This window comes from Corvus hawaiiensis, chromosome 1 (genome assembly GCF_020740725.1).
Source record: "Corvus hawaiiensis isolate bCorHaw1 chromosome 1, bCorHaw1.pri.cur, whole genome shotgun sequence".
Lineage (NCBI taxonomy): Eukaryota > Metazoa > Chordata > Aves > Passeriformes > Corvidae > Corvus > Corvus hawaiiensis.
Window position 1 is genome coordinate 54440304 of NC_063213.1, and position 112737 is coordinate 54553040.

General features: G+C 38.2%; 3 protein-coding genes across 5 annotated transcripts; 1 reads left to right on the forward strand and 2 right to left on the reverse strand.

Moving 5' to 3' along the window:
- Positions 1–10667: 10667 nt before the first annotated feature.
- UMAD1 (UBAP1-MVB12-associated (UMA) domain containing 1) lies at positions 10668–89601 on the reverse strand. Of its 2 annotated transcripts, none has more exons than XM_048304893.1 (4): positions 89508–89601; positions 82361–82479; positions 29141–29226; positions 10668–12423 (listed from the first exon to the last, which is right to left on the reverse strand). In XM_048304893.1, exons 2-4 carry the CDS (start codon positions 82440–82442, stop codon positions 12166–12168), a joined length of 426 nt encoding a protein of 141 aa, XP_048160850.1. In that variant the 5' UTR covers positions 82443–82479; positions 89508–89601; the 3' UTR covers positions 10668–12165. The 2 variants fall into 2 exon arrangements, with proteins under 2 accessions (XP_048160850.1, XP_048160857.1); XM_048304900.1 differs by having other exon boundaries at positions 89460–89531.
- RPA3 (replication protein A3) lies at positions 89539–93144 on the forward strand. The gene is made up of 4 exons (XM_048304913.1): positions 89539–89720; positions 89967–90041; positions 91960–92068; positions 92565–93144. Exons 1-4 carry the CDS (start codon positions 89622–89624, stop codon positions 92645–92647), a joined length of 366 nt encoding a protein of 121 aa, XP_048160870.1. The 5' UTR covers positions 89539–89621; the 3' UTR covers positions 92648–93144.
- A 2422-nt stretch (positions 93145–95566) lies between these two features.
- Positions 95567–108361, reverse strand: MIOS (meiosis regulator for oocyte development). 2 transcript variants are annotated; one of them, XR_007203868.1, is made up of 12 exons: positions 108270–108361; positions 105990–107356; positions 105694–105792; positions 104521–104778; positions 103517–103686; positions 101802–101867; positions 101047–101205; positions 100133–100285; positions 98773–98977; positions 97574–97703; positions 97197–97362; positions 95567–96744 (listed from the first exon to the last, which is right to left on the reverse strand). XR_007203868.1 is itself a non-coding variant. In XM_048304833.1 (11 exons), the coding sequence occupies exons 2-11, from the start codon at positions 107284–107286 to the stop codon at positions 97266–97268; spliced, it is 2634 nt and encodes an 877-aa protein (XP_048160790.1). In that variant the 5' UTR covers positions 107287–107356; positions 108270–108361; the 3' UTR covers positions 95567–97265. The 2 variants fall into 2 exon arrangements, 1 of the variants encoding a protein (XP_048160790.1); XM_048304833.1 differs by having other exon boundaries at positions 95567–97362.
- Positions 108362–112737: the final 4376 nt, after the last annotated feature.

Genomic DNA, 112737 nt, shown 5'->3' on the forward strand with positions numbered 1-112737 from the left:
ATTAGGGGAGATGACTGTTCACAGGAGAAATATAAAGCTTCTCAACATAGAAGCCATATAAATATGGGGGTCATATAAAGCTGCATATATCAATAAAGGAGTCCATGGAGTTACATCTGAAGGCTGTATAGTGAAAAGTGCTTCTTCTTTGGACCAAAACCCTTAGCAGGCACTACCAGGCTGTGTTACATCTCATGGTATGATTAGGAAAAAGTTATGAAAGCATGTATATCATACACAAAACACAATTCACATTCCTAATTCTTTTTTTCAGTTAAAAAATCGCCATCACAAAGCTCACAAATGGTGCCAGGCGTAATTAGAAAGTTATCTCAGACAGTGATGGTGAAGAACCTGGAGGAGGTTTTAAAACTTTATAGTTGCTTTTCCTTTTGGATAGCTAAGACATTTTCCAACTAAATATTGTTTCTCTTCCTCCTGCTTTTAAAGAAGCAACTAATCAGCTTTACTGAGAATATTTTCCACTGGAAAGTCAATAACATCAAAATTTAAACTCTTTACGTGCTTTACTATTCTGGTGACTTTCAACTTGTAAGGAAAAGAGTAGTTTGTAATTAAAAATAGCTTTAAATTTTAAAATAGCTTTTTTTTTTAAAGTTTGTTTTCAAAATTAATATTAAATGTGGAAAAGACATTTTACATTATTTTATAGTTTTAAGTAATATAAACCCAGAAGTGACCTGTTCTATGTTTCACTCCATGTTGAGTTCATTTCCTTTCAACTCGGAATAGTAATTTTTAAAAAATCATCCAAAAAATACAACATCTATCACCACAACATTTACATGTATAAAAGGCAAAGTATGGAGAAATAAGAGCAATTTCAGAATAATTTATTATAGTGTTTCATTATATCCAGAGAACAAATTAATGTAGGAAACTAGATAGTATTCTTGAATAAAAGTATTGTTACCTGATCTGAATTGAGAAGCTAAGAGGATAACTGATTTTATGACAAATCCCACCTTTGTAGTAATTACATAATTATTCTGTAATTGCCATAATAAATCCCTGGTTTATGATTTCACAAGAACAACTTCAGCATCTCCTGAGCTCGAGTCTGAGCTTGCTGAGCTCCTGCAGTGAAGTCCTATTTAGACATAAGCGATGCGTACATGTCAGCATTTCAGCTCAGGACCTTGTCTCCAGAAAACTCCAACTTACCATGTTTCCATTTCAATCACAACGTCCTCTCAGAGCCTGCAAGCTAGTTTCCCTTTGGGTGAAACTAAATCAGAATATGTGATGTGGAATCCAGAGGACATTCAGCCCGTAGGGCAAGAGCAACAGCAGTCTAAACTAGAAATGTGTGTAAGAGTGGGTGTTAAGCCTTCAGCCTTGGGTTTTTTTACTCTACAGATCCACTCTCTTTGGGCAGCATTACGTGCTGTAATATGGACACGGGTAGTGAGAAGCATCACTACTCCAAATAATAACAAGGTGGTGTACCCTGAGTGCCATCTTAAACTGATCTCTATTTAAGAGGATGGATAGGGCTCAGAATTTTCTGAAAACCTCCCATCCTCCATGGATGCAACCCTCCTGTATGAATTTCAAAGCCAGCTATTCCATTACTCGCTGCTCCCACTGCATCCTTGCTCAGCAGGTTAAGAAACTGCCATTACACCATGCCCACCCTTACAAGCTCCCCTAGTGAGCAGCAGATTGATCTGAAGTTTGCTCTGCTGCCTGTCCAAGTGCCCACAGGCACTGGTCCCAGTGGGATGTGAACATTTGCCGAGCACGTCCGGCCCAGGAGCGACACTTCCACCACGTGCAGAGATTGCTCTGCTCTGCCTGAGGCACTGAGGGAGCTGCAGGGTTGCTGTGGTGAGCCCAAGCGTGTAGAACTCGTTTGCCCATGCCATCAGGCTTACTTCATCCTTCACTCCGAGCAACACCTGGAAACATTTGTTTTCTAATGGTATTTGGCTATGAACGGACTGTACTCAAATGATATTTCTTGGGTTGTTTTCCTTAAAACCTTCAGTTTGTTATAACCAGTTATAACCAGTTATATAAAGGCTGAATACATATCCTTCTGTTTAAACAGAGGAGGAAGGTGAGGATTTAACCCTGAGGTTCAAGAGCCCCTCATTAAAAGCCATCAGACTGCCACTGAGTGTGAACTTTGGGAATGGCTGCTCTGGGATGCAGAAAGCTGTGTCCTAAGGGCCTGGACCTCTGATGGTTCAGGTGGGGATTCGACAAAATGCAGAACAACTCCTCCTGTACCTGCACACACTTCTTCCAAATGAAGGCAAAGTAGGAGAAAAAACAGCAGATGCCATGGCCTCGTCTTGATGTGCACCCAGGAGACAATTTGGGTGTGTGTCTCAGGAAAGAAGTAAGTCTTTCTGATCCCTGAATGAGATGCATAATTACTAGCAATTGTGAGGTAGGAGTCTGTGTCCATGAGAAGCACAGTTCAGATCCAGCAGGAGCTTGGAAATGGGACACAGCCACAGGAGCAAAACTTTGTCTTAGTAATCAAAAAAACTTCCTGGTTCTCAATTGATCTCCTTGCTTCCACTGAGATCAATGATCATTCTGTCTCCAGGATCAGCAGGTGAGCCCAGTGAGGGACTGCAGCCTCCAGTCTGTGGCAGGGAAGGCAGCAATTAGCAGAATGTGCTGGCCTACAAAGCACAGCTCCTGCATCGGCTGCCTTTTAGGAACCCCAGGTAACAGCCACTTTGCTGAGCTTCTGGAAATACTCCACATGGAGAATATCCCCTGCAAAGCAGCAGAACTCCCATGCTATGCTTAGCATTGCAATATTCATGCTCTTTTGGATTAGAATGAAATGGCTTTAGTGGTCTAGATTTAAAAAAGAAAGTCAACCTCAGGACAACGTGAATCCAGCTCTTGCCCCAAAATCCATCCCATTGGCTCCAAGTACCACCCCACCTGGGCTATCAACAGCACTGGGGTTCAGCTGCCCCAGCAGCCTGAGAGTTGAAACCACTACAAAAAAGACACAGATGACTACACCAATTAAATTCTCAGATGTTTGCTAAGAGCAGAGAAAAGGTGAGATGGAGTTGCCCGAAAACGGAGATGAGATGTAATTGGAGGGCATGCACTGTTGACTGGAACACACAAGATGCAGACAGACTCCTTGGCAGGCATTGCACACACAAACAGCACATTTTTAAAAAGCATGGAAGGCAGCCACGTTTTAACAGACTTTCTCCCTGTCCTTTTTTTAATCTTACTTCAAAGAAGAGGTCAGCATAATTCCTTTTCCCCAAGCCTTGTACTTGGAAATATCTAAGTCATTTAGACTAAAAAAAAAAAGGAAACTCTAGACTACAAAAAAAGAGTTGGATGTGATCCTCTACCAAGAGAGATCACCGTTCTTAACCAGATTCTGCCAGCAATTTAATTATGAGGATTTTCTCCACGTATGACACTTAAAGTAAACCGTGGGGAAAGGGATAGAGAAGGGAAATGAAGAGAAGGCAGCAGTCAAAATAATAAATAATTTGGTGCCTGCTAGAGAATGAGTCTGCCTTTAAATGATAAGAAAAAGATAGTAATGTGTTTTCACATTAAGTCAGTATTGACATTTTTAAAAAGCTTTAAAACATACAAGCAGGTTTTGTAGTTAATATGGGAAAACATTTTAAATTGGAAATGTGAATTTAATCCCCTCAATTAAATATAAAATATTTAAATACTTAACCTGATTGCTGCCAACTGCAATTTCCTATAATAAGGAATTATGAGGATAGAGAGCAGTTCTTAAAGGCACATGGTTCACACAGAACCATGTGCAAAGATTCAGGTCTGGAAACTGCAGCTTTGTCTGTGTAAATAGTCCCTTTGCCCCTTCACACAAATTAAAACTGGGAAAATTTCAAGTACTATGTTTTAATGTGGCATAAAAAAAAAGTTGTATTGTTTTCATGGGGACTGCGTTGTTAACAGCAGATATGGCAAAACAACACAGGTTTTCAGGCAGCAGAGCCATATGAAGCCTCTGAATCTGAATTAAAGTACATAAGAAAATTTTTCTGGAGAAACTTAGGACCAATCTCACTCAATGTGGAATTTACTCCTTGTGAACAAACACCCTCTATATCTACCCATACCTACATATATAGACACACACATAATATATAACCACATTCACTGTATGTATATGTACCCTTTACATTAATTTTGCTATGATCTTTAGGACAAATCCTGTTCTTAGTTATGATGGTGTAAAATATAACTTTGCTGAAATACAAGTCCATATAAAAATCTCTTTTCCCTTCTAACTGCTTTTTTTGTCTGTGCATAAAATATCACTGTGCTGAGGGCAAGATGTAGGCACCAACTGGCAACTGAGCAGTTATGTGAACCCACAAGGCTGTTTTTTCACGCATTTGGAGGAAGCAGCAGATTGAAAAACTCTGATTGCTGGCCTACAACTAAGCAGTATGTTCTGAATTCTACCTCAGTCCATTTTAGGATGTGGTCATTATAAATTAACTTCCTCTACATCTCCCTTCTCTGAACTGCAGTTCAATTCATGAGTAAAACTGCATCTACAGAATTAAGTTTTATTTTTATCTGACTTTTTCCTTAAATGCTGCATATTCTAATTTCCTCCTCCTCCCTCCTCCATGGCTGGCAACAGACCAGCTCTTTCATTATATTTGGAGTAAAGAAACAGGCCACTGAATCTTCCCCAGACCACATCATCAGGTCTTAAACACTTTGAACAAATCAAAATACTTATTTAAAAGTAAATGAATTCCCATTTATAATACAGCCTTCCACTGCTAGTGACAGTTCTGATCTCTGCAGACATAATTCATAGGGAGAGAAGAAGGGCAAAAAAGCTGAGATAGATAACTTTGTCCTGTTCCAGGCATGCTGCTGGAGCTGTCTCTGGCAGCAGCTGGCTCCCTGCATAGACAGCCAAAGGAAGAGAGGACAAGCCAGAGGGTTATTCTCATCTTAATTGTGGACAAAGAGCTCCTCTTTCCCATCTCTCCTCCCAGCAGATGGAAAGTAGGATGACTGGGATTGTAATTAAGCACATCAGCATGGAGAAAGCAGAGAAAGAGAAGATTTGTGTCTGAGAAATTCCCTGCCCAGACTTTCTGGCCTGGCCTGAGCCAGCACACCATCAGGCACTTCGGAAAGGCACCTATAAGGCCAGGTTGTATGTATCTGGGACAAAAGGCTCAAGGGAGGAAATCCTCAGATAAGAATCATTCCTCTTCTCTGTTTACCTCAAATTTCATCATCTTAATAATGTAATAAACACTGTGGAAGAGGCTTTGTCTAGGCCAGAGGAGTTGTATGATCAATAGATACATACAAGGGGAAAAGGTAAATAGAGCACATCAAGCATTGCTTTGTTACTGTGTTCTCAAAAGCATTTCTGTCAGCTATTGCAAAGCAGACCCTCGATATTTTTAAATGTAACAGCAGAGTGCCAAATTGCCACCTCTTTTTTTTTTTTTTTTTTTTTTTCCCCTCTCAGATCAGAAGCTTAGTATATCCTAATTTCCAATGTTGCCAGTGCTCTACTGTGGGGATGCCTTCTCGCCTCTTGTATTGCTCTGGTAATGCCTACACTGATCCAGTTTGCTGAGATTGTTTTGCACAGTTTACCTGTTTTGATACCAGTTTCAGAGTAAATCCTAAAAGAGAGTGGACTCTTCTCTTGGAGACTGAAAAATTACTGGGTCACAATCTCCAGGCTACAGTGATATATCAGAAGTGGATGATGTTTCAAAGGAGAACTTTTTCAACACTATCTTCATCATTTCTTTGGGGGAGCAGAATATTAGTTTGTGCACAAGCCAGAATAACTCTCTGAAGCAAGATGAGGCAGAAGGTGCCAGAAAGGCCTTGTTCAGTTAATTGCAATTTATCTAAAAACAGAATAACCTATTTGCAAATTTCCAAGTAAGATTTTATCCTTCATTTGAATTACCTCATCTGTTTAAGAAGGGTGTACTAGGTGACTTTTATTCTTCCTAATTAAATAGAAGAAAATAATCTCCTATATTGGAGAAAACAATCTTTGTACAGCTAAATTGCTGTTGCCAAGGACACACTTGGGAACACTTTTCTTGCTGTGTACCATGAAGACTATAAAACTCAATCTAATACCAAAAAGTGATTTTTTTGAGACACTGTGCATGTAGTCTTATAAACAGCCAGAGACTTCCATTGCTACAGGAGATCCTTGCAGAGCAAGTCCTATCTAACGTCTTTTTGATGTCTGTGGTGAACAGATCAGTCTTGGGATGACCTCCTATTCTAGCAGATAGCCTTTAGCACAATGTCTGAAATCTCCCCTTCTGGTCTAGGCAGGGTGAAATGGCATAGGCAAACTGCTAAGACTGGCAGATCACCAGAAGATGAATTTGCTCAGGTTAAAAAAAGGCAAATTGTTTTCCAAGAAGACAGAGTTTGACTTCAGCAGCACCTCTCATGCTTACAGGAGCTGTGTCAGGTATCTGTGATCACGTGGGTGGTCATGTAGGAGACAGGAGTGGAAGTGGGTCAGGTCTGCATTGCTTTTACCCACAGGGTATCTATGTACAACATCCTTTTCTTTAAGGACTGCAGCCCTGGAGATGTCTGTCTACCAGGATATGCCCCATGCCAGAAATCATCTGTCAGTCCCAGCTGGATGGAGCAGAGTATCTCCCACATACTGGTGTTTCTAAAATAGGGCGCAGCTTTCTTCGGGAGAAGAGACAGCCATCGGAGGTGGTGGTGAAGAGGGCTAGTTTGAGAAGGCTCAGAAGTCTTAAATATGAAGGTGAACAGTTTTGGACAAAACCTGGAAAATGGCTTTATTCCTATAGTTTCTCTCAGACTTGTACAAATCAATAGCTATAACAACAGTGCTATACAAAATTTCTTACAGGAATAACTGCAACATGAAATAATTTAGCTAGCTGGCCTCTAAGTAAACAAAAATATGTCAGCCATCTTTTTTCATTCACTCACTCTATTTTTTACAGCTGTCCTAGGATTAAAATTTGTCTTCAATGTATGATATTAAGATTCAAGATGTATCTTAATACTGACTTGTACTGTAAAGCATCTGAGAGATCTACAGCAAAACACTACACTTCCATTTCTCAATCAATAGCCTCTTAATTGATGCCATTTTATAACCTGATGGCAACTTCTAGTTTTGAAGCAGCTATTTTAACTTGATCATTGGATAGGTGCAACTACCTGCACCTACATACTGCAAACTACATCTGTTAAAAACGAAGTTTTAAATTCCTCTATTGATCCAGTATCAATTGCCATTACGACACCTTCCTACTTTGCCCCCAAAACTGATGTTAAATTACAACTTGAATTGAACTACATTAAAAGATAGAGAACATTAACCCCATGTGTCCAATTTTAGCCATAATTATACTATGATTCTTATGTAATACCTGCAAGTACTGTAATATTACTTGAAATAAAATCTGTCAGTCCTTTCTGGGATAAATTTAATGCATATGTTCTATTCCACCCTAACAAATGGAGGGAGAAGTGTAAATGTTTTGTATTTGAGAGACAACTGAAGGAGAACTAGCCAAACTGCAGAAGACATAAAAGTCAAATAATAACAACAAAAAGATCCTTTGAATCAATTGATAAAACAAATATTAAGTCTTCTACATAAGCCCTATCTAAACATACCATAGACAAAATTAGAGGAATCTAAAGGAACAAAATGCAGGAATCTAGAAGTGTCTTTAAGAGCAGAATAAGCCAAGCAAATGCACCAGCAGTTTTTGAAAACAGCTGAAAAGGGAAATTACAGTACAGCTCACAATACATCACATGTTGCTTCATTTTCTTAAGGAAAACAGACAAATAGCAGAACTCTTCATAAAAAGGCTGACACAGTGGTCAGACTAAAGTTCTACTAGCATCAGTTGCTTTAAATAAGTAATTCCTGTCTCTCTGTGATGGACTATTTCACTTGGGGCTTTATTTCTGAGCCCATCTGCTTCTTTTCCAGTGAGATTTAGATGGATGCTCAAAGCTGACCTCCCAGAACACTTACATGAACGTTTGGATGTGAGAGGCTACTCTAACCATAATACTGATAGCCACAAACAGTTGGATGAAGGATGTTTATAATCAAGGCTCATCTTTTTTTTTTTTGTTTGCTTGTGAGCAGTTTCTTTCATGTTCTGTTATTGAAGTATATGTGTCAACTGACTTGAGAGGACAGCCTTGTAAATTAGATCTTTGATCTCAAGAGTTTATTTCATCTTTGCAGCAAGGAAAAGTGAATTGAATTGGCTGGCAGAACTAAGCCCTCTCTTGTCTCTGGTCTACAGCTGCTGCATCCTTCTGGGGTCACCATAACTTCCACTTCCATCACTCGATACTCTCCTTTGCTACAGACTTAAAAAAAGGCTTCTTCAACATCTCATCATAACCTGCTGAAAGCTTTACAACTTCTGGTTTATTTTATGAACCATACAGACAGACTTTTGCTTCTGCAGAAGGGAGAAAACACTGATACAACAAAGCTCTTTGTGCTACTCTGAAACTGTATCAGAAAGTAAACTTTAATTGAATATTCACTGACTGTTTTTTGGAGTAAAACACAATTTAGAAAGAATACTGCATGGAAGGCTGCAGACTAAAGAGAAGTATCTGTTCCAAAATGTTCAAAGGAGTATGTGATCCACTGTTACTCTCCCATTACTTATGTTAAAGTACAGAGGCATTAGACACTATTGTGCTGTCTGCTACATGTACACAAAAAAAGACTATGGGACATGATACTGACTTATGTCCTGATTCAGATCACCAGTGTGATAGTGTCATCATATTCTTACCATCTGCACTTCATTCAGTTTCCATGGCTGTGATTTGGGCAGGTCAGAAAGGGTCTGTGGGAATTCATTTCTCAGAAGGACATTGAAAAGAAAGAGGTAGCAGTTCTCTAGGAGATTGAAAATACATAAATATCTACTGGTAAAGAAAAAACATGGTTTCGATGGAAGATACAAGGAGTTAAAATTTTTTTCTTAATTTAAAGAATTTGAAATATTGATGGGAAGAAGTCAGGCCTAACACACATGCTTTCTAACTTCATGAGCTCATTACAGAAAGCCAAGCTTAATGTTGATGAAAAGTTGCAGCACAGCAGGGTAGGCTGAATGAACTCAGCTTGGTTTACTAAACCTTTGTCTTCCTACAGCACCAAACAGGAGTCTACCTTTGGAATTCAAGGAGGATATTCTGCCTCTTTGTTGTTGTACAGTCTCTGGCTTCAGAAAGAAATCTGGTTCATCTGGAATTGCCCTGTCATCAGCAGAAGAGTCGCAGTTACTCAGGAAGGGAAGGAATTACCCCTAGGAGCTGCACTTCTGGTTCCTCTCCTTACCAGGCTGAGCAGAGAAAACCTAAAGCAAGATGAATTATCGTGTCATAACAAAAGGGTGGTTGTGGGGAGGAGGGCAGTTTCTCAAGCTCCAGTTTTATGCTGTTGTTCAGAACAACCCGCTCATCTTGCCCAGGAGGCTTCTTTAGTGCTTTTGTGAACGTAACAGGTTCTCCAGCTAAAAATGCAATAAGCTGTGTGTTATTTTGAGATACTGTAATTGCTGTGGTGAATATGCTCTTTGCATTTTCCCCTTAGGTGTTTTAGGGTGAGACCCTCTCCTCTGTGACCACACAAGTGTATATATTTGCTGACTGTCGTATCATGGTTTGGATCACACTTTACAGAAAACAGCAGAAACTGGATCTGTAACCACTGCCTTGACTGACCTGCTGGACATGGCATTGTCTGGTTCCATTTCTGAGTTTGTCACCAGGGAGTTGTCTGTAGGAACTATCTCCCAGTCAGCCTTCTGTCAGGCTGCTTTGGATGCAGTGGTTCTTTGATTTACCTTTGAACACGTGCCATAAGGCATTAATCCAATTTTAGGGACGATCTCAAGCAAGGGAGAGGTTTGAGCCCCAGCTTGTACTAAAGAGAGGACAGTCAGGAGACACATTCCCAGTACTCTTGCTCATTAGTGGTATTTTGCTGGGTGTAAATTTCACACTTTACAGGGGGCGATTAGGGATGAAGGCCAAATGTTTAAACCTACTGTCCACATTTCTCATCATAGTGAATACAACCTCCTCCCTACTCTCCTTTGCTGCTCCTTTCCTTTTGAAAGGACAGCTGTGAGTGCAACAGATTTCAAATCTGACAAGATGTAATTATTTTAGATAAATCGTCTAACTTTAGGCAAAAAATGAATGCAAAAAATTACATGCCAAGTCAGCTAGCAAAGAAATAACCAGTATTGTGAGTTTATTTGGTCTTCAACAGTGCTTTACAGCTCTGCTTCTAGACCAGCTGAGTTGCAGAAACATTTCAGAGTCAAAATGGACAACTTGAATGGAAACACCCTATTTGTGGACTGATCAAATTTTTAACTGTTGCATATAAAATAATCACTAAAATTATTTCAGTGCTTTTGGGTATGTGTTAACTAAAAAACTCAGAAAACAAAACAGTTCTGAACAACTTCATAAAACTAATTCTTCCTTCTAGGAGGCCTGAGTACTTCCCAGCTCCCAGCCATACTATTCTCCAAGCAGTGTCATGGATGCTGCCTAAACCACTGCAAGTCACCAACACAGCACACAGAATCCATCAGATGAGAGTGTGATATATTTTATTAGAAGGACACCAATTTTTAAATGACACTGAAAAGATTTTCAAACTGAATTTCCAAGTTCAAGTTCCCATGAAAGCTGAATGGTCAGAGCTGTAGTAAACAATACAGGTGAAACCATGTAATAACTCTCACACATAAAAATAACTCATTATTACTTAGCTTCTTTTTATTGGAGTGCAGCACAAATACTCCCCTTGAAACAATAACTTCAAAACATTTAAGAACACAGCTGTCAAAAATATTAAATACGCACATTTAAAAAAATCTAAACCATGAAAATTTAACAACCTAAGACATATTCACAATGTAATTTCTTCATCATTTTACAGTATTTGTATCAAATACTGTAAGACAATCCAAATCTGAAAATATATGTACCTTAAGCTGCCACAGAGCGTAAAAAATATAGGAAAATATCCACTAACATTTAGCACAATATATATATTGTACCCCAAGAGAGAAAGCAAGTGTGTGCCACAGATCATTATTCATCAAAAATCATGATGTGACATCAGAGAGCTGTTGCTGGTGGAACAGCAGCCCTGGTCTTAGTCGGTAAAAACATGCTCAAAGCTTGTGAGTGGGGACACAGTGGTCTGTGAGAACGCATGTTTAGGTATTTAGCAGTTTAATTTAGTTGGATAAGAAACAATGTTATGTTTTCCTGTTGTTAAACATTGCCATCTGTACCTCTGGCACACAAATTAAAAAAAGAAGGGTGTGACCATTAAAAGTACGTGTCCTGAGATTTCCTTCTTCAGGGGGCAAAGAGGTTAAAATGGAAAAGCTGATCTGTATATAAATCAGGAACACATGTGGTAATGAGAACAAACAGCAGCCAACAGGCAGGCGGGGACAACATCTCCAGGCAGGCACAAAACGAGATGGACAAAATACCATCTACTGGAAAAGGGAAGGAAGCAACTGATTTTCACTTTGAAATTGGAAAGTTTAACCAATTCTGTTCAGTCTTAATGATTACTTAAGGGCTTGTAATTAACTCTGAGTTTTAAAACTTGGTTTCACTGAAAAGCTGCCTGTCCAGTAGTGCAGAGCAGAGCAGCATTGCTTTAGTGTTAATATTGGTTTCTATCTGTACAAAATCAAGAGGTGATCTTAATATGAGTAACAGGATCTATGTGTTTTGTAACAAATTGAAATAACAAAACAGTTGAGACATAGACTTCCTCTTAAAGTCATGAAATGTTTGTGTCTGCAGCCTACCTACGGGAAGTAGATACCAGCAGCCAGTCTCCTACTGAGGCTGAAACACTTTTGCTTGATTTCTTTGGAAATAAATGGAATATTTAACATACTAAGTTATAGTTCACTTAAAGCTAAGAAATATATCACAGTTGTGAATAATAATCCATTTGATATACCAGTGGCAGGCCCCCAAAATATTAAGTCAATTAAAGTAAGTCTTTATCTTCCCTTTAAGACTTGTTCCTTGACAGAGGCACAAGAAATAAAGAAAATATTATGGATCACAAAGCACTGAATTTTCAAGTGTAAAGTCATACCAAAATCTTGATAAATTATCATTGATGTCGTAGGTGAGCAGTCGGTCAGGAACGTCACTGTGGGTGCCCTGCACTGCTAACACATGTGGTGCGAGGGCAAAGGGGACGTCGCTCAGGAGGTCTGACATGAAAGGGCTGCTTTCCAAAGTCTGACTCCTTTGATTTCCCACCTCTGTTCTTGATACAGTCAACTGTGACCGGTGCCCTGTATTTATCTAAAGAGAACAGAAGAACAGAAATTTGCACACTACAAATCAGGCAGCTATGGCTTTGCACTTAGAACCACAAGGACCTACTAGTAAAGGGAAACAAAACAAACAAACAAATAAATAAAAGCAGTTTCAGAGTTCAGTTTAGGTAGATCTAAAATAGCAGTTCTTAATACATGTTGATATAATTCTTTGGCTCCGGTTGACCAGAATTAAGGCTAAAACAAAAATAAGACTTTTTCTAATGATTACTGAGATCACAGAATCACAGAATAAATAAGCTGAATTGGAAGGGAAATTAGAATCATTGAGTCCAACTCCTGGCCCTGCACAGAACACCCCAAGAGTCACGCCATGTGCCTGAGAGTGTTGTCTAAACGCTTCTTGAACTCTGGCAGGCTACCCAACATTACTCTGCATTTATGAAACCCATAAGGCTTGTGGGACTTTTTGTCATTATGTTCAGTCTTGTTTAGGGGAAATTACTTCATACAATTCCTTTCATAAACTGATGAAGCTCCATCTTTTGTTCCCCCTATGACTTTCCAGAAGTTGTCCAAGAAAGGCATGACTTTCACCATTAAGAACGCTGCTATCCCAGTTATTTCAAAGGATTAATGATGTTGCTTTCCAGTGTGAAATAGAATTGCATGACTGGCTGGTAAGTTCTATTATATAGGGAAATATATGCAGTGCCAAACATGTCCTTTATAGAAAAACACAGTTAAAACTTAAAAAAACCACCAACAACCCAAGAACCAAAACCAACAAGGAAATAAAAAAACTTGCCATACAGAAGTAGTCAACACAATTTAGAGAATAATGTTGGACCCAATAGGCTTGCAAGCTTTGATCCTGACCTACCAATATGACCTTACTAAGTGTTTATCCTGAAACCTTTACCATTTTAAGAACAAAGAAAAGACTATTTACTCTGCCTCTAGAAATCAAATATAATTTGTTTTACTATTTATAGCAATAAGATCCTATGCAAACTGATACCTCTCACATTAAGCACCCATAATGATGCTCCCGATAACAGGCTCTGAGCAACCTGGTCTAGTGGAAGGTGTCCCTGCCCATGGCAGGGGAGTTGTAACTAGATGATCTTTAAGGTCCCTTCCAACCCAAACCACTCAATGATTCTGTGATCTCTAGGAGCAAGATGTTTGTTATGAGGATTTCTACTTTGACACATACAGAAATATTCAATAATGTGTTCGAAAGTGCCTAACAAGTCATGTCAGAGCCGTGAACACAGACAGGAATGTCTGACTTTGATGAAGTCCTGACTTCTTCTTTTCAACCCCCCCCCCACTCAACATGCAGCCAGAAAAATCCAAAGCTTACACAGCTATTAGGGAAGGCAGTGCACTGAAAGCTTTAAACACTAATTTGGTATTCACCTGATCATAAGAGTGAAATGGATCCAGTCATATGGAGGTTGCTTGCATCCATGATTTTTAGGGGTGTTGTGCTGCTCAAGATCTGACCTGTGCTGAAGTTGAATGTCACAGATCATGGCTGTTCCAGAGAACCTGAGGGCGTTGCTGTCTGACAGAAGAGCAGTATGGGTGGTGGAGTGGTGCTTTGTCTTCTTGCCTGGAGTATTTAGCCAGGCAAAAAGAAACTCCATTTTCTTCCCAAAGAAAGGACTGGCTTTGACTTGAACGTGACCTGAGTACTAGTCATTCCTTACACAACCCAACATTTCATCTGGTAGGGCAGATAAACCAGTGTTAAACCTTCTATTAACCTGCCAACAATGAGTCAACAATGACACAAATAATCTTGCCAGCCTGTGTCACTGCCAGCACTTGCCTTGAGTGGCAGTGGACGCGTGCTCCTCCACAGCCTGCTGGGACACGAGGGTTAGTGGTGCTGCATGCTCTCAAATGGACCTCACTTGGAAGCTTTTGTTCATGCTCACAATGATTTGAAACTTAAGGCTTAAGATAAACTTCCCAAGATCTGTTACTATCATGTCACAGGATAATAATGTAAAATTTCTGAAGGTTAAGAAGTTCATTAAAAGAAATGACTGCTACATACAGCTACTAACCTTCCTGGTTATGATCCAATGTAAAAGAGGAGCAATACTCTCCATGCTACTGTAATACTGGAATGTCTGTTACTACACAGTTCCTACAGCGACAGTTTACAGGTATTTATTTATTTTCCCTGGCTTTCCTTTTCTCAGTTCTCCATTTTCAGATGTGGTTAACAGCTCTTCAGAAAGCTACATGCAGCAGCAGAGGCAAGAGCTAATAGAGAAGATTTCTTTTCTTCAGTAAGGGTTTCCTTACTGATTCTGGTATCTATAGAGGACAGAGAAAATAGGAAAGCTGGCAGAGAAGTCAGGAAGATAGCCTGCATAGTTCTCCTACTCTAACTTTATAAGCTGTGAGCAAAAAAACATGGCCAATAGTACTGTAAGTTCAGAAAAAACCCTAAAACCTCTTGTACTTTTATTTTCTAATCAATATAGTTATCTCCAAGATAAGATATAGTTATCTCCAAGAGGTATTAGCTTCTATGGCTGCTCATTGATAACACTTTGAGAGAAGTCTTCCTTCTTGCCAGGGCCCAAGGTATGCATCAGAACAAAAATCATAGACATCTTCTGGTATAGACATATTATCTTGCTAAGAACACTGCCAAACAATCAGAACATTTATTTAGGTTAATATTTATCTGAAAGAACGCGCCACAGCACTTCAGGTGAGTCCCTAAATTCATTGCTGCTGTAAACTTAAAAATTTCTCTTAATTTCTACTCTGCACAAATTTATTACATTCCCTCTTGAAAGAAATAACTTGTGGATCATTTACTGAGGTGCTGGTACTTGCTTGTATTACATCGTTCCCATATTCTGAAGGGGGCCAGAAAACCCCAGATGAAAACCAGGGTTACATCTAGGAATCAATTAAACTAGATCTTCTAAGACCTTTCTGCCTCCCTCCCCTTCCAGATTTCAGGGAAAAATGATCCCTCACTCACTGTCCTATTCCAGTCATTCAGATGATAATCAGAAATCCCTAGAATCTAATGTTTATTTTGATTGGCAAATTATACTTTTATGAATACCTGTTTATATCTTAATTGTCCCCCAAGCTGGGTGAACACAATTTACAATGCAAATTAGACCATCACGTGGCAAAACTAACTTCAAAGAGAGAAAAACAAGTCAGAGCAAGAACAAAGCATCTTGAATCTTTTTTCCTCCATAAACCTTACATTTGTTAGAATGGTGCTAAATGGGCAGACCCAGAAATTAAAACCCCTTCTGTACACAGCAGATACCATGTACTGACAGTGACACAGCAAGGACCAGCTTTGCTTACTCCCAAGTCCCACTCCATATCTGAAAGCAAGACTGCAGTAAGGAAGGATGAATTACATCAGAATTATTTTACTGTGAAAGCATCATTTTACTAAACTCAGTCCCTGCATACTGCTAGTGAGGCTCTTAATAGTCTTAACAGGTTATGATACTATTTGAATAGTCAAAAGAGTATCACAAAGAAAGCCCAAAATGGTTGAGATAAACATAGTACAGGTAAGTCAGAAACAAAGCAAAATGTCAGGTCAGTTTAACAAATGCCATAATTTGATCTTAAATCCAATAATCTTTGGGTCTCAGTTTACTCAACCCCTCATGAGGAGGTCGTGGGCCTAATATGACAAGATCAGTTTACAACAGAAAGGGAAAAGGAGTCTAGATTTTCTATTTCAGTTTCACATTTAATCCACTACTGTCTCTCCCATGAAAACAGTTATTTTTAATTATCTTAAAAAGCTTGCATTCTCTTTTTAATTTATAACAAGTCCCATTTTATTTATCTATATGAAGAAAAACGTTCCTGTCCTGAAGAATTCAGGTAGCAAGAAGTAATTTTCCAGTTCTGCCTAGTGCAGTCATCACAAGCAGTCACTGCCCTTTGCTATGCAGGGCTGTTTCTGAGCATTCCTGCAGTGATATTTAGATGTTGGCCTCCTGTGCAAGACCCTATCAAACCAGACAAGTTTTTGTGCTTCCAAAACAAGAAGATACCCTTTACATGGGCTAAGATGCATTTCGTTCCTGTGCTGGAGAACCCACATGAGTTAAAAGGCCTTGCTGAAGCCAGCCTCCCCAGCAGGCTTCCAGGGAATGTGGTGAAGAACTGGACACTCTGGTAGGGAACACCAGTCACCCATCGGTGCCGAGGTCACCCACACTGCTTCCAATGCAAACACCAGCACAAAATGATGTGATGCAACCGAGGTCAAGGTTAGGAAATGGCTTATGCTTTATGCATGCATTCTTCAAGCATATATAGAACTGCAAGTCCTAGAGAATTTGATATTGCACATTAGTCACACTGGTTTCTACTTAAATGCCTAACTTATTTATCCAGAATACAATCCATTCAGAGCATATTATCTGGACATTAGCTAAACTAAGCACTGCCAAATGCTATGACACACAATCCTGTTATGAGAAATATTAATTGAATAGACCGAGAAGATCACTGATTTACATTTCACCATACACCAAGGAGTCAAAAAATCAGTAAAAATTACATAAGGTATGGCAATAAAATTTAATTCAAATAAGCAAGGTGTCTTCTACATTCTTGGTTTGCAATCCAAAAGAACAGGGATAAAAGAAACACTATGTAAATATATATAGTAGCTGGCCACCAGATACTAATTGTGCTCTGATAACAATATATTATTTTGAAACTAACCAAGTATAAAATTATCCTCTAAAGTAAATGATTCCTTTTTTCTCTTCTTAAAAAAGATGTTTCTCAGCTGTTTTTAAAAAACGTCTAATTGGATGCATGTCTTTGTATTTCCCATAAAGTTTGCCAAGAGTCTCATAAGGAAGAAAAAATGCACATTTTCCAATGTACTGAGAAGCTGGATTTACAGTGCTCTGAAGGAGAATCAAAGATTAGTGCAAACATTATTATAATCCAAACCCTTGAACAAGGTTTTCTATCAAAAGTTATTCATTTAAAAAAATTTACGCTTTCTGTAAAAAAAGGGTTTTTTTCCAGAAACAGATCTATTTTTCTTTAAAAAACAGCCTTGAGAAACAAACAGTATCTTCATTCTGCACTTTCAGCATATTTAGTAAATATCCAGCAATATAATACTTACAACAGACACCTGCTATGCTACTGGTGGCAAAGAATTATCTGTGTTTCAGGCAAGTTTGTGGTATCACAGGAAACAGTGTATCATAAGGTATCTATGTAGTAATTACTGATGTACCTGGAAATGGAAATTGTCATATGGGATTGTTCCTCCAATGTGTTGGTTGATACTTTAGGATATTCACTGGACCTCCTCAGAAAATTTGTAGGAATTCTGGAATGAGTACCTCCATTGATGACAACAACTCACTTTTCAAATAAAAATGGTAATGGCAAAGATGAACAGAGGGGGAAAGAAAAATTACTCACAAGGTTTGTATTCAAACATTTAAGCTAGGGGAAGAGAATCACAGAATCAATTAGGTTGGGAAAGACCTCTGAGATCATCAAGTCCAACCTATGGCCAAACACCACCTTCTCAACCAGAGCATGGCACTGAGTGCCATGGCCAGGCTTTCCTTAAACACCTCCAGGGATGGTGACTCCATGAAGTCCCTGGGCAGTCCATTCCAATTTTAACAACCCTTTCTGTGAGAAAGTTCCTTCTGATGGCCAAAATTCCTTCTGATGTCCAAACAAAGGTCAGTAAAACCTTGCTGGCGGTGGGCAAAGTGCACAACATGATAATTTCCAAGTACCAAAAAACCCCCAACCCAAAACAGTAACAAAAAACCACCCCAACACACCAGTAAGTATGTGACCTACGTCCTTACAGAACTGTAATAAGGAAACAAACGCACCTGGACAAGCACAATACAGATGCCTGAGATGGTTCAGAAAACCACGTGTGAATAATGAGAGCTGCTATTCTTTCAAGGTTCACTTGAAATTTTAGTCAGCCCTCCCCTCCAGACACTCAAGAAAAAAGTTATTCCTAGCTGGGAGAGCAAAATTAGATGTAAGAAGAATTACTGAAGACCTTGCAGTAGCTTTTTGCTATATCCAAATTTCTTCTGGTTGCTTGCTTGCTTTATTAGCAGAAACGCAGTGTCTGGGATTTTAACAGTGGCCAAAGATTGGTGCTGTCAGGGGTTGCAGCAGGGCAGACCTACAGGCTGAAAGCTTCGGGTTGAGTCCTTGGAGAGGCTTTTAAAAGCAAGAATGGTTCTCAGTGGAAATCAGCTTTCCCATTTGCTTTAGGCTCTTGTTTCCAAGCTTCTTATGACTCTCATTTTGTAATACAGAAGTAATTTGTCTTTCTTAAAGAGCTCCTGCTACAAGTTTATCAATATTGGTCTTCAGAGTAAAACAGAACCAATTTTATAAATAAGAGTTTAAGAATATTTTTACTAATTTGTGACATACATTTTAGGTATTTTTCTTTCTCCTCTATAGCATGCTTTTCAGCTGTTTCTTAACTAGAAGGAAATCAAGGTCAGGTTAATGCCACTGAAATCTTAAAGAAAAGAAATTCTAAAGAAACAATGAAAAGAGGTTCTGACATTCTATAGATTTTCTTTATTACAGCAAAGCTCCTCACAGAGTATCTTGGCCTGCAAAGAACAGCTGGGGAATATTCACTAAACCACACTTTCAGTATCAACAGTGATGTACACTTCTGGATCCTTATTGGCATTAAAGCAATTAGGAAAGTGTAATTACCAGAACAATTCTTTAGTGTAAACTTGCTGTAATTACTATGTGATTCTTGCCCTCTCAAACAGCCATAAAACTGTTAATCTCTGCAGAGGGGAAGAACTGCAAGGTTGCCATTTGAACTCTGGATACTCCGAATGTTCCATGGTTAACATGTGTTACCTTAACTGTCCTAGTAAGTACTAGAGATGCCCATGAGTTTTATTTATGAGACACTTACAGAATGTAATTCTACCCTGAAAAGTATTCTTAAATACCACAAAAGACTTCATATCTAGTGTCTAAACCCACTACCTCATTTTGTCATCCTAGAAGAAAAAAGATGATTTTCTTCGTTACCAACTGTGCAAATTCAGAGCAGTACAAGATGAAGGTTCTGTTTTCACTCAATCCCCTATAATAACAATATGTCACAGGAAATATTTTGAGGGGCATTAGTGATAAATTTAGCAAATATATTGAATTCAATATAACCAAAATTGTACAGTGATTTTTTATTTCTTATTCCTAACTCCTATTATTTATTTCATTCAGTAATAGTTTGAAGAAAGAGAACCAAAACATCTCAAATGTGGGCTTCTATAATGAGAAACTATAACATTGTGAACAAACTGGCATAAGATGCAACATGAAAAGAAGACTGCAAACCTAAAAGAAAACAGAAACAAAAAGGAAGCAGAAAATGTTCTAAAGCTTTATTAAAAATTTTAAGTCTTAATTTCCCACCATTAACGAAAGTAATTATGCTCTTATCTTTCCTTTTATCCCAACCAATTTCATCACTTTGGGGTCTGATAATTGAAGACCTGTATCAACACTTATGCCTTCTCAATAGCAGGGTTCCTTTCCTTGCTGCCTCCCTGTTCCTCTCTGGAGGCCCCTGAGTTTTAGGGCACCATCGTTACAGGTGAATTTTGGACAACAGTCCCCTCTGTAACATGAATATTGTAATAAAAATTATCTTAGAAGAAAGAAAGGGGTGTGGGTTCAACAAGGAACAGTTTATCTAGCTCCTCTGTTCCTTCAAAGTACTATGCAAGCTATTCATAGCAAAGATCTCAACATAATAAGCAACATGAACAATATTTAGCACGCTGTGCTTCTGCCACTGCCAGGAAACGGTACTAACTAGGCCAGATTTTTTTTTCCTTTCTTTCTGTAGCAGGTATGCTGGAAGATTAAAAAGTTAATGAAAATTACTATAGTAAGTGAACTGCAAGCCAGAAGAACTGTAATTGAAAATGCACACAGCTCTAGACATCCAGCACCGCATTCCACAGCCACAAATCAGAAGAGAAGGACAAGACAATATATTACAAAATGAACAGGCAAGTCTGATAAATGCTGATAATGGATTTGTTTTGTAACTTCAGTACCATCCAGAAGCACAAAGTATTTTCATTTATTTTGCTGCTATTTTCATTCATGATGTAATGCAAAACTCAGATAACTGACATTCAATATAGACAGAGAATATACTAAGAAATTAATTTAATACAAAACTTTAATTGCATAATTTAAAAAAATTTAAAACTAAAACCCAGTATTTAAATATTCTGTTTTAATTTAGCAGCTACATTAGGTCGATGTAATTAGTGACAAGAAGATGTGGTATTTTCTCTACTGCTTCAAGCAAAAAATTATCCTAAAGACTTTTGGGAGGTTGATCTCCTGAACAGCAGAAGCTTAGACAAACTGGGTCTCTGCATTTATGTCTCTCTACCTCTTGTTCCCAACCCCAGCTATTGTAGAAGCTCCAACAGGGTAACCTGCTATGGTAGGAAAAAGATGACAGCTTCTCTGAGATGGTAAATGCCCATGGAGCAGAATGTCTAAAAAGAGGGCTAAGACTGCATTCTCTCATTATTGTACTAAGTGTATGAAAATCCAAGGATTTGAATGCAAAAGAAAGCTGTCTACCAAAAAAAAAAAAAAAAAAAAACCAACAAAAAAACTTTGACAAATTAACATAAAAAACCAGTAAGAAAATATTTAGCAAACATAGTTTCACACAAAAATAAAGCCAATACATTCTTCAGCAAATTAGAGCAACTAAAATTGTGTAGATCAGAAGGTTGTTTTGTTGTCGGTTTTGGGTTTTTTTAAGAAGAAAAGGAAATCTCTCCTTGAGTAACTGAGGGAGTCAGCAACATCAATGAAATATCTCCCTAGAATGTCAATATCAATGAGAGGAAAAAGAGGGGTAACAATTTCTGTAAGAGGAAAGGAAAAGGAAATTATCTTGGATTTGGTTTTCAGAAAAGAAGATAAATAGCGTGAAGAGAAAAGAATTACTAGTCTGAACTCAGGTGAATCTTCTTTCAGCAATACCTGGGAACAACATCCTCAGCCATGCTTTCAAGAGTTTTGTTAAATAACTAAACCCCTGGATCTTAAATGGATTCTCACACAGATGCATGAATAAAAATTGCTGTACTAAGTGATATGTTCTGAGGTTTTTATCATGCTGCTTAAATTCCAAGCATGTGGCAAGACTAGCAATATGTCATGTTTACAAACTTAAAAGTATTTTAATGCCAAAAAAAGTGAATTAAGCAAGTGTCATCTCACACAACTTTCCACCTGCTCTCTCCGCAGAGATTTGGGTCAGTAAGAGAAAGGAAGGATGGATATTTGATTTTAATTTCCTCCATAAACAGTCTGTAGCTGGAGCACTTGTCAACACCACCTTCAGTAAACAGGTTACCAGGAGCCAGAGTTTGTAAAAGCTTCAGTCTACAAACAGCAACAAAACTGAGTTGCTCTCAGCACCTACTGATCAGGATTTTCCGATTCAGGAATAAAAGTGTCATGACTCTTTAAGCAGCAAAAGGCAAAATAATTAATTAATTAAATAAAAATAAATTAATACTGGTCCACCTCTTTTAAATAAGGTGGCCTCTTTAACCCTCCTTGTTCTCTATGGATGGAAAATAATTGGATCACAATGAAAAAGAAGAAGGGTACATTTTTCTTTTTTTAAGATAGATCTGTTTTTATCTAGCAGGACTGCTAATCACATTACAACTCTAGAAACGCATTCTTAAAAATTTTAGTACTGTGGAAGAAAAGAAAATTGTAAACAAATAACTTACATTTTATTTTGTATTTTTAAAAAGTGCTTTAGAACAAAATTTGAATATGTGCTTCCCAGTGCACAGTCTTTCACAAAAAGAACAGGAGCTGTGTGACACTGAACTGTGCCATAAATCAAATCCCTGGACTGCCCCCAGTCATTTGTGGTGAGTTTTGTGTTTGGTTCTTCTTTTCCCTCTGAAAGTGGCAGTGCAACTAAGCTAAAGACATTGCTGTTTTCCTTACTTGGTGTTTTGAGTAATTGTTAACGAGCTGCCCTACACTACAGTCTTTCACCCACCATTTTATGCTAATACATCATGTTGTAAATATCACTGTACCATATTTGCACACAGTCTCATTGAGTGATGTATGATCTACATTGCATTTTAGATCAATTTTAATATTTGGAAAGCCCAGAAGGGTTTCTCCTAGAGGCAGGATGACTGACTGATCAATTTGTTGACAGCAGCAAACTGAACCAGCATTACTGGCTTTTATTATGTATTTGGGCAAGAGATACAGGATAATCAGGAGTTTTATCTGGGATTAAGCTAGTCAGAAGATCCCAAAATTAGAGAAAGGCTAAAAAATGTGATGAGAACATCTGAGCATCTAGTTTGAGCATCTCTTGCTACAAATAACCAATCAATGTAACTGAATAAGCGAAGTAATTAAATCAAACATATAGCGAGTTTCTGCCCAAACTAAATAGGAAGGTATGCAAAGTGTGCTTCTGCATACACGTGCCTTGATCACCATTTGGTGTATACATCCCTTTACTAAAGCCTGGTTCTTCAAGTGAAGAGGCTGCAAACCAGGCCAACTATACTATTTTATTAACTTTTTACATGTGGGTACATACTTTTCTGTTTATAGGCACTGAATTATGAAAATATACCATGCCTGTGTGTCATTCTTTTCCTACAGGATGTCATTTTGTCTTCTGTTGCTCAAACCTCACAAATTGTGCAATCTGACTGCGGCACTGACTCTGGACTCCACAGGCAGGCTGTGGGAGAGGGGGATGCTCCAATCCACTCGTTGTTTTTACATGTATTTGCTGGCCAGACAGAACATTCATGTCCCACCTTAGAGGTCTGTAAGAACTTCCGCAGTTCTTGTACTGAAATCTCAGCTGAAGTTAAACAAAGAGTTTAACAGTACTTCACACTTGCAAAGTGCTACAGAAAAGTGTAAGACAGCACTGCATTACATTTTTTAAAATGAACTGTTTCCTAAGTTCAGAGAGGAAGTTGGTGACAACCACGTCAATTCACATCTCTCAATTTCCATTCAAGTTCCCTATATCTAAAAATATAATGCTTTCCTTTTAAAAAAATTACAATGGATGTAGTATTAATGATGCTACTGTGATTGCTAAGTATCTGAACTAACCCCAGCTGTGTGTCATGTTACACAGACAACAAGTCCAATTATTCACTTTAGAATTGAGAAAAACCCTACAAGGTGATAGTCTTGAGAAGCACCCTCGGGTCTTACTGGTTGAGCCTTGCTCAACAGCTTGCACAAATTGCAGTTTATAAAATGTTGTTTGTGAGGCCACTGCAACTAATCCTTTACGACATGAGGAGCAGACTTTCTCGTGGATAATCATGTTGCTTAAATTTTGCATGTGTATGTACGTATACCTAGTATATTTATGCATAATGTGCATACAAACCCTCCCCTTCCCCCTGAGTTGTCCAATTGTTAAGGGCAAACAGAAGCCCACTGGTCTACATGTTCTGGAGATCTTCCTAGAATGAAAAGACCTCTTAAATATTTTGGTAAATTATCAAAGAGATAGCAATATGAACATTAAGATATAATGAAGCTTTACAAAGTAAATATATTATTGCACAATAATAGTTGTAACATGTAATAGGTATACTATGCAATATTTGATTTGGTTTTTAGCTGAATGGGCTATTTGCCTTAGTTCTCAGTAAGATCACAACCATATCATGTGCCTTTCTTATCACATGGCAGCTCTACTTCATATGCACTTTCCATCTGTGGCTGCACATGGACTCCCCAAAGAAGTCCCAGCTATTTACTATACACGCAAAGGATGAAGGAAGCTAAGAAAGCTGATGTCCATTGCAGCTGCCAAGGCTGAACATGAGTCATCCTTCTTTAAAGGTAATGTTAAAACTGCACTTCTTACAGCTTATGATCATGCATGACAGTTGAGTAAAATATAAGATCTTTCTTCTAATGGTACCAGCATTCAGAGAAGAGCTTGATGACTTGCTGCAGACAATCTTATTCCAGTCCCTCTAAGAGTGGATAATTTCATTAAGTGATTATTGCTTACATACGTAATTAAGAAGAGAGAAAATATGGACCAACATGCTTTAAGGGTTTTATATACAAAAAAGAAGATCTTAGAGTTAATATGACATATGACAAGCAATTAGGCTAACCAGGCCATGACTAGAATTCTACCTTAAGAAAGCTTTAAAAAAAACCAAAGAAGCCAAGTTAAGCAACAACATTTTTGATAGATATGGGATTTTGTCAAAAGAGAGCAAATTAATCACAAATAATGTGATCACAATAATTTTGAAATATAAACCACTTTTTCTAAAGTAAATGTAGGGAAATTAAACTGATGCAACAAATCTACCTCAGAACACCCTTCCTGCAATTTTAAATATGGGACCCCCTGAACCATAAACCAAGGGTTAATAAGTGAACAGAGACATGATCAGTAGCAACTCCTTTTCCAGTAACTTGTAAAAATAATCCAGACAAACTTGAGGAAAAAACAGTCAATAATAGGTCTGACAGAAGCAATTAATTTTAATTTAAAAAAAAAAAGGAAAACAAGATAACAGTAATATTATTCATGCCCTGGAATTGTATCAGCTGATCTGCTCTAAAGGGTATCTTAAAAGTCTACCAACTTCAGCAATACTTGTTAATTTCACTAGAAGGGTAAAAAAAAATTAAGTTATTTTTCCCCTACTCTATGGATTCTCACCTCTCATTATCTCTTCCTTGATATTTTATATCTCATAGTATTTCTGCCTTTTCAATTAACTCATATGTCCCCTAACGAGATATCTAGGAAACTGTTATTTATATCCGTTCAGAATCCTTATACAGCAGCTGTATAAAGGATGACTTTTATGAGTCAATGCCAATTCAGACATAAAAATATTTTTCCTAATTTATTTAGATACTTGCCCAAAATGGTGCACACCTGTTTCTATACGCATAAAATCATAGAAAATTTTAAATTTACTTCAGGAACCATGGACTTTCTATCTGCTGTGTTCTAAGCTTTTAACAGAAAATTATGAAAAGAAAGGGCACAAGAATCATAACAGAACTATTACAATTCATAAAGGAAACTAAGTCCTAAGATGATAAGAATCACAGCAAGGTATATAATTAAGAGTGGCTATAACAACAACATATAAATTAGATAATTATGGATTAAGCAATCCCTTGGGGGATTCTCTCTTGCCCTAGAAAACGTGTAACAAGCTCCTTATATAGAAGGCAATAGCTATTAAGTATTTGAGGGAGAAGTAGGACTATAAGGAAAAACAAAAGGAAAAAAAAAAGACACAGCAAGACAAAAATCCTAATTTACAATCTAAAGATGGTTCTCATTTTTGGTAGTTTATTTTAATACACTTACTGGTCCAGTTTTCCCCCATTAAATCTGCTGACATCTGTTGGCTAAAGAGCGCATGTCAGATTATCCAGAAGTGCAAGATCAAATACACATGAGCCGCTTCTTAAGGTAACAGTAGGGAGATACAAAACACTGCAGCGATTACCAGAAATGTAATTTTTGTTGTTGTTGTTTCTTACATCAATGTAATAATCCCAGGTGTCCTGGACACCAGACATACAATAATCTTCATAAATCCTAATTCAAAGCCATACCATCTGTCAAAAATATTTTTTATGTTTCCTAATAGATATGCTACATAATCGCTCTCACAGCAGGGCAAAAATACATGGTTGCACTAATTTGCTTTACCAATAGAATAGCTCATTATCAAAAATAACCCCACCACATTATTGGGCTTTCTAGCACTCTTCATATATCAAAACTAACCTTTCCATTCCACTGTTTTCTATTACCTCAAATTCCCAATGAAAGCAAAAGATTGAATTATCTGGAAATTGTACGGTAGTAATGGAAAAATCACAAGCATAAGTAAACCCCAAACCATAGTGTATCTTTCTATTATGATTGTGTTGCAGTTAAAATTAGAAGCTTTGTATTTCATGATCACTAATCTACTAATTTAGTCACTAATAAGACTAATTTAAGTTCTCGGCCCTGCAGAGCACTAACCGTTTTGGACCCAATCCAGAAAAGCACTTAAATGTCTCTGTGACTTTTAGTTCATGAGCCTGAAGCAACTTCAGAGGGATCAGACATTCTTGATTAGGCCCAGAGTACTCACTACCCTGCTGGACAACATGTCCCCCTAGGACTGACCAGCATCAGGAGATGACCCTCCCAACCCGCCGTCCATACTCATGGAGATGGAGAACACACTCCATATGGGATTGTTCAAAGCAGGAGCTTCTGTCTGAAGCAGAAGACAAAATGTTTGGGCTAAAGCTGGCCTTTGAGAACACCCTTCCTTCAAGAAGTTTTTAAATACCTGCAATTCCCCTAACATGCATGCAATATCCAAACACCTGAAAACAATGCCGACTGAGGTACGGCAAGGTTACAAGAGGTTCTGTTATATGTTCCTAGATGTGGCAGGATGATCTTGATGTAAACTTTTATTTCTGCATTAGTTTAAATAATTTATACAAGATTATACAAAAATACACACTTGACAATTCAGTGATTGTACAGCAAACAAATCCAATAGTACCTAAGAAAATGGGAAATTCCAAAGATGGTGGCCATTATCAAAAAATACCCCAGAAGATAATTTCTTCAAAAAATCAAACTCAACTTCATTTCCCCTTTGAAAATCCATGAACAAAGTGTTACTTCATTCTTCTTTAAATCACATTTCCAAAAGCACTTTTCATATTCCACAAAGTTTATATCTAATAAGTAGTGAAAAAGTTTATATTTAAAAATAAAAGCAGGTTTCCAGCAATCGAAAGATGCAGTTGATGAACTAAACGCTCTTTTGTTAAGTTCTGCATGACAAATATCTGATGCCACTTTGCAGTCTAACAACTATATTTTAACATACTCTTCTATGTTTATCAATAGTTTGTGGTTTAATACTAACAGGGTTATTATTACAATTGATGTTCTATGTCTTTATGACATATTGAATATGTAATACAATGCTTTTCCAGTTTCCATAAATTGGTAAAGTTCTCCCATAAATTTACAAAAATATACTCACCACTGCAAGGAGGAATATTGCTTTCCTAATGGCCAGAATTATCCATTTAATTTCCATGATTCACAATTATTCTACTTAATTTGAGAACTTGAGAATTCCTTTGAGTAAATGTGAAGTCCAAACTGAAATCTAGACTGGAATGAATTGCCTAAATAATACCAAGTGCTGGATCTTAATTTAACTTACTCTGTCACAAGCCAGTTCATAGGAGTATTTTTATGACATATAAGTATCGTAATAGAAAGTTGAAAATAAATCTTTGTTTCATTTTCCCTGTAATATCTGCAATTTTATTTTGAAAACTTTGCTTCTTCTCTCTAACTCACAAAACTTAAAATCTATACAAGTTCCTCTTTTCCTGAAATTCCAAAGAACTGAACAATAACTGGCAGTTCACCATCCCCAGCAAGAACATCACGTTAAGGGAAACTACGTTTGTCCAGTAGGTAACTACAACATCAGTTAATTATACTGCCCAGATCTGCAGGACTTCAGATGCAAAGGACCTCGGCTCAGACATGCATGGATCTAAAGTCAGACTAAAACTTTGCAATTAGTTGGAACTAATCGCTTAGTTCACACTTCCACACTATCAGAAGGCAAACCACTCATTACTTACGACAAATTAAAGATTTCTGTATAGGACACAGTTTTAAATTTTAAATTAAAAAAGAAGACTACAGGCCACACATACATACTGACCACTCTTAGATATGGAAAAATTGTCACACACACCTCTACTATACCAAGGGACTTATCAATAATAAATATTGAAACAGCATTGAAAAGAGACAGATAGACACATATCTCACCAGTACCAAGGTGAAATATGAAAAAAAGAGAAAAGATAGGTTAACCAAAAAAAAGAAGCACCACAAAAGCACAAAAAGTCCAAGCCAAACATCTCTCAGTCACCTTGCAAATATCTAAAATTATATGGCAATGGAAAACAGGCTCATACTTGGTACAAAAACATTTTCAGAGTACATGGAAAACAAAATATGTGTACAGCATATGCAGAAATATTCTGAAAAGCCCTCGCCTGTAAACATGTATCAACTAAACAAAAGAAAAAGAAGCTCAGATTTACAGCCACACAGTAGAGAAACAGAAAGGAAACACACAATAAAGACAGAACTCACATGTTTACAACATGTTACTCATAATGGTAGTTGAGGAAATAGCTGACTTATGTAAATGTGTGACATTTTCCATCACTACTCACCACACTAATGCTTCTACGCAATTCATTAATATTCTAGCTACAGTTTCATGCTTGCACAATTCAAGTATAAAAATAAGATATTCAACAATACCATACAGCCCAGCCTTCTGCTATTTCCTTTTCAAATCCACAGCAGTGGGCTTGTTATTATTGCCATCTAATTAGTAGTGGTGCTGCTTTTATGATAGATGACAAGGAAGGCTGAGAGCCACTCAGCCAATGGAAGATGTGAATGTGGTGAAACCATCTTCTGCAGGACATTCATGTTTCTTAAATGAACTGCTATGGAAGTTTCATCATGTGTGCATAAGGAAATAGTCTCCTACCTGTGGAGGTTGATTGTACATCGGTCTGGTCTCTGGAAATGAAGTTTTATCCTTTGAGTCTCGACTTTGATCATCAACTGTGTCACCTACCAAAGTAAAAAAAAACCCTTTTAAATCACTGAGATCCTTCATATTTTACATAGAGTAAGAAAATCTCTTCAGTCTTCCTAAAATCAAATTATACCCTGAGAAAGGGGGACTTGGTTGCCACATTTATATTTACAATTTTGAACACGAGTAAAGAGAAAAACATTGAGAAGTGATCTGCAAAACCCAGGAACAAATCTATGTCAATTATTTAAAGGAAAAAATTCATGGGGACAAAAGGGAGAAAAGAAAAAAGCAGGGCCCCTATTTTTGCACACTTTAGGACCATTAAGTTCTAATAATTAGCAAAGGGTACATAGCAAAGTGACTATGTAGTGCAAAGGAGATAACCAGGTGCATATCCATCACATTCCAATCCAATGTCAGGCTAAAAGCACTGTTACTCTATCCTCATTCATAGCCTCATTTCCACACAGTTGATATCTGTGCATGAGTGCAGAAAGAGAGACAAAGCATTCTGAGAAATGGCCTGGTTTTGACTGTATGGGGACAAAGACTGCTGGGCAGGCTGGGCACAGATCTCCTCCAATTGCATACATGTGGCTACCTCTGCCCAGGATTTTACCGAGAAGACACAATTCAGTTTATCCCAAAAGCTGCAGCTGGCATTCATCACAGCAATAAACTAGAGACAAGATTATTTTCACCTTTATTTTTAAGACAAAAGGTACATTATCAATTTTATTTAAAAGGTAGAGGTAGTAAAAAAAAAGAACAAAACCAGAATTTGTTTCTCAGATGTTGCAAAACAAACATCCACCTATCCTATCTTCTCCAATTTTCTTTGTCAATGGGAGAGTGTACCAGAAGTTGTAAATATTTTGCAGATTATCTCCTTCTGCTGTTAGTACTAGTCAGTAAATAGTTAGCAAAAGCACACAACTGAGAAAGACTAAAGATTTAGATACGTAATTCTGGTTTTATTTTTATTTGAATGCATACTGCTTTCTGTAATGGAGCACTTTCAAAATCTGTATCCTTAAAGAGTCCTATAGCAACAATTCAAAATGAAAAGGTTCTAGTTACTGTAACTGTTAACTTCTTTGTTAAACCAGTGGTTCTGGCTCTCCTGTTCCATTTTCTCCAGAGGTTTACTTAGAGGCTGTGCACCAGGCAGAAGCCTTTGGAAACAGCAGCCAGCTTCTGCCTATGCCCAATTAGGCTGGAAAGCCAATGACCCAGGTCTATGCATGTTTGTTCCATACTATCATGGACCCCCTGGTCTAACCGGTCAGGTCCTCAAGTACAATGCAATATTTGGTAAAGTTTTCTATGAAAACAAGCACTAGTATCTAGTCATTGTGTCTGCTTTTAATACCCAAGTATTATTCCTAGCTGTGTATGCAGAGAATCATCATCATCATCATCATCTTTGTCACAGGTCTTTAATGCTTCTTAATTTCATTAATTTCATTCACTTTCCAAGACCTTTTCTGGAGTTGAAAAATGCTGCTTAGTAAGCTAGTAATTCTCTACATAAAATACTCCAAAGGACTTGTATTCACAAGAGCTCTTAAAAAAAAGGGGGTGTGGGAGAACAAAGGAGATGGGGATTCAGCTAATCTTCCATTCCACTCCCAGTACCTCGAAAAACACAATGTGTAACACCTATAAGATAATGAGGTAAATAACAGTCATGAAAATCACTAATATTAAACAATTAGTTTACATTTGTAATGAAGTAGAGGCGTGCAAACAAAAATTATTACAAGTCTTGTAAATGTACCCTGCCTCAGGGAGGTGTAAAAATGGTTAACAGATACACAAAGAGGGCAGTAAGGCATACTTTTAGTACACTTGATGTGGCTGAGACTGCAAACCAGTTTAAATTGTAATAAATTTAGGCTAGATCAGTTTCTCCAGGAGTAAAACTACTTAAAACACTTTGAACAACCTAAGGAAACGGTTTCTCTAAACAGTGGTTAAAATCCAAAGGACTTCAGAGATAGGTTGAAGAAACATCTGTTGTGAATGGTTTCAATCATGCCAAGACAAGGAAGATGAATATTTGTGTTCCATTCTAGTCCTACATTCCATGAACATATAGGAGGAAAGACTCCACAGGATACCCTTCCCCAAGATCAGGGAACTTAGCTGTCTGATGAAGACTTGTGAAGGTGCGAGTGCACTGCAGCGAGTTGGACAACGACTGACCGAGCGTGTAAGGGCAGCGCTCTGTGGGCAGTCGGTACCAAAGGGACATACTGGGTGAAGTTGGGTGTTTGCATAAACATACTGAAAGAGTTACACCAGAGATTCAACAAACACAGGAACCAAGGTTTTACTCCTTGTCTTTACAAACCATTCCTGAGAAAGCACTCAGAAGTTTTAATATGAAAAAACCACTAAAAAACCACAAAATTCATGTGTGTTAATGCTACCCAGAATATACCTTTTCCCTGTGATTAGTTTTCCTTAAGATGAAAAGAGTCTTGGTTTGTAATCAGGACCAAAAGGTCAAAAATGATCACAAGAAAGGAAGAATAACTCATTTAGAGAGAAATGAAATTTTTTACTTAGAACTTTGTCATCCAGCTCCCAAAGTTCACAAGCTCTTAAGGAAGCCAAAGGTAGGAATACCTATAGTGTTTCACAATTCGAATTGCCTCTGTAAAACTGCACTTTAATGCAAAGTTTTTCTTTGTTAAAAAAAAAAAAAAAATAGGGAAACCCCCAATACCTTGCCAAATTATCAGGCATATGGTCCTGCAAGGATAAGCCATGACTCTTCATATAGACTTTTGTTATTTGAGTTAATGGAATTATAACAGTGTAGGCAGCTGCCAAAGACACCAAGCTGTCTAAGACATCCAGTAGGATGGAATATTTTTCCAGATAAATTGGTATTTTCAGTGTACTTCTTTCACTGGTTTCTATCTCAAATATTCAAACAGATTAGTCATCCTTATTTCTACTAGCCCAAATAATTAATTAACTGTGACATACCTCCTCAGCTCTATCAATTCCCAACCCTATCTAGCTTGCCATAGCTGTTTCATATTGTTTAGCCACCCACAATTTTTCTTTTTGTTCAGCATGCCTTGGTTTCCCATTGACCTACAGTCTAATCTCTTTCCTTAATTGGAGGTCATAGTTTGTCTTCCCTCTTCAGGCTCAGCCTTCAAAATTCTTCCTTCTGAATGTGGGTTTTCCTCTTCTCCTCTGCAACCCTGCAATCTCTTCCTACCCACCTACCAGTATGTGAGGAAGGGGGATGATGCCAAACACCCAACAGACAGACATCCATGAGAGCACAGACCTTTGGGTGCAGGAACTACGTGGGTTTTTTTGAGCACTTCAAACATTCTGGTTGATAGCTTTTGACTGGGGAAAAAACCCAAACAACCAAATCACCACTCCTCTCCAAACACTAGGAGAAAAGCCCCCACAAACAAACCCAAACAAGTCCTCTTAAACAATCTTGATGTAAATAGGTATACAATTATATTTTTGCCAATTCAGTTTGCTAAGCAACTGAGATCAGGCTCTGAGAAAAGATCACAAATACATGACCTTAGTAGAAAGGGCCCCCATAAAGTCTTTCATCAGAACTGCAAATATGTTCATAGATAAGGGCAGGGACCACGGTAATCACCTAGCCTAGCTTCCTGTAAAAATATAGGCCGTAAGATTTCTTGAATTAATTTGTTTGAACTAGATCAACTTTAAAGCTATATTTTAATCAGGAGATAAAAGACAAAATTATTTGTCTTACAAAACAATTAGATTCTGGCTCATACACTCCTTCATTTAAGCATTGTGCAAATTTTAGTCCTAAAACTCTAGAAAATAAATCTAAGTCATATATCAAAAAATGACATAGACTGTTTAAAGTCTCTAAGAATTAGAAATGAAGGGCACCTCATGCAGTGTAATATGGTCTAAGTATCAGTAGCATTATCTGTAATATGCAGAACATTACTGGAAAAATTTAGCAGGAAAAAAATAATCATGCTCAGTGCTGTAAAATATTCCCTTCCTTACCAATAGGAAAATATTTAAAGTTTGAAAAGAAAGTAGTAGGCATATTTATCCTACTGTCCAGATAAGTTTGTATTTCAAATCCTCAGTCTTGGGAGGCTGTTTTTAAGTTATATTAAGCCTCTTCCAGGCCCAAATAATCACTGTTGCACTGAAAGGTCAGACATACGTTTCTGCTTTCACTAAGCTGGTGCTGGATTTACACCAACATTCTCCAAGTTCCACTGGTATATTTTTCCAAGAACTGCAGCCAGGTGTTCCACAGGAAAGAAATACCTAGTCCAGTCCTTAGTATGTACTATGTATATCCTCCCTCAGAACTCAAGAGTTTTTGGTGTCTTCAGAAATCTGCATTCAGCTGCCTATCTGGACCTCAGCGAACTCTCATATAGAAAGGTTCAACCGCAAGTTTGGCTTCTACTCAACAAGGAAGTGGTGTTTCTATTTATACTCTTTCCTTTTCCAGCATTTTGTTAACCTCAAGCTGTGTAGTCTCTTGATCAACAGACAGCATTTAAAAGCATAGCCCACCCTCAGTTTAATAAATTAAAACCAATTGTAAATGTATTTTAGAATCTTTTATAATGTAGACTGCCATTTGTCCTGGCCTGTGCAAAACTCCTGTGAGACACTGAAGCACGTACAACACAGCAAGCAATAACTAGCTACCAAATACATGGATTTTCAAATGTCACCTTCAGCTTCAAAAGGAAGACAGCTATTTTCCATTATACTTGAGTTAGTTGCTTAACTCTTTGTTGCCTGTCATTATCTTCTATATCCTGCATAGAGATGGTAAGAACAAAGAATATTCTGGCTTCTACTTGGCAGCAAAAAGACAAAAAGTTTTAGGAGAGAATTAGTAAGATCTGAAAACAGGAGAGATTGACTCTGTGGAAGCATCAAAGTTTTACTACAGTTTCTTTTCCCTCTTTCTTACTCATAAATCTTCCCCTCTCTCCATGAGATAAGGAAGAAAGGCCGGACACAGCAATTTTAAATTACCCTGCTCCAGGATAAACAAGCAGAACTTCAGGCTTCAGTCCATCAATACTGACAGTGCTTTCAGTCTCAGTAGGTATTTAAGAAGTACTGTAATTCCCTCTCAACATCTGAGTCTCGGCACTCTCTGTGATCCCATTTCCATGCAAAGGGGTTTGATAGCACCACTTTTTCAAGTCCTGCTCTCCTCTCAGCCTCCAGGTCTTTCAGCAGGGATGAAACGTGTTTCTGCTCAGTCTCTTCCAGCCCTGCTTGGTTCTCCAGCACTCACCTCCAGGGTCTCACAGCTTCCACTTACCAGCCAGTTTCCACCCAGTGAGTGAGCTGGGGACTGCACTGCAGTGGTGCCAAGGAACCTGGATGGCAGTACCCCAAACATAGAATCGTGCTGATTTTATGGGATCTAGACAACTACCAGAAGACAGGGAAGACAGAGGGAAGACCCTTAGAAGCACCGAACGGTTTGGGTTGGAAAGGAGCTTTAAAGATCATCTATTCCACCCGCCCCGAATGGATTGTACACAACAAGCTGTAAGTAATTTAACAGTTTCCATTGGTGATCAACACATCACCCAATGATCCACCAGAATCAAACAAGGCACTGGCCAGTTTGCTGTCCTCTTCAATGGCTCATTGATCAATTGTTGGTTCCTCCATTTTTTTTAAAAGAGGGCTATCACTCAGTCTAGTATTAGTGCTATAAAACTACATATTAATCTTCATTATCTTCCATGTGTACATGGCCAAGACATAATAGCCTTAATATATATAGCTGGCAAAACAATGAAGTCATCCTAGTTTCAGGTCACCTCATCCTGGTTTCATATTAAAGCTTTTCATATCAACAGCAGTTTCATTTCAACAAGCTAATAATATCCCCTAAAAAAAACCCAATATATCAGCAGAAAGATTCTCCACAGCTGCAACTTCCAGCAAAACAAGAGTTTAAGAGTTTATGCTGCATAAGGGTGACTGAGAAGGAAGTCTGTGTAAGCCCATGCTAAGGCAGAGGTCTGGTAAGTGTTTGGCAGCCTTACACTGAGTTTCAACAGTGCATTAAGAGGTTCTACAAATAAATCTTTGATTTGGAGTAGAACTTAACCAGTATCTTCTCTAATTCTCCCGATGAACCACAAGAAAAGTCTATATAAACCCTGCAGTGAGAATCCTGAAACTGATTTCTTCAAACTTGTAAAAGGCAGGGGGGAATATGTAACAAGGTAAACATTACCCTGAATGGTTTTGCATTTGCAGACATGAAGCAACAAAGTTCAGCCCTTTCCCAATTAAGAAGAATAGCAAATCCAGCTACAGCACATGCCACTGAAGATTGTGGGAGTGGCACTCCACACTGCCACCCAGTCTGATTTTGGTATCCTGTCCTTCTGCAGGCAATCTTAATGTAGAGTCTCCATGTTCCTAAACAATTCTGTCAGGGTCTTTTCAACCTGCATCCCACTATCAAGATCACAGTGAAACCATAGATTTAAAACTTCCCTAAGAAAAATTTTGTTTCCCCAAACAAAAACTGTTCAGAAGATAGCAATAGAAAAACAATATGAGAGGTTCCTGTAGAGTTTCCATATCTCAGATCTACATACTTTTAAGTTTGCAAAAAGTGTTTTATTTCTGTGCTTTTCTGTATTTCCAACTTCTTAGAAGTTTGACTTCTTTCAAAGCTTTCCTGAATCCTATAACAAAGGACCCTTAGAGTTTAGATTTAACTCCATCTCCAGCCACTTCACCGAGGCTAAATCATTCCAGCTCCTCTGACCCCCACTGAAAATACTCTTTTAAGAGGTGCCCAACTCTTTCAGAAAGCTGGTGAATCCAAAGCCAAAGCTGTGTAACAAAATTTTGGTTGGAAGGAATCCTGGAGATCACACTAGTTCAGCCTCCAGTTAAGCGCAGGGCTAGCTTCAAAGTGAAAGGAACTACGTACCTCAGGTTGTCTGGCTGAATTTTGAGGCTCCAAAGACAGAGATTCCTCAGCATCTCTCAGTTTTATCTATCCCTCTACTGTATGTTACCTTCAGGTTCACAGTCACATTCAAAACAAGCTGTAGAAATTTGTCCATGAGCCACATGTTATTTTACTTCGGTTTTAAGTTATGAGACTTTCATGTCAAGCATAACGAAATGCCAGGAATTAATCTCATTCTGATTTTCTGGTGTGATGTATCCGTGCAAGTACTTTTCATCCCTTATATGTGCATGCCAGCCTTTCTCAGTAGTCCACCAGAACACGGAACCCCCTCACCACAGCATCTTTCCAGAGATCTCGTTTTTCCATTTTGCTATTTGGAAATTCTGTTCTAGAGTTCATTACCTTAGATGCTGCCGCACCTTTCTTATCTAGTTGTGCTATCAGAGTGAGCAAGTGATGTGACTTACCAGCTACTCAATACAACCTTAGGACTGAAGCAATCAACAATATAGATCCAAGTAAGGGCTTATGAAATGTTCAGTCATTTTATGACGAAAAAGTTGAAAGAAAAAGCTAAATAAGAGAAATGTACATCCTCTAAGTCATCTGACCCAAGATTTGTGCTTATCTCTGTGTGTGTGCCAGTGCCTCAGGGAAACCTCAAAACTATTCACTACTGTTCCATGTTCAACTGATACTGTGTGGATAAGCCCCCCATGTATCTATTGTATGCTGGTATTTATCATGAACATTGGCCCTAAAAATAAGTATCAGCAAATCTGCATGGAAGGCATAGATGAGATGCCATAGGCCAGTCTCTTCATGCATTAAGTCACAGTTCTTGACATTCCTAGAGAACCTCTAAATCTTCCTGTCATTCACTTCATCTGTCAGTTAAGCCCCTCCTCTTCATATCAAAACAAATGTAATCTTCCAAGGCCAAGTGAATCACACCTTTCTGGGGAAGCAAACCATTTAATTTACTTTTTTGAAAAGAAAAGTTTTATAAACTGATTACCTCTCTTTTTATTTTAGACATAATCATTCAGTGATACCTGATTGTCATGGTCATCTAGACCAGCTTAATCATCCCACAGAACAAGTACATTATTCTAAGACTAGGAATAAATCAAAAAATAACTTAAATTTTTAGATATTTAGAACAGTTTAATGTTAATTCATATAATCTCTTTCCACTTCACTCTCAAATCTGCTTGCTGGTAGTGGAAGAGGTCTACACTTCACATAATCCAACTCTGCTGTATCAATAGGCTGGTGTGCAACAAGTGCAAAAGAAGCATCAGTTTGCAAGCAAAATTTTCTTCCAGGATTACAATCTTCCACTAGACCATTTTTCCAAGGGACGGAAATAAAGACAACATTGTTTCCCTTTATTTGTTCTGTTTCTGTTGCCTAACTTTCTCCTGTTTACCTTTGAGATAATAGAACAGTCACGATCTTCAAAATCCTTCCTGCGTTTTCTTATTTTGCTTGTGAGGATGATAAAACGTTTAATCTCAAAACAATAAAATTCTTTACCTTCTCAGTTCCTGATGAACAGCAAAAGGCTTTGGGGAACGTCAGTAATAACAACAAACTCAGAGGAAGACAATAGCACAGCTCACACAGAGTAGCGCTGGCAAGCAACCTCCTCTTTAACATGTTTTAGCAGCATCATTTCCTTGTCACTACTTAATCTCATCTATAAAACCTGTCTCAGATTACAGGCTCAGTTGTTTTCCAAAAGTAAATAGATATATTATAACATTCCACTTTTCACTATGAAATTAAGATTATTTTGGTATCCTCACTTAACTATGACATTAAAACTCCCCTCCTCCTGTTTTATTAATAATGTGGTTCTAAAGGCAATCCTGTGCAGAAAGCAAACAGCACACACTGGAGCCCACTTTGATGAGGACAAAGATTTTCCTAGCACTTAAAAACCTGCTGTGGTCTGCCTGTTCAGTCTCTTGGTTACACTGTGTAACGTGCATTTCAGTAGGTCCAACATGCATTAAAATTATTTGCCTGTCAAAAACTGAGGTGCTGATAGCCTGATATTTACATACGAAGCTTGCTACATAATTGTAAATTATGTTAGAAAACAAACAATGCAAATTTAAGCTGGTTGCCTATGGAATGAGATTTACATGACCAATCTTCTGTCCTTGATAACATAGGAAAACGTTGTCAAATGTAGTTGAATCTGGCACAGAGATAGAAGGCTTGGAGATATTTAGATATTTACAGAATATAACCATCTGCAGCTGGGTAGTAAAAAGAGACTAGGAGTAATGCCCCAGCTGCAGGAAAAACCCATTGCTCTGTTATTCTTGGCCTGCTTGGTCAATTGGCAAATACTGCTGCGTTTGGTCATTGGGAATGAAGGGAAGGCAAGAGAGGCCACTGTAATAAAGCAGGGAAATGCTCAGGGCTGTTCTAGAAGGGCAGAAGGACTAGGAGATCCTCAAGGAGGTCCTTGATAAACTATTCTGGGGAATGCTGTGTTTTATTCTCTCTTGATAGCATTTTGGCTACTTGAAACAAGAAATACATTTTTTAGAAAAAGGAAGAGGGGGAAAATCCCACCTAAAAGTTTGTAAATCAATCATTCAGTTGACTCATATTAGGGCCACTTATATCTTTGTCCCATGATGCACTGAAATGAACTGATCATCACATACAGCCTTATCCCAATAACCAGCCCTCACGTGAGAAGCTGCCTACAACATTCATGTTAGCTGTTATGAACCTTTTGTCTTCTAGAAGCTCTGAAAGTACCAGAAAGCTGAATTAATACTTTGTGGGAGAGGAATTGATAATAGGACAGAACACTAATTTAAGGTAACTTTTATGTAGCATAGTTATGAGAAATCTCCACAGTAATAATCATTTCATACCCAAATGCTACTATCCTCTCAGAGACATGGAAACCCCTGAAACAAAGTTAAGCAGAATTAATCTAAAACATAAGGACCACACACAACGTTTTATAGATACCCTGAAACACACTTATGTCTGCATGACATACACACACAATACAACTGATGCAGAAAGTTAAATCACAATACCTAAGATTCTCTTAGAAGGCTACTGTGGTTCCAAAAAGATTCCCTCCCCACTTTTTTTTTGGAAGTTATTTTCTAGACAGCAGCCTGGAAATCTTATGTCACTGTGACTACATAATGTCAATTCTGAGCAGAAAACCTTATGGTACATCCACTGCTGCTTTTGCATTTCTGACACATGCTTGCAGACTATTCCTGAACAGCATGGGGGTTTTTTTCTCTAAAAAGTATAAATTCTCTGGATTTTTTTGTAGTAATAAGCACAACTTTATAAACATACCTAAAATTGGTACAGAGAGGTTTTAAATATTTTAAAAAAGGAAAACCTACAGCCAAAAGAAATCTCAACAAATTATTCAATAGGACAAAATATCTCTGCTTCCATAACTCCTTGAAAAACTGCTTTTGACTTACACTGTTAATTCCTTTATATTAGTACCATCTTCTGATTTCAGACTTATGAAGGGATCTGAAACTAACCAACCAAGTCTCCTCACAAACTAAAACATAAATCCATTTACCCTGTCCTGAGAAAGGACAGAAGCCTGCACAGTAGCTGATCTTTGGATCAGACCTCTCTCATGAATAACCAGCTCCACAATGATGATTAAAGGACTACTTAATTTTATTTATTTATTTAGAGCACATAGGTCAATAATGTGGATTAACTAGGATTAAAGTGTTATTTTCTGCTAATTTTTGTGCTTTAAGCTGGTTTAGTATTTCTAGGGACTTTATTCTAAAGCCAGCTTTGTAGAAGAAACTGCACCACAGAGCTTCTGGATTACTCTTGACTTGTGTGCAAACAAAATGGAAATGTTACATATTACAACAACATATTACTGCTAGATTCCTTGGCTTTAAAGGCAACAACATGATTAGTATTAAATATTCACAGATTTTTAGTATGTCTGGCTTCATTACTTTAAAACCTTTCTACCTATTCAACTGCATTTTTGCATTACACAAACATAATAGTACAGATCTATTAGGAAAAAAAATTGAATTATCACCACAAAAAAGAACTAGAATAATTCTTTAAAAGTATCCAAAGAGCAGGGCAGAAGTTATTTTGGGGAGGAGAAAAAGAGATGAATAAAAATTCCTGAAAAGAGGAATTTGCTTTACAAAGTCTAAAAAAGCCCCACCACATTAAAACACCCATTTACAAAGATTAAAGATGTAGAAGTCCAGCTGATACGTTTTTGGCTGTATCAATCAGTGAAATGCCCAAATGTTTGCATGTACACCAAAAAGTGACATTAACACTGCCGACAAAGCAAAGAGAAAAACCCATAATAATTGTGCAGTACTTGAATAATTCATTTTAAAGAAAAAATCTGCCAGGACTCTGTACTATATTCCTTTTATATGTGGAGAAAATGAAGAAGGCAGAGCAGCTGTACGTTTTATCATCAGCTGCTCATGGTGTGAAACTGAGGGCTACAAATGCTTATGTTAAGTTATACCTACACTGTAAATCAGTGCCTTCCCTAAACTCTACATTGAAATGGAATTTTCCAGCTGAATATCAAAGATTTCAATTTGCAAAAAAAGTAGAGCCAAAGCACGCATGTAGGATCATGCCAGCTTCAAGAGCACAAAGGCAGATGGGCAGTTTTTAAAAAAGAGCATTTCTTTTTTCCTGACACGGCAACCACCCACCCACTTCTGCAGAGGCCTTGGGGAGCTGAAGGGGTGAGCCATGGTAGATTTCGAACTCTGCAGCCAAGGTTTCAGTGAAACTCCAGGCTTATGGGCACTTCAGATCCATGGTGATGTGTAAACTACATTAACAAGGGCTACCAGATCTTCTGGTAAAAACTTCACAATGTACAGAGATGAAGGACCACGCTCTTGGCTCAGGCTTACAAGCTTGCAATGCTTGGTAGACTACAAGTACAAGGGTTTCTGAGTTCCTCCAAATGCGACAGGCAAATTTTCCCAGAAACTAAAGTACAAAGTTTTCCATGTTCTGAGGCTCCTTATCCAGTTGCTCAACATCAAGCTCCCAGACAGGTCTGCCCTGCACATGTAATTTTTCTGCAGAACTTTTTCATGCAATAACACGATTAGAATAGAATAAGTATCTGTTTCAAAACACTACACACCGAAAACAGACAAGGCTACCCTACAAAAACAAACTGCGTACAGCTGGTAACTCCCTTCTGGCTACTATTTGAAGAACTGTCAGTCAACCTGTAGTGTGAACATTATTACCTAAGGGTGAGCTTTCACAACATGGCTGAGTCAGGCTAACAGCGCAGTGCTGCCAAAGGGAGCAGTCCTGCCTCTCCTCTCAGTACGGGTGCTCCTGCTCTTTCTTTTGTGGTGGCCCCCAAATTCTCCCAAATGCTTGTGAGCCACCTGAGCTCACTGAACTGGCTAAAAAAAAGATAAACACATACTCCCTATTTTGCTGGGTTAGTTTTCTGCCAGCTTAGTGAGCTAAATCAGAGATGTCAAATGAGCTAGCTGGCAGAGCTGGCACACAAGTGATGGAAAGTAATCCTGCTTCCAGGAGCAAGAAGCAGGGTGACCCTTTCTTTAGACAGTTAAGTGGCTCAGCTGCCCTGTGGAAGCCTACCCTATCATAGAATCAGTCCTGCTTTCCACCATGAAAAAGCAGGAGACAGTATTTCAGATCTAAATGTAGTCTTCACTCCAGACATGAGACAAATCAACACGGAAAGTTTCAGAAGTGTGCTAGACCTCACATATCAAAAACATGAAGAAGTTCTTAAAACCAAGGAAAAAACCAAAACAAGTTATTATATTAGGAAATGCTCATTTTTGTGATTACCAGTAGGCTGTAGGAAACTAAAGATTAATACATATTCCTAGTTTTCCTCCATTTTTTTCCTAAGGGTTCAACACTGCAACTAGTTTTCTGTCTTTTGCTTTCTCCTCACGAGAAAGTTGCATTCATTTTCACTCCATCAGCCCCAGGGAATCAGACACTTAGTACACAATGCTGAGTTGCTGTGTTTAAGAAGCCCTCTGTGGATGCAAACTGTATTAGTCTGGATGACAGCTCTTTAGGGACTTCCATAAACTAGCGTGAAAAACTACCATGGAGAAAGTAATTTTATGAAAAACCTAAAATCTGGCTTGGTCAATGCAAAGAATCCATCCAAGTATTTGAATTTCTTGCAGGTATTAAAAGTAGGTGAGGTCATACAATTTTTGTAAATTCTGTTTTAAGATGCACTGACCTGAACCCTGAACATGAGGAATTTTGTGAAGATGAGACCTGAAACAGTCATATTGATACTCTTTCCCATTCCTAGCCATACTCCTTATCACCTCCTCTTTGAACTCAGTACTCAGAGAAAAGCACAAACTAATGTCACCCTGATGTCTCCCTACAAAACAAGCCAATGAACCAACCCATCCCATGCACACAGGGCTGTGTTACCACATACTGATTCAACTGGCTGCAAATTGGCAGATGAAATTCTAGGTCACAAAGACCTGTACTCCTGTATCTGATAGGCAGCTGCTACAGTACATTAATGGTTTTTCACAAAACAAGAGAGAATTAAGTTTCCATTATGCAGTTACTGCCTTATGTGTGCTCTAGTCAGGATCAGATCACACTGAAATTTGCCCACAATCATCACACAGTCTGATAGGTAGAAAAAAACAGAAGGAAAAAAAAATCCAGGGCTATAAACAACAGGACACCATTTTCTTCCCCAAAGATACAGCTCCTCTCTGTAAGACAACTAATTTCATATGTCCTTTAAGAAGAGGTGAGGACAACAGATTTAGTGACTGGAGTTTTACACACACAAATACTGCAATAGGGTAGAAAATGTACATGGTTGACAAATGCTGTCAAAATTTGTGACCTGTTTTTCCTCTCCACTCTGAGCTGTTTGCTCCTGCCATTCTCCTCCTCCATTCTGAGGGTAGTCGGGCTCCTTAGGGTGTCCACTCCTCTCTCTAAACCACAAGAACTCTTGCCACTGGCTGAAGTTGCTCTCACCTTAGTCCTGGTTCCAGAACTGGCTCCCTATCAGATATCTGAGCAATGAGACACTCAGAGCCGATTGAGCAGCAATTGAGGATGCATTTCCATTCATACCTCCCATTTCCGTCTTCCCTCTTACCATACCTGCTCCATCACTCAACCCCTTTGAACTAATTCAGCTTACTAGAACAGCACAACACTAACCCAGAAGAAAGTTCACAAAATTGCAGAAGAATTAAATAGCTAAAGAGTAGAGTCTGAAGCAGAACAAAGGGACTGGCCCTCCTTCAGGGTGACAAAAGACCAGTCCAGCTACATACAGAGCTAGCCTAAGACAGGGTGATTTTCTCAACAGAGCAACTATTTCTGCATGCAATATGATCAGCCATGTTTAATTGTTGCCTGAATAAAGGTGATGTTGTGTGAGACCACGAGAGCTCATCTAATCACTCACCACCACTAAGAAAGGGAATTTCTGTTCCCCTCACTCAAAGGCCCTTCCCTTGCACTGACTCTGACAAAAAAACGAACTTTCTGCTTATTAACCCATCTTTTTCTGGGAATTGAGCCAATTGACAAAGTCCAGAAAACACCAGAGCTGAAGCAAAGTAAGATTCACTGAAGTGGAGGAAAGTAGGACCTTTGCTTTTGGGTGGTGGTGAGCTGGTAAAATCTAGATTATCCTCACTTGCAAAACCACTACTGGCCAAAAAACTCTTAAATGAGGAAGATCAGAAATGGGAGAAGACAACATACAGGATTTCGCCTTTGAGATACCCCAAACTACTTAACTTTAAAACTTTGTGGTTAGAAAAAACTCCTTTGCATTACTGTTCTGCCCCAAAGGGATTAAATAGGAACAAAGGCCTGAAAAACAAGCAGTCTCAAACTTTCTAAGCAACATGGAGGTTAAAAGATTGTGCCTGTTGTTTGTCAAAATGCAGGCGTAGTGTACAAATGCAGAGAATGTTTTGGGCTAACTTACTGGGAAAGGGGAATAGCTGCAACATAGATCTCTAAGGTAGGAGATCAGGCTTCCCACACAGGTATTGCTACCAGGCTTCCCCAAAAGGTGCCCAGGAGGCACCTATGTTAAACACCTGCTCCGCATGCAGGGAAGCATCTTTCCACACAGTGAGTAAATTGGAAAAATTGCTCTCAGATGAAGACATCTTAAGTCAAACACTCCTATAAACAACCTAATCCATTATTTCTTCACCATCCTCCAACACAAAGGGTACACTAAACCTAGGCAGCTGTTCTGAAAGTTTGCCATCAGAAGAAGAGCTCTGCTACAAGAAGTTTCAGACATGGGACGTGAGCATGCCTCTCAGATCACCCCAGGAATTGCAGAGATTTGGGAAGGAAGAAAAGGCTCTGGCACCTGTTAAAAGAAGGTCTAAGAGAAGTATTCTGAGTTTGTCTTGCTGGAATTTGTTTCTAAAGTAATAAAAAACATTGTGAAAATTAACTGGACTACAAGTGTGTCCTGAAGGACAATTTCCTTTTCCCTACCTGCTTCTATAATCAATTTACAATTGCAGTTGCAATCAAAAGTAATGAAAATACAATACATCTTTGAAATAGTGTATCTTTATTTTACTGTCCCAGAATCCCAAATAAACACTCAGGATAGACCACAGAATCATTACCACTGTACAAATAGTCAATCAAACCTTTTCAAAACTTTGTCACAAGAGTTCTCACATTTAAGAAAGGGGCTCTCAGTTGCACAGACATGCTTATAATTGCTTTCTTTCACCATCTCACTTCTAATGCTTGGGTGTCAGGTGAGTATATCCAAAGCTCAAATCCCCAGAAGCACACCAGAGAATGGAGTTCAGAAAACAACCTGACCACCTCTTGATCTATCACATGTGAGCTTAAAACATCCCTACCACCGCTCTCAGTGTTCTCAGAGGTCCAGCAGGAACAGAATTATTTCTGATCTTAGCCCACATGGCATGGATTTACCTACCTGTATTGACCTGAAACCAGGCTGTTCTTGTCTGAGGTCTGCATTACCTACAATCCTCATAGCTTGCTTCCCACAAAACTAAGTGTCATTTGTTCTAATCGGTGCTAAGTGAACCAGAAATGAGAGAATGGCAGGGATCCAGCTGACTCATTAATACCAGTGTAACGGATTAACCCGTTTACATTGTCTTCCCACCCCCCCCCAATTAGTCAGCATCAAAGAGGTTTGAGACTGCACACACTGGAAACATAAAATGGGACAAAGTGTTTGAAAACAAAGGAAGACATCTAGGAGCAACATCATATTCTGCCACAAGGCCTCTTATCTTCCTACTACTTAGGAATAGGGTTTTTTTTAAAGTTAAGCTAAACTTTATTTTAAGAGCAGCAAGGAAATGAAATAGCCCGTCTGAAGAAAGTGAAACATTCTGATATTAATAATAAATCCATAACAACTTGTCATGTGAATGAAAAGTGTATAGTTCAGCATGAAACATACAACTACCCACTCCAAGTTCAAAATAGTTATTAACTGTGACTATAAAATTACTACAAAACCTTAAAACTTTTATTTTTTTTAACATATGGGCAGCACTTTGATTTGTGATGCGAAACAAGATACTTTTGACTTAGTCAAACTGCTATTTGGAAAAATCCCTTCTAAAACAAACTGTCAGTCTGAGGTTTTACTTTATACAAGATGGAGCACTTATTTTCACAATACTTACCTGCTTGAACAAGTTTTTCTAAATGTGTAACTGCCACCAAAGATTAATGACTCCCCTCAGTGCCTCCAGTGGCCTCCTATTCAATTTGATAAAACACAAGTATGTTTATTTCTTAAAATAAGCATCTGTATGAATGTGTGACATGCATACCTGCATTCCAACAAACAATACAGCCCAGACAAATTTAAGAAAGAGACCTCAACTACATTTGCAATGGTGTTTTCAGAGAAGTGCAGCATTTCTCATGATGCAGTTATATACACACTTCGCCAAAACTTGGATTACTGTACTGTATAACTTGAATGCTAATGCTGAAGATTTAAACCCTGGTTTATGCAATATATGCTAGAACATCACTATACAGAAAATGTTTCATCATGGTAGTAAATTCTTGCCTGTATAAAAGCTTCTCATCCTTTTAAAAATTCAGTTACAGTTTAGTGAATATGCTGCTTTTAAGACATCCATCCAGCATTTATATTTGCTTCACATAGTGTGTCTCAATTATACTACAGCTGTCTCTCAGGGCAGAGCTGGCCATCTCCATCATGAACAACCACCACAGAATCTGAAGTTCTTGATTAAAAAGCAAATGGTTTTGTGAGCCAAGCTAAAACTACCGCAGCTGCTCCATTTCACAAACCAAGCGCCATTCAGCTGGGAAGAATGGCACCGACTCTGAATTGTTCTTCCTGAGAGTTTTCACAATAAAAACAAACCACACTACTTCCAAATTTTAAAAGACTGGGGGGGGAAAAAAAAAAAAAGTCTTCACTATTCTGGAAACAAGTGTTTTCTTTTTACTCAGAGCTTTTGATTTCTACATCAATGTTCCTCTATGAATAAAAAAACAAAACTAAAGCCAACCCCTCCCCCAGGCATGCACACACCACACGGCTTCCTGGAGATGCTTTTCATGACCATCTACAGCAAGTTTGCAGATGTATTAAACAGAAATTGCAATGCTTAACTTTAAAGAAAACCCCAACAACCCAAGATACTGGTAATTGATTGATCACTACTGATGCTGTTAAATATTATGTTCAGTGACAGGACAAGGAATGGAAATAACAACAACAAAAACAACTATTATTATTATTATTTACATACACTAATACAATTATAAAAAATTGTAATTTCTTTAATCAAGACAAAATATCAACCAACTCCTGATTCCTTCCTCTCCAAAAATACATATTTCATATTCTACAAAATATGAAATAAAACAATCTTATTCCAGCAAAGGTGCAGCAAATGAAGTTGCAATATGGATTTTGAATAAAAGCCATGTTTAGTACAACTTATGATGCACAATGTCTGTATGTGCCACCTCATTTTTTAGGTAACCACAACAAAATGTAAGTGTTGATAACAAAAAAAACCAATAAGACACCCAAAACATACTTACAGAAATGCTGAAATAGAATTTTCTTCTTCTGAATTGAAACCACTTTAATGAAAATATCAGAACCAAAACAATTACACAAGTTTCCTACAATATCCTAGTATCACTTTCTTGGTGGTCAGGCCAGGAAACACTTTGCACGTCAGTTAAATTTTATACTTCAGGGATACTGAATGGTTAGTCAGATTTTTGGTGTTTAGTTATTTGGCTATATTAAAGTTATTTGACATCCTGGCTGAAATAAATTGGATGTAGCTAAAAAGAGTTCCCATTTTATTTGAATGAAAATATTTGGGAGTTTTCCTCAAGCTTATGTTGACTGACTGATGTAAAAATAAGAATCAAGTCCTTAAAGTTGTTTAAATTCACACATTTCCCAGTAACGGAAAAAAAATCTGAGTTGCTTTAAGGATTTTTCTTTAAAATATTGTCTGTAGCTTTCCTATGACTATTTCATTTATTTTGCCTTTATCCATACTGTACTTGAGCCAGGTACAGAAACACCAGGCTAAGGATAGACCAGACATTACACAAGGCTTCACTATATTACAAATTTTAGCATACAAAAAGAGTAAAACCCAAAAACTTTGTCTACCGATTCATTCTACTTTTAGAAGCTGGAAAAGGTTTGATTTTGTGTTGCAAATTAATAAAGGCTTGAAGGTTAATGAGTGGTTTAGGCTACAAATACCACTGCAACATTTTTAGAATGATTACAAGCAAATTTTACACATTTGTTGGATTTTTTTAAATGAAGTCTGAAAGTAATAACTCAGAGTAATGATCTAACAACACTGAATAACCTTTGAGTATATCTTTAAAAATATCTCAGTATTTTAAGAACTTGGTAGATTTGTCTTTATAAGCCAATGCACTCGATATGAAAGGGTTAACAGATTTGTAAATTGTTTTTACAGGATCTTTTTTAGTCGGTTCTGTAAACAAAAAAGAGGCACTCTTAAATATGAGACCAAGTAAATGTTTATCTGCAAATTATAGTTACTGATTTCAATGGGAACACTACTTTCACTTTCAAAACCTTGTATTTCACAGTACAAGACTGATTTGTTTGGGGCTTTTTTGATTGTTTGTGGTTTTGTTAGTTTTGTTTATTTGTTTTTGTTTTGTTTTGTTTTTCTTTCGACAAGTCCTGGTTCCTGTCACAAAGTTATTGTGCTACTTCCAAGCTGTTTGGATTTTGGGTTTGTTTTCTTTTTTTCAAGTCTTCAAGGCAGTTAAATTCAGCATAAATCTCCAACTTCTTGAAGCAAAACTATTTGTTTCATTTTGTAGGTTACTCCTTAGTACCTGACCAACTTATGTTCACTTTGGTAGGATTGCATATAAGACAGCATAAGTTGAAAATGCATACTTCTAGGAGCAAAAGTTAACAGCTTGAATCCACATTTGATTTTTGCTGTGCTTCCAGCTTTCAATTTCACTATTTGAGAACAGGGAAGATGCAGGTTGTCTGGCAGACAAAATGGCAAGGAAAAGTCTGCCATTTGTTGCTGCACCCACCAAATCCAGGATCAATGGACCTGATGCACTGGTGTTCCTCAGCCCTTCCTCCAACATGCAAATGTTTCTGGAATTCAGGTGTTTGTAGAGTTACATGCACTTCCTTAAACACCACCCCAGTTAAGAGATAGTATTTAAAACTTCCCCCAGTTTCCTGCAATTTTCAGTCCAGATTAAGAATGAGAAAAGTGAACCAAACCAGGTTCAATACGCAACAGTCCCTCCCTTCAGGCTGGTCTTCTAAGAAGAGCAACCAACATATTTCAACCAAATGACACAAGGATAGGAGTCTCGAATATTATTACATCTTCACAGACTTCATGAACGAGGCAACGGTGCCGACAAAAATTAATGTTCTGACTAAAGAAAAACTTTCCCTAGAAGTCAGGGCTGCAGTAATTCTGGCACTCTCAGAAACAACAGTGTAGTTTCTACTCAGTAACTTCTTTTTGTGTTCTACTTTCAGAATGACTAACATACAAGGAGCAGGGGGGGAGTAAGGAGGGAATATACTGAGGAATATATTCAAAGTTTCTTAATAATTTCTCATTACACTAGATATGTTAATAATGCCTACTTGAAAAAGTTCTAGGATCCTTGCCTCCTCCAAACCCTCCAGTAATTTCACAGGGACAAAGTTACTTATTTGCTGGCTGTTCTCCTGTTTTGAATCCTTTTTTTCGATCATGGAAGGGCCAAGACCTTGTGAGCACAAAAAAGGCTCACATGAATTCATCAGGGAAGAGGGTGAGGGGGAGAAAACCATTACAAATTTTTAAAGAAAAAGTCTTCATACGGAAGACTTGCTACTCCAGCAACGTTAGTAAGATAAATCAGGTGACATTCTTTAAGAGCTCAAAAGAAAGCTAGTAAGGAGCTCATAAACTAAAGTAAAAAATCTAAGTGAAACCTCAAAACCCTTTTGAAGTAATATTTTCAAATATATATTCTTCATAATAGTTGCTTAATTTTTTTTTTTTTGCACATTTAGATGTGCAAAATAAAAACTAATCCCAGTCAATATACTTTCAGAAACATCAAAATGCATTCTGCATATACAGCAGCCATTGTTAGACATTTAGCAGGTCTGAAAGGTTGTATTGGGCATCACAAGGACATAAAATACCTGCTCTGAAATCTCAACTATTTAAGATTGACAGGGATTTTGTGACAAAGTGCAAGGCACAACCTGCAAAGTCTAAATCAAAAATAAGATCAGAATCAGAAATAAGCAGTTCTAGCCATATTTCAAGAGGGAAAAAAACAAGTGTTTGGATTCAATTCCCACTTTGATAAAATACCCTGGTATTAATGGAATCAACTGGATATTATCATAACTCTTGTTAAGGAAGTAAATCTAGATAAACGTTTTTAAAAAGTTAGATACATTATCATTGTATACTATGAAAATGTATATGAAAAGCAATAAAATTCCAAGCATTTTACTCCCACTTGGTATTACTATATTTTAAGGTTGAGCTCTGACTGAATAATCCAGGATTAAAACCACTGAAATCACATGAGCCCTTTGTTCTCAGTCATCTGCACTGCCATTAATTTGGAAGTGGCAGTGCTGATACTGATATTTGAAAGAGTATAGTAGCACCAGTTTGAAAGGCTACAACATGGTTTTCCATTACAAACCTCTTACAAAAAAAGTCCTTTTCAGTGTGGATAACTGAAAGAAAGAGGTAATTTCAAGAGGCAATAGATATGTTTCAGTAGTTAAACACTAATATTAATAATAAGTAGATATACATGGCAAAGGATCACCAGTTTCTTCTTAGTACAATGGAATATTTTCCACATTGCTTAACGGTAAGGTGATAGAGTTGGGTGGCTGTTTTTCCACGCAGTATTTACACACATTTGTTCTGAATAGGTAAGTCTAGAAATATGCCCTGCAAGTGGGAAGCTAAACAGCTGGAAGACAAGACCAAGAGGCTGAACTCAGTGGCATACCAGGGAAGCAGAGAAAAGCAAAAGCACAGTGCCTTTGGAAGACAAGCTTTCATGTGAAGACTTTTGTCTATTTTATGTGAGTCACCACACTGGACAGGTTTCCACTTCAAATTTCACAGGCACTCATCACCCAGTTTGCACAGTGACCTCTGTTCTCCACCATTAGATTCGTGGCCAAGTGGCTTCTGCACATTTTCATATATATTTCTCACTAAATCTGCAGCATTTCAGAGAACTGGCAAGGGCTGGTCTTACTACACGCACATTTTAGAGGTCAGAGAAGTAACTAATACATAGAATCAGCAAGGTACTGCCTGTAAGCCCCCATTTAACTAATAAAACATTTGTTCAGTGATCAATTTATGTTTTAAGTCTCCTCAGTTTAATGAGGCAATGCAAATATGAGGCTGCTAGATTTGGAAGGGCTAAATGCTTCTTTAAAAATGCTTCTATATTTATGGTACAGCAGAAAAATGTACAATATTTCTGCTTGGTCCCATGCAAAATTTAAGGCCAATGGGAACCAACATTTGGGAAGACCATGTTCCTTTGGACTATGAGACACATCTTAAACAGGCTTTTCTTGATGGTAATATTTGTCTTTGACAGCTACTGTGACAAAAAAACCCACCCTTTCATTCAATACCTTCTGTCTTCTTTTGCTCTTAATTGATCTCTTCTATGCATTTTTATCTTCCAGTTATGCCACTTCCTTTTTATGCTCTTGTTAGTACTTTCCATCTTTGCTCAAGTATTTATTCAACAGCAGTAGAAAGTCTTTGTGTTTTTACTGCAACTCAACACGTGACCTCTGAATGGTGTCTCCAGCTGGTTTTACAGAGTATTTACCTGAAGTAACATTATTCAGTTTCTTATAAATTATGCACTAAGCAGTCATTCACAGCCTGTAGTTTTAAGACAGCTAGGCCACCGTAAGACTTCACTAAGGGAGCTGGTCCTTCAAACTGCCTGTGCTCATCTGACACTTCAGTGAGACACTGCAGATTATTAAGCAGGCAGGAAACACCAAAGCACGTGTGTGAGTGTGGGTGGGTGACTTGTTTTTCACCAGCTTACTGAAACGAATCAAATCACCAAGAAATCAGACAAATGGCTAGACTGAGTCAGGTGCAAGAGAGAAGCAGCCAGCCCCTTGCAGTGGCAGTGGTATGTTAAATGAACTCCCCAGTCCTATCTGCACCTTAAGTGGAAGCCTCTTGGGCAAAGCGCCATGAGATTATTCTCCCATTAAACATAAATTACCGCTCCTGGTTTTTTAGACAGAAGGATGTTTTAAGAATGGCCCTTGAAGTCAGTCCTAGACTGTGCCTCAGAGCGAGGGTGTGTGAACACCGATGGACACTTACTGGAGATCAACTAAAAATCAGCAATTCACTGAGCTCTAAAATTTCATCACTTATCACACAGAATTCAATACTGCTTATTGCATAAAGTTTTAATATGCAAACATACCAATCAAGAAGCACCAGGTCTTTGGCAGTTGAAGTCAGCTATTTTATATTAAATATTAGTGATGGGTATCTCCAGGGACATATATGAAGGTTTGTTTTAAAATTATCCACAGGTAGAATGTTTCTTTAAAATTCTCTGCAGTAGAAGCTGCTGGCATTTTAAAACTGCCATGGCAGAGTAGTATCCCCATGGAAAAAAAGCCCAAACTATCAGAGCTCTGCTGAAAATGGAGTAGGGGAATTAAAAAAAAAAAAATCCAAACACTTTATTCATATCCAATAGAATCCAAATTACTTTTTCAAATTGCAGTCTGGGATTTAGTACAAAATGTCACATTGTGTATACCCTAAATTTCATTTGCCTTTGACTCCATAGTGTCTCAAGATACCAGTACTTTTTCAGCCTTTTATTACCAAGTGTTTTGGGGCATTCACAATTTCCAAGATGTTGCCACTGCTTCTCATCATTACATTTAAAGTACTTCTACAGTGGACAAATGTCTTAAAACACTGCAGAACAAAAAAACACAGTTGGAAACATGCAAACCAAAGGCAAACCAGTGAAGTTAAACATTAACTGTTGGACAACATCTGCCTGCACGTACTGGGCTGCAGCACCACCACATTAAGCACGTTGCGCTCCGTGTATGACTGTTGGACTGCATTGCTGTGTCTGATGAACACTGTGTTGCCGCATCAGCCCAGAAGCAAACATAAAAAACATCGAGAAAACCACCTACTCAGACCGATTTATTTTACTTTTTTGGTGCTCTGAGTAGGATCACTTTATTTATTTTCCAACAAGTCCATATTCCTGTTGGCAACATTCCTCTGTGGGTAAAAGAGGCAAAGCAGAGTCAAGTTGTGTTCCCCATATCCCTGTTCCCTCCTCATCCACTGTTTCTGGAACTGATTTACATTAGCCTTCTTCTCTCTGTTTTAAATGAGGCTAAATATTTCCTTCCCCCCTCCCACCCCCGTTTTTGGGTGGAGAAAGAGAAGAGGGAAGGAATTGAGGGTTTTTTTCCAAATAACCAGGGGAGTAACACCAGGTTACACATGCTTTGCAATAAGGCATTCAAAATACTAAGTAAACAAGAGTAAAAGCAGCACAATCAAAGCCCATGGTATCACTAGCCAACTTAGCACAGCTATTAAAAATCTACTGGATATGTATTTGGCATCAGACTTTCTCAAAATAACCCCAATTCAAAAAATTGCTAAGCAGATCCCTGCATGCTCTGGGGAACTAAATGGAAAATTGTACCTTTCTCAACTGCCCTGACATGTGATGTTTGGAAAAGCTTCAGAGAAGTAAGCCAGAAATTCCAGATAACAGGACATTTCCAGATAATGTTATTTCTTCCCTTAATTGTGTTACTCTTGAAATATCCTTGTATCCTCTCAAGGGGCTTGATTCTGGCCCTAAGAAAAGTCATTGCCTTTCGTATGCAAGATCATACTATAGGAGGAGAAAGCTTCTACTGTTTATATACTGAAAATCTGCTTATTACAGACATCCACATGATGCGATACAAGAAATTCAATGGAAGAACCTGAGTTGGAGCCTAGTGCATTTACATGGTTGCCAAAGCTTTCTGGGAGCAATTCAAGATATTTAAGTAGAAATGCTAAATGTTTCACTATAAGACTTAACTTTATTACAAGAGCTTGAGCTCTTGATTTGCTTATAACTACTTTGTCTTTGCATCTAACACAATGCTGCTGTGCTGCTCTGTTTATCCATCTTAGATCACTTCCATTATTCTGGTACTGAGGAAAAGGAAGGGAAGAAACATTAATCATATCCTTACTAGCGAACTCTGAACTGATAATCTGAGTTTTTTACAGTTAGTTTGAGTAATGATGGCTATGACTCGGTTATCAAGCCTACGATTACATCCTACACATTATTTACCACAACATACATATCCAGCCAAGCTTTGTATATGTGCTTCTTTTATATAAAATACTATAATTCATATACTACATAAAAAAAATTAAGTCTATTAATTATTACAATATACAGAGATAGATTTCTTTGCAAAGAAATATGAAGTCAGTCCCCTCTGGTTTTTTAACTCATAACTTCTGATCTATTAATTGCCTCGGTTTTGTGATTCTTTGTATAGACTTTATGCTGTAGAAAGAGATGATGTTTCTTTGTTAAATGCTTTGCTGTTTCCTGTTGTGAGAATTTAATTGACTGTTACTATTCAAGTCCTAACAAAACAGCATTTCTACTGTCCTTTGCTAATTATGCCTTGCCTGCATTTTCCATAGGATTTCACACTACATTTGTTTTTCTACTTTATATTTTAGAGCAGCTTATTTGTAAGAATGTGCATTTATGTTCATATTATCTTGACCTAACAGACCAGATCTGATTGCTTTTTAAACGTATGCAAATAATTGGCTTGGAAACAACACAGAAATACAAGTGCTGCGTTTAGTGTGTGTGCAAGAAAAGTTAAATTGGGCTGGCACTTTAAATAAGCTCAACTTGCCAGTGTAAGGGCATGTTTTGCTTTGGGGCCAGTAATACAGTGGACCCATCTTTGGGATAATAACAATTATGTCTATTTATCTCACAAAAATAAGGAGCCTAACCTGCTAGAGAACCCAAATAGTAGATTGTATTAAATGTAAAATGGTGGTCAAGAAAGAGTGAAGGGGGAAATATCCAAGGTGCCCTCAATATTTCCCCATATGGTCTCAGACAACTACCAGAATAGTCCAGTTTGTCTACTGATACTCATGGTTAGTAGGAGATATTACCTCGGCCTATAAAAGTTGTTCTGCCTAAAGGCAATTTACCAAACAAGCACACAAAGTATGTAAAATAAAACATACATGAATAAAAAAAAAAATCTGGAAGACAAACTTTATACCAGTTACTGAGATCAAGTTACCTCAGACTAACAACTGTTCAACATTTCTTTTGAGAAGCAGAGAAGGAATACAGAAGCTGTCAATATAACATGTAAGTAGTTCTCATATACTGTTGTTTAGCGAGAGAAATCTGAACTAAAAATTCAAAGACTAATCTGCTTTTGAAACACGAGGCAAATTCAATTAAATTGCTGCAATTTTAAGTTCAAAGACATTAGAGCAAAGGATCCATAGTGTAAGGCAAAGATAATTTTTAAGCACAGAAAACAAAATACAGTCACATCTTAGACATTTCTATTTTTAAAAAGGCTGTTGTCATTAATTACAGCTGTTAGTACGATGTGTATGGATAAACAGTTAACACAGTGTAATCAAGCTTTAACTTCTGTATTTCTTGAGGTTGCTTCTCGGTTCCATAACTGACACCATCTGGCCAAAACCTCAAATAAGAATCTTGCATGTTATTGCAGTAAGGGTATGTGACACCAGCAGTCCCCTTCCCCACTGCTGCTGGTCACCAACCCTGAGGAACAGCCAGCAGAAGAGACCCTACTGATGTTCTTCATCTCTTTTCAAAGCAAAATGTTAGGCCTATTTGCACTAGAAAATATTGTGACTATGACTTGGACGAAAATTAGTAATAATTAGTCATGTGTGGGAAAAATTACAAAAAAAGTCTTGAGAGTTTTCAAGACAATTCCCATAATTCTGCTCTCTGGAACATGTACACCAGGTTGCCATTTAGCAACAACCCCCAAATTTTATTTTTAGATAAGAAAAAAGCTCCAAAATCCTTCATATTTTTCTTGATTTGTGCAACTCTTTACCTATCTGTCAGATGACAAATTCTTGGCACAGGGAGACTTTCCCTAATAACTGCATCGTAAAACTGGCTAACAGACAAAACAGAGTTATTACCAAACAGGAATTACTACTATGCAATGATATTGTTTAAATCAGAGGTGAAATTTTATTACAGAGACTAAAGGGATGGGATGAAAAAGAAGAATAAGTAACTGCAGCTGCAATTTTCTGAAGGCCATGTGCAACTTTTTTAATTTCATTCCTAAAGTGAAAAATGTCTTGCTTTGGCCTTCAACATGTTCATGTTTAAAGGAGGAATTAAGCCAGTTTATTACCTTGTATTTCCCTGTAATGGAATGTTTCTTTTCAAGCTTTAGTCCCTGTACTAACAAACAATAAAATCCTTATCCCCCTCCCACCCCCCAAAAAAAAGCATTTTGCTTCAGCAGGGACTTCAGAACTAGACGCACAGAAAATAATCCAGTGTCCCTTCCTCTAATAACTAGCCAGGAGTGTTCAGGCACAGCATAATCACTCCTCCACTATACTCAGCACTATTGCATTAAACTGTATTTGCATTAAACTGCATTAAATTGCATTAAACTGTTGATCTACTTCTGGGAGTCATTTATTACATTCCAAGTCCTGTGGATAGTGATAGGGTCATAAATGGAGCTATAAAAAACAAACTCTTATCAGCTGGACATCTATTTCTACTACACAAAAGTTTGGTAAATACAAAGATTTATTACTTGAGCAATGCTCTATGAGAACATTGTTTATTCAGTAAAGTGGAGGTGATTTTTCTTTCATTCTGCAGTTTCCTTCATTTGCTACTTGCACACTGCTTGAAAGCGGAACTGTTTACAGACTTCTAACGTACATGTATTTCTCAAAGTGAGATTTAATTCTTGACAAACTGATACAGTTTCTTAAGGCATGTCTGCACAAGATTAAAACTCTAGTGTCCTTATCAGCATAGTTTCTTTAGGTTGGTGAGCAGTGACAAGCGAGAAATGCTACCTGCCATGCACCTAGTCCCCTGCTTTGGGATCAGTGCTTTGTGAATGCTGACATTTCACATGCAAGACTAGATCAAAGCCCAAATCTTTATATTGTTCAACTAAAACTGTACATTCTATTATGTGTCAAATAGAAAAGAAAAACTCTGCTTTTTCAGTTTCAAGGAATAAATTATTTTTGTTGTGTTTAAAAGAACTTTTTGGTAAAAACAGATTTGGAAACAATCTGTCATTTAGCAGGAAGTTGGAATCAGCTGACTAGACAAGTGAGACAGTATTTTTCTTTTTTAAAAAATCCCAAAATATTTATTTTATATTCTTCAAAACATCCCTACTGTCACTGTAAACAAAAGTATAATACCATGCATATAAAAAGTGTATTAATACATACAGCTTCATTGACATTTAAGAATCTGCTCCATTTTTGTGATACTAAACAAAGCTGCAAAGTACAAATATATGATTAAGATCTGATTTGAAGAAATGTGCACAAAACTAATTTCATGCAGTAAATTTCATAAGTAGAAAATTTTAAAAGCAATTCAATCACTCCACTAGTACAATAGAGCTCTTATATTTGAGATGGGGAGGACTCTCCCACATGCAGACATGGAAATGTACATAAATTCTATACCTGCACTGCCTTTGGTTACCTTGAAATATGTTGTACAGCTCTGAAACATGGTATAAGGAAGCAGGTAGTTTTAACTAGGGTTTTCCTACATATAGCTCTGTAATTTTGCAAAACTTACTATGAAGCAGAATGTCCCAGCTTTAAACTGTTCTCTGTAACTCCTTGAAATCTTTACAGTTAACCAACACAGGAAGAAAAACAGTTCTAAAGGATGAGCATGTACTAATCTTTACCCAGTTTAGTGACACCCTAGTGCAACACTAAAAGAAGAATTAAAATGAAAACAAACAAAAAACCCCAAACAAACAAAAAACAAAACCAAAACCCATCAATAACAAAATCCCCCCCCAAAACCAAAACAAAACTAAAAAAAAAAAAAAAAACAAAAACCAACCAAAAAAACCCACTAAACCAACAAGAAAAGATGCTGCAGGAAAAACACCATTACTTAAGCATCCATAAACTGACAAAGTGAACCATAAATTAGTGGACAATTCAGTTGGTATGATTTTTTTTATGGAAGCAAAACTTCTGGTTTCCTACCAAGAATTTTGCAGCTGCTGAAAATATGTTCCTTACTAAGAAACCAGGGTTCATATTTGCCTAAACCCATGCTGGGACAGAATTTTGCACTTACTGAATATTCTGAGATCTCTACCTCCTCATTGATTTAGCCTGACACATATAGCTGGGTAACACCAAAACAAAGAAATTCAGTAAGAGCAGCAAGCCACATAAGAGAGCTAACTACTGAATAATTATGTTAGTGGAATCAATACTAGTCATGATACACTAACTTGAACTGATTTTTCATTTATTTTAAGTATATTGTCCACTTAATTCTAAGATATATTGCTAATTACTTTTTTAAATGATTTTTAAAAGTGATCAGTTTACAGATGAAGGACTACTACTGAAAACAACTCTCCCTCGCATTGTTGCCTACACACATTTTCTGATTCACACTTGTGAAAAAGAGAAACTTGTACTATGAAAATTCACACAACTGTAATAATTATTTTGTAAGAAGCACTAGATTTTCTTCATTGCATGTTTGTTTACAAAAATGCAGTAAGGACACACATGGTCTATGGGTTTACCTTGAGGGCTGGTTTCACAATCAATTTAACCAACATTAAGTGCAAGCTGCAGCTGAAATCCCCTCTCTCTCCACCCGCATCCCATCCCAGCCAGGCTGCATCATCAGCCTCAGGCCAGACACTCAGTGTGTACCTGATTAGTTGATCAGTTCCCTGATCCAACTTGTGTGCAGCCACACCAGCGATGTTGGCACATGAAATGCATGTGGCTGCCACTTTTCATGGGATACACATATAGACGTCCATGGAACTATGGACTAAAAGAAAACCATCTGCCAGCTTATCCCAAAATAGCACGCAAGATAGCAAATGTCACAGAAAATATCAAATGCTATATATAAATTGTCATATATGCTATTTGGAAAATAATATACTGATTTTCTTTATATAACCTCTCTATCAGCCCTACAAGCCTTTTACAGAAAGTTTGACATTGCGTGCACAAAAATCTTACTAAAAAAACACACATATCTTATGAGGAGGTCTCTCATTTGCTTCATTTGAATTTAATTAGCTGAAATCTAGATTCTAGATGTCCTATGCTCATAAAGTATCAAAAGTGTCCCTTATTGTCACACAACAATGAAAATTCCTGTTTAGTCTATTACAGAGTCTGTATTGGGTCACTTAAGTTATCTGTGTTGTTGTTGATACAAGCGTTGAGCTTCTACTGCAATAAAAATGCCCTGTAGCTGAGTCCTGACCTGTTGAGACAACAGACAGATACTGAGTTTAGTATTTTACAGAGATTTGGACTTCATATAAATTGCTGTGACAGAAATAAGAATTTTCAACATTCAGTCACTTGTTTTCAAGAGTATACCACATGGATGTATGATTAAAAGCCAAAACAGATCTTAATCATATAGCAACACACTACAATGAGTCATTGAATACAAATGTCAACAAACGAACTCAGTAAAGTTAGTTTATTTTTAGTAAGTTGTTCAGGAGCAGCTGAACACAGAAGTGAAAGAGAAAGATCAAGGAGGAGGATCTGTGCTAGCTAAACGTACTTATCACAGGATATACTGAAAAACTGATGTGGTTTACCATATAAATTTATAATTAAAAAAAAAACCAACCCAAACATAAAACTCACTAATTGGGATATAAGTCTAAGAGAGAAACAACTGGTGATGAGAGCCTGGATTCCCCCACACCTCCCGAACTAATAAACTTGGTCCTTGATATCAAATAAATAGTAAAGAATCAAGATATTTACCAAACACAGGTTTAACAATTACAGATAAACTGGAGCAGATCTCTGCTATTTGTCAAAGAACACATCTCTTGGACAAACTAAGAAAAAAAATTCAAACACCAAAGAAGTCTTTCAAAATATTCTACATCTGCAATTTTAGTTGTTCTCCTAAAAGTCAGCAGCTGACCAGAAATACCATGGCAAAAATCAAATGTAAATACACCTGGCAACTATTTACAATATGTTGTACACAACTTTAATATTTTACCTTTAAAGTTGATATCTACAGGACTTTCCAGTTAATGGAAAACTTCTCATAAGACTTCTTCATCAAGCCCTGCCAACCTGGCTAATTTTGCTGTGCTATGTTAAACAGAATCATGTTAAATATGATTTTTTTTTTCTGTTAGTTATTAATATGAAACACCTTTAGACCAAGACAAAATGGAAATTACTTAGTCTTAATGTTAACAGTGTTAAAAATAAATTTTAAAGAACATTATATCATCTCCAGCAAAATATTCCTACTTTGAACACCATGATCACATCTGTCTAAACTGAGTATAGTTGTACCCTGGTATCAGAATCATATAGCAGGAGAAGCCCAGTCTTTTCCAGTTCTCTCAGTCAAGGAAGTTTCCATATCCAGTATATTCAGCTATAAAACCTGTGACTTTTTTTTTTTTTAAGAAAGTGCTAAACGTATCCTCAAGGAAAAGTCAACAATTTATTTTATTGGCAAGTCTGTACATCATCAGATGTTAATTTCTTTTCTATTCTGGACAATCTACAGACCTGAAGTTTGGACCAGAACTGTTGACATTGTTAATACAAAATCAGAAGATTCCAGGTAAACAAGTAAGAACGGGAAAAGACACACAGATACTCTACTGTTCACAGATACTCTACTGTGGTGTACCTGGACAATGTGAAGGATCTACCATTAAAAATAGAGATCTATAATGAGTTGGAGTCTACATCTAAGTAATTTTTTCCCACTTCTTCTGTTTACTAATGCATAGGAAAAAATGGTAAATACTAAAAATCAGATTATGTGTTCTAGTCACTTGATTAATGATATGATGCAATAAAATAATTTTTAAAACACTCAAAAAGCACAACTCTGCTTTCAGATTCTAAAGATGGAACACAAAACTGAAGAAAGTTTGTCATGACATGTGCCATTCAGGAATGATAAACTCTTAAAATTGTTTGAATTAGATCCTTAACTTTAAGGAAAACTCCCAATTTCAATTATAAGGATTGACTAAAAATCATCATTTCTGAGAAAATTATACCAGATGACAAGAGATTTAAGAAAACTTACTAAGCTAACAGGTTTGGAACAAGACTGATGCCCAAAAAAGGCATATAATAGGACTTCCTTTTCATGAACATGCTGAAAACGACTGTAAAACTTAGTTCAAATACAGCCTCTCTGTGTTACATTTTACTGGACTGACACTATAAAGGAAGTTACAGTATAATATCTGTAGCAGACACTAGTCAAAAATAAATTTTTTTTCACTTCTATTTGGCTCTTGAAGCTAAAGAACCACCTCATCTCAGGAGTCTTTTAAATCAATCACTTTCCAGACAGGAATGAGACATTTGCCCTTGAGACTGAGGATGTGCCGATACAGCTCCACGCTGACAAACAAGCTCCTCTGCCAACCCTTCTCTGCTGGCAGGAGTCACAGCAGCTCCAGGCCGGACAATGCAGCTCCATTACTGCGTCACTCACGTCAAGGCAACCAAACCTTTCCTCCCAGCCGGGTCAGCAGCTCAGGCACAGCTCAACGCTGTTGCACTTTAAAAAGTACAAAAGTCCCATGTCCAGACAACCTACCTAATTCAGGCAAAATGAACCAGGAATCTGTCTGGACTCATCAGACCAGACACACTGAGGATATACCTAAAATTAAATTAATCGCAAAGTCCAAAGGCCAGCCAGGTGGAAAGGTTTAAGAAAACCCATAGGAATATCACTACCATCCTCTTTCCTACAAGGTTTTACTAAGGCAAGCCTACAGAACCGAAAAGTTAAAAATACAGTGATGGCCTTGCTCTCCATTCAGGAGTACAAGAAACCACCCACCACTCCAGTATTGATTCTGACACACAAAGGTGTCAACATGGTATTTGTACTCTCAGGTGCAAAAGGCTGGCCTGGGCACAACTCTGCTGCCACAAACCGCTCCTCTTCCTGCAAACTTTGGTGTTCATCTCCCTCTGGTGGACTGTGTACACAGAGGGGAAACAACTGCTCCACCTAGAATAGCTCCACCTAGAGCTTCACCCTCTAGGATACGAACACAACTCCATTTGCCTTCCAGTTATTAGGAAATACTCACCTGAGATGCACCAGCAGGCAAAACCAGCATGACCACTCCGAGTGGGTTCTGAGACACCAGTGTAGCCAGCGTGTGGCCAAATAGGCAAGTGTAGCTCTCTTGCTCTGCAACTCCCTGAACACTTAAAAACTCCAACTATTTTAATTCATATACATAGATGTCTCTCTGCTTACCTGCTGTGCAATAGAAAACAGAATGAGCGTTCATTTTGTACTCAGACAGAATGAAATGGAACAAGGTATGAAAGACTATCTGTAATTATTAGAGACCTATCATATGCAATCTGGATCAGTAACATGAGAATGTAGAGACCCAGCACGCCTAAGAGACTTTCTCACGTTATTGAAAGACGCCAAACATCATACTATCACCATTGCCCAAATGTTAGTATCAACTGAAGCGCAAAACCAAAGGGAAAGACAAGTCAATCAACCTTTCTTGGCTGACACTAAAATGAAGCTTTGGTCAGCAGAGCCAACAGAAGCTCTCAATGCCAGACCTACACTCAACCTTCTAGACCTACTCAACACAGTCCATCTCATGAATTATTGCAGCTCCCTCATTTTTATACTGAGCATTTCCTTGAATTGCTTTGCCAAATTCTGCACAAAGATTTCAGGAAATGGGCAATCGTTTGGCATCTGCTCTGCCCTTACTCAACTATTCTATTCTATTATTTTCTAGGCCCCCCAAATTTAGCACTGTTTCCACAGTAAAAGGAATACAGCAATATAGACAAAGTACATGGAGGAACTATTTTGGTATCAAACCAGTTCTACCAACGGCACTGTTTCATTCTCACAAGTCACCATGGTGAACAGAAACTGAAAGGAATTAATGTCTTCTCCCCAGTCAGTTCGTACAAGCTAAACTTGCCACTGTAAACATTCAGGGTGGCAACTGCTTTCTTCGCCACTTGGGAATTCTTAAATACTTACATTTTACTAAAAATAAATTTGAAGGCACTGTCTATAGGAAATATTAACCACCTTATCTCCCTGTGTCAAGTATACAAAATTGTTTCACATTCTAAAAACCACTTAATCATACTGAGACTTTGCAATTCTTAGTGAAAGCTACCTTGTTCAACAGGGAGGAAGGAGAAAAAAGACGAGCCTGCACATGGAGTAGAAACACAGATGACTACTTTTTTTGGAGACTAACAGTGTTTTTTGCAACTTACAAAGTGTTCTAACTTCACGTGAGTTTGCTGATAATTAGACATTTTTCATGCTAGCATTGGAGTAAGTCTTCCAGCTTCCTCCAACCTGAATTCACTGAGGGACACAGTACTAAATTAATTGTGGAAAAATGCATCTGTATATTTAAAGGCATTATGTCAGTGTTTTCTCCAACAATGCCCATGGACTAAAGGATCTACTTTCTTTAGATGACACTTGGCTTTAAAGTTAGATGGCTCTGAAGCTATCAAGCAATACCACTGCAGACTTGACTTCTTTCTTCTACTGTGTTCCCACTTCATCCATCTATTCTCAATCACCTTCACTACAATTCCAAGTGGGAACTTTTGTTCTTGGGAACAATGCAGTGGCATCCTGCTCACAGTTAATGGAATTTTTAAAGAACATGCTTCTTGGTTTGTTTTTGGTTTTTCTTTTTTATGTTTCTCTTGTATACTTGCCTTTCCTCCTGTTTAAAGGACTCCATTTGAGCTATCAAACCATTCTGGCATCTAGCTAGCATAAATATTTACAAAAGCAAGCAACTTTTTTTTTTTTTTTTTTTTTTTTTTTTTTTTTTTTTTTTTTTTAATGGAAAGCTATGTCCATGAAACATCATTGGTTTATCATACTCTTACGTCAGCTTCTGGCATATGGTTGCTCTCAGACAGGTTCACTATAGTTGTTTCTACTCAAATGAGTAAGCTCACTAGTGACAGTCTTTGAACTCACCTAATAAGATGATTTTAGGGACAGCAAAGTTCCCATCCTTATTTCAGCAGAGAGTCACCCTGATCAATCTACATTCCAGCGTATTTATTTCAGTGCCTACCCTCTTGTTCCATTGTTTTCAATGTCTTGCACACATTCTCATCTACTTTGAATTTCAGGATTGTAGCAAGTTTCATAACAGGAAGGCACACCCCTTAACATCCAGCTTTTATATGGCTAGGTGGCTTGTCATCTTCCCCTGGCACAGGCACAAATGATGGAAAACTTACTTGCCATGTACAACACTGAGAATCAAGTCCCTGGGAACAATCAGTGCTAATGTTTTCCACAAAGTCAGTCCTAATGTTTTCCACAAAAGTAACCTTTTTGCAGCTTTCCTGAAAGTTACTTTCTTAGTAACATAGAGGCAATTACAGTGTTGACCACTCTTTATAAAACCAAGTAGTACAAAACTTTATTTTTTTTAAAAAATGGCTTTTGCAGTTGGATGGCCTGTGTGTTTCCCTTTGTTATTCCTTAATAATTTTTGTGATCATTGGCCTGTGTCAATTAAGCTTCAACCAAGTCCCTAAAAGAGAGCTGCTAAACCAGATCAGCTCAACCAAGGGTTAGAGGGCTGTGAGCAGCCTCTGGGAGTCAGCTGCTACCCAGCAGGGCCAGAGCCAAGTGCTGCATTAGGTTTGTCTGAGGGTGGCACCATCCTGTGTGTTGGCTACCTGGATTTGGACCAGCAGGCCAGCTAGTCCTGGAAATGCCATTCCTTGCCAAACCATGAAAGGAGAGATTTGTGGGAGAAGGGATGGGACTGAAGGAGGGTAAGGGAGCAGGGCTAAGGCAATAAAGCCATAGAAGAGCAGTCTCTATGGGGTTTGCTCGTAATGGAACGAGTACTTTTGGAAGGTGCTTTTTCTTTCAGAGACCTTGTGTGTGGGGTGTTATTGCAGCCTACACTTATCTGACTAATAAAATGTATGATTTTCATAGCTAGTTAGAAGAGAGCAAGTCACACTAGTTTAGCAGATGATGATACACACAGAAAGCATAACCATCCTCTTTAAAATTTCCACTTTTCACCTAAAAAATAATATTAAGTTAGAACTACAGTAAAATAATTTTTATCTGATTAGCTTCCACTAGAAGGACAAAAATGAGGACTGAAATCTTTAATTTTTCCTACTAATGCAGAAATGTACTGCTTAGTTCCCAAAATAACTTTTTAAGGTTTAGCACAAAAATATATTACATTCTTGCATTCATCACTATTATCTGCAATTATTAAATTCCTTACCTCCCTAAAACAAAAGAGCAAAACATGCCCAGAATGTTTTCACAAGGTGGGCTCTATTTTATAGTTAAGTTTCTCAAATACAGACACCACTCTGTGTTTTAACACTGCATTTTTAAAATAAAAATATAACACTCCACTTTTGGTTACATCATGTGTTACAGTCAGTAAGGCATATGACAAAAATAAATGTGGAGAGGAAATGAAGGTATTTTCTAGAACTATTTATAGTAATCCAGTCATGCTGAACTGATTGTATTTCCTCCTATATTGAAAATGCACAGACAGCTGCATACAAAATACATGTCATCAACTTTCAGCTTTCATCCAATGCAAAAAATAACAGGTAAACATACTCCTAAGTAGACTATCATTCCTTTCAGTTTACACACAGAAACAAAGCTTTACTGTGGTCAAATCTTGAAACCAAGAATTTGAAGAGATAATCATATGTCTCTGTGAAATACATTCGCATAAAAGAACTCCTAAAGATTAGGCTTGCTTTCTTAAGAACTAAATTTTCACATTGGTACATTTGTTTTCTTGAAAACACTAGACACAAGTAAATTGTGGTCGACATGAAGTTGTTTTTAATTTTTTTAATTAAAAGAAGCTGTAAAACATAATTATAACCTGAAGTTTCCCCCACGTGTCTGGAAACTGGCCAAAAGCTATTGGTTTCCATGAGATGTAACTGTTATGAACAACAGAAGATGAATTTTGAACAGGGATAGCTAATACTTTCTATCATGTCTTGGTAAGATATGCTTTTTCTATCTGTCTACCTCTTCATTTTAAAATTTGTTAGCATTGGGGCCAAAAGGGCACTCTAATTTACGTGGGCAAAGGAACCTACTAGACCAGCCACCTGAAATCAGTTAGCTCAAAGGTAAATCAAAGACGTATTTGGTGCCTCTACCATTTCCTCTCATGTTCTAAGCCATTAACAGCAAACTTAGTTGCAATGGTTCCATCATACACAATGTTTAACATCCTGGAATTGCCCTTTGTCAAGAGGGCATGATCATGGAAGATGCTAACACACCTGACTCTATCCTGGTATTTTCTCATTGAAGAAGAATAGCAGGATACAAGAGTTAAATGGTGCTATGAGACCAAACCAGTTATTCAGTCTTTTTTCAGCCTTTTCCTGTTATTTGACTGCTTGAGAATCCTCCCCTTAGAAGATATCACAGGAAAAAGTCAAGAACTGTGGAGCTCCACTTCACTTATAAACTCCACATTTATCTTTGAATCTTTTCCACTTTAATACTACGCTGAATTTACCTCTGCTGCACACACTTATTTTAATTGAAGCTATTCTTTCAGTTCACTGTTCAGAAAGCAATTAATTGGCAATAGAAAAGAATATACATATGGATTGCTAGAAATACTTTGTTCAGAAGCAGGTGGTGTACATGCAATAAAGTTTTAGTAGTGTTCTGTAAGGATCAATTCCACTGTCTAGTGTGTATGCTAAGCACGGGGAAAAAAGTCAACATGACCCTCCCATGCTAAAATATGGATGGAACTTAGAAGGGAAAAAATGGTAACCAGACATTCAGTTTACAATAAAGTAAAATATAACAAAGCCTCCCCCATCTGCAGTGCTGCTCCTTCATACTGTATTTATTTGATCTATCTATATCTAAAACATCCAAACACTTCCACCCTGACTGTAGCATGAATTATGCTCACTAGCAAGAGAACCTCAGGTTTACCAACAAAAATAGCTGTACATAAATCCACTGTGAAAAAGTAGGAAGGCCACAGATACAACCCCAAGTAAACTCATCCTAAAGGTTTGATGGGAATCTACAAACTGTTCCTGAGCTGCTTCACCACATCTCTGAAAGACTCCACCATGGTTATCTTCAGGGTGTATAGTAATGTGTACAAATAAGATGTTTCCATTTAAGAACTAAAATAACTTTTTACTAGCATATGGGGAGTGTAAGAATATAGAAGACTCTTCCTTGGGATACCTCTTCATCCATCAAGTGTACAATCTGAAATTCTTCTGTCATTTCATAATAAATATGTCAGAAGCAAGGAATATCTAAAGGTAGACAGGATTTTAACAAATGGCCAACGTAAAAACACTTCAGGGTATTTCTGCTTCTGCTTGACTAGCATTTCAGCATGTTTCTAAAGCAAGTGAGGTCACATTACTTATCTGTTTACCTGTATGTTATACTTCATAACTAGGTTTCATACCCATAATTCAATTTATAATTCAGAATACGAGTTCTAGTTGGAAGCTGTTGTTTTGGAGGGAAGAAAGAAGGACAAGGACCCTGTAACATTTTGTTCTGACCTTCAGATGATTTCTGGAGGTGGTTTATATAGCATTTATCCATTTAGTTATCTTAAATAATACACTTAAAATCTGACCTCAGAAACTGCCAGCTTTTTTCAACACTGGTTCTGTTCTTTTGGGTGGTTTCACAGTAATGAAAAGCCTACCAGACATAAAGTAAAAGTAAAAGCAAAAGTCAAAGAATATCCCCACAATACACCAGGTATCACCATCTGCTTGCAGCATGTCAGCGTAGCACATGGCTCATTCCTCTCAAAAGGGCAGAATAGACTGGACTCCTGAAACACTACATCAATCAGCTGGTCCTTAACACTGCAGGTATCACATCAGAGCACTTATGCCACTTAAAGTCACACAGACAGACAACAAAATTAAGTGTTGGTCACTCTCCAGTTGGCAAAGGTAACAGAGAGTCACATGAGGAAAGTCATCAGTAGTAGAATGGAAATAGCAGGAGTAGACTGGAAATAGAAGGTTTAAAACAAGAGCCTCTTATAGAGTTTGTTCATTTGTACCCCATGTTAAGCCGGATCTCTAGAGTCAAGATCAGAAGTGCCTAGACATGTTCTCACCAGAAATGTCTTAACTTCATAATTCATTCCCTGCACAAGAAGTTCATTGACTTTAGCTACAGAATGTAAACAAACAGATGGCTTATGCTACCAGGAATGTGCTGAAGACTTAAATATAAACCCGGAGGATTCAGAAGTTTCACTGGACCCAAGAGAAAGGGTAGAAAAAACAGAGAAAGGAAGTAGTAGATAAGACCACTTACAGTTATCACACCTTCTGAAATAAGAACACAAAAGAATAACACAGACATCCTTCAATTCACATCTGAGTCATCAAATAGAAAACATTTCTTGCTCTAGAGTATCTGTTACGAAGGTCAGTATGCAAGATGTGCAGCTGAAAGATAGCTGCTGATGTTAAGCAGGTATGAGCCTGTACTTCCAGTAAAAGATATAATGAGAAATTGAGGGGGAGGGGAGTCTTTGAAAAAGAAAAAAAAAAAAAAGCTTTGCCTTTTTGTTTTAAAACAGAAGACTGCAAAAAACCCCAAACACAGCAAGACAAATTAGCTCAGGAGTGTAAGGATAAAGACAAGACAAACACTATTGGACTATGGCCCTGAACAAATCTAAACCAACTTCCACAGCAGCACTGAGTGCTACAGGTTTTAAAGAAGCAATATGCAGGTAAATAAAATTTTAAGAACATTTAATCTGAAGTCCTCAATGACTTCTTATAATCAAACTTGAAATTAGAATGTGCTGGACAGCTTTCACTGTACTATAAAGTTTTACTTTTTTACTATAAAGTTTTACTTTACCTAGTTGATCAAGGGAAGCCAGTCAATGCAATCCTTTTGGATTTCAGAAAAGCTTTCAATACTCTCTCTCACAGGATCCTTCCGGAAAAAATGTCCAGCATTAAGCTGGATAAACACATCATACAATGTGTGAGAAGCGGCTCAGGGGTCAGGCACAAAGGGTTACAGTGAAGGGGGTGACATCAGACTGGTGACCTGTCACTAGTGGGGTTCTGCAGGGCTCCATCCTCAGCCCTGTGATCTTCAGCATCTATATTAAAGACCTGGACACAAGACTTGAAAGGATACTAAGCAAGTTCACAGACAGTACAAAACTGGGAGGAGCTGTTGACCCCATGAAGGCAGAGAGGCCCTGCAGAGAGACCTCAACAAATTACAGAACAGGGCAATCACAAACAGTATGAAATTCAACAAGGGAAAGTGCCAGATTCTGCACCTGGGATGGGGCAACCCTGGATGTACAGACAGACTGGGGAATGAGAGGCTGGAGAGCAGCGCCATGGAAAGGGACCTGGGGGTCTTGGTTGGCAGAAAGTCGAACATGAGTCAGCAGCGTCCTGGCAGCCAGGAGGGCCAATGGTGTCCTGGGGGCATCAGGCATAACATTGCCGGCCGGGCAAGGGAGGGGATTGTCCTGCTCTGCTCTGCACTCACCTCGAGTGCTGGGGGCAGTTTTGGGTGCCACAATATAAGAAAGACATTAAACTGTTAGAGAGTGTCCAAAGGAGGGCAACAAAGATTGTAAGGAGCCTTGCAGGGAAGCCGTATGAGCAGTGGCCAAGGTCACTTGGTCTGTTCAGCCTGGAGGAGACCGAGAAGAGACCTCATTGAAGTTACAACTTCCTCATGAGGGGAAAAGAAGGGGCAGATTCTGACCTCTTCTCTGTGGTGACCAGTGACAGAACCTGAGGGAATGGCCTGAAGTTGTGTCGGGGTGGTTTAGGTTGGATATTAGAAAAAAGTTCTTCACCCAGAGGGTGTTTGGGCACTGGAACAGGCCCCCCACAGAAGTGGTCACAGCACCAAGGCTTACAGAGTTCAAGAAGTGTTTGAACCATGCTCCCAAGCACACAGTGTGACTGTGCAGGACCAGGAGTTGAACTTGATCTTTGTGGCTCCCTTGCAACTCAGCATATCCTGTGATACTATTATTTTACACAGAACAAGATCCCATTTTTTTTACCAACCAGCACTGTCAGCCCCCTGGGAGGGCCAGGAGCCCATGCCCACTGGATCACAACGCCGGCAGAAGGAATATGCGCAAACAAAATGCACCCTCTTCCACCAAACAGCTGTGCCTGCAACACACTGTCCAGCAACAAAGTAGGGCTTTTTAAAATCAAATTTTGACAGCTAATGAATGCATTCAGGGCTGTGACAAGCTGAATATCACTTAAAAGTATGATGCTCAATTATTAGCTTCCTTCTTTGTTTTCAACGTTTCTTAATATTCCTGAAAAGGTACTTCAGTGCAATAGCAAAGACTTGCAAGTATAGAATTTGACTGCTGCTTATGCTACTTTAAATGAAAAGCATATTATAACAAAGTACGACTCGTTTTCTTCACACAGTATGCATATTTTGCTATCAACAAGATTAGAATGGCTAGGAGGCCTACAAAGGCATACTTGAAACAATAATCTAAGAAAGCAGCTGTCTTAGAAGCCACAAAATGCATTAGGAATCTAAATTCATTAGCTGTCACTTCTGCACCAGTGTCCTGCATCTGATCAGGAAGCAGCTTAACTCATGTCTCCCCTCACATCTCCCACTGCACGTTTCAGGCATAATGGGCACATTCCCCTTGCTTTAATTTCCACGGAAAAGTGGAGCAGATCCTGCTTTTACTGTCACCCTCTAAGCCAGCCCACTCAAGAAACAATGGATCTGAGATCTGGTCCCTGTAGTCTGATGATATTCAGACTCCTGGCTCCCACAGGGAGCTCTCTCAGTCAGCTACACTTTAATTTCCTTGGGAACCTTTCTCCCCTTCCTTTTGAAGCTGGACCTGGTTCACCCAACAAGGAAAGGTTGCCCAGGACAGAGGTAAAACAAATCAGAACAAGTCTGAGCCTGATGCCTAGAAGTTGGCAACATATTCTGTCTCTTTGTGCTGTTTTGTTTTTTAAAAGCTTTAGTCATTTCATTTTAAGAAATAAAAAACCACCACACACATGGGCTAGGGAGCAGAGATCAGTATTCCCATTTTCTTACTCACGGGCCACTGAAGTTCAATGACTCATGCAGTATCAGAAAAGCTCCTATGTCTTGCATTTTTGAAGTAGAATCACTGTGCAGCCAGTATAAACACTGGCAGTCCTCTCACTGGACTTTTAGACTTTGATGCTGGAAGATGTGCATCTGACAGCACTAAGCCTATGCAGAACTGGAGTTGAGGTCTCCTACTTCTCAGATGAATGGTTGAATAAGCACAAATACACACCAAACATATTTCAAGAGGAACATGCTGTAACTTCAGCTTTTGGTTTTGAATCAAGTGGACAGATGTGCTTGAGGTATGGTGCTTTGATTCAGACACTTCAGCTCCAGAGCATACCTGGAATCCAAGCTTATTGATGGTCTCTGTTTTTTCCAGTAGGTCATTTTGGGCAAATATGCTCTAAACAGATTTTGTAAACTAAATTTCAGAGATGCTTAATTCTACTTCTTGGTTCACTCTTTCTTATTTTTTAAAAACACAATAGATGAGTTGAAAACTACTACTTGTTCTTTACTGGGCCTCACCTTTGGGGTGCTCAGTGGTAAGTAGAAGTAAATTTTTGTAAGAGCTGGTACATCCAACTGAAGTTTATATTCAACTGGAGTCAGTATTTAGATCTAATGAAAGCTCTTTGTGCATCTTTTTATAAGAGCATTGACATAACTTGTGGGTTAGTAAAAGAAAACAGTTTTAACCAAAAAATATCCTCTCCACAAGTCTGCCTCCTAATGAAGGGTGCACTGGTATGTGTATTTAATATCCATCATTTAAAGATAATATTGACTGCTTTCTGCTACAATAGCTTTTCTAATGTTTTTGCAAATCAAATCTTCCATAGTCCCACCCTTCTGCAAGACCTAGGGATGAAATAATTCAGAAGAAATCATGTAGGCAAGTTCCCACTGAAAAATAAAATGGCAAAGAAATAGCCATTAAGTTCTACTCCATCCCTCTCAAAAAAACCCTGAAGTTTCATACCAACCTAAATAAGGAAAAAAATGAATCTCATGGGTTTTAAATTGTTGCTCTCCCTTATTCACCTAGGAGTAGAAAAACTATGAGCTTAAATTCTGAACAATTGCAGTATACTGCTGGTCCAGACAGATCTCAGCAAAAGAAGATTTAGAATGACACAGTCTAACAGCAAGAATCTTTTTTTGGTTTGCTTTGTTTTGTTCCAGGAAAGGTCTGTGACTTTGGATCATTTTAAGGAAGCTTGCCCAATTTAACTGAAAAAAATTGTATACTGCACATGGCAGTTACAGGCTCAAACCCCTCATCTTTAATCTGGGGGTAATTGAAAGAGAAAAACAAACAAAAACCACAAAAAACCCCACAAGGAACCAAACCACCAAAACAAATGAGCCTCACCACTCACAACTCAATACTTCCACTTGTGAGAGATCTCCCTAGAGTCTGTACTTGTATTCTTACAGACAAAATACCAAATCCATATCCACCTAATCCATATTCCTCTAACTTCACCTAGACACCCTGACAAAAACAAGAAGGAAATGAAGAGACTGTACACATCTGCTGAATGAATTTGAAGTCCCACATTTATTTCAATTGCTGGGAAGAGGAAAGAGAGAGAAACACACTGTACCAATATTCTGAGTTGAACCAACTTAAGCTTTTGAATGATTTTCTGTCCATTATAATTTTTGCCCTATACACAGCTTTTGTAGCAAATAACCATGCGTAAATTGAGGAAACAATATACAGAATTAAGACTGGGATTATATCCTGTAATGTAGATGGGTAACTACTACCAGCAAGGTGTGTGCTAACAGATAAACGAACTGCACAAATGAAGCAGCCCACAACTCTAGGGGGTATTTGTAGTCTTCTTTATTTTTTACTGTCATGTAGGATATCCCCATGACAATGGAAATAGCACTAATTTACTAAAATTAATGGAAATTTCCTAAAAGATATAAAAAGCACAAAGTTAAATGATCATGTCAGAAAATAAAGATTACTGCATAATTTTCCCGGCTAGCCATGGTCAATGCTGTAAGCAAATGCTTCTTTTTGACTGAAGGGAGTAAATTTCATTGTTGTCCACACAACCCTCATTTGTGGAGAAAAGCACTATGTAAAAGCTGAAGATCATTCAGCTCTGTGAGCAGAGATCAGAAAGCATGTTATATCTTTGGCAACCTTCAAAGACGTGTTGTGGCAAAACCAGACGAAATAGCACTGAAATGCAGAACAACTGAATGGATAAATCCCCTATATCCTTTAATTTATTTGGCCTGACTGAAAGGTACTCAGCTAGTATACCAAGAAGGAGCAGCTAAAGAAAAAACATCTTTATGCACAAAGTGACAAGCCATCTTTCATTTTATAAGTAAAAGCCTTATACTTATGGTACTATTTCACATTGAGGCCTATGACGTGACTGATTTGAAGCACTTGTAAAACACAGAACACAACCTTCTTGAGTTTCTTTATAATATCTAATTAAAAATAAATAAGACACTGTATCTTTGGAAAAGTAATTTTTCTTCTTCCACTGGAAAAAAAAGTACAAAAACATTTATTTGCCAGAGATAGGGAGGGGTGTGTGTAAAATCAGTTCAACAAAACATTTCCTCCCGAGAAAATTAACACTGATTAACATCTGTAGAAGTCTGAATGACTCCAACCAGACAGGCAGTGATTGCATGAGCTAACAACTAGGGCTCTCTTTGCAAGGAATGATCATCTAACTGTGCTGCAAATTGCTGAAAGAGGGACTTCAACCTGAATTTATCACTTGCCAGAACAGCAACTCGTGCTCCTGCAACACATTTTTCACCTCCTGTTTTTCAGTTAGCTCTAGCTGTAAGTCCACTGTATATAGGTAAATCAGACTTGGCCTAAAAATATGTTCTCATATCCTGAACTATTTTCTTTGCATCATAAAGCAAATAAACTTTTAATTCTAAAAGTGATTTAATGACCAGCGTATTCTGAGAAACAAAGTTTACAACCAGCATTTGAAAATCCATGCTTTTATACTATCTTTTACAGTTTTTACTCTTTATTTACTCTGTTTTTACTCCGTATTGCTGCTCAATAAGCAATAGGTATTTTCCTTTCTTATATTTCAACTTCAAATTGCTTTAAGAATGCTATATAGGCCAATAGACAATGGCACTGCTACTAGAGAGTGAACTTCTATGTATAGGAGCAAAATTGTCAGAACCCAGGTGCCAAAAGTGATCACCCTACTATAAGAAAGGTTAAAGAATACAATCTCAACTATGTAAACACCTCCTTGTAGACCAGTCATGTCCAAAAAATGTCTTCATCTTTTCTGAGAAAAAATTTCTAGCAAAAAAAAGGATTTTTTTTACTTAAGCATATTCTACTTCCATCAGTATTTGCAAAATTTAAAATCAGTAGGACCAAACCTCTGAGGAGCCCTTTGGAGACCTGGATTGTAGAAAGTGACTATTATACATCAAGTCTGAAGGCAGTTAATATGAAAAACAGGAGTGCAACTCCAACCAATATTTTCTTAGAGGGCTGGCAGCAAACTGCCAGATGCATGTGTGACCTCAAAACAACCTTTTGCCAGATGCCTCTTTAACCTCTTACAATTACATCAACTTCTAAAAAGACTGCTACATTTTACCATTTTCTTCCTTTGGTTATGCAAATTAAGAAGATGTGCTTAATAGACAGATTGACAGTGTTTGGTTCTGTGCATTTTTGTCTCTTAAAGCCCCAAAATAAAGCTGTCTGATACAGCAGCACATAATTCTTTCTAGCCAGCATTAAAACAAGTTAAACAAGAAGTCTTCATCTTCTTTCTTTTTTCCTCCCTTAAGTCCATGGTCAAAACCAGGTAACTTTTTGAGATAGTTGTGAGTTAAGGGGCCAAGATAATATTCAGCCAAAGCAAACAGTGAATCCCTTTAAATACTATTTACCATTTTAAAATAAATAACCTTTTCTTTCATAAAAAGTATGCTGTACATCTTATGTTGCAATCAACAAAAGCCAACACAACCATTCATGATATTCAGATTCAAAAATGGCCTGTATGCTAATATTTTGAGAAGGGCATTTTCTTCAAATTTAAAAATAATCAAATTCATAGCATGAAAACATCATGAATATGTTCCACAGGCTCAAGGCCTAGAAAAAAAAAGGAAGAGAAATTATGTGGAATGAAAAGTAAGTAGGTCATGTATACTAAAATGTTAAATATACTAACATCTGATTTGTAGCTGAGAGAACTGTTTTTAAAATCCAAAGGTGTATAAGTAAATGAAGAAATGCACAGTCATTTGTCAACAAAAACATATTTTGATGAGGCATTAAAAAGAAAGATTCCTTTTGCTGTATAGAATCCAAGAGGAAAAAAAATGCATTTCCTTTAAGAAATATAACTCCTTATACAGCAAAACAATGAATTTCAGTTGTTCTGTAACCCAGATCCTTTAATCTGCATAAGAGATGCTGACTGAGTTCACTCAACCAAATCACCACTGGCTTTCAGAATACAATCAACACATGCTTTTCAACAGTATTAATATAGCATGAAGCTTGTGCTCCTAATTATTCATGTTTTTGCATTCTGTTTTTTCCCCCTGCTGTAAAATATGCAAATTTACTTCTTTGTGTTATTTAGGTCCCACATGGGCCTCAACAGATCTGTTTGGAACGAATTACAAGCCAACATCTAGATACATGCTGTCAACATTTCAAGCTTCATTGTTTTTATTAGGTTGGAATGTCATTATAGATTTGATATTAGGCTTTAAAAAGCTTTTTATAAATCTCTTGAAAACCTACAGTCTAATCAAATGGTGCACTGATAATTACTACTACTGCACTTTTGTGTGTGAAAGGGGGAGAGCAAAGCCCTCCGAGCCCTGAATCCGAGGGAAATCCCCATCTAGCGGCACCACTGAGAATTGCAGGTTGTTTTTGTGCAAAATTAGTCCCAAAGAGAATTAGTTTGACTGCATCACTGAATGAAGCGGAGACATTACCTCCTTATGCAACTAAGGATCGGTAACAGGAGAGGACTGTTTCTTCTGAATTCCTCTTCCTCCCTTTTCAATCAACTCTGGCTGCAAAATTCAATGCCCAGATGAGCTACTGTGGTTTTTAAGTATAAAAACCATAAAGAAGCATTTCAGGAAATGGGTCACTTTAAATACTGTAACTTCTTAGTGCGCATCAGAAGTGTTCACTTACAGTGGCACAGGCTAATACGTATAAAATATTCTTTAGATAAAAAATATTAAAATATATCCCCAAATCTCAGATTATTATGAAGTTAGTATTAAATATTTTAACCTCGAAACCCATAAAAAACCAGTAGGTTGGTTATTCGAAAACGACAAGGTTGGAAATAACTACACAAGCACTTCCTGTTATATTAAAAAAATAAGTAATGTAACCCCATTGATGCAGAAAATGAAAGGACGTTACGACACCGCTTTTTTTCCAACTGGCACAATGCCTTGTACGTTTCTTTAATGTAATAGTATATTTTGAAACACTACAGCAGCCCAAGCTTCCTTACTAGCACCACTAAAAGCTCCTTAAATATTAATGAAAAAGCAATGTAGAGACTTTCAGGGACTTACTACACATTACTACGAACTCCTAGAAAACAAACAGCAGCAATAACACTAAGATTCTACAAATCTCTTGATGCATTTAATCTTTGAGCTGTGTATGCAGAGGGAAGAAAGCAGAAAAGTATTTGATTTGCAGTAATGAACTAGTATGGGGGTAGTCCTTTGTTTCAGGAGTATCAGTATATTAAATTTCCCTTTCGTAACAGATTCACTCCAGAAAATTTATACATACATACATTTCTCTCAGAGGCAAACATTTAAGGAGTTCTTAAAAATATATGTAGAGATCTGTACTACTAAGATCAAAATGGAAACAGTAAGGATCCTAGTGTAAGGCCTTTTTACATGTTGGGCAACAGTGGGGGTGTTCCTTAATTCAAATAAGCACTTTATCCAAAGTACCCCAAAAACTATCTGCATGAAAAGTAAATTCGTGGCAAAACAGAAACTGCAATTTGGGAACAAGTTTATGTAAAATTGTTCCTTGGAAAAACAGTCCAGATTTCCAGAACTAAAGGCTGACTTGGGTTGATTATTTTACTTTTTTGTATCTTCACTACAGAAGATTTCCCATTTGTTAAGGATGTTCTTCTGCAGTATAACTGCAGTTAACAAAGGGAGATATTCATCTGGATGTAAATCATACTTTTCACAGTTTCACTGATGAGTGAGGATACTCCTGCCTACAGATGAGGATGGTCCTGTAGGAAGGAATTATAATACTGATTTAACTCAACAGTATAGATACTGAATACATCAGAGGAAGGTTAAAGTACCTCATTTAAAATAAAGCCAAAGTTCAAATGCATTGCTGAGATTAAACTTTTTAAAAGAGTAAGTCATACCTGTCCACCAAAATTTTAAGATAATAATGTCTGTTATCATCCACTATAATTTATCAAACTCCTTGCATATTCTTTTTGCAGCCCATTATGTTCCTCACTTTGCCACAGCAGGTTGCAATGATGAATTCAACAATGTCCTACTTCTCACAAGAAGTTCCCAAATTTTCTACGTTTCAACTGATATTAGTACCAGTTCTCATCTACATTTTTAATAAGGAAGAAATAATTGCCTTATACTGTATTTCATCTCACAGGATGAAAAACAGTAGTTCCCACCTCCTTTCCTGTGACATTTTAGATGCTGGTGCAAGCCCGAACACATTTGCTCTGTAGAGTTTCTTCTCTTCAGACATCATCATTGAAACAGAAGGGTTAACTGAACAAATCCAAGACTCACTTAAATACCACAGATCCTTCTATTTATTTGGAAGAGATTTCAAAACATTTCTTATGTCTAGGACTATTTTCTATTGAGAAGAAACTTAATAGGCAAAAATCATGCTTGCTCCAATAGTGCGAAATATTAACAAATAAGTGTTAATCCAAAATTTACTCCTAAATTCTAGATGGCCTTCCTAAATGGATCTAGGAAAGCACAGTAGAAAGAATGGAGGTTCGCAGTGCAGAAGTGTACATTCATTACAAAATTCCTGCCAAACTTTCTTATCATGGCCATAGGCTCCCTGTGTCTGTGACAGTCACTCTACTCTGATGAGAATCGTGTCCCTGTTCAGTTTTCCTTAGGTACTTACTCATTGAAAAACTCCATAACAAAATTGCTGAATCTCAGAAAACAACCTTTGGGTGACACTTTAGTGCTCCCTATAAGTACCAATACTCCCTACCACTTGTTAAGAGGTCAGCTCCTGAGGCTGAGAGCAGAATACTGAAATGACAGACATTGGCCAGTATTGAAAACCCATGTTAATTTACATCCAAAAAATTGAAAGAGAAATCTGTGCTAAGTTCAGGGAAGAAACAGAAGTTAAATATGTTTAAAAATCAGATTTGTCAGCACCTGCAACTCAGCTGCTTCTCCAAACCATTTACTCCATTCCAATATACAGCATAAAAAGATCCCTGAAAGAAAACCAAACAAAACCCAACAACTCTTAAATCCATGGAACAGACTGGCCTTTAAAACACAAGTCAAAAGTAAACAAAGCCTTGAACTCAGGCATGGTCAAAGCATCAGATCAAGAGTTCCTCAGAGAACTGTGCTGCCTCCAGACACAGTGAGAGACAACACAACCATCCTGGCTGTCCTGCCCCAAGCGCACCACCGGACTCAGCAGCCCCTTCCCAGTGCCAGCGCTTTGGCTCTCTGTGCCCATGGCCAGCACAGATGGCACAGCCTGAGCACATCCATCAGGGGCCAGGCAAAGAGCTGTGGGAGACACCTCATTTCTTGGTCCTTGCCAAAAGCACCCTGCAGGGATGCCTGGGAACCCAGGTGATCACAACCCTCTGACCCGACTTCCTGGCCTGGCCTCAGATGTGCCTAATCCCTGCAGACCTGTCTGGCAGTCACGGTCTCGGCTGCCCCCGGTCACTGTCCCCAGACATGCTGTGGTGTCCTTGCTCAGGTAGCACGGGACTGCACTGCTCCTCAGCGAGGTCTCTGCCCAAGGCCCTGCACTCCTGGCACCCTTGCTCAGCTGCAGGCTCAGCTGGTGGAGCCACCAGCATTTGCTGCTCCCTCACACTGGCTTACTGCAATTTGGTCTGGGAAAGGAAACAAGACTTTGCACTGGCTCTTAAACTAAACCTGAAAACAAAATTAACTTCCCTTAGTCCTTTTGAAAGAGGACATATAGAACAATATTCTAATTGATTTTAGTTATTTATAGGATTTTTTTAATGATGAGGGTGATGAGACACCGGAATAGGCTGCCCAGAAAAGTCATGTTTGAAGTCAGGCTGCACAGAGCTTTGAACGACAAGATCTATTGAAAGATGTTCACGCCCATAGAGGCAGGTTGAACTAAAGGATCTTCAAAGGTGCCTTCCAACCCAAACCATTCTATGATTCTATGATCTTTCAGCTGCTTCAAGCAAAAACACTCACCACCCACCCCAGTGGAACCATCAGCACCATGAGGGTGTTTGCAGAGTTTCTGATTGTCTTGCCAAACACATACGGAAAAGCAGCATTGCTGTCTCAGATTTTCAATGCCTGATCTTAGACTGAGATTAGGACTACAAGACACTTGGATGTTTGAGATTGATGGAAGATTTTTAGCTGTGTGCCAAACCACATTAAACCTGTATTTTTCTCTATGGCTAGCAACAGTAGGAATGAATAGTAGGTTGGAATTTATTTTATATGAGCCACAAAACATGAGAAATTCCTTAAGTACTACTGCTCTCTGAGATTCCCAAGCTTAGTGAAAATTACTTGTTTTCTTAATTCTGGCTTTCAAAATGTGATGTGGCTTTCAGCATTTGTGATGATCAGGAAAACCTCTGAAATGTTTTTCCATATTTCTGCATTTCATTCACTCATCAAAACCAACTGCATGTGTTATGCCTATTTCATAAGCCTCTTCTCCCTTTTCAGAGTAATAGTTCTGCTTGTTATAGAACAAGCACCATTTTTACAGCTTCAGGAAGAGATGAAATGACCAGTATCCGGAAAATAAGTGAACTGGTAGTTAGACATAAAAATGCTTTAGTCTCTGGTAGGAAATTATATTTTGTATTTATTTTGTAGAGAGGGAATTACAGATTATTTTTTCTTGACTCCTACACATGCAATATTTGCCCCAAAAGCTAAAATAGAGAATTTCTTTCAGCTACCAGGCTGCAAAGTTGGTTTTGTTGATTCTGCTGTTTTTATGAGTCACCTTTCTAGTCAGACATTGAATTCCCAAATGCATTGATACTTTACAAGGAAAGGTAGTTTTCAAATATAGCAATTTATAACAGAACTTGGAGAATTTATGAAAAAAGAAAGAAAAGAAAATTATCCTCAGGATTTGAAAGGGCAATAGCTGTGATGGAGCTTTCTCAGAAAAGTGTTCCATTTTCTTCTCTCTTTTTCAAATACCAGCTGATACAGAAAGATTCCTCCCAAGACAAGAACACCCCTTCCAGATAAATATCTACTTAAGTCCTGACCCATAATTCTGCAACTACATTTGTCTTGCAAGACAGTGATATGCTCCACTGATAAGGCTGATGGCAGCTCTTCTGCCTAGTACAGTCCATTTCATTGCAGACTGCTAAATTAACTTCCGTCTGAGCAAAAAAATAATAATAAATTTAAAAAAAGACTCAAACAAAATTGATTGTTCTTAAGATGATATTTAACAGATTAATTTTATGTGAATTTATGTGAACAAAGTTTAAATAGTCACTGACAGCATTTCAGGAAAAAGGAATGAAGCTAAATTGAATGCAGAATCAGGACCAGCAACTGTGGGACATAGCAACATTTGGGTGCAGAATTCTGCCTGTTACAGAAACTGAAATGCTAAATGGTCTCCAGACTTTTGGGGGATGATGATGTGTCTCCTTTGACCCTTCCACAATGCAAATGATGGAGTGACTTGATGTAGCCATCAGAACCGGTGCAGGTGAACAAAATCTAGTGGAAGCCAGACATTAAGCATGACAACGCAGTCACAGATGTGAAACAGATTTGTTTTAATGGAGAACTTTTGCCAAAAATCTAACTTCTCCTCAGAAAGGGCTCCAATAGTCTCTCATACTGTTAGACTTCAATAATCTAGAGGCTTTTGTGACTTGAAAATGCTCAAGAAGAAGTAACACTTAAACAGAGAAACACTGTAAGATTCCTGATAAGAACGAGTCGGTAAAACAGAACAGCAGAAGGTGAATATCGATGATGACAGATTCACAAGGAGGAAAACAAATGGTCAAAAGAGAAAAAAGAAAAGGATCAGTTTCAGCATAACAGCGATACTTTTTTTTCTCTTCCGCACACTTAAGCCAACCTGCAAAACTTTGAAAGAGCTTGATCAAAGCTCAAAATTTAGCCAATTCACAGGAGTGTATACTTCAGATTAGCTTTTGAATAACAAGAAGACACTGAAAACCCTAAACTGCTTAATTTTTATCGAACTAAGAGTAAAATTCTGAGACAGCATTTATATTCACCATGACCAGAAATGCATAGGCACTTCCTGGCTTCTAATATAAAAAGTCTAGGGGTAAAATGAAAAGGAAGGAGCCTGAATAAAAGCCAATCCTTTAACAACTGCAGAAAGATAGTCACTTCCCACAACTCTAATCATAAAGCTAGAAGCCTAAACTTTGACCTTTCTTGTTTTGTAAGGATGTAATTTCTTCCCACTCAGAGCATGAAAGGGAAACAAAAAACTACATTTTCAGTGCTCCTGAATATGAGTTCGGACCTATGTAAATAAAACTTCAGCTATTTACTCCAAATGAGCAGACTAGAAAAATTAACTTCATCAGGAAAAGTAAGAATACTGAACAATTCTTATAATGGCTTTTCTTAACATTTCATTTAGTCTAAGCATCTCAAAGAAACTTCAAGATCAAAATTTCAAAGATGAAAGAATCACTTTATACAGAAGCACCACCTACCCACAATAACAAATCCATCTGCTTCTCTCTCTGGCACTGTAACCTTCTTTGAATCTTGGCTTTTTCGGAAGAAGCTGAACATAGTCTCCTTGGGTTCTTTCTGTCTTCTAAGGTGTTATCTGAAATGAAGACAAAACATGTTAAATAAATAGATGGTAACAGAACTTACAATAAATTCACATAACAGACCAGAGGTATGTAGTAAGGCCACATACCCAATACTACAGCTAATCTTTATCACTCAATTTGAAATATCAGGCATTTTTGTGTCAGACAGATTACTTTGTTGATGTAGCAATTTACTTCAAAAGGCAAGAGGAAAGTGAAGTACAAAAGGGTTTTTCTACAAAGTTATGAATGGAATGGAATCATTAAAAAAAAAACCCAAACCTTCAACTTCTCTAAATGAAAATTAAAGAAGAAAACTCCTTTCAGCATTTATCCAGCATGTTTCCATATTTTTCTGCTACTCTGTATTGTTATTAGACAAACTTTCTCTTCAGAGATAGCGGTAACTATTTTCAGTTTCTTAGTTTGCAATCTTAAAGACAGCCTAACAGTTGAGTACATTTAATTAACAGTTACCACTGATTTCCTTAAAAGAAACAGCAGTAAAATCATTTGTAGCAAATTTTTTGCCACAGTAATTCATTAAAGGAATCTTCCAAGGCAGCTAAGAACTCCATTGCTAGAACAAAACAAGGAAACAACTGGGATAAAAACATGGACTGCAAAAGAAAATGCTCAGTATCCCCTCTTTCTCAGGACTGGAAGATTACATAGAAGCAATTCTGAGTAGCTTAAATAGGACAAAATCATACTAAAAGCCCATGAAGAGACCCATGAGGGTCCCTTGAAGGCTGAACTTGGACCCCTGGACAACACCATCCTATGGAGCAGCCTGTGGTCTGGCTGAAACACATTACGTGCTGGACACAAAGAAGGTTTAAATAATGGCATGTGAAGATCTTCTCTATTAAAATACTCATATAAAATTGGGAAAAGTGGAATAATGTCATTTCAACTTTGAAACAGTTTGAGGAGCAGAATCCTGATCTATTTTGCAGACAGCAGCATGTTAAGGAGAAGGGACTGACAAACCAATAGCAACATCTAATATACACCTCCAACAGAGGAAAGGACTCCAGAGTGAAGAATTAAAGAGCTATACAGTGTCAAGTTTCAGTAACATTATTTCACACTAAATTTAACAAAGAAGAATCTTTAGAATGTGGGAAAGAGTGAAGAGTACTACTGTGAAATGTGCAGATTGAAAAAAAAAAAAAAAGAAGAAGAAGAAAGATAAAAATCCTGGATTAACTGTTTGCTGGAATTCTTCACTCCCCACCCAAATATTCATAAGCAAGACTTTTTTTTGCCCTGGCCAGGGATCTGTGGCAACTCAGTACTGACTATTCATATAAACTGCCTAAAATTCTGCTGTCACAAGCGATCACACACTCCAGAAAGTCCTGTATGAAGTGTAAGCACTGGCTTTCATGTATAAATAGATCATGGCAAAAGCAGCAACTATTCAAACTGTGGCCTGATACCTGAGACTTGAAGACTGAACACCCCACAGCCTGGCCAGCTACTGCTTGCTTATGCTGCCACAGTGCAACTTCTAGCCACCAAATAAACTACATTAATGTACATGAGAACAGAACAAACCATTCTGTGATCCAATCCCAGGAATACAGTAATTTTTTTAAAAATGTTATTTGACTGCACTTTATTCCTTTTTGCTTGTTTTCCTACCTTAGCAAGAGAAATACTGGTATTTCCAGTTCCATGGAGCTTACACAGTAGAAACTCCTAATTATCTCATTTATTCCTTACCTTCCCCCACACCCAGGCTCAACACATGGCGCCAGCAGCATATTCCTTTTTCAGCCCTCAGGGAATAAGTCTTCTCCTGCTACCAATTAGGGTTGTCAGTCCCATAGCTCAAGTGGTAAAAACCTGTGCTGTAATGCTCAAGAGTCAGGTTTCTGCTCCAATGATGTATGAAGGAGAGGCAGTTGTGGAACAGCTTAAAATGCAATTTTACCTTCATCCTAAGTGTGCAACAACAAGAAGCAAAATCAACTTGATGTGCAAAATCTTACAGATAGCTTTGGTAAAGGCTCAGATTCCAGACAGTCACTTGAGGTGCCAGAGCTGCAGTTGCTCCAATCACACTTTTTTCTCTTTTGAGATCTGCGTTATTGTACAGTTTTCAGCTCTATCACATAATGTCCCCCTTCTCTTCTTGCACAAAGAAAAGCATCTTAATCAGTACATACATGGCACAAAAGACTTGTATAGGGAACCATGCACTTTTAGTCTTTAAAATCCTGCATACTTAACATACCTAAACTTCACTGCTTAAAAGACAATAGGCATTTAAATTCAGAGTAAATTAGCAATCAGGACAATTTGATCTAGCCAAATTAATGTTACAAGCACTTTCACATACTAGATTTTTTTACTTTCATTGACAGTATCCCAATTTTTTCTAAAACCCACAGAATTCATCTTATCTACATACATAAGTGTTGATCTTTATTTTGGAATTTTCAGTTTCTGAAGCAGCTTAATTCCACTGCCAGCAGCATTTCTCTAACAGAAAACAAAATAAAAAACCAAAACCAAACCAAATCAAAATCAAAACCCACATATAGGTTTGCTTGAAGCAGAAAACCAAACAAAATTAACAAAAGTACATCCTAAGCTCAGGCCTCAAGTCCTTATGCTGTCAAAATCACCAGTCCAGCACTAAGAAAATAGTACATGCTGTATTTTGTGACTGTGAATGTGGGGAGGCGGTACAAAAAACCACATATTAAAAAGACCAACATGTTTAGTGAGGCTGTTTCCTTCTCTAAGAACCTCTTAGAAACAAAAGTTGTGCTTGTAGATCTCGGCTCTTTGAAAGGCATGTGGAAGAAAGAGTTCACCAACCACTACTTTCAGCATTTTGGTAGCTTTGTTGAATACCTTATTAAGTATAAACTAAAAAAAAAGAATTACTAAAAAACAGAGAGGGGGCACAGAAACAGAAATGAGAGTTACATACAGTACAGCATAGGTAAGGGAAAGACTGTACACAGGCAATGCAGGGGCATTTGTGATATTTGCTCTTTTAAGAATCTTATCAACTGTGCTACTTCAAAAGTAACCATAAATCTCCCCAGCAACGGGAAATGCAACCACTAAATTTCTTGAATCACATGTTAAAAACAGAACAAAGCCCCTATCCAACAAAGAAACACAGAGCTGAATGGAAACACTCGCGCTCTTGAAGATAAGGACACAGTTTAAGCACTTGCAGAATCAGGCTGCAGTTTTACTACTTGTAGATAAGACGAGGTTTCAGGTAACGAAAGCTCAGAACAACCAGCTTCATACAAGCTTCATTTCAGAGTAAAAATTAAATCTGAAGTTTGGGGACCTGGACGCATGGTCACACAGATTTGAGAAAAAAAGCACTTAGTTGGGTTTTTTTTTTAACGCTGTCAGCACAAAATCCCAGAAAATGCACCCACCATTCAGAGACAGTACCACATTCCTGCAGTCATGGCTCCTATACAGCACAGCACTTTTCCCTTCCAGATGGGATTAATTTTATTTCCATAGGAGACCTGAAATTGAATTCACTGCCTAAAGATAAAAATCTCCCTTGGTAGGAATATGCAATTCCCTTCCTTCTCATGTTTCTCTCTCACAAAAAAAAAAAAGTGAACACAATCACTGATAGTTAAGAATAATGCTTTTGGCACGGCTTCAGTCATTAGCAAATAATAAGCTCTGAGCTACAGCAATTCTGTGAGGCTGCAAAAAATATTTTGTCTTTCTGTGAGGCTCTGAGAACATACGTGGCACTGGACAAAGATGAGTTACAGAGCTGCACAAAGGGGTTAATTTATTCCTCCTGCGTTTTGTCAGTCTCCTTTGACAAGAACTATGGGCGACCTTTGAGCCAAACCAATATGTTAAATCCAATAAAATTTTTCTATGCAACAAGGATCTTGGTATATTTACCATTACTTTTCAGCCTTTCCTGAATGTTAGCAATACTGGAGGAGAATCATAATTTAATATTAAAAACACCAAGATGCAGACTAGGATAAAGAGACAATGCCCAGTAATACAGCAAAGCAGAACTGCAAGTGGCACTGCCAATAATTACATAAATGATGAAACAGGGACAGAAGAAGACACAAAACTGACCTTAAAGAAAGAACCAGAATATTTCATATCTAGCAGTTTAAGATACATAATCTATGGAAGAAAAAACCAGAGAGCATCGGAGCAATTCTCACTTCCATATTACCATCTGCTGTGATTCACCAATAAAGCAGCAATCAGAAAAAGAGCAAGATGTTTACAGCCCTGTACAATCCTTCTTATCACGAAAACAACCAATTTAAGAGTCAAGAATATGCATGTTGAAAATATTTTCTCTGTGACACCAAAAGAACAGCTTAAAAGCTTTTGGACTAGTCTAAGTTACTATGTGAAGAAGAAGAAAAAAAAAGGACATATAATTTCTTTTCTCTGGCATTAACATTAGTCATGTTTTTTTAGTTCATATTTCTTGAAAACAGAAGAATGGAAAGTATCACAAGAAACCCAAATTTTAAAGAAATGGATACACGTATAATGAAACATTAACAAAGATTTTTTTCTGTATTACATAACATGTTAGTATTTATTTTTAATGTTTTTATAAAATTTAAGGAAAGCAGAAATACAAGAACTATACAACCCAAATTACCATAGTACAAAAACACTTGAAGAGGCTGAATCATAAAACACCAGCCACAACCAAGTCAGACAATAAAAGCACAGGTGACAAAAACAAAGCCAGGAGTGCAATAACAGCACTTAAACTGATGTAAACATTCAAAACCCTGAAGACGGAAAACGCGAAAAGAGAAAGCTAGGTGTTAATGAGACACAATACTCAATAGGCTGAAGCCTACTGTTTTCCCTTCGAACAATTTTCTTTTGAATGAAAACCTTCAACAGCTGCTAAATGTGATACAGACACGCGTTTGTAAGAACTTGTACAACATGTTTTTCTAGCCGCTGACCCTTCAAACCCCTCAGCCCTAGAAGGGCCACTGTGCAGCAGCCTGCTGCACCTTGCTTCAACAGCTACATTGATGAGATCTCTCCTTTCAAATCTCTGAAGATATGCTATGGAGATGAGGATATTCTCTTGCAAATAAAATACTGAAAAGGTGACTGTCACGGTGACACTGAGGGATGACAACCAGCTAAATGTCATGTAACATTTAACTCCAGAGCACTCCTATGTCACATACTGGTTCTGCACAGCTTCTGGCAGTAGCTTTTTCCTTCGAAAGCTGACACAGGCTGCTGCCATAGAACAACACTACCCCAGCCAACTAACAAAAACCACTTTGTACTGCTTAGCAAGCTGAACTGGCCCGTGGCTAGTCAGAAGAGACAGCCAGCACATGGACAGTTCTGTGACTGCCCTTTTAAGCCAGAGCAGAGTCAGATTTTCCCAAATATTTCCTGAAACACCAGTCCTGGAAAAGAAAAGGAAATCACAGAACCACAGAATGGCTACAGTTAGAAAGGACCAGAGGCCACCTTGTCCAACCCCCTACTTAAGCAGAACCATCTTAGACCTGGTCGTTCAAGACCATATCCAGATGGCTTTTGACTATCTCCAAGGATGGAGACCCCCACAACCCCTCTGGGCAACCTGTACCAGTGCTTCATCACTCTCATGGTGACAAAAGTGTTCCCTGATGTTCCCTGAGGAACCTCCTGTGTTTTCAGTTTGCACCTTTTTCCTCTGTTCCTTTCACTGGGCACGACTGAATAGAGCCTGACCATCCTGCTTACACCCTTTCTTTAGGTATTTATATTAATAAGAGCCCTCTGAGCCTTCTCTTCTCTAGGCTAAACAGTTGCAGCTCTCCCAGTCTTTCCTCATATATAGGATGGTCCAGTCCCTTAATTGTTGTTGTGACCCTTCTTTGGCCTCTCTCCAGTGTGTCCACAAGTGCCCTCGTACCCAGCACTCCAGGTGCCCCACCAGTGCACAGCAGAGGGGAAGTAGCAGCTCCCTCGACCTGCTGGCAACACTATGTCAAATGCAGACTGTGATATGTGAGTCGCCTTTGCCACAAGAGCAGTTGGGAGGAACCTCTCCATGCCAGGGACCGATTGGGAAAACATATGGAAAAAGGCACGATGCATGGCAAGTGCTATATCCAGATGCTATCTCTGTCTTACATACATCAGTTGTTCTAAACCTGGGGATTGAGCACAGCTCAATTTCAACGATGAAATAAAAGGAAATTAATAGAATAGAATAGCTGAGTTGGAAAGAATCTGCAATGATCGTCTGGTCCAACTGCCTGACCTCTTCAGGGAGGATCTTAGAAGCTAAAGCATATTATTAAGGGCATTGTCCAAATGCCTCTTAAAAGCTGACAGGCTTGGGGCATCGACCACCTCTCTAGAAAGCCTGTTCCAGTGTTTAACCACCCTCTCAGTAAATGCTTCCTAATGTTCAGTCTAAACCTCTTCTGGTGCAGCTTTGAATCATTCCCACATACCCTGGAATACCAGGCAGAAGAGATCAGCATCCCGTCTCCACTTTCCCTCCTCAGGAAGGAGTAGAGTGATGCGGACAACCCTCAGCCTCCTTCTCTCCAAACCAGACAAACCCGAAGTCCTTAGCTGTTTCTCACAGGACATTCCCTTCACCACTGCTTCAGCTTTGGATGTAGCTGCAGAGCCCACAACTACACAATATTCCAGGTGAGGCCACACCAGCGCTGACTACAGCGGGATAATCACCCCTGTTTGCACTGTGCTTGATGCACGCCAGGACGCCTTTTACCCTCTTGGCTGCCAGGGCACGCTGCCAAATTACGCCTGAGGGGACCCACTATCTGAAGGGAGAGGGAAAACGCCGGGAAAGGGAAATATGGGGCGATTTAAAGGACAGGACAGGGCTGGAAGCTGACGGCCGGCTCCCCCCGCCACCCCAGCGCTCGGCCCCCGCCGCCCTCCCCGCCGCGGCAGCATCGACAGCCGCCCGTCCGTCAGCCGCCCCTCCGTCACCCACCCGCCCGCTGCCGCCGCCGCCGCCGCCGCCGCCGCCGCTCTCACCAACCTCCGCCTCCGCTTCCGGGTCGCCTCGGGCGGAGGGGAAGTCCCGCCCCGACCGCCCGTACCCGGCGCTGCCGTCCCTCCCTCGGTCCGCGGAAGGCGGGAAGCGGTGCCGGCGATGGGCGACATCCACGAGGTGCCGCGGCCGCGCATCGGCACGGGGCAGCTGGCGCAGCACATCGGGCAGCCCGTCTGCTTCGTGGGGCGCGTCGAGAAGGTTCGTGGGGCGCTCGGCGGGGTCTGGGAGCGGGGATGCGGCTGCCCCGTCGCTCTGTGTGGAGAGGCTGGCGCCGTCCCTGGGGCAGCTCGGCGGCTCCAGCCGGCCTGGGAGCAGGGCGGGAGGCGGACGGAGCTTTGCGGGAAAGAACTGGCTGAGGCGGCCAAAGCTTTTCTGTGACGCTTCCAGGTGCCTTTAGAGCGCACAGGCCTAATGTCTTTTGTAGACTTAAGTGTTCTTTTGTAGATTCATCCTAGTGGGAAGCTTGTCGTGCTTTCGGATGGACTCGGCAAGCATACGACTGTGGAGCTGAGCGAGCCTGTAAGTTACGGAATGCTTTGGAAATGATGTCGCCTCTTGTGGATTCCGGAGGTTTTGTCTTTTCTGAAACCTGTGCATGCCTACCCTGTTTTGAGTTTTTCCACCTGTATTTCATTGCCTCTCTTTCTTGCATCTTTCAGCTAACCTGTAGCTCTCTTACCCATGAGCTGCCTTGGTCTTTATCAATTTTCAGCTGGTGTTAAGAGACAGAACTCGTTCCTTGTCAGACACATCCCTTTTTGGTTATTTTCTCTTACTCTATTAGTTGTTCACAGTGTAATATATTCTGCTACGTTTATTAGTTTTACTGTAAATTCAGTCTCCCATTTTCTTACTGCTTTTATAATCAAAAAGAATACGGTGTTTTCAGGAGTTTTTTAAGTTAACATTGCTACATTCTCTTAGAACACTTGTCATAGCATTTCAGTAAACTCCATAGTTAGCTTGAAGCATTCTTTCTTAAAAAACCCCTAAGCAATTAATGCAATGGGTGTAAGATATAATTAGAACGGCTGAACGAAAATACTGCTTCCTTTGTTATCACCTACCACTGAAGGAGTAACACTTTGGTGTTTTCTTCTGATTCTAAGTATGTTTTTTCCACCAAGAAATGTTGTAATTAAAGAATTATTTTAATTGTGATGACAAATGCTCTAGCTTGACTCAGCGCATGTGTATATTTACATCCTCTTCTCTGAATGAGTTGTTAAATGCTGAGAAACCTTGCCATCTCCATGGGAAATAATTGCATATGGTACTCTCTCTGTCTTTCAAGACAAGAGTCTGTCCTTGTTGATGAAAAATGCAGTTTGATACAGAAGAGTTTTGTCTTATAAATTGAAGATTGCTGACTTCAAACCACAACAAAATGTCTCATACCTCTTTCTTGAGTTTGTGAAAACATTTCCTGCCTTGGGTTGTTAAAAATTCAGATGTTAGCATCTGACCAATGATTCTATAATATTCTATAGTAACAGTGTAAGTGCTTGAATTCCATAAATGCAAAGCTGTAGTGCTGGGCACTTCAGTCTGTGCTCCACTGCCTTGGGAGAAACTGGTGTGTGCAAAAAAATGAGGCCAGGTTCATCTCTCCAGTTCACCCAATGTCAGTGGGGAAACTTCTAGATTTGCTAATCAAAATGCTTTCTAACATTTTTCCCTTTAAATATATTTCTCTGTTTGTGCATGTGTAGTTCACTCTTTCGACCCCAAAATTATGGGGAGGGAATTATTCCAGAAGACTTACTAGAAAGTGAAAAATAAGACTTAGGTATTGGAAGAACATTACCAAAATAGTACTGCACTGTTAAAATTTGTATCTTAAAAAACAAAGAAAATGTTCAAGCTATATTATTTTGGAGTAAGATAGAATTTTTAGCCTTTTTTTCCTTTGTTCAACCAAAGGCTTATTAGTGTCAGTATCTTTGTGTTCTGAACACTTACCTACAGATTACTTAAGAAATAATTTCCAAATATACGTCCTGAATGTGGAACACTGGAACTGCTCTCTGGAGTGTGTGATACCTCCTTAGCTCTTACAGAGTTCTATAACTGACACAGGTTTGAATGCAGTGCTTTAAAATCAGAATTGTTCTGCTCTCTGTGCCCTAGATTAGTCTCTGTTCAGTGACTAAATGACAGTTTTATATACTTACAAACTGGTATCTTTCCTCAGATGCTTCTTCATATTTTTTGTTTTGGCATTGACTTGGCTATTACAAAACCTGTAAATCTCTTAGTGGATCAAGGTTTTTGTGGTTTTTTTTAGGGGGGAGGGTGACAGGTCTTTTCAGTAGTACTGTATTGTTTGACATGGAACAGAATCTGTCCTGAACAAACCATCAGTTGTGGAGAGTTCCTAGCTTAAAGGCAGCAGCTAATTTAGTGTTACTGATTTCATTTTTGATGTGTTTTCTAGCTGGATGAGGAGATTTCAGGGGTTATTGAAGTGGTGGGAAGAGTAACAAATCAGGCAACCATCATGTGTGCATCATATGTCCAGTTCAGAGAAGATAAAAGTTTATTTGGTGAGTAAGAATATACATTACGGCAAATTCATTTTGAGTTCTGAACTCATCTTCAGTAAATAAGAAGGGAAAGCCTGATTACCTTTCCTTATGGACAAGGTCTTTCTTCAAGCTGCCAGATAAGGAGCGGGGTGTAGAAAAGAAGAGTGTCATGAGAGAAGTTCTGTACCAAATACTGTGGTTTACAGTTGAACTGTAGGGAGTGACTCAAAGCTGGAGCCAGTCTAGATCATTGCTGTGGCCAGATTGTTCTCCCACTCCTGACCACGTGGTTCTCACCTTGCCCTGAACCTTGTGTGGTAGTGCAGCTAGCAGGCCTAAAAATAACCTTCCAGAAAACAAGCAATGAGTGTTCCTGCCTTGGGAAAATGGGAGCTTGAGGGAGACTGGGATCACTCAGCTACACTGCTTTAAAATAACCTGTACTTAAATGTTATCATTGACTTGTGGGGAATTGAGCTTGTGCATCATAACCATTTTCTTTACCCTTTTTCAGATCTGGAACTCTACAATGAAGCACTAAAAATTATTCATGAATTCCCTGAATACTTCCCGTTTGGTACTGGGAGGAACACTTGATTTTTATTAGCATATATTTAGAGCTTCTAACAGTACTGTGGTTTCTTGCCTGACAGCATGGTAACAGTTGCATTTATTTTCAACAAATATACTGAAAAGACACTGTTACATGTGCTAAGTATTGCCTATGAAGAGTATTTTCTTTGCAAATGTATTTATTCAGCAAGGAGAACACTTTGTGAGTGTCTCACTCACTGTATATATTTAACCCTTTTGCATCTATGAGGAGTGTTCTGCAAGATTAGACTTGTCAGAAACTGAAATCTTATAAGCATCCTTTTCTACTTGTTAGAGGGTCTAGGATACATTACAGGAAACTTGTATGGAAAAAAATTGGTGGGGTTTTAATATAAAGATTTTTGCTTTAATTTGCTTTGATACAAATTTGTTGAATGGGGGGGTATTTTGCATCTTGAAAATTTATCTTCAATAAAAAAGATTCACTACATTTAACTGTTCATGTCAGCATTAAATGTTAAGAGTGCTATTTTCAGTGATATGTGGCGATTCCTGTTCTCTTTTACCTGACACAGTTAAATTTAACAAAGTGGAATACAAGGTTCTTGCCTTTGCACTGATGCTAAACACTTGGAAGATGTCTAATTAGGCTTGGGGATTTCAAGCACAATTGACTTCTCATCACAACCTTCATTCTTGGTTGGAGTGTAAGCAGCAGTACCAGGATTCAGCCAGCTTGTCATGGTGACTAACCATAGGAACTGCCACACAGTCCCAAATTTTGTTACTATCCAGACTACTTACAACACTTTGCAAAATGTTTGCATCACTTGAGGTAACACAATCAAAGTAAAATTGAAATTTGGAAATATTCTCTGGGAATTAATGAAGTATTTCAAAGTATTTTAAATAAGCCTTAGCCACGTTCATTAAGCTTTTGTACAAACAGGTTTCAGGTTTAGTAGCTAGATTTAATAAGTGCCTTAATAAGACTGCTAGCTTTGTGCTTATTTATAGACATCTCTCTTTTTTTCAGTCAAGGAATATGTTTTCAAAAACTTACACATTGAGCTCACTACAAACTGGAGAGATGATCACGTTAACAGGGGATCTATTTTTTTCTCCCCACCTAGAAGACAGACAGTGACACAGTTACTGTCACTACGAAGGAGGTCTTCTGAAGTAGGAATCAGTCTCCTACAGCAAACAGAACAGAAGGTCCCTGTGGCATGATACCATGCTCTGTCACCAAATTATTTTAGTGCTCAGTAGAATCAAATGTCATTCTTAGTAACTGCATGCATATTTTCCTAGCATTTAAAAATATTTTGTTCCATTCTGCTTTAGAAAATTTGTATTTTGTGTGTGTACATAATACTCTGTAAAATGTTATGTACAGTTAGTTACCCAGACCACCCATGCCCAATGGAGCAGCCTGCCACTAGATGGCTTTAGCACTTCACAGAGACCAGCCTGGGGTATGAGGTCTTGTGAGGGAAAGTTTGAACACACCAAGTGGGAAAGGCTGGTTTCCCTTTGTCAGTCAAGACTCTTCTTGTTCATGCAGTCCTGCAGCAGTGAAAGGTGGCTGGGCAATCTGTACACAACTAAAAGTTTCCCCTATGCGCTTTTTATTCATCTGCTTCTCTACAGAGGCTCTGTGAATAAATGGCCTGTCCTGGCTATGTGGCTGTACAAACCAGACAGCAATGCAAGGAATTGTAAAACATTTTTGGTATTAGAGTAGTGCTCAGGTCATATATGCATTTACCAGCATAATTTCCTACATTACCACACGGAAAACTGCCAGCCACTACAGATACTAAGGGAAAGACATAACCATGGGGCCTGCTGTCAACTAGCCCTGATGGTTAACAGGGCCCCAGGCATCACACACACAGTGAAAGGTGAGAAACTGCCAGACCTCATAGATAATAAAACGGGAAGTAGGGGCATCGTGGGTCGCTGACTGAAGGGGAGACACCAGGGCAACCGTATCATAAACACCAGAGAGGGATGTCACCAAAGCCAGTGCCAACAGCAGCCCAGTAATGGAAGGTGTGAAGAGGAGCTGGTGAATTGAGGGAACCTGGTAGAGAAGGGGGGTACGAAGTGAATGCTGTAATCAAAACAGACTTCTACAAGTTTATGCTATTTGGAACAGGACTGCTCCCCCTCCACTCATTACTGACTTCTGAGACTTGGTACCTGTTTGCTGGGCTCTTGGCTCACCCTGCTCTGCTGTCCTGGCTTGGGCATGGACACGTGCACAACACGTGTAGTGCTCGTGAGCAAGGGGCCTGTGTGTGTGATGATAAAGTGCTTCTGCTTAATCAAGGAAGGGCTACAAGGCTGGAGCATCTAATGAAATTAAAACAATGAAATGTAATCAGCATGAGCCACAGGATCAAGACATTTTAGCATGCAAGGCCACCTTCAGCAGAGTTGAGCTGAGATATACCAGGCAACAGTAAAGGTAGAAGTAACTGCAGCTAATAAAATGTTTGTAGCTACACTTTTTGTTAGAAAACAAGAAATCACCCCCAGAATTACAGTTTTATTAATTCTAAAGCAAAACAAGGAAAAAAATCTGGTAATTAAAAAACATACAGCTCTTGCTTTGTAAATTTTGCAAACAGTGTAATTACTGACCTGAAAGCCTGATTACTAATTGCAACAGCCAAAACTCACAGTGATACTGTGCCAGAATATGCATATTCTTAATTCAAAACATTTCAAAGATGAGTATTAAATAAAGTGACCACGTAATTTAACTTGATAGAATTTGACACACAGTTATAGTCGAGGTGAAAACGTTATAGATGATTTTTCTTTACATGAGGAAACGAGACACTTTATATTGGTAGTTGCATTCACCTCAACATGGAAATTATCAGGAAAATTTATCGAATGATACTACACAAGAATAAAAACCAAACACTTGACACTTACAAATCCTAATTTCCATAAAGCAAAAGCTTTATTGCCTGTATTTATATAAATAGGGTATCATACAGTAAGCCCCAGTTTACATTTATAAATGGAGAACATTTTGAAGAGCTCTTCAACAGCAACATGAAGTGTGCAAAAATACTGGAAAGAGAAATAAATATTCTAAAAAGGAAAAAAAAGGAACTGCTCTCCCTCCCATGCCTAAAAATATCAAGTACCTCTTAGATTTTTAATTTAAAAAAAGATCTTTGCCAATTTTAGATCAAAATAAATGCAGATGCATTACAACATTAATACTAAAACAGAAAATATAACCCAAAGTCCTGCATGTAATCCTGTACACCCACAGAAAACACTTCCACATTTTATCTTCTTGAAACTACACTAGAGCACAGAGAATCAGTGGTATATTACAATATATTCTCTTTTAAAACACCAATTTTCACAGTCCTGGCAAACAGTACCAGTTTATTGCTAGCATTCCATTTAGTATTTCATAGCACACAAGTGTTGAGTAACTCATATATTGTAAATAAACACACACCAAGTAAACTGATGTTATTATCACATACCTTAAAACAGGTTTGGTTTTTTTCCCTAATTTGTGTGAATTTTGTTGCCTACAAAGTCAAGGACAACAATACCAATTAGCTCATAGTACAGTATTAGCAAAGTATCATTGACGCTCTCTCAAGTCAATAAATAATCTTAATTCCAGCAGGTAACACATCTAGAAGTACTCTGACCAATTACTTAGAATTGCACAGCCTTTTGGGAGCAGATGAGTGTCCACTAGTGACCAGAAGCAGGATTTATACAGGTTGATTCCATACTTCCCAGTATATTTCTGAAGTACAGGGAAATGCTGATTATCTCGAAGTCTGCAAATACTTCTGTAGTCAAAACTCTGCACACTGTTTAAAACTTACGTATTTACAAGTCTCCAGTCCTTGAGATTTCAGACCTTCACAGTAGTAAGTTAAAAAGTTATCAGATACAGCCTCCTATAGTTTACCTGCACTCTGCACTGAAACAGTCACATGACTTCTCAGGGAACTCTTCTCTAGGATACAGTCATTGCTAGAAGAGAAAACCCCCACTCTTTAGCATTAAAATTTGCATCAGCTAGATATGTAGGCTGGTTAAGTAAGAACCTGAATTGCAAAGACGTTGCTTTACCATAAAACCTGGGAACAGAAAGAAATGGATTTTTCATTAAAAAAATCTTTAGAATACAGTTGACAGTGGCACTTTGAATGAACTTATAAGGAAACAATCATTTGCATACAAGAGAGTGTGATCAAACAATGAACAGAGGAATCCACAGCACCACTTTGCCATCTTCTGAAGGACACTTTTCAAGTGTTTATTTTGAAGGTCTGCTTTCACAGCATATAAACTCAGCTTTGGGGCCAATCAGCATTATCCTGAAAACTTTTTTAATAAAGGTCTTTGGATTTTAGCAAATCCAAAGAGTCCACAATTCCAGGAGTGCTTTTCTTCAGTCCTCTGTATAAGGGCCACACACTGTACCTAGAGGCTCACTTCAGGAATACCTGTTTCTACCAAGCACAGTCATACACACATCATTTTACTACTCTGATAGCAATTTATTTTTTCACAGTAAGTCACAAATTACCTTTGTCTAAAATATATGCTTGGACTATGATGGACATCCATTAGAGAGCCACACATTTTCTAATAGTATTTACGCCTGGACAGTCTCTGCTGGAACGAGATTCCCTGTTGTATCCAGCTGCATACACTTACAAGAGCAGGCAGAAACTGGGCACTCGGTATGGTCCCTAAATAGCAACAGCCAAAAAAAGAAAAGAGGTAAAATAATTTTGCAATTATATATTTAACTATGTGCAGAGGTGTAGTATCTCAGAAAAACTCAGTAACATAGTTCAGTTTTACTATTTAAACTTTATAATGATAGATACAGGGAAGGAGGCGTGTTCTACTCAGTGCAGCACACATATGTAAAATAACAAAAATTTAACATCAACTTACCTGAACCAGCTCAGCATATGACCAGCATGTCCACCATGCCGACAGTTGTGACACCAAGTAAACCAGTTGTTGAATTGGGCTAACTTCTTGTCTTTGCTAAGATCCACTTTTTCATCTGACTTGGATCCTCCTGTGCAGAGAAAAACCCACCCCCACAAATATGGCTGTAAATCATTACACTTCATTTGTATTTCAGTTCCAGCAACATCACTAAAATAGTTTTGAAATTAGGGATATTGTGTGAAAAAGCAGCCTGATTTTAAAAGAGAAGTCAGTAAAAATATTAAGACATGGAAGAATGTCAAAAAAGAATTAAGACTGCTGAGCTGTTGCTTCACATCTCATGGATGTGCTAAACTTGCCTATTAAACAAGTTTTACAGACAGAATATCCTTCAATGGTGATTTATGCTTTATTGATTTACATTCCAGTGAATTATGGGCCTATTCTGCTGCACATGAAATCTTCTGCTTTAAAAAAAGAAAATCAACAATATCTAAGTTATGAATTGGAACAAGTAAAATATACAAGTCATAACAAAGATCACTAAAAGAATGAGAAGAGATAAATAAACATGACAACTCTACAGCTGCTCATGGCTCTGTAACAAGACTGACTTAAAAATATGGTCAAAATCCTTTTCATTTAGACATTATATAATGCTGAGCCAAAGGCATTAAGAACTAAAATATTCTAGTCATAATATCTCTTAGCTGTGACAGCCTGACCCCTGCTTTCTTTCATCTTAGTAACAGAAAGCACACATCTCTCTTCCTCTTCCACCTAAAAATTAATTCATTTACATTCGAAGATTTGTGTAGCATCCCTACAATTAATCTCAAGAAAACACACTCCCTATTTCTTTCAGTTGTAAAGCTCACAATACTGACCTCCACAATACTTGGATCTCTACATCAATCTAACCATGGAATTTGACTGACAATTTCACAGAAAACTGCCAGAACCAAGTAACTATGCATACTGTCTGACCCTTAAGAATTGAAACAAAGGTTTCATCATAAAATTAGATGGTATGTAAACAAATTCTCAATTATGATCCTTCTCCCTTCAAAATGATGAGTATGAATATTTACAGTATAATCACAACTAGAAAAAAAAATGCAACAGAAGATCTTCCAATAGGAACTGCTAATTTAACTAGTACTGTAGCTGAATAACTAAAACCCACTGTGTCATACCTGGACAGCTGGAAACTGGTGTTCCCATATTGATCAGGCAAAGTGCGCAGCGGGGAAGGGGCTTACGGCAACCAGGGCAGCTCGTAACTTTTGACTTGGTTGGTGAACCGCTGACTCCATATTGGCTAAAACCTCGCCCCTGATGAGGAATAGCTGAACAGCTGTAAGAGATTGATTTCCCACAGAAATTGCAACTCACAAACACCTAAAGAGAACAAATGCCCATTAATTTTTTGGTTTGGTTCCACTTTTGCTACATCTGTGAGTGAATCCATTCAAGCTAGTATGTAATACTAGTAAACATTTATTTACCAGATATTCTAGAGAGTGCCCTGGAAAGCCAAAGCTACTTGTGAAGGAGTTTTTAACATCTTGGCTTATAGATGAGGCACACAGCCCTGAGAAATAGGCCTTAATTATGCTCACTTACTTCAAAAGCACATAAAAACATGCACAATTGTTAAAACTTTGAAATACATTATTTAAGATAATAAAAGCCGTATCTTCAGTAATGGAAGAAATTAGGTTTATTCTACTTACTATATAAAGTCTGGTCTCTCCCTCCTTACAGTCAGATGACTCACACTACAGTCCCCAACATAAGGATTTCCCTAATATTGTTTATCTGCATCCTTCACAAGTTGTGACTTGATACCAAGGAGCACATATTTTAAACTCTTCAGGGGCTGTTTATGTTAACCACATAAGGAAGGAGCAGTAAACTCAACTCCCTCCCACTTGGAACAGCTCTGCTTAAACAGCTGTGACTGATAAATGAATTCAAAACCAGCTTTCCTCAGAAACTCCCAGGCCCCAAAGCCTGTAATGAACATACTTAGCAGACATAAGAGAGTAAATGGTAAGACCATGTTGGCTAAAACTGCCACCAGATGTTAAGAAGATAGCATTTGGGAATGGCATTAGTTTTTGGGTCAGCATATGTTCAGAACTGATAATGAAAGTTGCTGCTGTTCACTTTAGAGTCAGGTTCAAGGGCTTCAAAACAGCTTTGAGTTTTTTTCAATTAAAGGTAATTTGAACTAGTTCCATGGTTTCAGCATCAGTCTCACCCTGACACTGAATTCAGCTGGATGATACATCTCTGATGTATCAAAAAAAATCAAAAGAGTTTCCGGTTTCCCCAGAAGTAAAGTGTTGATAAGGTTACAGTTTCTGAAAGACCTGTTACTTGAAAAAAAAAGTGACACCTCTTTTTATTAGGGCAAGCTTAGTTGAAATCTTTCTTTTGCACATAAATCCTCAAGAAAACCCAGATATGGCCAGCAAGGTTTTTTTTACGGAAGTACCATGCCACATTCCTTTCTGGACTGGTCATACTTCATATAAGTTTTATATTTACCTGGGCTAAAGGCTTTGAGCTGGGATCCAGCTTACTTCTATGGATATCAAATTCTGCACGTTTATGCCAAAACCTCCAAGCATCTAAAAGATTCCTGTAGTTCTCAATCCAGTACTGAACCCTTTCATCCTTAAGTACATCTGATGGAGAACCCTAAAGCAGGCAGGAAAAAATGTCAGCTATGCACTGAAGACACACAATACATATTACTCAGTTTTTCAAAAGCCTTTACAAAGTGTACTACAAGATATAATAAATAATATAGTGTCATTTATCCTGAAGAAGATGAATTTTCTGTAAACTGTAGTGAGTTTGATAAAGATTTTCTTCAGTTTCTCTCTGGTTGAAAATACTTGTGCTGCCATGTCTTCCTAAGAACTTACATCTGTGAGATGAAGGATTTGAAAGTTCTGTCACATATCACAGTCTACATCACTGTCATGATTGCATATGCAGTTAAATACACTGCTGGCAATAGCTGCTACTGTGTAATGGCCAAGGTAAGCCCCTTATTAAAAAAAAAAAAACAAAAACCCAAAGCCTACAAACAAACAAACAAAACCCTCACCTTTGTTCTCTACCAAAATCCTGAAAGCAAAAAAAAAATAATGAAAACATCAGGAAACACACCAGCAATAAGCAGACAAATGGGTATTCCCAGCTCAGCTAGTGAAAAGGACTGATTTTCTTCTGTCTCTTTCCCCTGCTATCTCCTCAAGCTATCTCAACCAGAGAGGGTGAAGACACATGCTTGTTAGTTAACACTGAGTTTCCGATGACTCCACAAAAAAAAACCCAATTGTCCCAATTTAGTACAGAAAATACTTCTTAGTTCACAAAATTCAACACTATGCTGATAAAGAAACTATGTTTAGTTTTCCTCCATAAACTTTATTTTGGAGTGAAACACTAACCTGTAGCATGCAATAGCTTGCTGTCTGGACATCTCCAGTTCTGTCAACATAACTTTCCATCAAGTCAACTCCATCTTTTGTCAGCCCTGTTAACAGTATTCCCTCCAAATTCCCAGCCTCTTTCATTTCATTTGTCAGCTTTTCAATAAACCTGTTGAGCTATAAAAAATATGTATGAAGAAATATATAAGTAAAAACGGTGTCTGCTGCTAACAGAATGCTGTGTTGCTGGATGTTATGCAGAAAAAGTTAAATTACTATATTGTATGACAGTGCATGAAACCACATGTTTATACACAAACTTTAAGCTTCCTGATAGAAAATGCAAAGAGAGGTTATGTGTTCTTAGAATACTTTGGTGAATTTAAAATAGAACATTCCTGATGTAAAACCAAACCTTAATTTGAGAGAACATTAAAGCCTGGAAATAAATACTGAGTAAGTAGAAATATCATCCAGTAGAACAGGTGTACAGTTGATGCAATTGCATTTAAACTACCATGTAATGAATACTCACAAAAACTTCCAAAATAACAATAAAACCAATAAAGCCCCCAAACCAACAACCAAATCAAAAATTGTGCTGAAAATACAAACTAAAAACCAGATACCATATCTTATATACTACTGTGATAAGAAAAAACAAATCACTCACGACTCATTATTTCTACTGTTCACCCCTCTAGCCCAGTTTCTTCTGCCTCTGAATTAAGCCAAGTATAAAAGTTTGTTTAAATGTGCAACCATAAACCTACCTGAGCATCATTGAGGAACTTGCAAGCAAATGCCACTCTGTCTCGTACAGCTACATTATTTTCATACTTTAGAGAGAAAAATGGGAATACCAACATCAGACGCATGTTTCCATTTTTCCAATACATTGTAAAATCAGAGCACTTGCACTACCATCTAACAAATACAATGAAATTGATTGTGTACAAAGAAAGCATGACATCAGGAGAAAGCTAACTCTAAATATCAGCTTACTTGTTTGTACTCAGATACGGGTATCAGAAGAATACTGCAGATACGGGAACAATCTCCCAGGAAAGCCTGGTACAACACATCCTACAAGGTTTATGAAACTCTACAAAAATAAACTTTGCAAGTCCTGTAGAGTACTTAGTGCTTCCAGCATGTATAGCCAAGAGTCCCACCAAGTCACAGGAAGAAGAAAAACAAATCAAGCTTCCTTTACTATATTTACAAAATAACTAGCCTAACCACTCCATTCCTTCCTTAAATTGCAAATAAAAGTTAACAAACAAAGCAACAAAACACCCCAAGCAAACACAAAGTAAACATCCAGAACAAATTTATCATAAGTATATTAACACTTGAGCTTCAGCAGTGCATCAATATTTACCTTCTGCTTTTTAATCATTTCACTAGATGCAACACTGAAGAAAAAAAATACTTCTCTGTATTAATTCTCACACTTAGCTGTGCCCGTATTTTTCCCTCCTGATATTCTCAGATTAGAAATTGTGACTGACACTGCCAAAACAAGATGCACTTGGCAAAATCTCTTTCATTCAAATTTTAACAGGTTTCTCACTGAAGGAAAAATTAAAATTAAAAACAAACAGCACCTTATCATGTGGAAGTTGCCAGTTCATCAATAAAAACCCCTATAAAATTACTACCCAACATCCAGAGAACAACAATACTCTCTCTCAAAGACAGAAAAAAAAAAAAAAAAGATCCAGGTTTCTCTCCTCTGGGATTCTAACCATTTTTGTTTTTCATTACCCTAAAAGCATCAAATTGTGACAGCTTCGCTTTCAACAGCTTTGGGCCAACTGCGCTGCTGCATTACAGGAGTCCTCTCCTGGGCTAAATAATTCCTACTGAATCAAGTATTTCTACTGTTCTCTAACCAGGAATCAAGTATGTTAACTCCTCCAAAGGCTCAAACTATCTCATGATTAAAGATTTAGTTTGCCTTTTAAATGGTAATTCTGTATCAGTTTCAGAAGACCTGGAATATTCTATTTACTGTTTCAACACAGTGAAATTATTTTAACAAGTAAGCAAGGGAAAAGAAAATATAATTCAATGCAAATACAGCTTGATGAAAGTCCTGCAAACTCCCCTGCATTTAGTCTGCTTTTTGCAATTCTATTATTGATCTCTCTTCTGTTTCTTTCCACTGTTTATATTATTTTGATAATGTATTTCTAGTGGTTTAATAACTCCATACTAAGAATCAAATTCCTCTAAAAAAATGTGTCAACTATAATGGATATTTTGGTTGTTCGTGCATGATTTGTTTACTAACATAACATTCACCAAATATGTAATGTCTGTTTAGCAGAAAGAAATGCTATTTGCCAGCACCAGGATAAAAGAATACATTCTAATTTGATCAATTCTTGGAGTATATAGGACTCCCCCTACATATGTGCATATATCTACACGCTCCTATTGCATAAAGAAATTTTAACCTAACATAAAGAAATTTACTCACCAAAACACCATCATATGAACCAGACTCACTCGTCAGGAAAGCAAACATAGCACACAAATAGGGATTGTTCAATTGCAGTCTTAGAGTACTGCACATTTCTCTCCAAAGTGAGTTCTTCTCATCTGTGTAGCCTGATAGAGCCATTGCTACTACATTAAGGTTTAGATCACCTGTTTTATGCAAAGCAATCAGTGAAATAATATTATTCAAGTTAAGGACTTAAAAAAAATCCAGTTAAAACTGTAAATAAAAGCATCCATCTGAAACACAATGTTTGGTCAGGATGCAACACAAAATGCAGTAGAATTAACACTACCTGAAATTAATGTGCATACACTATCATGTATAGTAGCTTCTGCTTTAAATGCCTCTGTTCAGGTAAGTTAGCACCTACATGCATGACAACCTCTTTAAACAACATCACACTGCTTGTGGTATTTTGAAATAACTATCATAAAAGACTTTCATTATCATAATTCATATCCACAGGAAGTGAAAAGACAGGAATGTATATCCAGCCATCGTTTGACAGACCTAGCTGGAGGATGGCAATTTTATATAAAAGTTTCAAGCTAAGAAGTTTCCTAAAAACGCAAAAACTATTCAATCTAAATACTCATTCTGTCAGAAAGTTCAATTTTATTCTTAAATTTGAAAGTAGCATGTCTTCACTCTGAATCCTCCCTATGGAAAGCACAGACAGACACTCTTTCCCCCAGCAATTCCATCGAAGTAAAAAGAATCCCTAGTTCTGAACATATGTCTTTCTGGGTTTTTTATCAGTATGAAATTCTGAAACATATGATCTATTTTAACTAGACAGTATGGCATATGGTAGTCTGATGAGTGAAATATCAGGATTTGCCAAGCTCCAATACAAGTGCTTCAAGTAATAATTTCATAATACAACAGGCATCTCTTCCCAACTATCTTCCGTAATTCTGTTAACAGAAAAAATCTAATGTAATACAGAGCCAAAATAAAAGACTAAACACAATACACACCTTTTCCTGAGGAAGCCCCTTTATTCAGAATTTGTATTGCTCGCCGTATGTCCAAGTTGAAAAGTGCTACAGCAGCAGCTCGCTCCCAGTCTCCTTCCTGTTCCAATGAATTTAGGAAAGGTTCCACATCTAAGTCTGTTCCCTTCTTTATCCACCCACAGAGCTGCAAAGCCAAAGATCTCTCCTCACTCAGATACTGAATAATATCTGCCTGTCTATCAGATCCACTCCTGCTGTGCCTGAGGTTCTCTGTTGTTCCTAGAAATGGGAAATAAGTTGAATTATGCTTAAATCACAATTTCAATCGCCATCACAACACAACACTTTGATTTCAATCATAAAGCAGGGTACAAAAGCTGAGTATCACATTTTGGTACTTCAACATTGCTTAAAACTCCATGGTAAGAAGCAGCAACCACAAAATTATTTTGATCTGCTAAAAATTATGCACCTAAGCTTGACACATATTCATCAGTCTTTTTTCTTTCTTCTACCATTTGTTACATCTGACAGGAGTTTTCAGTATGTTCACATTGAAGATACATAATACAGGGTCAAGCATCTGCTCTACCAGTTCTCAGCCAGCATCAATGTGTTAGAAGCTTTCCCACCACTGAAGACTCATTTTTTGCTCCAAGGAGCATATTTATTAATAAGACATATATTGAAATCAGAAGGAAATATTCAAATAATAAATTATATTAAGAAAAACTTCAGCGGGCATGAGAAGCAGAATGTGACAAACCAGGGGTGATCACCACTTCAGAACAGGCCAGCTTATTTAAACATAGTTGTATAAAGGTACTTAATACACTAGCAGTGACAGCAAAGTCACCTTTCTAGAACTACAGCCTGATGTGGAGCTTTGAAAAATATAATAGTTATGCAGGGAGCAAGAATACCTAGTGCCATAGTCAAAACTTCAAAACTCAAATGTTTGAAATAGTTCAAAGATTTTCCTCTGAGGATACTATGCTTTTACAATTACTAACTTTCAAAGAACACTGAAAACTCTGGAAATTACTGTTAACTTACATTATTAAAACACAAACAGAAATACTTTGTTTCAATATTTTTAAATAGCATCTTTGAACAATTGCCAAAGACAACGCATGAGTGCGTCATTTTTCAAACATTATACAACAGTACTTAGCAAAGTTGGAACATTCTTACCCAAAGATGACTTCACAATTGATTTAATGCCAGCATAAACTAAGGGACCTTTGTTTCCTGTAAGTTTTTGATCCATATCTTCAGTATACTGCTTCATAAGTATTTTCATGTATAGGAAGCTTAATTTTTCCCAAAAAATGTTTTTAAAAATTTAAAGTCACATCCTGTTAAGATATGCAAAGTATTTACAGGATGTTGCATTGTATTTAAAGATTTTAATGCATTTTATGTAAGTAGTTTACATATAAAGGTATATTACTTCCTTAGGACAAAAACTACAATAAAATAAAGGATATAATGCAGAGTGTACCAAAGCGATTTCAGCTGAGGATCTTCATTTCCAGCTAGGAGGTGATTTCTCCAAACTTGTTCGGTATCAAGACCATACCTTGACAGAGCTCTAAGCCGCATTTTGGTTGCTATATCTTTTTCCAAGGAACTAGCCTTTCCTTCTTCTGTACACTCATACAAATGTCGTCCACAAGCCCACATTAAGGATGTCACTGGGCTCCACGCAAGAGAAATTCTTTCAAACACTGTGAAGTCAGACATAGTCCTGTTGGGAGTCACTACTACCATTCGATTTTGATTTGTGGGATGCCAGGCAAATGAAGCAATGTAATTTTCACATGGTTGGACACTTCTTTCAATTATTGTTGGCTCAGTTTCATCTCCAATAGGTGTGGGAGTATGCTGCATGTCATACAGTCTAATGATATTACTATCCCTTGTTAAAGTAGCTAACAGTCCAGTCCTTGTTGGACACCATGCAACTTTTGTTAAGGGTTTTGGTTGCTCTGTCAAGGTCAAAACAGGCTTTTCAAACTTTCTTAAATCCCATATGGCAACCTGACCTTCATAGAAGGAAGCAACACGATCGTGGAAATAGGGATCAACAGTCACTCCTTGGACAGCCTTTGTGTTTACAAATATTTTTTGGCTTGTGTTCCTAAGATCAAAGATAGCCAGATTTCGATGCATTCCAGCCAACAGCAGCTTCTGATCCCGTGGAAGCCAACAGAGAGACAGACAAGCATCATTCTGTCCTAATTCGTACAGTGGTTTTGTTACTACCAGGCCTGCTTCCGCATCTCCTGCTGAAAGCCTTACTTTCTCTGTAGCAACTGCAGTCTCTGGGGCATATTTGCTGCTGATATCCCAGATCAGTACTGAAAAGTCAGCCCGATGTTTATCTAAGCCAGCAGCAAGCCAATTGCTATCCAGTGGGTTCCACGCGAGGGTATTGCATTGCCGGGCGTGTTTGGGAACAAACTCTTTGCCTATCAAATCTTTAGATTTTGAGTTGTGATCTTGCCCGAGGCTGGTAAGTACCACTCGGCCATTGGCCTGTCCAACAGCAAGGAGACATTCAGGATCATACTTGGGATACCAAGCCACACATTTCATGTACGGTGTATCTGAATTTATTGACAGTAGTGTAGCTGTAGTTTCTTCCGACAACCGCAAGGACCCTGCCTTGAGCTCTGAACTTACAGCAGAGTCAATGTGATAAAGGCTCAGTTCCGAATCGCACACAACAAATCTGTCAACATGGTGTGGGGCCCACAGGATATCAGGTTTGGAGCCACTCATGGCTAGGGTAAATTGACATACAAATTAAGCTCTGGTAAGAAGATTCAGGTGATATCCATGCATATGGAAACTGTTGAGAAAATGATTTGCAGGAATGTTATCAAAACCCAAGTTGTTTTTCAATCTGAAATAATCATTAAACCAACAAAACCAAATGACTTTTAGCTCAAGGGTTTAACTCATGACACACTTCAAGCCAAATCCTTAAGCCTTCTCCTCACAGCACATGTTGTTTTTGCTGGTATGTATGTACTGAGACAGAACCAACACGGCCACCTACGAACTGATGACAACAGGATTTGCTGTGTTTACAAACTCCACACCAGTATTAAGCAAGAACACATTACCCGAGATGCGCTGTGTCAGGGTGTGCCGCTGGGAAAGCGCCACTCCCTCAAATACCTAGAAAAGAATTTCCCTGTCTAATTAAAAAGTGACAAAAATTAGACTCTGTCTGTTTTGTCTAAAGCCCGTTCCACAGCCTATAAAGGCTTTCTATCTTGGAAGATTTCAACAGAAATGCATATTGTCATCTTACTGTACAGCTCCTAATCCCAGCTCCCGCCCCAATGTTACCACGTCTCCGTTCGTATCTGGCCCAGCAACATTCAAATAGGCACATTACTGTCAAAACTCCATTCACACTTTCGGTAGCTGCATGCCCAGAATCACTACACGTGCCTACACGCCAACAGACCCCACAGATCCTATACACCTCTTCCATCACTCTGGAAAGGGACATGCAAGATTCGGAGGTATGAAAAAACAGCATTATTTAGTCTACTTGGGCCGCCTCTGTGTGCCTGCAGGCCACCGCCCCGCCCGCCCCCGCCCGCCTGCGAGGGGGCGCAGGGCCCCCGGCCGCAGCCCGTTCCCGGCAGGAGACACGGAAGGCGGAGGCGGCCGCAAGAGCGGACCGGAGCCGTGAGACCGCCACCCTCCCACGCTCCCTCCCTCCGCTCCCGGGCGCGGCAGCCGCTCACCAGCCCGCGGAGGCCGCAGCCCGGCGCCGCCAGCCGGCCCCGCCGCCCGGGCAGGGGGAACGGGAAGCGCAGAGAGCTTCCGGCTGCGCCGGGGAAGCGGAAGCAGCGCCCGGGGGGGCGTTTCCGCCGGGCGGCGCCGCGCGCGCGCTTCCGGGCCCTGTCCGCTCTCCTCCCTCCCATTGGCGCGCGGGACGGTCGCGTGCCCCCCCCGCAGCGCCCCCAGGCGGGCCGGGCCGGAGCGGGGAGGGCTCCGGGCGGGAGGGAGCCGGGCAGCCTCGGGACCCCGGCAGTGTGCTCTGGGGTGGCCCTGCTGGAGCAGCGAGGTTGCACCAGAGCACCTACTGCCGGCCTGAAACATTCTGCGGTTCTGTGTCCACAAAGAGCATCTAATAGCGGCCCTCTGCCATGGACACCTCCCGGTGTACCACGTTGCCCAGAGCCCCGTCCAGCCTGGCCTTGAACACTTCCAGGGATGAGACATCACAGCTTCTCTGGGCAGCCTGTTCCGGTTCCTCAGCACCCTCACAGTACATAATTTCTCCCTCATATCCAGTCTAACCCTCCCCCCTCTTGCTGGGGACCTGCTCAAACAGCCGAAGTACGGGATTTTGGGACTGCATACCATCTCTGAGCAACTTCTTCCAGTATTTGATGACACAGTAATGAAATTTTCTTACATACAAATTACCTGAAAAAAAAAAAAAACAAAACAGTATTTCCTCACTCCTAGGTGATTAGGATTTTACAACCTGTTTTTCTGCAAGCCATGGAGATGTGAAGTTTCACCTTTTTCCTTTTGTTTTCAATGCGCTTTAAAATTTTTTGAAATAAAAATTATAAACTGAAGTACTAATTAGACAATTTCAGATTCTCTCAAAATAACTTCCTTCTTCATACAGAAACAGTGATATTTGGCCTGGAAATATTTAAATACCACATTTTTAAAGTTTTCTTCAGCGCTGTTAGAGTCAGGACATTAGTTCCTTACTTTAGGACATTAGTTCCTTACTGCTTCTCTTGCTTCTTTTCTCATAAAAGAAAGGAAATGCATATACTTTGGCTTCCTTATTGAATATTTTCCTACTTTCTCTTTTGAATTATGGCATATAATTTTTATTGGACTTCCCAATGTTTTTTATAACTTAGCAAAACATTTTAAAGAAAATGTATGATAAACCGTTGTTCATCCATCTTTTCAATAATCTCCATGTATTCAGTGCCTTTAGTTTAAAAATGTGTTTGAACATGATTTGTGTCAATGTCTGTTGTCTTTTTTCTTGTCTCTAAGCATAGTGGAGAATTTGTGTTATCCAAAGAGCTACATTTTATGTGTTAAATTTTCACAGAGTTCATTAATTTAAGCCACAAATGTCGTGTAATGGTGCAACACCTAGTTGTCTTAGATTTCATTGTAATATTCCTTCCATTTTAAGAGCACTTTTCCTCATAGAACAGTTGTTTTTTTCCTTAGTAACAGTAATCTTTAAGAGCTCAGCAGTTGTTTTAATAAATAAAATAGGCCAAATATGTGGAAAAATGAAAAGTAATTCAGATTAAGTAGTCTATCATATATCAAAGGAAAAATTGGCAGCCTGGATTTTCATGCTTATCTGTTTCATTTTCATCATTCCATTTCCTCTGCTGCTGTTGAAGTGGAACATAGTGGCTTTTTCACATCTGTTTCAAATAATCACCTGGAGGTTCTTTTTATAACAAAGATGAAATTCAGTTTGTGTGTTCCTAACATATTTCCATGGGAAAGTATGGGAGTTCAGTTTATAAATGTAGTTAATACTTGCAGTAATCACATCATCTAACTTTGATTCTAAGAGTAAGTTTTTTATGTACTAGAGAATCAGCAGCTTAACTGACATCAGCAGCTGAACTGTCAGACATCTTACTCATTTCTTGAGTCCTAATGATGGTCCAGATACACAATTAACAAATACACAAGCTACAGAAGAGGTACTTCCTGTGTCTTTGGCACAAGAAATATTCAGAGAAATTTAAAAATGAAATATTATATTTTGAACCAGTAAATGCTGCTACTACAATGACAGGTGCAAAGTAAGTTAATAGAAACACAAGAGCTATTTGGTGTTTCAGAATGCAAAAGAATGTTACTGCCTGAGAGACCACTGTGTCCCAGATCACGTGAACTGTTGGGACATAGATGTTTTCTATTTGATCATTCTACCACACGCAGAAATTATATTTTCTGTGTTGATCTCAAAATAAATACTGCAGCAGTATTTCATGAGTGAGGCTGTGAATTCCTCTAATGTTTCTGAACCTTTTAAACTCTTGGATCTTTGCTTCTGTTTTCCATGCTCTGATTTATCCTTTCCATTTGCATGTAGCTGTCTCCACATTTGTGTCTTTGTCCAATAGCAGCATCTTTATTTGTAACTAATACACAATATTTTCTTAGTTTTGAGGTTGTACCTAATTTTTAATCTCTTCATCACCATTGCATAACAGCTGCTTTTTATATTTCCTTATTCCTTGCAACTGATATGGTAAAATAAACTTACACATTTAAACCCCCAGATCATTAAGGATCTAACTCAGCTTGACTTTCATCAAGTCTCATTTTAATCCTACATTTTTTGACCTCTCAGGCATTGCACACATTTGTGATCAGTCCCTGTGATATTCCTTGTAAGATTTGCTATTTTCTAATGTGAATTTATATGTGACAATTGTTTTTATGCAGTTATATTTTGAACTATTTTCAGCAATTTATCTTCATGGATGATGTATTTTCTTTTCTTTTTTGTTCTGACTGCAAAATATTCCAAGTTTGCTCTATGTACAAGTCTCTGAGTTCATCAAGAATTTTTGATCATGTAAAGACTTTGTACAGTGGAAGCTCCATTTTGAGCTTATTTTCTTCTTTAAAGATATGTTAAAATTCGTAAGAGATCAAGGTATACCATGGTTAGTTAATATTTTTTGAGATATTAACTGGAAGCTCTTTTTTCCCTACAACTTTGTTATGCTTTTTTCATATTTGATTCCTGGAAGGCTGGCTTTTCATTTAGTTTATGTTAATCTCTGAGATTTGTTGTATTTGTGTCATGTCTGGCTACAGGAACTAGCCAAAATGGCTAAATCCTTTCAGGAATGCAGAAACACCTAAATACTGCCAGAGGTTTTTTTTTGTCTATTGCAATGCGATGTTAACACTGATTTTTAAAGACATGTCAAATACTAATTTAGTTATTTAAGTCTACTGCTGCTCCTCCCTTTACAGAAAAAGAAAAAAGTATATATTCTGTCATTGCTATTTTTAACATTAGTACTTGTTTGGATTATGGTTACTTAAACTTTCAGAAGCTGTTGCTTAATGGAGCCTAGCAGACTGTTTCAGATGTAGTGTTGTACTCCTCCATGCCATAATGCATACCCAGTAGTATTGCTTTATCTGATTTTTGGTAAGAGAAGAAAGTATTCATTACATAGGGCGTTTGAAACTGGAGTTCATACTTCTCAGTCTATGTAAAAAACATGTCTCTTTAAAAAGATTCTAAATTATACAGATTCAGCAGCATGATTGCTGAAGTTTTGGGCACAGGTTGCAAGACTGTTTCCTCCAGGCTTTAGTATTTCTACTGAAAATTCTTTTGTTTGCACAGATCATACTTTTGTTCTTTGTGTATGTTGGGATTATCACTTAATTTTATACAATTTCACGTTAAAAACACAATGCAAGTTACTGTATTCAAATGCCATATATTTTCAGGATGAAAAAGGCTGAGAGGATCCAGTAGGTCCAGTTGGCCCACCAGGTCTTTCACTTTGGTCATTCATTAATTGAGGCATTCAAAATAAAAAGCCTTTTAAGTAAGGAAGGTGACTCTTCTTTTGATGGCAGAATGGCCTTTGTCAACTGCACAGGCTTGGATAAGACTGAAAAAACTCCCAGTTTCACTTACTTCATTAGTATTAGTGGTGGTTGCTGTACTTGTTATTCAGTGGGATGTGTAGAAATGTGAGCAGGGGAAATTGAAATAAATACAGCAAGAATTTCACAGGCACATTTGTTTTCTTTTGAAGATAACGACTTCATTTTATTAATTGGAAAACTGATCTGTGGAAGTTTAGAAATTAATGTCCTAGCTAATCTTTTTAGGGTATCCAGGCTCCTGAAAGAATAGCTGGACGAAAGGGATCACAAAGTTTGAGTGTTCAAAGTCCAAAGGTAACCTGTGAAAAAAATACTGATTTTAGAAGGATAGAGCAGGAGATATATGTGACAGAGGACCAGGCTTTCTATATGTTAGAGCTCATATTCTTCTAGGGAAACTCATGAAATAAAAGGTAACTCTTCAGTTTTGCTCACTGTAGGCTGTTAGAGAACTCCTTTTGAGCTGTATCATATGTTATGATAACCAGAAACATAGAGGATTTACAAAGGGTTGTTTAAAGAATTTGAAAATGAAATATGCTGTATTTTAACCATATT

Bases quoted from the DNA above. Each gene is read 5' to 3' on its own strand.
- MIOS (XM_048304833.1), bottom strand. From the start codon at position 107,286: ATGAGTGGCTCCAAACCTGATATCCTGTGGGCCCCACACCATGTTGAC. The intron at 101,206-101,801 runs GTAGGTTTATGG...TATTTTTTATAG, and splicing joins AGTTCCTCAATGATGCTCAG to CTCAACAGGTTTATTGAAAA. The intron at 97,704-98,772 runs GTATGACACAGT...TTCTCTGCACAG, and splicing joins ACCAGTTTCCAGCTGTCCAG to GAGGATCCAAGTCAGATGAA.
- UMAD1 (XM_048304893.1), bottom strand. From the start codon at position 82,442: ATGTTCAGCTTCTTCCGAAAAAGCCAAGATTCAAAGAAGGTTACAGTG. The intron at 29,227-82,360 runs GTAGGTGGTGCT...TTACTTTGGTAG, and splicing joins AGATGGATTTGTTATTGTGG to GTGACACAGTTGATGATCAA. The intron at 12,424-29,140 runs GTAGGAGACTAT...TGTTCTCTTTAG, and splicing joins TGTACAATCAACCTCCACAG to ATAAATACAGGGCACCGGTC.
- RPA3 (XM_048304913.1), top strand. From the start codon at position 89,622: ATGGGCGACATCCACGAGGTGCCGCGGCCGCGCATCGGCACGGGGCAG. The intron at 90,042-91,959 runs GTAAGTTACGGA...TGTGTTTTCTAG, and splicing joins CTGTGGAGCTGAGCGAGCCT to CTGGATGAGGAGATTTCAGG. The intron at 92,069-92,564 runs GTGAGTAAGAAT...ACCCTTTTTCAG, and splicing joins AGAAGATAAAAGTTTATTTG to ATCTGGAACTCTACAATGAA.